Source organism: Ictidomys tridecemlineatus, chromosome 6, assembly GCF_052094955.1.
Source record: "Ictidomys tridecemlineatus isolate mIctTri1 chromosome 6, mIctTri1.hap1, whole genome shotgun sequence".
NCBI classification, from domain to species: domain Eukaryota; kingdom Metazoa; phylum Chordata; class Mammalia; order Rodentia; family Sciuridae; genus Ictidomys; species Ictidomys tridecemlineatus.
This window is the reverse complement of record NC_135482.1, coordinates 167,522,992-167,667,170: the sequence shown is the minus strand read 5'-3', so window position 1 is coordinate 167,667,170 and position 144,179 is coordinate 167,522,992. Positions and strand designations below refer to the sequence as shown.

At 33.9% G+C, this 144,179-nt stretch overlaps 1 protein-coding gene and 1 long non-coding RNA gene across 2 annotated transcripts; one reads left to right on the top strand and one right to left on the bottom strand.

Annotated features, from left to right (window-relative positions):
- Positions 1–33,513: 33,513 nt before the first annotated feature.
- Positions 33,514–85,636, bottom strand: LOC110597311 (uncharacterized). Its single transcript, XR_013423431.1, has 3 exons — positions 85,586–85,636; positions 81,391–81,443; positions 33,514–33,627 (listed from the first exon to the last, which is right to left on the bottom strand). It is a non-coding gene; the product is annotated as an uncharacterized LOC110597311 (long non-coding RNA).
- Positions 85,637–85,823: 187 nt separating this feature from the next.
- Positions 85,824–96,737, top strand: Ufm1 (ubiquitin fold modifier 1). The gene is made up of 6 exons (XM_005342396.5): positions 85,824–85,979; positions 86,056–86,112; positions 87,622–87,679; positions 90,632–90,671; positions 91,672–91,704; positions 93,225–96,737. Coding segments are annotated over exons 1-6 (258 nt in total). The 5' UTR covers positions 85,824–85,977; the 3' UTR covers positions 93,293–96,737.
- The last annotated feature ends 47,442 nt before the right edge of the window (positions 96,738–144,179 follow it).

Sequence of the window (144,179 nt, the reverse complement as noted above, 5' to 3'; positions counted from 1 at the left end):
GTGGCTCAGATGTCGAGTGCCACTGATGCCCCTGATTTCAATCCCTGGTACCCGCCACAAAAAGATGGCATTGCTGCCTGAAATGATATATAAATTTCATAAACCCAACATCTCAGTGACCTTTTTCTTTCCAGAAACAGAAATGTTAATTCTAAAATTCATATGGAATGGCAAGTGTTTCTAGACACTCAAATGAGTCTTGGAAAAGACAAATTTAGAGGAATCACATTTCCCGATTGCAAAATTTTTTTATTACTGCAAAGCTATAGTAATCAAAACAATGTGTAAACAGGATGAATATTAACTTCTAGATTGATGTAATAGAAGTGAGGGTTCAGAACTAAACTTATACATCCCTGGTTAATTGACTTCTAACAAGGATACAAAGGCCATTTCATAAGAAAAACGAAATGAATACTCACATGCAAGAGAATGATGTTGAAGCTCTACCTCAAAAGATACACAACCATTAATTCAAAATTGATGAGCAATCTGAATACAAAAGCCTAATTTTTAAAACTCTCAAAGAAATTATAGGGGTAAATCTGGGATTTGACAATGAACTTGACAATTTCTTAGATGTGGCAAAAAAACACATGAACAAAAAACAGAAAAGAAAAAATAAAATTAAAAACCTTTGTGCATCAAAGCACATTATCAAAAAAGAAAAATTCTATAGAATGAAGGAAGAACATATTTGCTTATCATATAACTGATAAGGTATTTGTATCTAAGCACAAATAACAGTAATAAACACGCAATCCAATATATACACAAAGAAGATAAATACAAATCCAAATAAGATACAAAGTGGTCTAAAAACATATTAAAATGTGTAAATAATTTCATTAGAAAAATGTAAGTATAAATCATAAAGATATATATAACTTCATTCCTACTAGAACAACTGAAAACAGTAAATCAGACAATGTAAAGTATTCATGGGGTTGTAGAGAATTTGGTATCCATAGCATTGCTTATTGGAATATAAAATGGTACATTTACATTGGAAAGCAATTTTGCATGTAACACATGAAGATACTCTCTGACCCAGTAATTCCACTAATAGGTGAGGTGCAATATTTCCATACAAAACTTGATACATGAAAGTTCATACCAGTATTAAACAGCAGTCAAAATAATGATATAGCTCAACTGATGAGTGGGTAAATCAATGTAGTATACACATTCAATGGAATATTCTTCTATAACAAAAATGATGTACTAATGCACAATACATCACGGATGAAACCCAAAAGGAGATATTCACATAAGAACATATATCCCATGATTCTGTTTCTACGAAACATCCAGCATAAACAATTCTAGACGGAAAACAGATTAGCAGGACTGATGCCAGGTCATGGTGGACAATAACTGTAATGCATATGGTTATAATTTCTGAGGTAGTTAAAATAATATAATATTATGTTATATTATAATGGTTGCATGGTGAATATGCTAAAATTATTTTGATTACATTTTATATGGATAAGTTTTAAATACTTTATTTGCATCTCAATAAAACATTTTCTAAAATTTCATTATTTCTTCAGTTTATACATTTTATCTTTATCAAAATTTATCTCATTCTTAAGGAAAGTTCCTGAAAAAGTATTAATTCTCAATATATGAAGAACTCTTACAACTCAACAACAAAAATACAATTCAAGAAGATTTAAATAGATACTTCTTCAAATAAGATGTACAAATGACCAACAACATTACATTGTTTTCAATAGTGGCTGCACCATATTTTATGATGGCATCTATCAAGAAAAATTAAGTTAAAATTTAAAATATCAAAATAACAAATGCTGGTGAGGATGTGGAGAAACTGGAACCCATGTAATTTCTGGGAAGAAAGTAAAACAGTGAAACAATTGTGAAAAGTAGTTGTGTTTTGCTTCAAACAGAGAATTTCTATATGATTCATTCATTTCTTTCCTAGGTATATTCCCAAAGGAATTAAAAGCAGGTCCTGAAACTCAAATTTATAAGGCTGTGCTCACAGCTGCATTATTCATTCAACTGTCCATTCATACGAATGGATTTTAAAAAATGTGGCACATACATATAATGAGATATTATTCAGCAAATAAAAGGAATGAAGTTCTGTTATCTGCTACATACATGAAAGAGCCTTGAAAATGCAATGCTTGATTATGTGTATATTTAATGCACTAACAAATGAAAAAAATATGCTTAATGAATTAAGTTGGACACACAAGAACAAATATTGTGTAATGTCACTTACATGGGATGCCTTCCATAATCAAATTTACAGAGACTGAACAGGGATTAGAATTACCAGAAATTTGGAGAAACGAATGGGGTGTTATTAGAGAGGAGTGATGGTTACACAGCATTCAAATGTAATTAACACCACAGAACTGCACACCACTTAAAATGTTAGCCCTGTAGTCTTATGCTAGGTATATTTTATAATACAAAAAGATCCTTCCCCAATGGTCCTGAGCCTCTGCAGTTACTGTTTATATAGTAATGTTTAAAAGTTCCCCTTTTGTCTTGAGTAACTTCAGTTGCCCTTTACAGTTATTTACATTTATTTGACCTTTATAGACGATGAAATCATAAAGTCTCCATCGTTCTATAACCTTTCTCATACTTAAAATTTATTATAAATATAAACTTTTCTCTCCCATCCGAAATCAGCATTTTAATCTCCTTTAAACAACCTATGCATTTTTCTCTATCATGAACTTTTCTTTGCCTATGTTTGAATTTTTCCTTATTCCTCTGAAGTTGGAGTAAAACTAAAAAAATGCACTTCAGAGAGAATGTCACAAATACTTAATATATTAGAAAGCTAAGTTATTTTCTTTTTAGATGAGACATATGTCTGACTTCTTTTACAGTATAGTATATACTGCTTTTGCTTTTCTGTGTTTCACTTAAGATTTCCAATTCTCATTTTATGTTTGTTCCCGATTTACAGTACAATTTATCCTTGTTAAGTTACAGTACAGAAGTCATCTCTCTAAAATTCCATTTTGTAACATCTAGTTGCTTTTCTAAAGTGTTTTTTAATTTCTAATTCCAACTGGCTAAGTGCCACAGGCTTAATGAAAATGTTCACTAATCCATTTCCCAGGTCACACTTGCCATTTACCTCTGAGGGCCTGGTAGAATTTAATGAGATCATTGTACCAGTGTTCTTTGAAGACTTGCATTTTAGAAGAGCTCTCCAAAAAGATTTGTACTATGAGTTGTTCATGCAAAATGAATTTTATGATTTTCAGTTAATTGTTGAGGGCATCAGGTATTCAAAAGAGTGAACAAACCAAGCTATTGGAAACCTGAAAGACAGTTGTCAAAGCTGGAATATACTTACTGATATAAAACTACACAGAAAGTACAGGGTCAATGGACTACAAAATCAAAAGCTTTGAAAAATGTAAATATCTCAGAAACAAATTTCCAGTACTACTTACAATATCTTAGGAAATCTGAAATAGAAATTATACATGGATGATGATACAAAGTCAATTTTAACATAATTATTTTTGATGAATAATCATTTTGTCATAGCAATACTATGTAATTATTCTTTTTTAAAAAATTAACCTAATTTATCTTTCCTAAAAACATTAGACAATAGCTCAGCTCTCAACTTCTGACTCATTTTCCCAGGCATTTATTTATTTTTTTTAATGTGATGCTGAGGATCTAACCCAGTGCCTCTCACATGCAAGGCAAGCACTTAAACCACTGAGCTACAACCCCAGCCCCTATAATCATTCTTATATTTTGAAAATATATTTATGAGAGAAAATTAACTCCAGTTCATAGCCATTTTCCATATTTCCTTTGATTATTTGGCTGTGTATGTATTTTAAATGATAGCAAATTATGGGTTTCAAGTAGTGTGTGCTAATTTTAAAGGTATTTTTTCATTACATCATATAGTATTGCATATATAGAAATTTTAAACCAAAGATAAACATAATGACATTAGTCAGATTTCTACTCCTGGTAATATTTTGATATAGTTTAATAAGAGTTATTTTCCTTGCATTTCAAAATTTTCAGTTTTCTAACACGATTGTTCTTTGATAACCATTATGTATGAATGACTTTGTTATGCAAAAGCAGGTAATGAAAACATACAAAAATTAAAAATTGTGACCAATGTCACCAGAGACATCACTTCTGATATGTTGATTATAATTCTACCCTTCCTTTTGACATAGATATATATGTATGTGTACCAATGGATACACAGAGACATAGGTAGACATGCACATACATATACACACTGTATTTCAAACTCACATTTCCATCTCAGTAAACACATGCAACATAAAAATCATGTTTATTTTCATTTTATAGAGGATGTGTATATGGAAGGACTATAAAAGATAGGACATGGTTTCTGATATCAGCATGCCTCAATCATGTCATTTCTCTACCCTTAACAATATCATGTGCAGTCATTTGACCCCATTGTACATTAGTTTTCTTATCTGTAAAATACTAGAAAACAACAACAAACTATAACAAAAAACATGGAGCCTATAATCCCTAGATACTTGGGAGACTAAGGCAGGAGCATGGCAAATTCAAAGCCAACCTCAGCAATGGAGAGGCACGAAGCAACTCAGTAGGTCTCTGTCTCTAAATAACATACAAAATAAGTCTGGGGATGTGGGTCAGTGGTTGAACCTTCCTGAGTTCAATTCAAAGTACCCTCTGCCCAAAATGACATGGGCAAGTCATGAGTATTTATTGTAATAACATATATAAAATTTAAAAGGGTGTGATACAGTAAACACTCAATAACATATGCTCATTTTCATTGTTATGATGATCTTTATTGGTTAAACATTGTTCCTAAGGGTTTTTTATTACCATAAAGCATACTGTGATGATAACCTTCATACAATATATTTTTACAATGAATTATATCCTTCCTGCAAGACTGAAAAACAAGAATGACTTGAAAGGGAGTTATTTTTTAAGATCTTATAAATCTCAAAATAGTACTCAAAAGATAATCTGTTAAATTTTTCACACATCAAATATGTACCATGCTGACTACTGGATCCTTCCCAACAGCACTAGATATTATTTTGAGTATCTGCCAATTTGGAAAGAGAATACAAAAAAAATTAAATCAATTAAATACAAACTTGAACACTTTCATATATATTTATAAAAGTTCTTCTTTTGAGAATTACCACTCATTTTTGCTTAGTCATTGTTTTCCAAGTTTGGTGTTTATTTTTTTTCTATTTAACTTGTAAGTACACTTATAAAAACCCTCTCCAAAATCATTTCTTAAAAGTTATGTCTTTCTTATTCTCATTGGTTTATTCTTTTTTGTCCAGTTTAGAATGTTCTTGTCTAGTTCAAAACAGAACATCTTATGTAAGAACCTGGAGTGCTCTCCTTTTTTCTATATTTAAATAAATTAATAAAATTCAAATTCTCATAAGAATCTTGCTCATACATAAAAAATTATACTTGTTTCCTTTTGGTTTTCTTAGAAGGGGATCTTATTTGTACTGAATTTTTATTTTAGAGATATTATTAGTATTATTTCGGGTTTTTACTCTCCATATTGGCTTCAAATCTGTTCTAAAATTTTCGTTTCCTTACTATCTTACCTTATCTTTCTTTTTGTCTTCTAATATCAACAATTACTTCTTTAGAGATTTCAAAAGAATGCAAACATTTATTTTTATTTACTTTTTAGACAATTACTTTGAGATGAATTTTTCTTGTCTTAAATTTGCTATGTATTTATTTAATTTTAAAAAAACATGCATTTTTTTCACTACTAGAAACAAGGAATTGGCAGTAACAAATCTGTGATGATAATAATATTTAATATTTATTAAATACCTCTCAAGTGAAGTTTTCTTACATGTGTTATCATTTAATTTCTCAGCAACTCCAGAGGTAGGCATTATTATCATCATTTACCAATAAGAAAATTGTGCCTTGAATTAAATAACTTGCATGCTGTTAGGTAAAGAAGAAAAGTTGTAACTCACACTTGAATGACAAAGACTTCCCTTGATCCTATTCAATATGTTCCATTAAGCAATATTTTTATCACTCAACCTGAAGAAGCTAACATTGGAATATAATTTATTTGCAAAGACTTATAAATTACACCATCTCTGGGAAGATAGAATCATCACTGAACAACCCTGAATAACAAAATGTTCTATTTGAATAATAAATTCTATAGAATATGAAAAAGGAATGATAAACCTACTTCACTCCTATAATTCAGGTTAGAACTTGAGAGAGATATGCTGTATTTTAGGACTGGGAAACCTGATCTTGCTGTAGCATGGCATTTATTGTGAGTAAAATGTCTATGTGGTTCATAGTGTTTATAAAATGGTAACTGGGACATCTAGAACCATATATCCAAATCCAGGATGCCTTTGGATGTAATGATTGCCTTGAATTCCAAACCTTATCTTAGAAAAATTGGGAGATAATAAAGACAATTTTAAAATAATTTCATAGTCTAAGCATCAGTCTCCCTAAAGACGTTTACTGTGTGTCTATTTTGGGCACAAGGACACAGAAGTGAGGAAGAATTACATTTACTATTTCTTTCCTGTCAGCACATAACAGTCTAGTGTGACAGATTCTCATGCACACAATCACTACAGTAAAGCAATAAGCATGAAGTACTTGCACAAGTAGGTTTCTAAATGGTTGTGCATGCATACCTAAATAATTAGAACACACTGAGATACATCCTATGGGATTATAAGAACACAATTACAGGAGTGACTAATGCTATCTGTATAAAGAGCTTATGGAAGCCTCATCCAAGGTGTTGATTTGTAATGAGGGTCTTGGAAATTCATAAGGATCTGTCAACCATTGAGGGAGAGAGAAAGTAAATGTCCTCTTTTTAAAGTTTTCATTCTTCTTCTACCTTTATTTCTAAATGTTTTGCACATGCTTGATATATTGAAAATTTTGATATCCCTAAGATGTATTTAGAGATCAGATTTTATGCCCCAAGTCCCATCTCTGCTGTAGAGCTTAAATGAGCTAAGTTTTAACTGATTTGCATTAGCTATTTGGTAGATTTAGGATCAAGCTACTCAGTGTTTTTAAAAGAGTGATTTCAAATGTAAAAAACAATTAAAATAGAAAGTATAAGCCAAATGTGGTGTTACATACCTGTAATACCAGTGGCTTGGGAGGCTGAGGCAGGAGGATCACAAGTTCAAAACCAGCCTCAGCAACTTAGTGAGGTCCAAAGGAACTTAGAGAAACCCTGTCTCAAAATAAAAAATAAAAAGTGGTGGAGAATGTGACTAAGTGGTTAAGCTCCCTGGGGTTTAATTCCTGCTACAAAAAAAAAAAAAATCCCACAAAGAAATATCCTGAGAAGCTGCCTCTCTGGTTTTGCTAGTCTTTGTAGAAAGAATTTGAAATTGCTCTGACATCCCATCTCCACATTTGAAATCACAAGGAACAAGAGACTGCCAAAGTTAGAGCAAATAACTTCAAGGTAGTTTAGGATCCTAATCTCTGGTCTTGCTCAATGGAAATCTAGAACTGCTTTGAGGATCAAAATCTGGCCCAGAGGTTCCAAACTAGTCCACAGTATCACAGGATAGAGACCTCAGTGCAAATTGTGGATTAAGGAAAGGGGATAATAAATGTGCTCTGTCTTTCCATTTCAAAGCTTTCTCCTTCCTTATCCCTGACCCCCATGTTCTGCAGCATCTCTCTTGGTGTTCTTCACAAAAAAGACTTAGAATTCAGGTGGTGAAACAATTTATACTCACTTAGTTGATTATGGTTTAAAGTATTTCCTTCTGAAACAAGCCCTTTAAAAACTTCAGGAAAAATTTTAAGCACAAAGGAGACAATCAGTGATGGAATGGTTTGGGGTACCACAATAAGTAGTTGAAGTAAATGTTTTGCACAGAAGAAGGTTTTAAAGGCTCTCCTAATTCTCTGTGATGTACAGAGCTAGTGACTTTTGGTGCTATAATTATATTGAATTGTGTTCCCTCTAATTATAATGTAATAGTGTATTATCATGTTATGTTGATATGCCTTGAAGGACTTTGTCTATCTGGCACAAATAACTAAATTTAATGGAGTAGTTGAAAACATGGATTTGGAATTAAATCAGCATGAAGTAATACTCTGGGGCTCAAATTCTAGCTCTTCCAATAATAAGCAGTGTGCAGATTGTTGAATTTCTGATGAATTCCAAGCTTCTTCCATCTATAAATGGGGATAGTATTTTTTAAGTTACCAAATGAGTTATTATACAAAAATCTCATTTCAGTGTTTAACTCAGTAATACACAATACTTATTATTTTCTTTATGTCTATGTTTGGAACAAATGTTTGTGGCCTGCCTCGCCCCTGAATTTATATGTTGAAGCCTAATTTCCAGATTAATAATGTTGGAGGTGGGTTCTTAGGAAAGTGTTATGACATGAGAGAGGAGTTCTCATGAATGGAATTAGTGCTTTTGTAAGAGAGGCCTGAAGGAGGCCCCTGGTCCCTTCTACCACGTCAGGTCACAAGGAAAAGAAAGCCTGTCTATGAACCAGGAAGCAGAACTTTGATAGATACCAAATCTGCCAGCACCTTGATCTTGTACTTCCTGTCTTCAGAACTATAAGAAATAAATATCTGTTGTTTATAAGCTACCCATCCTATAGTAGGGTTTTATTTGTTTGTTTGTTTATTATTGTTCATTTTAATAGCCCAAACAAATTAAGACAATGTTCCTTAGAGCCTGGAAGATAGTCCTCAAGGCAAGTGTGCTGAAAATATTGGTGCTGAGTAGTGAAATTTGGGTAATGGAAAATTTCTCAGGACTGCCAAATGCCAATGTCTCGGCTTGGCACCAGAATCACGAGCCACCACACACCTTTGTAGGTTCAAACAGCAATTCTTTATTCCCGCTCTCACACCACCTCCACACAGGTCCAGGGGCAATCCCAATCTCCCGCACAATTCACGTCCTAAATACTTTCTCTCCACAAGAACTCAGCGGGAATTCAGGCAGCAGGTCACGCCCTACTCCCAGCAGGAATAATCTTCAACCTCCAACTTCCCTAAAACTCCTATTGTCACGCCCTAAACCCAAGCACGGGGATACTTCCTGCAAGATACACCCTAATCTTGGATCCACCCTGGTGATTGAGCAGGGTCACCTTTCTCAAACACACAAGCAAGGTCGCAGCAAATTTCCAAGGCAAGTCCATTTAACATGGGGTATGCTGGCAAGGATTTTGATGCGTCATTCCTACTTGGTAATGGCCCTCAGCACAGGACATTTTCTGAATTGGATACTCATAGTAGTTTAAATTAGCCATTAAGAGGTAAAGTTAATTTCCTAACCTTTTGATTATCAAATGGTTTTTTTGATTGGCTGTGAACAAAAAAAAAGTGTAGCCAAAGTGAAATATCCCACTTTTGATCTTATGACTGAAGAAGTAGCTTTCTCTCTCATTGCTTTCAGAACCTTTCTCTTCCAGTATGAACCAGAATAGGTTAAACCTCCCAGAAGATGAAAGAACACACAGAGTAAACATTACATCACAGCTTAGGCCCCTTGGACTATGCAGTCCTTAGTCATTAGGCATTGACAAATGACACAACATGAACCCAAGCAACACCAGGAAAATAACTGCTTGATGAAGCCCAGCCCAAATTGTCAATCTGAAGAACTGTGAGATAAATAAATCATCATTATTTTAAACCACAAACCTTTAAAACTTTGCTGAAGTTTTTTGTTTAAAATTTTTATTACAGAAACTAACCTATATAATGTTAAAGTAAAAGCATTCTTTGGAATGTAGGGTACTTTTTTAAAGATTGGGTGGAGAAAAGGGCATCTTTTAATGTGTACCAGACCAGGGTAGTTTATAGTTCCTTAGAAGATTTAAGGCAAATTTGCAAAAAAAAAAAAAAAATTAGCCAAATATCATAGAATTTGAAAAATGATTCCAAGAATTGTCAGCTTTTCATTAGTCTCATTTTAGGCAAATCTGAAATTTGACAGAAAATACATGAATCAGAAATATGAGGCCTAAATCCTTTAAAACTAACAGAATTGACCAGAACATTGATTATGGAACAGCCTGTATCTTTCCTTTTTTTTATTGGTTGTTCAAAACATTACAAAACTCTTGACATATCTGTGGTGAGCCATGTCAGTGGACCGTGGTCACTATTACAAGATGGCGCTGATAAGCGCCGTGGCCTGTGATAAACAACTCCTTATTTTGGGAGAGTTGGCACGTTGCTGTAAAACACCCGATGAGAAAGGTCCACGTGGCAGTTGTGCATTGGGGCTTGATGTGCTTTATCAAGGCTGGGGCGCTCAGGTGGAGTAGTAGTAGTAGTAGGAGGAGGAGGAGGAGGAGGAGGAGAAGCTTCCAGAGACACATAAGTAAAGGCCTGAATAAACTACTGAAAGAAGAATCCTGTGTCGTGTCCTCCTTGCTGGCGAGGGGTCGCGGCAGTTGGTGGCCCGTACGGGGAAGAATATTCCTCGGACCCAGGATCCAGAAATTTCAGCAGTCAGGGTGGTGCACCGGTAAGTTCCCAGGTCATATCATATTTCATACATTAGATTCAAGTGGGTTATGAACTCCCATTTTTACCCCAATTACAGATTGCAGAATCACATCGGTTACACATCCACATTTTTACATGATGCCATATTAGTGACTGTTGTATTCTGCTACTTTTCCTATCCTCCATTATCCCCCTCCCCTCCCCTCCCATCTTCTCTCTCTACCCCATCTACTACAATTCATTTCTCTCCTTGTTATTTTCCCCATTCCCCTCACAACCTCTTATATGTAATTTTGTGTAACAATGAGGGTCTCCTTCCATTTCCATGCAATTTCCCTTTTCTCTCCCTTTCGCTCCCACTTCATGTCTCTGTTTAATGTTAGTCTTTTCCTCCTGCTCTTCCTCCCTGCTCTGTTCTTAGTTGAACTCTTTATATCAAAGAAGACATTTGGCATTTGTTTTTTAGGGATTGGTTAGCTTCACTTAGCATAATCTATTCTAATCCTTGACTCACTTTCTCACACAGCCTGTCAGCTTCAAGCATCTGAATTTGCATAATCTGCCCTAGTGCCATCCATTTCCCTGCAAATAACATGATTTTGTCATTTTTAGTGCTGCATAATACTCCATTGTGTATAAATGCCACATTTTTTTTTTATCCATTCATCTATTGAAGGGCATCTGAGTTCCACAGTCTAGCTATTGTGAATTGTGCTGCTATGAACATCGCTGTGGCAATATCCCTGTAGTACGCTCTTTTAAGGTCTTCAGGGAATAGTCCAAGAAGGACAATAGCTGGGTCAAATAGTGGTTCTATTCCCAGCTTTCCCAGGAATCTTCATAATGCTTTCCAAATTGGCCGTACCAATTTGCAGTCCCACCAGCAATGTATAACAGTACCCTTTTCCCCACATCCTCACCAGCATTTGTTGTTGTTTGACTTCAAAATGGCTGCCAATCATACTGGAGTGAGATGGTATCTTAGAGTGGTTTTGATTTGCAGTTCTCTGACTGCTAGAGATGGTGAGCATTTTTTCATGTACTTGTTTATTGATTGTATGTCCTCCTCTGAGAAGTGTCTGTTCAGGTCTTTGGCCCATTTGTTGATTGGGTTATTTGTTTTCTTATTGTTTAATTTTTTGAGATCTTTGTATACTCTGGATATTAGGGCTCTATCTGAAGTGTGAGGAGTAAAAATTTGTTCCCAGGATGTAGGCTCCCTATTTACCTCTCTTATTATTTCTCTTGCTGAGAAAAAACGTTTTAGTTTGAGTAAGTCCCGTTTGTTGATTCTAGTTATTAACACTTGTGCTATGGGTGTCCTATTAAGGAATTTGGAGCCTCACCCAACAATATGTAGAACAGAGCCAACTTTTTCTTCTATTAGGTGCAGAGTCTCTGATTTTATATCACACTCTTTGATCCATTTTGAGTTAACTTTTGTGCATGGTGAGAGAAAGGGATTCAGTTTCATTTTGTTGCATATGGATTTCCAGTTTTCCTAGCACCATTTGTTGAAGATGCTATCCTTCCTCCATTGCATGCTTTTAGCCCCTTTATCAAATATAAGAAAGTTGTAATTTTGTGGATTGGTCTCTGTGTCCTCTATTCTGTACCATTTGGCCACCCGCCTGTTTTGGTACCAGTACCATGCTGTTTTTATTACTATTGCTCTGTAGTATAGTTCGAAATCTGGTATCCTTATACTGCCTGACTCACACTTCCTGCTTAGAATTGCTTTTGCTATTCTGGGTCTTTTGTTTTTCCATATGAATTTCATAATTGCTTTATCTATTTCTACAAGAAATAGACTTGGGATTTTGATTGGCATTGCATTAAACCTATAGAGAACTTTTGGTAATATTGCCATTTTGATGATGTTAGTTCTGCCTATCCATGAACAGGGTATATTTTTACATCTTCTAAATTCTTCTTCTATTTCTCTCTTTAGGGTTCTGTAGTTTTTTGTATAAATCTTTCACCTCTTTTCTTAGGTTGATTGCCAAGTATTTTTTTTTTTTTTGAGGATATTGTAAATGGGGTGGTTGTCCTCATTTCCGTTTCAGAAGTTTTGTCGCTGATATACAGGAATGCCTTTGATTTATGTGTGTTGATTTTATATCCTGCCACTTTGCTGAATTCATTTATTAGCTCTAATAGTTTCTTTGTAGACCCTTTTGGGCCTGTTAGATATAGTATCATATCATTCGCAAATAGTGATAATTTAAGTTCTACTTTTCCTATTTTTATGCCTTTAATTTCTTTCGTCTGTCTAATTCTCTGGCCAGTGTTTTGAGAACTATATTGAATAGAAGTGGTGATAGAGCGCATCCGTGACTTGTTCCAGATTTTAGAGGGAATGCCTTCAGTTTTTCTCCATTCAGAATAATACTAGCCTGAGGCTTAGCATATATAACTTTACGATGTTGAGGTAAGATCCTGTTATCCGTAGTTTTTCTAGTATTTTGAACATAAAGGAATGCTGTACTTTGTCAAATGCTTTTTCTGCATCTATCTGATGATCATGTGGTTCTTATCTTTAAGTCTATTAATGTGGTGAATAATACTTATTGATTTCTGTATATGAATAATACTTATTGATTCTGAACCAGCCTTGCATCCCAGGGATGAATCCTACTTGATCATGGTGCACTATTTTTTTGATATGCTTTTGTATTCGATTCGCCAGGATTTTATTGAGGATTTTTGCATCTATGTTCATTAGAGATATTGGTCTGTAGTTTTCTTTCTTTGAAGTGTCTTTGTTTGGTTTCGGGATCAGGGTGATGTTGGCCTCATAGAATGAATTTGGAAGATCTCCTTCTTTTTCTATTTCTTGAAATAACTTGTAAAGTATTGGTATTAATTCTTCTTTGAAGATTTTGTAAAACTCCACTGTATATCCATCTGGTCCAGGGCTTTTCTTGGTTGGTAGACTTTTGATGGCTTCTTCTATTTCCTCCTTTGTTATTGGTCTGTTTAAATTGTGTGTATCTTCCTGACTCAATCTGGGCAAATCATATGATTAAGAAATTTATCAATATCTTCACTATCTTCTATTTTATTGGAATATAGGGTTTCAAAATAATTTCTAATTATCTTCTGTATTTCTGTAGTGTCTGTTGTGATATTGCCTTTTTCATCCTGTATGTTGGTAATTTGAGTTCTCTCTCTTCTTCTCTTCATTAGCATGGCTAAGGGTCTGTTGATCTTATTTATTTTTTTCAAGAACCAACTTTTAGTTTTATCAATTTTTTCAATGTTTTTTTTGTTTCAATTTCATTGATTTCCGCTCTGATTTTAATTATTTCTTGCCTTCTGCTACATTTGCTGTTGTTTTGCTCTTCCTTTTCTAGGGTTTTGAGATGAAGTGTGAGTTCATTTAATTGTTGATTTTTTCTTTTATTGAGGAATGAACTCCAGGAAATGAATTTCCCTCTTAAAACTGCTTTCATTGTGTCCCACAGATTCCGATATGTTATGTCTGTATTTTCATTTATCTCTAAGAATTTTTTGATTTCCTCCTTTATGTCTTCTGTAACCCATTGATCATTCAGTAACATATTTTTCATTTTCCAGGTGATGCAGGATTTTTCCTTCCTTCTTTTATCATTGATTTCCAGTTTCATTCCATTATGATCAGATAAGATGCATGGTATTATCTCCACACATTTATATTTACTAAAAGTTGCCCTATGGCATAATATATGGTCTATCCTTTGAGAAGGATCCATGTGCTACTGAGAAGAACGTGTAATCACTTGACGATGGTTGATATATTCTATGTATGTCGGTTAAGTCTAGGTTATTAATTGTGTTATTGAGTTCTATAGTTTCTTTATTCAGCTTTTGTCTGGAGGATCTGTCCAATGGAGAGAATGGTGTGTTGAAGTCACTGATAATTATTGTGTTGTGGTTTATTTGACTCTTGAACTTGAGGAGGGTTTGTTTTATGAATGTTGCAGCACCATTGTTTAGTACATACATATTGATAATTGTTATGTCTTGTTGGTGGATGGGTCCTTTTAACAGTATATAGTGGCCTTCTTTTTTTTTGGTTTAATCTTTTTTTATTATTTTTTAATTTTAATTTTTTATTTTTTTTATTGGTTGTTCAAAACATTACAAAGCTCATGATATATCATCTTTCATACATTTGACTCAATTGGGTTATGAACTCCCATTTTTACCCCAAATACAAATTGCAGTATCACATCAGTTACACACTAACGTTTTTACATAATGGCATATTAGTGACTGTTCTATTCTGCTACCTTTCCTATCCCCTACTATCCCCCCTCCCATCTTCCCTCTCTACCTCATCTGCTGTTGTTCAATTTTGTCCCTTATTTCCCCCCACCCCCATCCTTCCCCTCACAACCTCTTATATGTAATTTTGTATAACATTGAGGGTCTCCTACCATTTCCATATGCTTTCCCTTCTCTCTCCCTTTCTCTTCCCCCACTCGTCTCTGTTTAGTGTTAATCTTTTCCTCATGCTCTTCTTCCCTGTTCTGTTCTTAGTTGCTCTCTTTATATCAAAGAAGACATTTGGCATTTATTTTTTAAGGATTGGCTAGCTTCACTTAGCATAATCTGTTCTAATGCCCTCATTTCCCTGCAAATTCTATGATTGTGTCATTTTTTATTGCTGTGTATACTCCATTGTGTATAGATGCCACATTTTTTAATCCATTCATCTATTGAAGGGCATCTAGGTTGGTTCCACAGTCTAGCTATTGTGAATTGTGCCACTATGATCAATGATGTGGCAGTATACCTATAGTACGCTCTTTTAAGATCCTCAGGGAATAGTCTGGAAGGGCGATAGCTGGGTCAAATGGTGGATCCATTCCCAGCTTTCCCAGGAATCTCCATACTGCTTTCCAAATTGGCCTCACCAATTTGCAGTCCCACCAGCAGGGTACAAGTGTACCCTTTTCCGCACATCCTCGCCAACACTTATTGTTGTTTTCATAATGGCTGCCAATCTTACTGGAGTGAGATGGTATCCTAGGGTGGTTTTGATTTGCATTTCTCTGACTACTAGAGATGGTGAGCATTTTTTCATGTACTTGTTGATTGATTGTATGTCTATAGTGGCCTTCTTTATCCCTTTTGATTAACTTAGGTTTGAAGTTGATTTTTTTCGATATGAGAATGGCCACTCCTGCTTGCTTCCGAGGACCATGTGAGTGGTATGATTTTTCCCAGCCTTTCACTTTCAACCTGTGTATGTCTTTTCCTATCATATGAGTCTCCTGAAGGCAGCATATTGTTGGATTTGTTTTTTTAATCCAGGTTACTAGCCTTTGTCTCTTGATTGGAGAATTTAAGCCATTAAAGTTTAAGGTTACTATTGATACTTCCTGTCATGCTTATTTATTTATTTATGTTAATATGGCTCGTTTTTCCTTTTTGGTTAGATTTTTTTGTTCTTCCCTTTACTGAGTTAACTCCCAATGTTAGTTTTGGGTGCTGTTTTTCAATTCCTCTTCTTGTAGTGTTTTGCTCAAAATGTCTTGCAGTGCTGGTTTTCTGGCTTCAAATTCTTTTAACTTTTGTTTATTTTGAAATATTTTAATTTCATTGTCAACTCTGAAGCTTAATTTTGCTGGATACAGTATTCTTGGTTGGAATCCATTATTTTTCAGTGTTTGAAATACGTTGTTCCAGGATCTTCTTGCTTTCAACGTCTGTGATGAAAAATCAGCCATTAACTTAATTGGTTTACCCCTGAATGTAATCTGCCTTCTTGTAGCTTTTAATATTCTCTCCTTGTTCTGTATGTTGGATATCTTCATAATTATGTGTCTTGGAGTTGGTCTATTAGGATTTTGTATGTTTGGGGTCCTGTAGGCTTCCAGGTTTTGGCAATCCATTCCATCTTTCATATCTGGGAAGTTTTCTAGGATTATTTCATTCAATAGATTGTTCATTCCTTTGGTTTGAACCTCTATACCTTCTTCTATCCCGATGACTCTCACGTTTGGTTTTTTTATAACATCCCATATCTCTTGGATAGATTGCTGGTGATTTTTTAGCATCCTTTCTATGTTGACTATATTCTTTTCAAGTTGATACACTTTGTCTTCATTATCTGATGTTCTGACATCTATTTGATCTATACTATTTGTAATATTCTCGTTTGAGTTTTTAATTTGGTTTATGGTTTCCTGAATTTCTAGGATTACTGTTTGATTTTTTTAAAATCTCTATCTCCTAGTATAGCTTGTTCTTTTACATTTGAATTTGCCTATTTAATTCGATTTCAAATTATACTTTCATTGTTTGGACTTGCTGTCTAAAGTCTTCTCTAAGATTCCGTTCCATCTGAGTTAGGTATGCCTTGCATTCTTTCTCTGTCCATTTTTCTGAAGTTTCTAGGTTCTCCTGTGAATTTAAGTTGTCCTGCATTGTTTGTAATCCTTTTTTCCCTTGTGTTTTCATGGTGCTCACATTGCTTTCCAACTCTGTTTGACTGCTGTGTTTCTGTTTTCTTCTTTAAATTTGTTTTGGTTTTTATAGTTCCAATATCTCTCCTTTGTGTTGGGAGACAATGTTTAAAGATGTTGTATTTAATTGTGATTTAAGTTAAATTCATTAGTTTCATTAGAGGCTACAGAATTTGATGACATGTATAGAATTGAGGTTTCAACTTAGGATTTTATGTTGAGGTCGGGCGCTTTGATGATATGGAGGTTAGTATATGATAGCTTCTTTGGGGGGTTGCTCAAATGCAGGCGGATCTTAACAAGAGAATAGACAGGAGTACTTGGGGCTAGTTAAGGGCTTAGGCAGACTATGGACCGATTCGTAGTATTCATCTATTTGCATTTAGTAAGTTGTACGTAATCTGGGTGGTCATGCTTAAGAGGAAAGATGGGGAAAAGGTAAGGAAGCAAACCAAGAAAGAGAGAGGGAGAGAGGAAAGAAAGAGAAAAGAATAGAAAAGAATAGGAAATGATAATAAAAAAATATCTCTGCATTGCTAGCTCGCTGCTTCCCAGTGCGCCCCACAGTCTCTAGCAGAGGGGCGAGCCGCTGAATAAGCAGCTTGAATCTCCAGGTGGACAAATTGCTCGCGGTTGAGCCCCAGTAACCGATCCTTGGGAGATGGAAATCCTTCCTCTAGGTTTTGGTGCACCCCAATTTTGCTGGAAATTCCTAACAAGATAGATTTTGGCCGTTCTAACTTGTCATTCACCCACACAGTGACGCGGTACATGGGGGTGATGCACTCCATTTGCCACCATCTTCTGGCTGACCCTGTATCTTGAATTATCTAACTTCTGCTTGATATTTATTTTACATGGTGTAATAAAGTGTGAGTTTATTGATCTTTACACTAACTTTTAAGAATAGCCTAGCTAAATTTTGATATTCAACTTTATTATTAACTTCTGGTTCCTTCATATGAAGCTGATCTTTTGTGTTTTGAAAGGTAGACAGCTTGCATATTGAAGAAACAGTGAAATCTTTGATGGTTTTGAGCTGAAAGTAAATTGATAAAGGAAGACCCACTAGGAAGATGCCAACATGGTGAGTAATGCCAGAGATGAACACATGGGAAAAGAACAACTTCATAAAAGTATGAACAACTAAAGATATTGATTTGCTGCTTTTAGCCATATTTTACTGGAAAATTTTTTCATGAGATAAATAGATTTTTTGGTACCTAGAGTTGTAATCTGGCAGATTTTTTTATTCCCCAAAGTGCTATTTCCTTAATGAGCATATAAATTGTTTGATTGATCTCTCTTTAACACTTAAGAGCAGATTGTTATTTCTCATAATTATTTACAAATAGTTATGACTTAACAACAAATACCTCTATATCATTTGTTTTACTGAAAATACCAAGTCTAATTTCACCCTTCCTAATATATTCAGTAGACTGAGTTACTTTTGCCTTTCACTCAGATGATTTAAGGGCTGATTTAAAAAAAAATATCACCTTAGAAATCATTTAACCCAGTTCCTTCATTTTCTAGATGAAAAAATTGAGGACAGAAAAGTTGTTTTGTTTTCTTTATCTTCTCTTGATTTGTTGATTTTGAGTGGGGAGGTAGGCAGGGGTGGGTAACCAGGGATTGAATCCAGGGGTGTGTAACCACTGAACCATATCCCAGGCCCTTTTTTTAAAAAAAATATTTTGCTTTGTTTTGTTAAATTTTGAAACAGAGTGTCACTAAGTTGCTTAAGGCCTCACCAATTTGGCTTTAAATTTGCAATTCTCCTGCCTCAGTCTCCTGAGCTACTGAGATGACAGTTTTACACCACCACACTTAGCTCAATTTACCTTTTAAAAAAGGTAAACCATGCAAAAAGATCACAGTTTATTTTTTCCATTAAAATGTTATGTTTTTCTGTTTTCCTTCTAGATATTCCATCATTAAGACAAACTATGAGATCTGCAGTGAAGGAAAAGTGGACCATCCTACAGAGAAGAAGTTGATGGAGCAAAGAAGAAAGAGTATAAATAACTTTCATCAGTAGAAAACCTTTTTAATAGCTGGAAGAGAAAAAGGAGAAAGTGGATGAAAGGGAAAGTGGAAATTATGAGTGTTCTTAAATCCTCTTCCCTCAATTCTTATTTCAGGCAATATAAATGACAAGATTAATAGAAACCCATGAAAACATAGCAATATAGGTCTCTAGAGCTGCGGGCTTGCAGTTCACTTAGCAGAGGACACCCTAGAAAAGTTGCACTTACATATTGTGCTACTCATCAGAGAATCAGACCTATTCATTAAGTCCTGAGTAGGATATAAGATATGGGTGAATGAAAAGCATCAGATAATGGGCCTGATACATCTTCCTCCAGCTCTCACAGCTCACCTGTAATGTCTAGGAAGATGAGATGCTTTAGGAATAAGAAAGTGCTCTGCATCCATAGCACTAAGGGGAATGGGATTCTCAATCCAAGAGAAAGATCAGGCACATCTCTTTTTCCTGTTTGACTCCAGTTGGATGAATTTCCTCCAAGGAAACAGAAAAATAAAACTGCCACATGATCTCCGTCTTCTTGAGGGAGAACCAAGAGAACAATTTATCTATGCCTCTGGACTAGCCTGCTTCCACCAAGCTGATGAAGTTCCAAGCATCCTCACTGCTGGCTTTATTTAAAATAGACTTTCTGTCTTTCAGTGATGGTATTTAAGATTCAGGTACATACTTCATGTCTAGTTCAAAGAAATGTAGGGTCTAACCAAACTCACTGGAGTTCTACCAATAGTTTAGTGGTTAAAATTGAATATTTGTATAAAAGATTGCTTTTGATTTATCCTTTAGGATATATTTCTCTGAGTTCACATGTAGGAGTACATGTTTAAGGAAAGGATTTCGGTCCTTAACCAAATGCTATCTAATCTCACACCATTCCTCACTGACAAAATTAACTTCTTTGATGTTGCATATAAGTTTTCCAAGTGCACATTCTACTCTTCATAAATTAGTGGGCAATAGTAAATTCAAATAGATTTAAAGAACATTGTTAGAGCCAAAAAATTGGGGGCATGCCTTATTTAAGTATATCCTGTTCAATGTAAGTCTATCTCTCCAAGTCTTCTCCTAAAGAGGGAATATATATGTTCATATGCACAGTGACATTTTTTTAATCAGAACAGTTAATTTCTTTCTCTTACTCAAGACAATTTTTTTTCAGTTGACTTACAGGACAACACACTTCTCTGACTTTTGTTCTAACTTACTATCATTTCTTTCTCCACCTCAGTTTCTGACAAATGGATTCCTGTCCCACTTAGATTAAAATATTTCATCCCCGTGAAGGCTTTCAAGTCCCTATAAAATTTACCTTCTGATTGTTTCCTTATCATTCCCTCCTCATATTCATCACAATTCCATCTTTAATGGATTTACTTCCAAATCCTGCCCATTGTCTGCCACACTAAAGGATAGGGAATGGGACTTGTGTTAACAGTTGCAAGGAGATACTGATTGTCTCTTTGTCTGAATCTTTAGGAACCAAATGTCTAGGATAAAAATGACCATCACACAGAGACCATAGATACAAAGGAAGTTTCCCCACAGAAACCGAAAACTAAGAATGAGTCAACTCATAGTAAGATTTTCTAGATTCAGGGCTTAATCCTTTCTCAATGCTATACTTGGAATATGCTTGGTACCCCTTCCTTAAAGTCACTAATCAGCAAAGTTTCTGTGACATCCTCAAGATACACAGATAGGTAGCTGTCCCATCCTGATGCAGCATATAGATCAGTTCCTGGGAACACTTAATACTTTGTGATATAATGTATAATTTTTCACATCAACAGCTTTCTCTGGAGGATGACCTCTTAAAAGGAAAATGCAGTCTTGTTTAAGGTTGATTTGTCTGAGAATCAGATAAAGAAAGTCATTACACATGATTTACTGAGGAAACACTCCTTGAAAAAGTGAACACGTCAAGACAGGACAGAGAAGAAGCTAAGCAAGAATTGGAGTCATCCTTCAGTCTGCGTTAGCCAGCTTTTTGTCACTGAGACCAAAATACCTGACAGGAACAACTTAAAGAAAGAAAGATTTATTTTGGTTCACAGATGCAGAGGTTTCAGTTCATGCTCGGCTGCTCCATTACTTTGGTCCTGAGGTGAAGCTAAAGGGCATGGCAGAGCAAAGTGTCTCAGCTCATGACATCCAGGAAGCTGAAAGAAAGTGGGGCAGGGGCTGGAGGCATGGACAAGGAAGGGACAGGGACAAATACCCCAAGGGCATACCCCCAGTGACACAGTTCCTGCAATCGTGACTTATTGCTTCTACCTCCTTTCAGAAGTCTTTCTCATTATTAATCCATCTGATGGATTAATCCATTTATGAGGTAATAATCCACATCCAATCACTTCCCAAAAGCCTCATCCCTAGGTTATCACTGCATTAGGAACCAAGTCTTTTAACACATGAGCTTTGTAGAAGCACTTCAGATCCAAATTATAACAGAACCCCAAAGAGAACTGGGAGCTGTGAATTCTATTTTAAAATTGTTTCCACTTTGACCCATTGGCAACTGGGTCACTTGTTCATTGCCTTTGGACTGCACAAAGAAGCGATGGCACCTTTCTAGGATATGTATGCTTATTTATCTCACCTCAATCCCCTAGAGGAAAGAAGAGATGTAAATCCCTGGCAGCCATCTCTGCAGAAAGGGAGAATGGATTTGATGAGTGATGAGGTGGAATGGGATAAAACAGCACAAGTTTCCAAGTTTCCTGTCAATCTTTGTCTCCCAACATCTGTGGGGAACATGGAAAAATATTTACTATATCCTGAAATGAATGATAAGAGTATATCTACAAAAAAGGTACTGTGCCATGTACTAAGAATATGCAAATATACGTTCTTTAGTCAACCATTTGAGGTGAAAGCTATTCTGGGTGAGAGTGAGTGGGTGGGATAAAATTCCTCGTGCACATAATTTAAGGCAGAATATGATAACTTCTACAAGATGGATACATACATTTTAATGGAACTACAAATGTGGTATAAACTCCATCCCAAATGGAAAAATTCCAAAGACATGGAAATTTTAATCTTTATGTGTATATTGATTCTGAGCAAGAAAAGTAGTAAATATTCCAACCAGAGATAAATATTCCAACTGGGAACATTTACAAGATAAACTTCATAAAACATTTCCCAACTGGGGAAAGAACAAAGGTCACTCTTCTGCTGCTTAGATACATGCATTTGTCCCCAGTATCTGCAGGATATTGGTTCCAGTACCCACCCTAATATCAAAACCCTTTTGATACTCAAACCCTATATTTAAAATGGTATTGTGTTTGTATATAACTTATCCACATCATCCCATAGATTTTAAGTCAGCTTTAGGTTACTTATAATAATTATAAATGTTATGTAAGTATTATTATACTATACTGTTTAGAGAATAATGACCTGGAAAAAGAGAGTCTATACATGTTCAATACAGACATAAATTTTTTCTAATATTTTTCCATCAGTATTTGGTTCAATCTGCAGATGTGGAACCTACATTTAGAGAGGGTTGACTGAATTATAGTGTGCTCATCTCATTGTAGAATAATAGTAAATACGGCCAGCAATATTAATTGGAGTTCTACATGTGGAGGGTGTTAAGTGCAAATCAGAAAAGTTTGGTTTCAACTTTCAACTTAAATGGAAAGTCACTTGAGATTGTTTAACATGGAAGTGAAGTTAACAAAAAAGATCTTTCGTTTTAACCTACTGAGACTATGATGGGAGAGCATCTGGACATATGCTACAGTTTGGATCTAGAGTGTCCCCCAAGGGCTAATGTATTCAGGACTTGTTTTCCAGCCTGTAATACTACTGGGAGATTCTGGAGCCATTAGGAGTGGGTCCTAGTGGATTTATGTTAGGTCATTAGAGATGTACCCTTGAAGGAAACATTGGAACTTTTCCCCCTTTCTCTCGCTCTCTCTCTCTCTCTCTCTCTCTCTCTCTCTCTCTCAACATCTTTCTTTATTTTTTGATTAAATTATTTGTTGATTCTAATTTGTTATGCATGATGGCAGAATGCAATTCATTTCATATTACACATAGAGAGCACAATTTTTGAAGTCATTGAGTGTACACAAAGTATTTTCACACCATTTGTCTTCATACATGTATTTTGGGAAATAATGTCTAACTCATTCCACCATCATTCCTACTGCCTTGCCCTTTCCCTTCCCCTCCCCCTTCCCTTTGCCCTATCTAAATTTCCTCCATCCTCCCATGCTCTCCCCCATCACCATTTTGAGTCAGCATCCTCATATCAAGGAAAACATTCAGCCTTTGGTTTTCTGGGATTGGCTTATTTCATTTAGCATTATAATTTCCAACTCCATCCATTTACCTGCAAATGTCATGATTTTATTCTCTTTTAATGTTGAGTAATGTTCCATTGTATTATATACCAAAGTTTCCCTATCCATTCATGTACTGAAGGGCATCTGGGTTGGTTCCACAATTTAGCTATTGTGAATTGTGCTGCTACAAACATTGATGTGGCTGTGTCACTGTAGTGTGCTGTTTTTAAGTCCTTTGGATCTTTGGATATAAGCTGAGGAGTGGGATAGCTGGGTCAAATGGTGGTTCCATTCCAAGTTTTGCAAGGAATCTCCACACTGCTTTCCAGATTGGCTGCACCAATTTGCAGTCCCACCAGCAGTGTATAAGTGTGCCTTTTCCCCCACATCCTTGCCAACACTTATTATTGTTGTATTCTTGATAGCTGCCATTCTGACTAGAATGTGATGAAATGTTAGAGTAGTTTTGATTTCCATTTCTCTAATTGCTAGAGATGTTGAACATTTGTTCATATATTTGTTGATTGTATATCCTCTTCTGAGAAGTGTCTGTTCAGTTCCTTGCCTCATTTATTGATTGGGTTATTTGCTTTTTCTGGTGTCAAGGTTTTTGAGTGCTTTGTATATCCTAGACATTAGTGCTCTATCTGATATGCTTGTGGTAAAGATTTGCAGAGACTCAGAATAGTGAAAGCAATCCTTAGTAAGAAGAGTGAAGCTGGTGGCATTACTATTCCAGACCTTAAATTATACTCCAGAGCAATAGTAACAAAAAAGTATGGTATTGGCACCAAAATAGGTCTGTAAACCACTGGTACAGAATAGCGGACACAGAGACTAACCCACATAACTACTGTTATCTTATACCATACAAAGGCGCCAAAAACATACATTGGAGAAAAGACAGCCTCTTCAACAAATAGTGCTGGAAAAACTGGAAATCCACATGTAACAAAATGAAATTAACCTCTATCTCTCACCATGCACAAAACTCAACTCAAAGTGGATCAAGGACCTAGGAATTAAACCAGAGACCTTGTGCCTAATGGAAGAAAAAGTAGGCCCAAATCTTCATCATGTTGAATTAGGCCCTAACTTCCTTAATAAGATTCCTATAGTGCAAAAATTAAAACCAAGAATCAATAAAATGGATGGAGTCAAACTAAAAAGCTTCTTCTCAGCAAAAGAAACAATCAGTGAGGTGAGTAGAGAGCCTACAGAATGGGAACAAGTCTTTACCACAAGCACATCAGATAGAGCACTAATCTCCATCTCTCTCTGTACTTCCTGCCACTACTAGGTGAGCAGCTCCCCTCCCCACCCTGCACCCTACCATCACATGCTATCCCCATGATATCCTATGATGCCACAGGCCCAAAGGAACAGGGTGAAGTGACCATAGACTAAAAACGTAAATCAAAATGAACCTTTCCTCCTTATAAGTTAATTATTTCAGATATTTTGTCACAGTGATGCAAAGCCAACTAACACATGGTGAAAATGAGTTATAGTGCCACCTTGAATTGTGTTTTTAAATTAAATGCCTTCATCTTTCTGCTTCTTTACTTAAAGCTGCATTTTCCTCCATATTTATCTAATGAAATTCTTTTTAAAAAGTAAATATAGGGCCTGGGGTTGTAGCTCAGTGGTAGATCACTTGCCTTGCACGTGTGAGACATTGGGTTCGAATCTAAGCACCACAGAAAAATAAATGAATAAAAGTAAATGTAAAAGCAGATTTTACAAACACCATATTTCTAGGTCATATGTAATTCTTTTTTGTGTTACAATTTGGGAAAACACAAAATATGTCAAAATTACAAAGTATTTCTGACCCCAAACATACCATAATTGAAAGTTCATAAAATTTAAACTTGTCCTTATTTGTGTATTAATGTGAAATATATTCAAAGATAATTTTCTCAACTTATTTTATTTAATTACTCATTTATTTTTTAATTTTTTTTGCACTAGGGGATTAACTCAGGGTTGTTTTACCACTGAGCCACATCCCCAGACCTTTTTGTTTTTATATTTAAAACAGGGTTTCACTACATTGCATAGGGACTTGTTATGTTGCTGAGGCTGGCCTTGAACTTGAAATCTTCCTGCCTCAGTCTTCCAAGTCACTGGGATTACAGGTGTGTGCCACCACACCTAGCTTTTTCAATTTATTTTATTATCTTAATTAGACATAAAATTATTAATTGCAAAAATGTATATTTATGAACAATAATATACAGAGAAAACATAATGGTTGAATTGAGTGCTTAAGTCTGTAATTTTATCTTTAGAGTTATTTCACCTTTTATCTATATTTTATAATTTGGTATAATTTTGGTTAATCTAGTTAAAAATTACATATATTACATAATATTATAACTATTTTAATATTAACAAATGTGTTCAAATAAATACTATTATTCTGCAAATCATAGAATTTTCCTTAAAGAATTTACAGCCAATCTTTTTTTTGATACTTAAACCAGAAGTTTTTGTTTGTTTGTTTGCTTTTTAATTTTTTATTGATATTTTTAAAAAAATAAATGACAGAGAAATGCATTACAATTCTTATTACACATATACAGCACATTTTTATATCTCTGGTTTTATATAAAGTATGTTGACACCAATTCATGTCTTCATACATGTACTTTGGATAATGATGTCTATCACATTCCACAATCCTTGCTAATCCCCTTCCCTGTCCCTCCCTTACCCTCCCACCCTTCTGCCCTATCTAAAATTCATCTATTCCTCCTATGCTTCCCCTCCTTACCCCACTATGAGTCAACCTCCTTATATCAGAGAAAACATTTGACATTTGTTTTGAGGGGTTTTTGGGGGGGAGGAATTGTTTACAGGCAATCTTTACAAAATTCCCCAACATTAAGTTTTATAATAACATTTTTTTAGTAATAAAATTGAAACTGTTAGAGGTCAAGTAGTTTGCTCCAGAGTAGGTATTGCTAATTTTAGAATTAGAATTAGCATCCAGAGCACGTGCTTTAAAGATTCTGTTATCTATAAATAGAAAGATACTTGAATTAAAAATTAAACAATGCATAATGAGAAGCTTGTGCATAATTAAATGAACAGAAAGTAGACCAAACATATTAGTTTTCTATTGCTGCTGTAACAAATTACCATAAATTTGATGGCATAAAATATCAATTTATTATTTTATAATTCTGGATGTCAAGAATCCAAAATGGGTCTCACAAAGTTAAAATTACAGTGTACAAAGGGTTTCATTTTTTTTCCCTGTATATTTGGAGGACACCCATTATCATCACTCTCTAGCTCTTAGAAGCTGCCCATATTCCATGGTTCATCATCCCCTTCCATCTGCAAAGCTAGCAATGACTGGTTGAGACTTTCTCATGCTACATCACTCGTATTCCTTCTGTTTCTGTCTTCCACATTTAAAAGACCCTTATTATTTCATTTAACACAGCCAAGTAATCAAGAATAATCTCTTTATCCTAAGATCCTTAATTCAATCATATCTTCAAAGTACCTTTTGCAATATAAGGTAACTACTATATTCTCAGGTACCTGGGATTTTTGATTAGGACATATTTATGTCCATTACTTTGCCTACTACTCTCTGGAAAGGCTTTCTTAAGAAAAATTAATTATATAATTTGACTCTAAACATTAGAGAGTTAGGGTTAGAACATCATCACCTTGTAATGTGTTCCAAAACCCCCAGAGGATGCCTGAAACCATAAAGAGTTCTAAGCCTCATATACCAATGTTCATATCCATGGATGTCTGTGATAAAATTTAATTTATAAATTAGGTTCGATAAAGATTGACAATGATAACTAATAATAAAATAGGAAAATTATAATGACACTGTAATAAGTTGTATATGAATGCTGTCTCTCTCAAAATATCTTTTGTGCTATACTCGCCCTTCTTGTGATATGTGAGATGATTCAAGACTAATAGAAGTGAATCACTTAGACATTGTGACTTAGCATTAGGCTACAATGTTAAGTGTTCTTCCAACACAAGCACTGTGGTACTGTCACAGACATTCTGATAACTGAGATGGCTACTAAGTGAATAATTGGTCTGGAGTGTATCCAACATACATATGCTGGACAAAGGGATGATTCATGTAGTGGGTGGAATGGGGTATGATGGTGCAATTTCATTCTGCTACTGAGAGCAGAGCAGTATGCAATTTAAAATTTATGAATTGACTATTTAGGGAGTTTTTCCATTTAATATTTTTGGACCATGATTGACCATGATTTACTGGAACTGCAAAGGCCTAATTGTGAATTAGGGAAGACTACTATATAAAGAAAAGACAAAGGAGGAATTGTTGTATAGGACACATATACTAAGAGCCAAGAATACCGCATGATCAATCCACAAATTAGTTTTTGACCTTAGATAAATCAACTTAACTCTCAGGATTTCAGTTTCCTCACTGTGAAATGAAAACACTGGTCTAGGTTCATATCTGTAATTTCTTTTTCCAAATATATGAATATGAATATGTATTTATACTTTGAATGATATACTAATGTGTATTCTTTAAAAGATGAACCTGTCATGTTCAAACAATATCAAGCCTCCCCAGGGTACATGACACTGTCTAAGATATCCATAAGATGGATATCGTGAACCTTCTGTTTAGCTTTATCATCTTTGCATTTCTTTTTTGCTAGTGCAGTGCATTTTTAAATTGAAAAGTTAAATCAATTTTGAACAAAAAATGAAGCTATTTTGTATGTTTGCTATTCTTTCTTGTTTCGTAACTTCTAATTTATGAAACCTTTGTCTTTTGTTAACTTTTTCATTTTATTCTAGTCTTACTGAAATATATTGTTTTTAATATTTTCAATGTCCTAAAATAAAAAAGGAACGATATAGAGATTAATTATGCACAGTTTGTATATATTAATATTATTTGTCTTCTAAAACTTACTGTGTTTTTTTTTAATACCTTTCTTTCATGTAGAATAATTTTCACGCCAGGGTTTACTTAACAGAAACAAATGGAAATAATGATTTAAATTCAGAAAATAATTAAAAATTATTTTTAAAATGAAAATATTATATTAAAAATAATTCTATAGCACTGCAAACATTTCTATATATGAACCAGCCATAAGGCCTGCGTTTTTTGTTTTTTGTGGTTTTTTTTTTTTTAGTGTGACACCCTTTATTTTTCAGTAAAAAATAAATTAAAAAGTCCTCTTTGGTAAACTCCTATTAAAGGTCAATAAATTTTCCCTGAGAGAAGAAGCATATTATTGAATATAATCATAAATATATTAGCACAATCCCTGAGTAGAAAGGTCAAAGAAATTCTACATTTCAGAAAGAGATAATATAGAAGAAGAAAGACCCAGGACATTTCGTTTACTCTGACATCATCTTGTTCTCTAGACAATGTTCTAGCTGAATTTTCACACCCCTTCCTGGATACCTAGATTCCTACATACAATCTCTTTAATATGCACCACATACAACTTTAGATATGTAATAATTCTGCTCCAAAACTTCTATTTGTGTCTCTTTTGTGTAAAAGATACAAAGGCTTCCACAGTGTAGATTACAAACTATCTTTTTAAGTCTAATACCTTTTCTAAAAATAATTCTATACCACTGCAAACATTTCTATATATGGTTTCTTCAACATACATGCATATATACCCATTTCTATCTTTACCTTTCAAAATACTTTCCTTGCCATGGAAATCTGGACTCCTTATTTCTAAATATACCTTACTAGCTCTTCCAGGTGACTAGTTCTTATTTCCCCAGTTTTTATGGATTGACTCATTCCTGAAATTCTGTATCACATAAAGTTTATATTCTGTTTGTCACAGAGATAGCTCTAAGTTTACTTTTTTAAATGTAGTTTTCTATTCTTAACGTATATATTTTATCCCCACAACTACATCCTAAATCCCTCATGAATAGGGACAATGTCATTCTCACACTGTGGTATTTCCAATCCATAGCACATACACTTACTCATAAATAGTTCTCAATAGAAGTCTGCAGATGATTGAGGTAACTATTTTATGCTTTTGATGTAAATACTATGTTGACACAAAGCCAAGTAGTATTGACTATTTGTGTATAATAGACAAATAGGAGTGAATCTTAAGCCATTCAGAAGCTCTGAGATTCAGGGGTCTCCAAATAAAAGCCATAATGTTTAAAATGCAGGTCAAAACTCTGAAATGAGCCCATATCTAGAGTTAACACAGGGATATAAAAAATGATGTATTAGATGATTCCGTTGCCATGTATATTAAAAATGTTATATACTCACGAGGTTTAAAGCAACTTCTAGATAACATTCTTGAAGATAAAGCCAACTGCCTTCCACTTAGCACAAAAGTTCAAAAGCTCTGATATATTATAGTTGTGATGGTTCTTAAATCACAAAAAATGATCCCAAAGTTCAGTATAAATGATACTTTCTTCTATTTTTTGTTTATCATGAAATGATTTTTATCTCAGCTGAGAAGAGGTATGAAGTCACTTCTCAATAACTAGCTCAAACATTTCTTACTCTGGAAATCCATCTCCAAACCATTTCAGAATTAGTCATTCCTTCCAATGTACTCCAAAAACACAAGCTGCCTTTATTTTAATACTTATTAAAATTTTATTTCATAATTTGTCCACATTTCTATAATTTACACTAGCCTAAAGATTTCTTAGGAATATTCTTCTTCTCTTGTTTTTTTATATTTGTTTGCTTTCTTAAGGCTAAGAAACTTGCACATTAAAAATGTTCCATAAATGTTTATTAAATGTATGTTTTAAGAGCATATGGAAGTTTGAAACTTCTACCACCTGATTCTGGGGATTTATTCCATCGGATGCATCTGTCAAGCTTAAAGCAAACAGAAGTTCATAGAGCCAATAAATGAAGTGAGCAGTTGCAACAGAGAGACTGAAACAACCTGCTTAAAAGGTTTTATCATACTTCCTTTGACTTTGTAATTCTCAAAGAGCACATTTGACATTCCTAATAAAGATTTACTGAATAAATGTTATATTCTGCTCTGACCATGTAGTTGCAGAAGCAAAGGATTAGCATCAGATATTGCCACTGAAAACATGTTAGAAAAGCAGGAAGCTATGCTATATACTATGTATTCTGGCTGTATTGAAATTCTGATGGTTTTGTTGCTTCCAAGTTGCTGCAGCTATAGGAACAAAACAACTCAGAAAAGTGTTTGAAGACTCACTCAACTCTGAATTCTTTTTTATATAACACCCTCACAAGTTATAAATAAGATTATGTGATTGCCACAAAGGTTATAAATTTATATGTGATATTACAATAAAATGACCTCAATACAAAGCATGTGAAATCCAATATTCAATGAAACTGTAGGTATTCAGGGTACCATCTCATTTGTCTTTGGGCTAAAGAATGTATGCAATAGTATTAGCAGATACATGTTAATGGGAACATCAACATCTATTTGCAGGTGGGCACTTTTTCAGACTTACCAATAGTATTTCTATAATATCAGTTTACTCACCAATAGTATAAATGGCATTCTACCAATCAGAATCATGAATAATTATAAAGCTTTTGGTACTAAACTGTACCAGATGGCTTAACTATAGAGATTAAAATGAATGGTATTATATTTCTCAGACATCTGGGTGCTTTTAACAACATATGGAGCTAGGACTAGCACTCCCAGTATTTTTTAATGGCAAAATCATTAACATTTGCAAAAGAAAATTTCTAATATGGTAGCATTTTATCCACATTCATTGTTAAGACTTTTTACAGTTTTCTTAATATCAATTTATGCAAAGTGTTTACATATATACTGAGTAGTTAATAATATGTATGTGATATGAATTTTTATAGGAAAAACTGTATGAATTGAAAAGAGAAAAGAAAGCAAAAGAGTAAAGTATAATTTAACCTTGTTAAAAATATAGAATCCTTATTAGCTGAATGTTTGAGAGACTGAGTCTCTCTCGAAAATCATGATAACTGACCATTTACTTCATATTGGATTTATTTTCATATTTCGCACTTAAGAGAGTGGTTTGAGATATTTACAGACTTGATACCACCTGCCTCTGTCACCCTCCAGTTCATTTATTTATTTATTTTCTCAAAGTCCCAGAAGTTACCTGATTAGGCAACAATTGAAGGGTCATATCTCTAATGTTCTTATAGGTTGTAACAAACCATTATAAATGAATTTTTTAATTAGACAAGATTCCTCCAAATAACTTTAATAAGAACTAAATAGGATTAGAAGTAATCTCTAAAGTTAAGTGTGACCATGAGAGTTCAGCTAAGATAATTTTGTAGCAATTGTCCAACCAATACATATTCTATGGCTAAATGACTGCATCAATACAATTTTAGCATTTCAATACATTTCAAACTGTGAAGACTTGAACACAAAGGTAGAAAAGAGAAAAGAAGTGGAAGGAAGGAACATAGAAAGAAGCCAGGAGGAAGAGAGGAAGTAAGAACAGAAAGGAAGAAGGGAAAGAGGAAAGGAGAAACTTAAAAGAGATGTGGAGAGGAAAAGAGAGGAAGAAAAGAAAGTTGCAAGAAGTGGAGCAGAGGAAGGTGGACATTTACTAAATCACATCCTTGTAGAGAAGGAGAAAGTTAAAAAGGGTTTTAAAGGAATCAGTGGGTATAAATTCTATTATTTAATAAGACATTAACAAATAGAGTTGATTCCCATATGTTGGCTAAGATAATAAATTTGTTTAATTCAGTTAGTAATACTAACAATTTATTTATACATTCTTTTGGGTTTTCAAAATACACAACTGGAAAACATTTAAAATGTATGTTGCTAACTTTCACTGGCTTTTGGAAATTCTCCTGTGGCATATTTTCAAATGCAGCTTCAATCTAATTCTCTCTTTCTTCTTCAGGGACTCTAATTGCTCATATTCTAGAGTTTTTTTTTTTGTGATGCCCTACATATTTCTTGTGCGCATCATAAATTACCATCTTGATACTTTTTTTACTGATTTGTCTTCCAGACACTATCTGATGTTTCTAACATTCCATTACATTGATCAATTGAAATATTTACTCTAGTTATATGTTTTCTACCATTTTATTTTTTTGTGATTTGGGGTCTACACTAAAATCCTCCACAATTTTCACTATGATTTTGTACCACTAATTGCATTTTTACTGTTCTGATTGACACCCTGAAATCTCAATCACTAAGCGGTCTCTCTTTTATCTTTTTTTTTTCTTTTCTAGTCCATGGTCCTATCACTCTTAGTTGTTTATTTTGTTTCAATCAAGTCTTTTCTTTGGATTAGATGCTGAACATTTTTTAAAATATTATATCAACTCTTGATAATATTACCTATTACCAAAGAACTTAACATGTTAGTTGATAAGCAGATAGAGAGGCTGTGAATCACCTTGATCTTTTCATAGCTGTTCTCTTTCATTTGACCTTTACTTACTGACTGCCTAACTATCTTTTGGCCATGGTGATCTTTTTAAGGATATATATCCTCTGTGGTCTAAAATCAAGTCTGAACCACACATCTGATGAAATCTCAGTTTAACATTTTAATGCTTTAATTTCAATCTGTGGCTAAAAATGACCATAACTATCATGGATTAATCTACTATCAAAGATCGAGTCATATGCATGATCACTTACATTCAGATCTATTGGTTTACATACGCTCATTTTCTTGTATGCTATTTTGCCTAACAGATGTATCTCTGCAAGGAGTGGAACCTAAATGTTTGCTTTCTCTTATCTATTCTTGTAATCATGCAAGCATACCCTTCTGTGAATCTGAATGCAGAATCATTATAAACAATGAAATCGAGAAGACATTTGTAGTACAATGATGTGGGGTTTAGGTGTGAAAAATTGATAAAGCAGAGTTCCTCAAAATAGAATGGAACAGAATGAGGCAAAGAATAAAACAAGAAGAGGGCTAGCCTTGCCATGGTATAGTAGAACTTCTTTCTCAGGAATAAAAATAAAGATAGAGGAGGAAGGATAAAATATAGCCAATGGAAAGTTGAGGAAGTGGTTTGAGAACAAAGCAAAGTGTGCACAGTAGGGACAGAGATAAATACATCTGATTGCATGATTACTGAAGTTTATTATGAGTTTACCTTGAGTCTGACAGCATGGAGTGAAGCTCATGAACATAGTGCTCAGGACTTGGGGTGATGCTGACTTCACACAAGAGAGCACAGCAGGAAAGGTAAGAGCAGACAATAGATGCACCATGCCTGTAACATGAAGGGAAGCAAAAATTATGGCATTTCTGTGACAGCTAAGCTAAGATCAATCATTGCCCACCAATAATAATTATGTTATGCTCCATTTAGAAAATATTTGGAATTTCCCAAATATACCAGCCAAACATAAACATAATAACACCAACCTAAGAAACAGAGAATTTAAGGGGTAATTAGTTACTAAAGAAGACACTGAAAAGCAGAAATCCTGAGGACCTTCTTTTAAAATTGTGATCAAAATGCTATTTAATCAACATGGAAGGTGATGGAAATGCAGAAAAGACAGATGAGATAATTTGGTCCAGAATCTATGAAGTCAGGTGGTTGATTTTTGGTTTTGGTTTTGGTTTTGCTTATTTCAATAAACAAAAGAAATAAATTTTTATTCTATAAGCAGCAATATAATGAAAAGAACGGGATTCATAATCCATCATATATAATGGCTTCTAGCTGGAAAAATGTAAAGAGTTTAAAATTTGTAAAACAGTATTAATAGTAACAGAATTTTAAGTAAAAATATTGAGCATTGCAGCTATAAGTTTTTGCGACTATGTGTTTAAATTAAAATTTAAAGTCCTATGTATTTCAGATACCAATGTTCATCCCAGAGACTTGATACAATGCATATTTTTCTTATTATAACTCTAGTTTCTATTGCTAATTTCCAGATGTATTATAAGTATGAATTATTCAACAATACATTATTCTACATTTAGCATGAAATACTTACTTTACTTTATAAAACACTGGATACACACTCATCTAAACTAAAATGGGCACAAAATTTAAATGTCACTTTCTTGTTATCTTGCCAATTGCATTGAACCAATAAATAGCTCTTTCAACTGTTGATTTTCAATTCATCCAGTTCTGACTTATATTTTCATTTTTTTTTCTGGCAGTAATTCCAAGACTGAACACTGGGAATGCTGAAAGCAACACTGTCACACACATTGAGACATAAAGGAAATGCATTTCATGCCTTGCATCCTAGCAAAACCAGCCAATGACACTTTGTTTCAAGTTAGGTAAGACTAGCTGACCATGCCCTGAAGTTGATTTCGCTTCCTGACTATACAGATCTGTATAAATGAATGTCTCTATTCATTTATTCCTATTCATGAATTAGCTACAGAGAAAACATATTGTATTGAGATCACAAATTTTTTGAAAGTCTAAAAAAGACAATATGAAATATTTTGTATTTTAGAGTTAAATGTAATATATGGAAAGCTTTATGTATAATTACCAAAAACTTACAAATAATGCAAATGTCCTTCAACTACTTAGTGAGTACACACAATGTGGTACATCTGTATAATGGAGTAGCATCCAGCCAAAAAAAAAGGAAAACATTAGTGATTCACACTGCAACATGCGTGAACTTAAGACATAATATGCTGAGTTAAGAAGCAACACCCAACAGGCTACATATTGCATTATTCCATTTATATTACATTTTGGGAAAGGAAAAACTATAGAGACAGAAAACACATCAATAGTTGCTAGGAGTTAGAGGTAGATTGAATATTTTACTATAAAGGAACATAAGCAAATGTTTCAGAAGAGAAACAATCCCTATATATCTGATAATGGTGTAGCTTTCCTAATTGTATAGTTTTGCCAAAAATAATAAATTATGCATAAATGAGAATGAGTTTATTTCATATGAATTATACCTCTATATAATCATGATTTAAAAATACATCTTTGGGGGCTGGGGTTGTAGCTCGGTGGTAGAGCACTTACCTAGCATGTGTGAGTCACTGGGTTAGATATTCAGCACCCCATAAAAAATAAATAAATACAATAAAGGTATTGTGTCCATCTACAACTAAAAATAAAACAACAACAACACATCTTTGTTTCAGTGTCATCATGCATTTCTTGGTATGATGCTGTAAACAGGGCCCAGCACCACTTCTGGTTTTTTAACAAAAAGGTGATACTTTAACTAATCATGAGAACAAATTGACAACAAATTGAGGGGTAATCTGCAAAATAATTTTCGGAAAAGCATGAAAGAATTGTTTCAGAATTGAGGAAAACAAGGAAAATTGACAACTAAATATAATTTTGAGTTCTGGACTGAATGCTGGAAAAGAAAAAATACATTAGTAGGACAATAGGCAAATACAAGTAAGGTCATAGTACAACTAATGCCATACCATAATTCATAGTAAATACATTCAATAAATGACAATTTCACTTGTGATTATGTAGTATTTTATCATTAGAGAGAGATGACTTCCCCCCTGAAAATGCTGACTTTCAGATATTTCAAATTTAGCTCATAACTACTCACACAGGTAGCTTCAAAATATTCCGAAGGTTGATTAAAGTAATCAAAGAATGGGTTAAAAAATCTAAGTGAGGGTTGGGGTTGTAGCTCAGTGGTAGAGTGCTTGCCTCACATGTGTGAGGCACTGGGTTCGATCCTCAGCACCTCATAAAAATAAATAAACAAAATAAAGGTATTGTGTCCATTTACAACTAAAAATATGTTTCAAAAAATCTAAGTAAACCAGAGAACATAGCAATAAAATGCATCCTAGTCAAATCGCTCAAACCAAAGAAGAAAATCTGACTTGTAACCTCGGGAAATACACACACACACACACACACACACACACACACACACACACACACACATTTTGTTTTCAAAGAAACAGCAATAACACTTACAGCTAATTAACAAAAATTATGAGACCCAAGGTACAAAAAAATAACATCTTTTAAAAAGCAGGCATCTAAACTTTCTTTTAAAATAAGATGCAAATACAAATGATTGCCTCTTTGAAGATATTCTACAAAATTGAGGGAAAAATAAAGATGTGCCTACACAGACAAAACTTGAGAGATTATGTTTGGTGCAGACCTTTGGAAATACTTTACAAAATTTTTTAAGCTGAATGAAAATGATCCCAGCTGGAAGCATGAAATTGCAAAGAAATAATAAATACACCTGAAAGATAGAAATATGACAGTTGAACATCTATTACCAACTAGAAATAACAATGCTTAAAAAGGTTTTATAATGCTTTTTGAGCACAGAAATGTTAACTATAACATAAAAGGCAGGCACAAATGAATGGATATTAACTAAAGTTTTTTTTTTTTGCATTGTTCAGTAAGTAGGGAAAATTATAGATTTCATCTAGACCAATAAGATATTTACCATAAGTGTAGTTAACTAAGATAAGAAAAAAAGAAAGTATGTAAATCCAAAGTAAGATACAAATTGGATTTAGTAAAATAAAATAGCAGGAATTATATGTAAGTGTATACTCTAAATTAAAAACAAATACAATCATGAATACCATTAGCAATTATAGTCAGCCATTATTATACTCACATTACGTATAAGATGATATATTAGTTGAATTAAAAGAAAGGAAAATGAATATTATTCAAAAATGAAATAAAAGAAAGCTGATGTGATTTTATAAATACCAGAATGAGTAGATATGGAAGCAAGAAAGAGTACTTGAATTTTTGGAAGAAAAATGACATAATTATAAATATCAATTCAATGGAAAGATATGGTAATAATAATAATAACAAATGTATGTCAACCTAATAACAATTTTCAATATATAAACCAAACTGTGAAGAAATAGATAAGTTCACAATTAAAAGAATTTTTTTAAGTATTTATTTTTTAGTTGGACACAATACCTTTATTTATTTTTATGTGGTGCTGAGGATCGAACCCAGGGCGCGCACGTGCTAGGCAAGTGCTCTACTGCTGAGCCACAACCCCGGCCCCTTAAAAGAAATTTTTAAACATGCATATCATAGTAATATGAAGAATATATTGTATACATATCTATATACTAATTAAGAAGTCTTTAATAGTTATTAACACTGTTAACTAGGCTATTAGTAACACTATTAAGTGACATACTTGACAACTGTAAAATGCTATGCTCAAAAACGGCAAGTACATATTTTAATTTTCCTTGGAGCATATATTAAAATAGATCATAATCTAATCTGTCAAGCAAGACTGAATGAATTTCAAACAATTGAAATATTTGACCACAGTGGAATTTATCTAAAAAGTCTAGAACAAAAATATAACTACAAAATCTCTAAATATTTGTATCCAACACCCTTACAAATATGGTCTGGGCCAAAGAACTAATCCCCAGGGAGAAAAGGAAACATTTTTAACTGAATGATAATTGACTGCATCTTAAGCAGACTCAAAGAGAAATGGATAAATTATAAAAAAGGCTGAAAAACAATAAGCCTCCGTTTTAAGAATCAAGAAATAATAATAGCAAATTTGATTCAAATAAGTTAAAAACACTAAAAAAAGAATACTACAATAACTAATAAGATGAAAAAATACATACCATAAAGAAAATCAATAAATAACATAACCCAATAGGATATGTTGGTAATAAACATAAATTATACCTTCACAGAGGATATCTAAATTTCTTAGATGTAAACATGAGTACTTCTCAACTCCTTTAATCAAGAGCGGTGAAATTTAATTCAAACATAATATAATTACAACCACTAAACTAAATAAAATGAAAGATGCAGACAATAGCAAATAATCTTGAGTATGTGGAGTACTAGAATTCTCACATATAGCCTGTTGGAGTGGAAATTAGTTTTGGAACACTGATGTTTGCCTAACATTGAATATAAAAATGTCTCATGATCCAGAAAATTCCATTTCAAAGTATCAGGCAAAAATTCAGAAATGCATTCTCCTACAAAGACATAGAGAAATATTCATTATTGCACTATTCATCATAGGAAAAACTGGAGACTACCCACATCCATTAATAGTGGTATGTATGTGTAAGTAAATTAGGGCATGGTCTCCCAGTGGAATATCATAGAGCAAATAGAATAAATGAACTCTGGTTACATAGAACAACATAGATTAACTGCATGGCCATAACATTGAACAAAAAGTACTCAATACAATGTAATGTTTGTTATATGATAATATTTATATACAATGCAAAGACAGCAAAACTAAAGACTACATATTTACATGTTCCTACATTGAAGGTAAACATTTAAAAAAAGAGAAATATCACAAAGTCCAAGATTTGTCAAGGTGCTCAAATAAAGTAGTACTATGTTAAATACCAACATTAGTGATCATTTCATATCATTCCAATTGCTTTTTTAAAGTGAAGCTATTTTTTACTCTTCCATGCATATGGAATATTACATAATTAAAAAGAATGTTAATGAAGTGAGGAGTCTCCTATAAAATAGTCAAATGGTACATATTTTCAAAATAAAATGTACAGGTTAGTGACATTTGAAAGATCATTTTTAAATACTTCTAAAGTTACCCCAGTCTGAACCAGAAGATAGAAGTTAGTCTCTATTCCAAATCTCAGTGGTTATAAAAGGTCCTCTTGCTATTGAACTTGGGTTTGACAAGAAGGAGATAATGATTTTCTGTATTAAACATAATTTATCAGACTTGTCATAGCTGGACAGTTAGATGGGAATTAGAAAGCTTCATATTGCAAACTGGAAAAAGTTAGTATTCTCTAGAGTAAGAGTTTGAAGGATGGTATGGCAAGAGATAAGGTTCTGTCAGTATGTAAGGGTCTGATTATGTGGAGCAAGAACCTCTTCAATTCAGGAATTAATGTTTTATCTAACGTAGCCTATAAAGTCATGAATCCTTTTAAACAGAAAACTAGATGTGCATTTTAGGTAAATTAATCTGGTTGCAATGTGGAAGCCTAAATATGAAATGTTAAATAGCAACAGATTTTTTCATTCTAAAACAGGCTGCAAAAACTAGAGTGATGATTTCTTTTTTTGTTTTTCATATCTTTTTGTAGTTTAACTTTCAAAAATTCACTAGTGCCAACAGAATAATATCCAAAGGAAGATCCTTATCCTCACATACGAAGTTCTACAATTCTCTCTGCCAGGCTCATTTGTTGATATGGTTTCTCACACCAGAATCTAAGGACCTGGAGTTGCCTTTCCTTGTCAAAAAAAAAAAAATCCCATTTTCATTTCCATTGGCCACCTCTACATCTGCCTTTCCCTCCATTAGGCATTGACTTTTTCTTTAAGTCAATAATTTCTACTCCTCTGGTTCCATAGAACTTCATTTAGGCATCTATTGTGCATGTAGCTATCCTATCTTATAATTAGTTGCTGATGTATCCGTCTCTCTCATAAAATTATAAGTTTTTAGGTACAATTATTTACTGCAATATGTGTCTTTGCCGCACTCTCTGATATAACATGCACAGCTATTTTTCAATAATTCTTTAATAAATAAAACTTCAAAATATTTGCTTTGGAGATTAGGATTTTCAAGGAAATTTTTTGAGAATTAATTAAAATGTATGATGTATGTATGGGTATGTGTATATACACCACCCAGGACCTGCTAGGCATTATTCTAGACCACATGCTCAACAGGTCATTATTACTCCAAGAAGGCAAAATTTGTTCTGGGATAGCAAGGGCAAAAATAAACCATAAATATTATATGATTTGTATACTGCTGCAGGGTGATAACACATCTGTGGTATTAAAGTTTCACAGAGTAGAAATGATTGAGAAAACATCTTAAAAGACTCTCCAGGGTGTACATAATTCTTAAAAGAAGTCAAGACACACTGTTGTAAACACAAAATAGAGAGCAGACAGATAAGCACGTACTCTAATGGAATTTGTGTTCTAGAGGAAAAAGACAGCCAAAGCATGGAGACTCAATCAATATGATATAGTGAAAATTTCCTGAATAGAACAGGCTAAATAAAACTGGGTTTTATGATAGATTAACAGAGAAGCTACGTTAACTTCAAAGGTTATAGTTTGCCTATCTACTGATATAAGCTGCAAAATGAGACCTAAATAGTAAGAGCAAGCCAGACATTCAATATTGAAGGAAAAGAGAAGGCACAGCAGAAGAGTTAGTGCAAAAGCCTGATGTAAACATTTCCATGTCATGTCTGAGGCACAGACAACATGGCTATGTGGCTATAGTTTGTAGCCAATAGTGACAGGGGAGGTGAGGTCAATAGAAAGGGTCTCTAATGTGGAGAAACAGCAGCATGTTTTAAGGGGCCCAATACTATTAGAGAAGTAATATTAGGAGGCCAGAAAGAGAATCGCTGAACTGATGTCCATGGATGGAAGAGGGGATTAGATCCCAGTGCGAGCTATACATACTACTATATATAGTAGGCAGGAAGGCATAGAGCACATGATCAAATACTAATTGGTGGGTGCTTTCTTCTGATTTTTTAAATTTTCTGAGTGAAACAGAAATCAATATTATCAGTTAAGAGTGAGAACGGAAGAAAGGCCCTGCTAGAGTCTGAATCATGTACCCCCAAAAGATATGCTGAAATCCTTACCTCCATGTGGGACCTTAATAACGTCATTAGGTCATGAGGGTGGAGGCTAAAGGAATGCAACTAGTTTAAATTAGTTATAAAGACATAAAAGAGACTTTTTTTTTCCCTCTCTCTCTTCCACTATGTGAGGAAACAACAACAACAACAAAAAGAGTTTGCAAAACAGGAAATCAATCCTCACCAGACCCTTGATCTTTCTGGCTCCTTTATCTTAGACTTCAGAAGTCTTCAGAAGGTTAAGACAAGGTGGAGGAGATAGGAGGACTGGTTGTAAATAATTCCCCAATCATTGAGCTGGAGAATATGGAACAATTGCCTGGGTCTTAAAGAAATCATTAGCAGTGTGTGCTGATGGATTTTTAACTAAGAATTGGTCATTGTGGTTAGGCAGTTTTCTCTAGTCACATTTATTTCCATGGATATGAGTGCAAAATAATAAAACATTTGCCTTTAACTAGAGTTGTGGTTCTGTCAAGAAAGTATGATGAAGAGCGAGGACAAGGGTGTGGATGTAATGGGATGATGATTGTGGGATTTGGATTGGACAAGGAAGCCAAAGAAGATATTCAAGAGATGAGAGACAGTGTAAGGTAATAAGATCAATGGCCAGTTTGGGGTTAAAGATGCTTAAAGATGGACTTAAAGATGGTAGCTCCCCAAAGCCTATATAAGAGAAAAAAGAAGTTGAAGACTGGGGAGCATCATGTCAGGAAAATAAATAAATAAAAAGAGGAGACATCCAGTTTGAGGTCTACATGTAAGGAACTGAAAGTCTCCACTCATTATTATACTAGGTGAAAAACTGAACAAACAGGAAAAGCTGACAACTCTTTTTAGAACCATCAAAGCAGTAAGGTCACAGAGCAAACGGCTGCCCATGAAATTAAAGAGACAAATGGGCAGATACAGAGAATCACAACTTACCTACCAGGAGAAACCGTTAGAGAGCAGCTGTTGGGACAGCTGTTGAACCATAGTTGACAAGTTTCTGGGAGCTCAATGCACAAAAAAACTGAGTGATTAATCTCCAGGAACCCCATCAAAGTGGGGCAATCACACTAATTTTTACCTCTAGGCACTCTGACAGCTCCCCAAAGCGAATATAAGAGAAAAATATTTTCATTGCATCTAATGGGGGGTGGGGTATGAGGGGAATGAATCATTTTGAAATATGCCAAAGCACTGGCCTATTAAATAAAGCTTACCCCTAGGACAGTTTATTTTATTGGAGGGTGACATACTGGGGTTATATCAGAGCCTAACCTATCTGGTTAAACTAACTTACTCAATTCCAAAATGTCCTAGTCTTCCACAGAGGGGAAAGCAAAACTGTAACCTTAGCCCTCTCCAGTCATCCTGCTCCATCAAAGTGGGATGGGGTACTGAAAACCATGGGTGAATTTCAAAGCCCAAGGGCACTGGCTCACCAAGAGCTTATAGAATGCCTCCCCTTACCCACCACCTTACCACTGCATCACTAAAGGCCTATGTATCGAGTTTCTTTTACCAAGAACATCATATTCCTCTTTCAAAAGAAAAAAAAAGGCATAGTAAAAATTACGAACAAGCATCAGAAACACAGTAAATAGAGTAGGAATGTTGGAATTATCAGACCAGAAATATAAAAAAATCAAGACTTTTAAGAGAAAAAAGTAGACAACATGTAGGAAAAGATAGATGATTTAACAGAGAGATATAATTCTATGAATCAAAAAGAAAAAGTAAAGCTCAAAAACATGTAAAAGAAATGAAGAATGCTTTTGATGGGCATATTAGTAGATGGTACATGGCTAAAGGAAGAATTCCTTCCAAAGTTTAGCTATTGTGTATTGTGCTGCTATAAATATTGATGTGACTGTGTCCCTGTAGTATGCCATTTTTAAGTCCTTTGGGTATAGAACAAGGAAAGGGATAGCTAGATGCCCTTCAATAGATGACTGGATAAAAAAAAATGTGGCATATATACACAATGGAATATTACTCAGCAATAAAAGAGAATAAAATCATGACATATTCAGGTAAATGGATGGAGTTAGAGAAGATAATGCCAAGGGAAGTTATCGAATCCCAAAAAGCCAAATGTTGAATGTTTTCTCTGATATAAGGAGGCTGATTCATAGTTGGGTAGAAAGGGGGAGCATGGGAGGAATAGACGAACTCTAGATATGGCAGAGGGGTGGTAGGGAAAGGAGGGGTTATGGGGTTAGAAATGATGGTAGAATGTGATGGACATTATTATCCAAAGTACATGTATAAAGACACAAATTGGTGTGAATATACTTTGTATACAACCAGAGATATGAAAATTGTGCTGTCTATGTGTAATAAGAATTATAATGCATTCTGCTATCATATATAAATTTAAAAGTTAATTAAAAAAAGAAAGAATTCCTTAGATAGAGAATATGACAATAGAAATGTCCAGAACTGAAAAATTAAAAAAAAATAAAGAGAATGGAAAAAGAAGGAAGGAAGGAAGGAAGGAAGGAAATCAGAATATCCAGGAAGTAAGCAACAACATGGAAACAAAACACAGCAAAATCTATGAAATTCAGCAACAGTAGTTCCAAGAGGAAAGTTGATAGTGATGACTCAATAAGAAATATTCCAAATAAAGAATCTAACTCTATACCTCAAAAAATAAGAAAAGAAGAGAGAACTAAGTCCAAATTTAGCAAAAAGAAAGTAGTAAATATCAGAGAAGAAACTTTAAGAAGTAGATACTAGAAAAACAAATCTTAAACATTAAACTGGGAAGATGATCCATTCACATTATTTCCTGATTTTCTACACCATTTTGCCAGTTGTTAACTCCACATTTACTTATTGTTCTGCCACTCAACACAATAACAATGAGAAGTGAAAATGCTCCTTATCTTGATTATGGACTATTGTAGGAACTCCAGAACATGGGAAAGCATCCTGAATTCCCTTGCCTACAGAGAAACAAGAAATAAGAAGAAAAGGACAAGTGAGCTGGGTACAGTGGTTCACACATATAAAATAAAAAGTTGCAGATGTAGCTCAGTGGTAGAGCATTCATGGGTTCAATCCCCAGTACAGAGAGAAAGAGAGAGAGAGAGAGAGAGAGAGAGAGAGAGAGAGAGAGAGAGAGAGAGAGAGAGAGAGAGAGAGAGAGAGAAGGACGGAAGAAAGCAAAGAAGGAAGGAAGGAAAGAAAGAAGGAAGGAAGGGAGCGAGGGAGGAGAGAGAGGTTGGGAGAGGGGGCAAGTGACTGTTTCAAATGGCTTGAAGTTGGTCAGAGATATTCTAGATCTTCTAACAAGTTTTATCACCCTTAGGAAGATTTCCAGTCAACCACATCATTGCTAATCTAGTGTCTGTGTCCTACATGATCTGAGTGGGAAAGGGCCCCAAGTTTGGAAAGTAGGACGTAAAGATTGGATTCCCCATTTGACCCAGCTATTCCTCTTCTTGGACTATACCCAAAGGACTTAAAAAAAGCATACTATAAGGACACAGACACATCAATGTTTACAGCAGCACAATTCACAATAGCTAAACTGTGGAGCCAAACTAGATGTCCTTCAGTGGATGAATGGATAAAAAAATGTGGCATTTATACACAATGGAATATTACTCAGCATTAAAAAAGAACAAAATCATGGCATTTGCAGGTAAATAGATAGCATTGGAGAAGATAATGCTAAATGAAGTCAGCCAATCCCCCAAACACAAATGCCAACTGTTTTCTCTGATATAAGGGGAGTGTCTAATAGTAGGGTAGGGAGGGAGAGCATGGGAGGATTAGATTAATTCTAGATAGGGAATAGGGGTGGCAGGGAAAGGGAGGGGGAAGGAGATTAGCAAGGATGGTGGAATGTGATGGTCATCATTATACAAAGTACATATATAAAGACTTGAATTAGGTGTCAACATACCTTATATACAAACAGATATGAAAAATTGTGGTATAAATGTGTATTAAGAATTGTAATACAAAGTACATGTATAATGGCATAAATTGATGTGAGCATACTTTATATACAGAGATATGAAAAATTGTGCTCTATATGTATAATAAGGATTGTAATGCATTCCACTGTTGTCATATATTTAAAAAAATAATAAAATCAATTTTAAAAAGATTGATGTTTCAAGTTGCTGTTCCAACTTCATATGCTACCTAACAGTTTTGTCCAGAGGAGATGAAGTGAGTGGTTAAAAACAGCAGTTTTAGAGGAAGAATTGAAACATAAAAAGGTAAACTATAGAAGACAAGGTTTGTATTTTTCTTATATGTTGAAAGATTTTCCAAATTCACCACCATTAATTTCTGAGTTACCAGTACTTATTTTCTTTTGTTTTTATATTCTAAGGAAACATGCATCTCATGTTTCTACTTCATCTTCTTAAATTTAAATGTGTCCTCTGTGTGAGTATGACGTTGTTAGGGCACAGTAATGAACAAAATAAATAAATAATAAATCTGAATTAGATGTATCATAGAACTTATTTCTAGACTTCCAAAAGCATTGCAAACAATTTTCTACAGATAAGCTCTCTGGGAAAACCATACCACTGTCCACATCTCTCAAGAATGGGTACTTAGAGAAGGTCATGCTCAGCTTCATATGTCAAATATAGAAGCAGGAGAGAATTTAAAGCTATTGTAAAAAGCCACAGTATGAATCCCAAGGCCTTCTAGAAAATAAAATGCACTCTCTTTAGACTTTGAAAGAAAGGAATGTCATAAAGGAAATAGATCTTAACTGAGACCTAAAAGAAAAAGAAGAATTTTCAGAGCAGAAAAAGGGAAGAAAGGGAGAGAATGTGACCCAGAGTCGCAGAAGAAGAAAACAACTTATTTGTCAAAACAGCACCTCAGGGTATAATATCAGCTTTTGACATCAGTTATATTTTCATTCCCAACCTTAATGATTTCAATTGTTGTGATTTGTGTTTATTCTTATAAATCCAAAACATTTTCCTAGTCTAGCTCTTACTAATTGTCTTCACAGAGGCATTTCCAAACACTTATTAGCATTCCAATTGAAGATCTCAGAGAAGTCTAAAATTCAGCACAACAAAACTAGTATCCCTCTCCAAATATCTTTTCCTAAAAATGTGCTTCATATTTTCATTTATTTGGTTTAGGCCCTGATTATTGATTTCCTCTGTTATAGTGACAACAACCTAATTGGTCTCTTGAAACTCCCAACAAATTTCTCTGCATCCAGAGGGTCTTGATCTCCATTGGAATCACAGAACTCTCTCTGATAAGAGTAATGGCTACTTTCTTACAGAAATGCACATATGCACTTAACACGGGATTTTTTTTCCCTACAATTTTAAACAGATCTTATATGCAAGAATTCCATCCTTAATCCCTCTACCGATTCTTGAACCCCAGGTTAATTAATAGTTCTTACACTAAGCTATTCTCAAAATTTCTGCCAGAATAATCATAAAGAGCTAACTCTATGGTGACCCTATCCTGTAAAATATAATTAAAAATCCTTGACACAGCACAGAAGCCTGTCATTTGCCTCTCTTTACCTTTCTAGTCTCTCATTTGCCACATATCCTCTTCTTTGATCTCAACCAGTCTGTTTCTGGAGAGAAATGTCCCTGATAATTCTACTCTTCTATGCATGTTGTTGTCACTGCTTCATCCAGACAGGTTCTCACGCTTAAAGACAGCTTAGCCCTCATGTTCCCCAACAAATCTTATCTAATATCCTTTTTTCTCCTCCATCCTCTGCTTGGATTAGCCACCACTCCTGTAAGCAACCTCTGTTCCAAAAGTAACACCAGAGTAGATCTATAGTTTTCAAGTAAATCCCCCCAACCCATGAACAACTGGAAGCTCCCTGTGTTCACTTGTCTTGGGAGAGAGTTGAAGAATTTTTTGTTTGTTTGTTTGTTTGTTTGCACATTGTTTTTGGTACAGGGATTGAATTGAGGAGCATTTAAGCACTGAGCCACATCCCAGCCCCTCCCTCTTTTTTTTTTTTTTTTTGCTTTTTTAATTTTGATACAGTGTCTCTCTAGGTTGCTTACAATCTTGCTAAATTGCTGAGGCTGGTTTTGAACCTGCTAACCTCCTGTCTCAATCTCCTGAGCCTCTGGGATTACAGGCCTGTGCCACAGCACCCAGCTATAGAAGGTTTTGATAGAAAGAGAAAGAACATTTTTTAAAATTATCATGAACTATTTGACCCATGACATCAATGGATGAATTACCATTTTCCTTCCTTCCTTATTCAATTTTCTAATAAAGAATTGGGGAAAAGTGTAAGAAAGAGAGTTCTGCTGCTTTATATTAAGGGTTTCAATAGATATTTCCTCTAATTCTTAGTAATAGTCTTTAGCATGGGAGGAGGATGTCAACTGCCTTTGAGTGTTGGCTATCTTTGTCATTTGGTCGTAAAAACTTCCCTGTTTGGTGTCTGTGTCTGTTTATGTCACTTCTTCTTGCAGAGTTTTTTTTTTGTCCTGCCTGTAACATGCATCTTCATAAGGCTCACATCTAATTCATGAGGCTAGATAGCACAATCTGAGCCACCCCACTATACAGCTTCATTCACCCCTATAAGAATCCTATATACAAATGTTTGTCCTTCCTAAGTCCAAACCCCAAAATACTCATGCATATTAACTTCTGTCAGTTTTAATCCATTTTTGCAAGTAGTCCTCATCATTTCTGAACTACTGTTGGAGCATATTCAACTCAAACCTAGATGCATACTATATAGCTATTAAAGTACTTGCCACATTGCAATGTATTATCTGTTTGTTTGCTTCATGGAGTATGGCCTCATTGAGGCCAACAACTTCATGTATTAACTGGATGTCCTAAGCATCTGGCACACAATTGGCAGTGGTCAGAAGTATATTGTTAAAAAAGTTTAAAAAGATAATGTTTAAGAAACCATTGCCTGGCACTCAGTGAGCATTTAGTAAATGTTATCTTGTTATTATCCTAGGCAATGATTAAATGTTTGCTGATTGTTAAGGATAAATATAAAAAAGGCTTAAAAATATCTTTCATTTCCTACAATTTTTATATAACTGGAACAATATCCAAAACATATTTTTCCAGTTTTAGATTCCAGATTTCTTAAGTTTTTTGAAACTCCAGGTGTCCATGTGTTCTAAACAAAGACATTTCTCAGTAGGAATTGTTGTAAAATGGAAGAGTCTCACTGAGAATTACAAAAATGTAATAGCCTACACCTTTTTACAGCTGGGCACAATTTCCTGAGGCTATACAGTATGTACTGCACAGAGAAGAATAGAAATAAAACTGACATTCTTAAAATTATATCACTAAAAACATCAACAGCTTCAGGCAAAGGAACAAATAGGAATTTATAGTACATCTGAGAAATACAATGTATTAGAGATTTTAAGGACAATAATAATAAAAGTAGGAGTATCGTGGACCAATCTGGTAAATATTCATGTTTCTGATACAAAGAAGAACTTAGCTAGCTTATGGGAATACATGAAAAAATATATTTGAGTAGACTAATCAGTACTTTTTGGTAAGTTTTCTTATAATGCTAATATAGAGGAGAATTGTCATTTTTTATCCTTAGCAGCATAATTTTTCCTTGAGTCTGAGTTACTTTAATTTTTATGTTTTTGTTAGTGAATTATAGTTAAAGGTAATAGTAGTGTTCATTTCAGCATATTTGTATATGCATAGAATAAAATTTGCTCCATTACAACCCCTAGCACTTCCACTTTCCCTCCCTTGCTCCTTTTCCTTCCCCAATCACCTTTCTCTACTAGCCTTCCTTTGATTTTAATTTGGTAATTTATAAAGGTGGAATTTACTGTAGTATACTCATATATGTACACAGTATAATTTGATCAATTTAATTATGAAGTTCCTCCCTTTTTCCATTCCTCCTCCTTCTGCTTAAACCCCTTTCCTTTACTGTACTGGTGAGATTTCATCTCACTCCAGTTAGAATGGCAATCATCAGGAATACAAATAATAATAAATACTGAGGAGGATATGGAGAAAAAGGTCTACTCATACAGTGATGATAGATCTTCAAATTACTACAACCACTTTGGAAAACAGTATGGAGACTCCTCGAAAGACTAGGATGGAACCTATATGACCCAATTATTCCATGAACTGGAATTTATCCAAAGGAACCAAAATCAGTATGTTTTAGTGATACAGGCATATCACTGTTTACAGCAGTTCAATTATAACCAAGTTAAAGAACCAAGCCAGGTGCCTATCAACAGATGAATGAATAAAGAAAATGAGATACACACACACACACACACACACACACACAGTGGAGTTTTACTCAGCCATAAAGAAGAATGAAATTATAGCATCTGTTGGTAAATGGATGGAAGTGAAGAATATCATGCTAATTGAAATAATCCAGACTCAGAAAGCCAAACGTTAAATGCTTTCTCTTACATTGGAAGCTAGAAAGAACTAAGGAAATTAAAAACGGGGACAGGGATTCCATAAAAATATCAGCATATCTTTTAAAAAATATTTATTGCTAAGTTTACACACAACTGAACTATATAAAACAGGAAATTGTGCAAGACAACTACAGGTTCTTTTCACTACATTCTGCTTCCCGAAAGCCTATCTTCTATGTAGTTTCTTGCATGGTTTGAATATGGTGTGTTTTTCTTAAGCTTTCAGTACTTAAATTTAGTCCCCATTGTGATTTAATAAAAGGGGAAATACTTAAGCTGGTTATGATGCTTAGAGCTGGGGCCTTTGAGAGATGATGAAGATTAGATGATGTTAGAATTGAGCCCCAGTGATTGAATCCTGATATGTTTATAAGATGGAAATACCAGAATACATATGCATACACTGCTCACCATGTCTCTTGCCATGTTATGATGCTCTGTTCCACCACCTAGGAACTCTGGCACAAATAAGGCCCCCAACTTTGCACTTCCAAGACTCTGGACCAAAATAAATTATAGTAATGAAAAACAGACTAATGCAGTTCCACAAAGCAGATTCCTTCCATTTCCTACTTAAAACCATCCAATGGGTTTATTATCCATACAGAATAAAAAGCAAACATCCTATTCTTACAGTGTCCCACAAGATCTTGTCCCCACCAATCTGTTTAACTTCAGTTCATCCCCTCTACCTCCTATCTGCAAGTTCTAGAAACTTCACTATATTATGTCAGGCCCAAAATTTTGTTCAGAGTTTCACACAGGCTCTTTTCTCCGCTGGAAACATTCTTCTGTCTAACTCATGCACTGGTGAATTATTCTCAACAATTGACTGTTTACTTATAAAACTGACACCTTCTCAGAGACGACATTCCTGACCATTGAAATAATGAAGCCACCCAATCACATTCAGTCACTATCCTGTTTTAACTCTTCACACTTACCATTGGTGTTTTTGAATTTTTTTCCTCTCTCTTCTTCCTTAGAATTTATATACTAAGTAACATGAACTTTATTGCTATTATTGGCAATACAATGATATCTCAAACAATGCCTAGTATTGTAGGATTTGAATGGATGGATGGATGAATGAATGAATAAATGATGAGTGGGCTCATTTATTTTTTCACGCCTTCTTCTCCTTATTTTTGCCTTCTTTGCTTTCATTTTATTATCCTTAAATTCTTTCAGAGAGATTCTTTCAAATACTCTAGAGAATTTTTAAAGTGCACCCCATTTTAAAATTCTTCCACATTCTCAGAAAAGAGGCACTCCAGCCCTATAGATAGAGAAATGCTAAGTTTATTTGTTGAGAGAAACCGGTTTCCATATTAAGACACAGCATCCCTCAGCCACTTATGCCCATTCTTTCTCTTCTATATGAAAACATTTTTTGTTATGTAAACATAAGTTTTCAACTATATCAGTCGACAAAGAGTGTGATCACTGTCAGGAGTCTCATCTTCACACATTAAGGATAATGAGAAATTGATTTGCTCCCGGCAGATCAGTTTGTTCCTTTACTGAGATAGCAAGATGTAGAAGGAAACCAGATGGCTCTGACTAGGAGGAGGGGTGGCTCTGGAAAATAAAAATGCATCAATGCAAATTCTGTGAGAAATACTGAATATTTGCAGTTGATTTTTTTTAACTCCTGTCTCTAGTTACATAAATTTTCAAGATATGCATGGTAGATCTGCGATTACCATATTTAAAAAAATCATTCTAAACATATAATGGGATTTTATTCTCAAAAGAGTACAAGGCACTTTACTGATTATAGTAATTTATATTTTCCAACATTCTTGTAATGTAGATGGGAAACTAGACTTATGCATACATGAATTTTTAGTTCCTTTTGGTCCCCTTTTTCAGCCCTGTGACCTTGAGTAACTTAATGTCTCTTTAAAAAATCTCATTTTATCATCTATAAAATGAAAAGAATAATAGCTCTGATATATGGTATCTGTAAATTGTAAATAAACCAAAATAAACATGTAGCCATAATCCAAGACGGAGCACACAATAGATACGCAGAAAGCATTAAAGAATTCCGGCTTTTTCATTTCTTCACAGCAAAGGAAACAATCAAGTGTGTGTAGAGAGAACCTAAAAATGGGAGAAAAATCTTTGCCACATGCACCTGAAATAGGGCATTAATTTCCAGAATATCCAAAGAATTAAAAAAAACTTAATAACATAAAATCCCACAAATAACTCATTCAATAAATGGGCAAGGAAACTAAACATACAATTCTCAAAAGAAGAAATGAGAACAATCAACAAATATATGAAAAATATATATATTGCAATTAGAGAAATGCAAATGAAAACTACTCTGAGATTTCATCTCACTCCAATCAGAACAGCAATTATCAAGATTACAAGTAACAATAAACTCTGGAAAAGATGTGGGGAAGGGATACATTCATACATTACTGGTGGGACTGCAAATTGTTGCAACCACTGTGGAAAGCAATCTGGAGATTCCTTTGAAAATTTGGAATTAAACCACCATTTGACCCAGTTATCACACTCCTCAGCTTATACCCAAATGACTTAAGATCAGCATACTATAGTGACACAGCCACATTAATGTTTATAGCAGCTCAATTCAAACTAGCCAAGCTTTTGGAACCAACCTAGGTACCCCTCAACAGATAAATTGATAAAGAAAATGTGGTATATATACACAGTGGAATATGACTCAGCCACAAAGAAGAATGAAATTATGGACTTTGTGGTAAACAAATGAAACTTGAGAATATCATTTTAAGTGAAATAAACTGATCCCAAAAAAACAAAGGTCAAATGTTTTCAATGATATGTGGAAGCTAAACAAGAGTAATGGGAGTGGAGGGAATAATAGAAGTTCACTGGATTAGACAAAGAGGAATGAAGGGAAGGAAAGGGGTTAGGAAAAGGAAAGACACTGAAATAAATCCGACATAACTTTTCTATGTACATATATAAATACGCCACAGTAAATCTCAACATTCGGTACATCCACAAGAATGGGGTCCTAATTAGAATAAGATATAGTCCATGCTTGTATAATTATACCAAAATGGATTCTAGTATATAATTAAAAAGAACCAGTATAAAAATAAGAATTCCTGCTTTTTACATGAGAGTTCCTGAATGTTTAAGTTATGATATGATAATATATTTTAAATTTATAGATCTCTGGATCAAGAGCACAGCCATTTCAGCTCACCTCAACTCTTAACTGCCATCAGATTCTTTATAACAATTCAATGCCCATCTAACCTTGTTGTTTAAGGAACAGAACTAAATGATTTTCAGAAAAAAATTCTTGGGCCATGTACTAGATTCTGCATACTGAGGTTTCTTTCATTCAATTTGTTGTGACATTTTTCGTTAGTATTGTTTTTATCAAAAGAAAATCTCTTCACTTGAATCCTTGGTTCTATAAACTCATGGATTTGTCAAATACACTAAGAACTATACCTTTTATTTCTTGCTTTTTTTAAACTCTCTGTTTTACTTCATCCTTTACATTACCATTTAAGGATGCTTTAACATTTCCCTTTCTTAAACAAAATTCATGAACCCATACACCTTCCCAGCTATTTCTAGAAATCTACTCTACTTCTATTCACAGCAAACTTTTATGTTGACTATACTCTATTGCTTTTTCTTCATTTTCTTTTTACTTGCTCTCCAACCTTCTCCTATATGAATACTGTTCCCACCATTCTCAACATCTATTGCTGATAATCTTCAAACTTCAATCAAAGATCCATTTACAAACTTCTTCTTGAGTCCTTGGTAGCACCTGGCATATTTATCAACATTTCATGCCTTTTCTATTGATTTCTGTGACATCCATCTCTAATCATTCTCCTACCACATCTATGAATATTTCTTCTCAATATCTTAAGTCCAAGTCGTCTCCTTTCTCTGATGTCTAAATGGGAGTTTTCATCACTTTGTTCTAAGTCCCCCTAGTCCTCACACTCGTTCTGAGTTTATTCAACCCCAGCTTCAATACTATAAACACTGGTTTCCAATTCTATATTTCCAATCTTGTCCTCTTTCTCTATGCTAAAATTCCTGCAATAAATTGCTTACATTATTCCTTTTCTTAAATATCTTATTCCTATCTCAAACTTACATTCAAAAGTATGCCTGCTTTCTTCTCTAAACCTGATTATTCTGTAGTCCTTCTTTATCCTTATTAATTGTACTACCATCTAAACTTGATTTTGACTCTTCCATGTGACTTATCACATTGAAAGAGTAAAACTTTATAATATGATAGCAATTCAAAAAACCCAACTCTTTATTATTTTTTGCCCCAGTGCCTGATCAAATCTGCTATTTCTTTTTTCCAGGCCCTTGACATCTGAAGTAGATCACTCTTTCCATTACTTAATTATATAAGGATTAGGAGCTGTACCTTGTTATCGATGCCCTTAATTGTGAGAGATCATTTTTACCACATATTGATAGCCCAGGTAGAGATCTAAATTCAAAATCCAAAGTACCACTTTTACTGAATAAATAGTACTTTTTTAACCACTGTAAAATAAAAAAAAAATCACAAATCAAGCCATCATAGGTCAAGGACCATCAGTATAGTGGCCTACTATTCTAATATGGAAAACTATGCTGAAGCAGATTAGTTAGGGCCTCAGGTGCACAGCATACAGATATTGATTTGATGAATGTATTTTCCCGTCTTTATGAGAAAAGAAAAATAATTGTACTTTAACATAATATTGATAATAATGTCTATTTACTCTATGGGTGTTAATATGCTGCTTTCTTTCATAAGGTAATCTGAAGAGATCCTGGTGGTCTAGACAGCCCTGAGCATCACACTGATCCATTATATGAACAACATGTAACTCCAGCATGCTGGAGTCCTGAGCATAACACATGTATTCCAAAGTATGAGCACGTGGTAAATAAGCTCTGTGAAGACTCAAAAACCTGTCACATGGCAAAGTTCCTCTAGTTCTCATCTGACAGGTGGTAGACCTGCAGAACACTTTCGCCAAAACAAAAGACAAGTTATTGCCTCTTGAATTTTTTGTCATCTACCTCAGCCTCCAACTTCCTAAAGAGGAAATAAAAAAACAAAGAAAGCCCAAACCTTTTAAACCTGAATTTTGTGGGGAGGTTTGGGAGGAAACACATTTCAGAATTAGTAATACTTAATGTGAAAGTCTGCTACCCTTGAGTGGGGCCTCAAGTGGTGAGGAGAGGATGCAAATTCTCTTGTAAAGACTAATCCCTCTTATGAGGGTTCCATGCTCATGATCTCAAATAATCTTAATTATCCCCAAAAGATAATACTAAAAGATCAACATGATCTCCTTCTCCTAATATGATCCTATGAGGATGTAGATTTTCAGTATATGAATTTTGAAGGACACAAACATTCATTTCATGATGGAAGCAATACCTGGAAAAGACCATTTCTGGATATGTCCTACACGGGAAGAGAGTGAGTAACTGTCAGAGATGTGGGCTGGCTGCGAAATAAAAGCTATGAAAGTAGCATTACAAAATAAACACAAAAGACCAGAAATATACATTCATACACACACATATATACATATATATTTTAATACATAATATATATATATTTATTTATATAAAAGCAGGAGCAGTGATGGGTGGATTAGACTTGATGGTTCTGATTCCTCATCAAGAGAAAACCCCAAGAATACTTTATTTATAGCAGTACAGACCAAAGGGAATTGGTAAGGTGCTTCTTCAGGAAAAACAGCATATTTGGTGCTTGGCAGGTTACCACCATCTCTGTGCAGCAGTGTTTGATTCTAGGGCTGTGAGCTAAGGCTAAGGTGCCAGTGTGATCTGGGCTTTCTTGGGGAATTTCACTTAGGAGTTCCCAGAAAAGCAGCTTCCCTGCCTTATGTTGGCTCAAACAAACCCATAATTTATACATGGCTTCCCACAGACCATTACTAATACATTTGGAATTAAATATACCATCATATAGCTTGTTTTATATTGGTGTCACATGCTCCTTGTTACATTTTAATTGTTAATAGGTGTTGAATTCAGTCAAAAGATTTATTTGCATCTACTGAGATTATCATATGGAACTCAGCAAGAGGGAAAGAAAAAAATTACTGTTATTATTCAGGATAGTCTGCTTTTTTTTTACAACTCCCAAATCACAATAGTTTATTTTTCTGTTCATTCTCAAGAGATGGAATTTCATCATTTGCAATGCGAGTGGTTATCATGACAATAGAAATAGAGTATGGATAAGTTTAAGTCAAATATTAAATATTTCTGTCTATAAGTGACAATTTATACTATCATTTCTTGGGCAAAGGTAAGTAATGTGGCCTCAGACAATAAGGAAATGTGAACATCCCAATTATTTGGAAGTAGAGGGGAACTCGATAGCAGTGAATAATTACCTTCCACAATACCCATCTATAGTTCCTATGTTAACATTGTAAAAGAATGGAAAGATAATGAGCCATTAAATCAATTTGAGGAGTATGATGAGTTTAACCTAGTAAACAGCAGGAAACATTGATAGCTTTAAATGGAATGACATGTATAAATGTATCTCCTTTATTCTTTTACCCAAGAGCTTGTAATCACATGCTATTCTCATTTTAAAAATCTTTGCAAAAAAAAAGTCTTTGCTATTGCCAATGGTAGTAGAATAATAAGAACGGAGGCAAAAACATTACTAAAAAAATCAATCCACACTATCAATTATGTTTTTTAATAGTGAAAGATATGCAATGCACCTGTCATTGATCTCCAAGCAACAATTGTCTAAATATGGACCCGTTCCATAAAATAGATAATAGGAAGCAATTAAGCACATCTTAAATGACTCTTCCTTGTTTGTTCTTCAATGCATTTATTTTATTTTAACATGTGAGCTTAAGAACTGTCTTGTCATGCAATGAGCCCAGTCATTTATTCATTTAGTGAATATTTATCTAGTTCTTCCTCTATTCCAGGACATTCAGTAGAGCCAAGTATATGTCTCAATAAATGTATATTCTCAAGTTTAATGAGATTTAGATTTTTGTTGATAAACAGTTACATTTTCTTTTAACATTAGCTTAAAACTTTTCAGTGGTCAAAGAAAAAAAAAACCCTCAATCTTCAAGTTCAAAGAAATATTTGCTGTCAGAATCTTTCCTTTCTTCTCCTTAAATAAACATATTTTCCAGGTATGATTCAGACTTCATAAACATGTTATTTATTCCTTTCAGTGGCTTATACCTAGGGAGAAAAGAAAACCTTGCTAAAATAAAAGCCATAATTTTAGTAGCTTTGGTTTGACTTAATCATTTAACTTTATGATTAACAAAGGCATTTAAAAATATTTGTCCTAGTATGTAGAACCAAACAAAATAAAATTCACCTCCTAGTCTGCTGATTCACTATTATGAAATCTGAATAGAAAATTAATAGCTACTAATCAAGAATGTGCCTTGGTAACAAGTCATTCAAAGTGAAAATCATAGACCAAATAAGAACCTAGAAAATAAAGTGAGTTAGAATTCAACACTGACAATAGTATCTCATGCATGAATATTGGACTTTAGACTCAAGTACTCTTAAACTTATCAATGATGCATATCAAAGTACTTTTAAATTCATCTATGATGCATGTCAAAAGAAAATGAGGAGGAAGGGCCAAGGATAAGAGAGCATCTTTTCAAATTACAATATCTAGAAAGCATGTGAAGGAATCCATCACCTTAGGTTTTATATCAGTTTCTAGGGGAAATTGATAATTTTGTTCACAACAGTAGGAATCTATAAGCAGAAGCAATAATCTTGTAGCCAAGTAAGCAAACTTCTGCTAATTCAAAGAAATTTAGATTAGAGAATATCCATAGGCAACCACCAGGGATATTATGGTCAATGAAGCAATTTAAAGCAGCTTAATGAAGAGTACAGTCCACCTAAAAGAAACTGAGTTCATAGGAAGTTACCCAGAACTTTTTTAGTAAACTTTGGGATTTGCTGGGAAATTCTGGTGAAAAGGGCATAGAAAACAAACAGAAGGCTCTGTGGATAAAACTATAGGCAGAAAGGCTAATGAATAAAGGCTCTCTATCCAAAAATAGGCATTTGTGATTCTGGGTCTAGAACAAGAAATACCTACATATTGAGATGCAATCATGTTGTCATGTTACAGTTGAGGTATTCGATATATAACAAATTTTAGACATAGTAGTTTAGAAAATTTATAGACCAATATGAAGCCAGGACAGAACTCTGACCTAGGAAGCCTAGAAACTGGGGAAGAGGGCGCCATTACTATATACCAAAGGCAATTAAGCTGGAAAGTCAAACTAGAGGAAATTGATAGAATGTGTAAGGATTAATCAGTGCATGAACCAGGTGCCTTTCAGTACAGAAAGCCTATTTCATGTAGATACAAGATAGTTTGGTTCTTCTTGAAGCATATTTTACTTTTGTCAATAAGCATTTGCTGCCAGTTATTTTTTATATATGAATCCTTCATGCTGCCTCATCATTATTTTAAATCCAGCAATATCCTTCAACCCATTTTCTCACAGCCACCTAAGTTTTTCTCACTTTTTTCAACCTAATGAAGATGAAACCATAAAGAGAAAGAGAATAAAATTATGTATTCTAACAAAGGTTCTAAGGTTAATTTTATAAATTGGGCCCTTTCTAGTTGGGAAAATATTATCATTGCAAGTGTTGGCAGGAGTTTAGAACATTGCTCATTTCATATTCTGATTCATTAAAACCAGCATCAATATTAAGGGTTGAAGAGGCCACTGTATGGAGTTGGACGTTATGGTGGGTCTGGGTTAGAAGGACAGATATAAGGAGATGATAGATAAATTTTGATTATCTAAGACAGTTTGTTATTTTACCAGGAAAAATATCTAAAAGATGATTTCAAATTTTGTAATGTTGAGTGAATTAGTATACTAAAATGTGAATAAAACATTATCATCCAGTTATCACCATGTGTCAGTAACTCACTTATTTTGAATATATTTTTTTTCTGATGGGGAGATATATCACCTGAAAATCAGGCTGAACAAACAAGAATTTATCAATATAGGCATATGTATACATATCCTAAAGGGGAGATAGACAATGAATTATCATATATGGAGTATATGAGGCTTTATAGTGTTGCTGGTAGGAAAAGAGTGAGTTAAACAGCTTTTTGTTACATTAAACAAAATACCTGATGAGAAAAATTTAGAGGAGGAATAGTTTATTTTGACTCATAGTTTCAGAGATTCAGTCTATGATCATCTAACTCTATTGCTCTGGGCCCAAGTGAGATAGAACATCATGGTAGAAAGTTGCACAGCTCAGGATGATAGGAAGCAGATGGGGAGAAAGGAAAGGGACATGACAGATATCATTCAGACCATGCCCCCTGTACTACTTCCTCCAGCCTTGCCCTACCTGCCTGCAGTTAACCATCCAGTGGTTCATTCAAATTATTAATCCTCAATTGAGTTAATCTACTGATGAGGTTACAGCTCTCATAATCTAATCATTTCACCTCTGAACAATTGCCATGCTGGATATCATGTTTCCCAGCACACAACACATGAGCTTTTGGGGGACACTTCATATCTAAATCATAACACAAGGATAGTCTTATTGAGGCAGAGCTTGGTAAAGAGAGGTTCAAACTCCCCAGTATCTCTTTGAGGATGTCACTGACAGTATTGATTGGTTAATCTAATTTAAATCATCAAAATGTAGACAATAAAGAAAATTCAGATGGATACCTCCAAGAAGAGAATTTATGGTAAAAAAAAAAAGGACAAATCAGTGATTTTCAACAATTCCCCAATGCTTCTATGAAGATGGTATTATTTAGTTGCCTGAAAAACACACATATCTAGAATACATACTGAACTAGTTTATGGTATATATCAAATACTATCCAAATAAATAATGGCAGGATAATCTAGGAACTTCTCATCAAAAGGAAATTTTATCTATTGATCTTTGATTTAAAAAAAATGCCACTCAAATGTAGTGGTTTAAAATAGCAACCATTTATTTATCTCATGCTCCTGTGGATTTAGATTTGGGCTGGGCTCAACTAGGTAGTGGTTCTTCTGATGCCACCAAATGCACCAATGTATCTCTCATGAATTTCAGGTCAACTGCCAGGAAACTGGCTAGAGAGGTCTCAACTGGAATGGCTTATCATCTTCTGGCAGGTTAGCATGGACACATTCATGTGATAGTAGATATTTTTAAGAGCATAAATTGAAGTGAGCAAATTATCTTTGAAGTTAAAATATTCACCACTGTGTTATCCAAAGAAAGCCATAAATCCATTGTATACTCAAGATATGAGGAAACAGACTGTACTTCTTCATAAGGCAAGTAGCAAATAATTTCTGGTCATTTTTAAAGTTAAACATAGAAGTTAAAAGTCTAATCGTTCATTTCAAAGACTAGCAATCATTATCAGATTTCCACATGTCTACTGAGAGCCAATAAGTATGAATGATGGCAGAATTAACCTCTGTTTAATTGTTTTTAAAATAATTCCCTCAAAATCTGCATTTCAAATCAGGAAGCAAATAGTTTTGCTGCATTTTTGTGTCCTGCTAAAGCAATAATTTGCACTTCCTAAAATTTTTCCTAGCAACCATTGTCCTGAAGTGATAGTGTGTTTTTGGTGAGTAAATTTTTAGAATGGCATACTCCATATGATGTATTTTGAAGGATCAATCTAAGCTATTCATGAAACAAAATACAATTATTTGGCAACTGGAAACATCCCATCACACAGCAAAATCGGTGGACTATTATAATGAAATGCTCTACTCAGAATAAAACATATAACTTCACATGGTTGCTTCTAAAATGATGCATCTTATGTATGACAGTTCTCTTTATAGGCCATGTTATTATTTCCTTCAAAACAGCCCCACTTTATTATGAAACTGCTTCCGATACACTTACAAATGTTCCCTGCATCATTGGAGACCTCACAATGTCTTTTGCTCCATTATTGAATCCTGACTTTCAATACTTCCATGTGATTTTAATACTATCATGTGATTTTAAGTCTAGAGACTTGAAAAGTAGGAGGGAGTGGTCCCCAGGAAGTAAATAGAGTAACAACCAAAGCTCTCAGAAAAATATTGACAGATTTTTGCAGAATCCAAGTTGAGATAAAAAAATTAGTCCTAAAAATGTTAAGTTTACCAATAACACAAAAAAGATTCAATCTATCATTTCATATGACCATCTACTCAGTGGTTTCTTGAATCATCCAGGTTTATTCCTTTAAGTTTTTGAGACAGCAGTGAAGCCAAGGGACTGACTAGCTCTCTTTTAATTTGTGGTGAGAACTAAGGCACTTTGTCAGCTGAAGCCTCAGGGCTAGTCAAGGACTCAACTACCCAGACCCAATCATATTATGCAATGGATGGGTGGGGAGTGAATTTGTCAATTTATTTTTAAAAAAAACTTCTTTCAAAATACTAACAAAGAGGTACAAGATTAGTCTAAATCCTTTGCTAAGGAAAGCATAGGAGAAAAAAGCCTGAAGAGATAGGTACGATGAAAAAGTTAAAACTGAGAGTGAAAGTCAGAGAGAAGGCAAGATCAATAGTCTATATGCAGAACATATACTATTTTCCATACATGACACAGGTAATATTCCTATGTTATGATTAATCTTCTGAAAAATAACCCTGCAAGGTGGGTATCAATGTATTCATTTTATAGATAAGTAAACTAAATCCTTTGTTAGTCAAAGATTAGAACTTCACATCAATGATTGATCTATCTTTAATATAAGCATCTTTTTCTTGCCATCTTTCTAATTCAAATTATTGCTTTGTACACTAATATAACAATAGCCTCCTTATTGATCTATATTTTTCAGAATCTCCTTTCTCCACTTAATTTTAAGTCAAACTAGATTTAGTTTACTATAATATGTCTTCATCATATTACACTTAAAACACTGAAATGAGTGTCCAAATCTTAAAATTAAAGTAAAACTCCATATACTTTCTTCCAACAATCTGAGCTCAGACACTATGCTAACATTTTACTACTTCTTAAAAATCACTCTCATTACCTTCTCCCACATGGTTCACTTCCTAAGGAATCTACTCAAATCTTCCTCTTACAGATTTTGCCTTCTTTTCCAGTTTGGCTGTGAACGACATAAACGCACCCTCATTCATGTCCCTGGTTGCCTGAGTTGCAGAAAAACACCACACAAAAACTGGACTTAAACTGTTTCTTGGAAATTTGAAATCGGAACTGGGAAACTCTTAAATTGTCTCTTAGATTTTTAGACTATAAAGTGGTATAGATCTAGGATAGCAAAGAGTAAGTACTAAAGAGAAGGTGCATGTTTACAGACAGGAAGGGACAAAAGTGTTTTTTCAGAGAAAAGTAGTAATAAAAGTCCTTGAGAAAGAAAAGTGAGGAAGAGAACAACCTGTTTCCTTAGAGTATTGTTTTGTTTATTTTTTTAATTTCCTATTTAGAATGGTCTGTGCAAGCTCAACAGGGGCAATACCACTTTCAATGGAATAATCAGTTCTCAGAGTAGAAGTAAAAATTTTTAGATTTTGCAATAACTTTGGCCCCCTCCAAAGTTCAACTTGACCTGAAAAATACCTTATTTATTAGTATTTAATTCCAAGGGAACAAGATGGTAGAGAAGAACCTCTTAAAAATGAACCTTACAAGCGTGATGATGGTTTAAGTTGAGAAATTAAGCTCCAGCTCCTTATTTATTTAAGTAGCAGTAATTACTAAACACTAGTTATATTCGGTATAAACAGTATTCTAGGTACCTAGATATCATAATCCATAAACCATAGTCCTGCCCTGGTAAAAGCATCATATTCCAGAAGACATGTCAGTATCCTTTAATTATATTGTATTTTTTTCTGAAGCAGTTTGACTAGATATGTTTATATAAAGGAAAACCCTTCACTAAGGCACTTTTACATAAAGGAAAACCCTTAACTAAGGCAATGAATCACCCTTCCAACCAACTAGGGAGATCTTTAATCCCAGTTTACATGCAACTTCTTAGACTGATGACTATATTCACAATTTATTGAACATTGTCTGTATGTTAGATATTGAATATGAATTCGTTCAAGTCTTTTCCAAAAGCCACAAGATAGAGATATACTTGTTACTATTTTTAAAATGAGGAAATTGGGTTTAGGGAGGATAATTTGTTTAAAGTTTCAAAAGCTGGCAAACCAGAGAACTGAGAGTTTCCACTAGTACTTCCTGGCTCTAAATTAATGCTTTTTCTGCTATACCATCCTGCTTTTTACATACCTAAACACCACATAAAAATATGACATCTATGTTTCTTCATCTGCTCTGAGGATTTAAGGGGTTGCCAAATTTCTTTGAATTTTAGTTAGCTCATCTATAAAATCTGGGAAATAATGTCTGAATATGGTAGATAATTTCTTAACTTATTTCTTAGAGGAGGAAAACTAAACACTTAAAGCATAAGAGATTTCATCTACAGTTCCTCAATGTCATACCACTAATAGGAATGTCAACTTAAGAAGTTCCCTTCCAAAAGGGAGTCCAGCATTCTTCCATCAGTTGTAGAAGCTTATTATGGGCAAGTTTTTTTCTGTTATTTAATCATCAAATGTAGGATTCATTCTCTTCTATGATGTAGAGGATTGTTTCATAAATCTTATGTAGTTACAGATACTTCCATGAATTACTATTATACTTCATTTGCTTTTAGACAATATTTAAATTATTTTTAAAAATTACATTTCTGTTTTTAAATAAGAAATGTAAAAGTTCAACTTTTACTAGAAAATAAATAGGGAAATGGATGATGGGGGGAAGGAACTTTCTCTCTCTCTCTCTCTCTCTCTCTCTCTCTCTCTCTCTCTCTCTCTCTCCTTTCCTTATCTGTTAACAAAATTAATAATTTTCACCATGAGCCAATATTTTCACATTTCTATTTATCAATGAGTAAAATGAGGCACAAGGCATTGAGATACAAGAGGTTAAGCAGCTAAGACTCTAATTATCAGTCACAATTGCCATGTTAAGGAGCCACACTCTTCCCACCAAATAACACTGTCTCCTACATGTTCCATACAAAATTCACTTCCCACAGAGGAGAGCTTTTCCTCTTTTTGCTCAAATTTTTTAACATCAACTCCATGAGGCTAGAATTAATGATAATGAATTCCCTCCCAGCCCAACATTTTCATTCCTTTTTTATTCCATTCAGCCCTCAGGCAAAGCAATTTATGGTAAAGGCAAAAATATCATTTATGTTTATGTTGTTTCAGAACAAAGTCGTTCCTCTCAGGAAACATAAAATCATGCAAAATTGGAGATTTTGAATAAGTTCACACTTGTGTTTAACTACTACCAAAAGGTAAACTTTTAAGGGAAAAAGTGCCTTGACTGTGTCAGGCCTTCTTTTGGCCCACCTTCCTGCAGCAGAAGAAGGTTCTCCAACTGTCTCCACAGGCAGAATCTGTAGTGTTCACCATGAGATGATTACTATGCCTCCTATACATGTTGCCTCAAAAGCATATAGATACGTAACCAACAGCACAGAATATTAGAAATTCAGGTGGCTCTTAAAATTTAATTATGAATGTAGGTGTAATCCAGCTCCTGTTTAAAGCACAAGTGAGATAACAGACAGAAATACGTAGTAATCCCTCTCAGTAGGGCAGTATCTTTTGAAGAGTAGTTTTCCAGTATCATAGTCTTATGGAGTGGTTCTCACGTCAAAAGGCAAATTCTCTAATTGGTCTTAATTCACTGAATTGGAATCTCTGCGATTTGTGTCTGAGAATCTACTCTTGAATGACCTAACTCTACAGGAGGTTCTATGCACATTCACCTACTCTGTTTCTAGCACTTTCTTTCTATATTTTGTTAGAATTTACAGCAAGAAATATAGAGAGATTATATTAGTTACATAGAAATGGTAGAAACTATGTAATGATTATTCAGATTTGCTTTGTAAATTGTATGGATTTAGGAAATATCTCCTGAAAGTATTTTTCCAAATTATGTACAAAGTATCAGATCAAATGACTATCCATTATAGTTTTCATCCTTGGTTTAATTTATAAGGAAGCAATTTGTCTCTCAAGAAAAAATTATGATTATTGTGATATGTCAATAGGAATTAGGTGACTCTTTATATAGGCAACTAAAAATACAAATCACCAAAATATGGGCCAACTACCACTCTAGCTGCTGGAGATGTAAACCAATTAAGATAATGTCTCTGTTGATGATATTATAGTCATAGATAAGGTACAAAAGAATTAGAAAGTATGTATCTTGGCTTTAATTTGAAAAGGACAAACTAAATTGCAGAGTTTCAGTTTAAACTTTGACATGTAGTTGGTTGGAAAACATGACTACTTCTTGTGGGGGGGAAAAAAACTGGGAAAACTAAAAATCAGTCATTTTTTACCCCAACAGAAAACTAGGGGCTCCAAACAAATTGCAAGTCCAAAATTCTAGGCAGACAGACACACACAGGAATCATAAACACTACCTACTACATCAGGAGTCATGGGAAGCCATAAACTGATAAGAATACTCAAATGGTAAATCTCATGAGTTGCTAGAGGCTGGATATGAACTATCTTGAGAGTAACAACTCTTTCTGCTGCACATGGTCCCCAAAACATTGTGGGCCTTACCTCTAGGAATCCCACCAGGTTTTCATGGTAATCTGAGAAAGCCCCCAGCCTGTCTCTGGCAGGAGGGGAAGGACTCACTGTGGGATGCACTCCCAGACCCCTCTCCACAGCATATACTCTCTAGGGAAAAACACTTTACCTTTGACTTATTCTAGCCTGAGGAAGGAAATACTTCACACTCCAGCCCCCTATGGACTTCTGTCTCACCTAATTCGAGGGCAGGATACAGTTAACAGGGGTCAGAACATGAGGAAAATGGATTAAGAGCACTGCAGCCAGAAGAGCTAAACCATGGGTTTTAGTGGGCCCTGACACACAGTTCCCAACAACTTATATTTGATTGTAAAATTACAGGCCATTCTCCATTCCCCACCCCTCACCACCAATACATCAGGGCTCCTCAGGATGATAACAGTGGATTAGAGCTTTAACAGCTACAAGGCATAGACTGTCTCTGGGGAAGAGTACGTAGAGAAGCCCAAAGTCAGGAGGGAAAATGAAAACAAAGACACTCCAAGAATTTGGAGTCCCTGGCACGCACACTTTATGGCATTATTTAGAACAAGTATTAAAAACAACCAGCACCTGGGCAGAATAATGGAAATCCTCACAGCAAAGGCCTGCTTAACTCAGTACTTATTACTCAATACATGCCCAGCATTCAACAAAAAAATAACAAGACATACCAAAAGGCTAGAAAGAAAACAAGCTGAAGAGACACACAGCAGTCATCATGCCCCAACTCAGATATAACACAGATGCTGAAACCTCCAACAAGGAATTTAAAATAACCATGATAATATGTTAAGAAATGTAACAGAAAAAGTCAACGACATTGGAGCACAGATGGGTGGCAAGCAGAGAGACAAAAACGCAAAGTAAAAGAAAGGAAACGTTCAAAATCAAAATCCATTTTTAACAATTGTAATGGAAGTCAGGAATGTTTCTAATATGCTTAATAGTAGATTAAACACAGATGAAGAAAATAAAAATCCATGACCTGAAGACAGTCAAATTTCCCAACCTGAAATGAAAAAGAGAAAAAAATAAAAGGGAATAAAGAACAGACCATCTGTGGGACAATCTCAGTGGTGTATCAAATGCTATTGTTCCAAAGCACAAAGCAGAGAATTGTAGAATGTTAATGAAGGACACCAAACTGTGGGTCTAAGAAACTCAGAGATAAAGAGAAAAAGATAGATGGAAAAAATATAGGATGTACAAGAACAGACCCTTGGAAAAATAAAGAAGGAGCAAATGAAGAGGAAGTACCAAAAATGAAAAGAAAATAATCTTGTCTAGAAACCAACAGAGATGGTTCCTAAGAAGGTAAATTTGGTCACTGGTAGGAAAATTGGACAGAGTTCAAATGTGAGGTTATGAGGAAGTAATTAGCTCTGGCTCTTAGTAAAAATGTAAGAAATTTTCCCTCACGATGCACATTTCTTTTATAGTAACCCACGGTTACCATATTTTAGAGTAATTCTGCTCAGTCAATGTTGTTAAGAGTGAGACTGAGCCCATCTCTCACTTCAGCCCTAAAGATATAACTCTGGCAGTGTTTGACTCAGTATACAACCTGAGTTGAATCAATGGGATTTTCCCTCGTACAATTTCAGGAATGAGACCTTTTTTATTTGTTAGTATTTGAAAGTTGCAAGGGCATTATAAATTGTGTTCTAGGCCAGCCTGTCCCAGCATAAAACAAAAATGATGTGAGAGGGAACACTTCTTTATCTGATTGCAGCTTTTGACTGTCTGTCTGTCTGTAAGTGAATACAGCTTCTGTTTTTAGTAACTAAAGTCATAAATAAAAAAAATAGAACATTGTTGTACTTACAGAGAAGAGTATTAATAGATTGGCTAGAATTAAATTCAGCTATTTGTTAAAGAAGGAATGAAGGCAGAGAAAGTGAAAGCAGTCAATCAATGGTACTCTTTAAAAAAAGAGTTTGAACAATAAATGGGAGAAGTAAGCAAGCAGAAGCATGTTCCGGAGACATTTTTCAGAACACTTTTTGTTGTTTTCTTAAGAACTAAGAACTTTTCAGGATGGAAAGAGAATGGAAAAAAACAAGAGGGAAGATTCAAGAAAAAGAAAATTTGATGTAGTTACATTTATATTGTCTTGAAATGCTTTTCTTTGTAGGCAGTAACTTCTGATAGGAAGTACCTGTTATAGCTTGAATATGAGCTGTCCCCCAAAAGCTCACAAGACAATGTTCAGACATGAAATCATTAATTATGAGAGGTGTAACCTAATCAGTGGTTTGACCCATTTGATGGGTTGATAATATGAAATTACTACTAATGGGTGGTAACTACAGGTAGGTAGGTTGTAGCTTAGTTTATCTTCTCTGTAGTCCCTTCCCTTTCTGTCTCTGCTTCCCAGCTACCGTGAGGTGACAGAGTGATTTTCCTCTGCCATTCGCTTCCTCCATGATGTTCTGCCTCACCTTGACTCAGAGCAAAAAAGCGAGCTGACCATGGATTGAACCTCTAAAACACAAAGCCAAAATAAATTCCTTTAAGTTGTCAAGTGTTTTGGTCACAGTGACAAAAAGCTGACTAAAACACTACTAGAACCCTTTTCCAGAGTGACAATCACCTTTCTAAACCTGATTCCTGGAAACATGTTCACAAGTAAATTAAACCATAGAAAAGAGAAGAAAAAAAATCAAAAATAGAAAAAAAGTGAAGGAGATACTTTGTAATTTTAAATATGGTAACTAGTTTGTCATTTAAAAAACAGCTTTCTAGTGTATATTTAATATGTATGTTTTGAATTGCTAACTAGAGATAATTTGTAAGCCTAGGGATCTTATTTAATATTTCATGATTTTTACTCTAGTGCCAGCACAATACTGAAAATGAGTGTTAATAGTTTTAATATGTTGGATCATTTTTTAAGGTTCTATGGCTTTAAAGATGATGAATTATATAGAGAGTATATTTTAAAGTTTGTACTGAATTAATCTGTATAATTATATTATAAGAACAAGAGGGATCAATAGTAGACTGAAGGCTTCTGGAAACTCCCTGGAGAATCATCAGCAGAGTTTGCTTTGGAAGATTGAAGGAGCAAGTGTCTGATGTCCTGAGGAGATGGCAGGAGTAATCAAGAATTCCTTCAAGGAGAACAGAGCTTGCATCTGCTGCTGCTTCCTTGTTCTTCCAACTTTATCCTGTCCAAGCCACCATCCTATTAGATGATGCTGCCCACTTTAAGGAGGGTCTCCACTTTAGATCAATATCCCACATGTCAGTCATTCCTAGACAAACCCTCATTAACAAACCCAGAATCCTTTTAATCTTGGGCATCTCTTAATCGAATCAAGTTGACAATTCAGATTAACCATTACAATACTCATACACTTTCTTTTCTGCTGGGAATAGATCCAAGGGCTTCACAAATGCTAGGCAAGCACTCTACCACTGAGCTTCCCATGGGTCCCTCAATAATATTCTTATTTTTATAGAACATATAACTTCATAATTGTAAAATTCAGTCTTCATTTACTCTAGAGAAAGAGGTCTTTGCAATATGTTGCAGAGCACAATAGAAAGTGCTTATTATAACTTGGAAAACAGGAATTTTGAATACATGTAGCCATCAAAACACAATAAAAAGTGAATCAATGTCCAATATAACATTTGTTACTTTATCAAACCTACCTCAATATTTAATATTCAATGTTCCTATTTACTTGTTTTATACTGCCTGAATAATCCTTAAACAAAAACCTAACAAGAACTTAATAAGAAAAGAAAAAGATGCTATATGACAAGAATTTAATACCTACAACAAAATGTTAGTAAGTGGAATCTAGGGAAATATGATGTTATAACATGATCAAGAAGGGTTTTCTCAGGAATGAGATTCTGATTGAAAAATCAATCAATGTAATACAGCAGATTAATAGAATAAAACAGAAAAAATCATATTATTTTTTTCAATGGAGGCATAAAAAGCATTAGACAAAATCAATACATATTCAGGAAAAAAATCTCAACAAACTGAAAATATTTTAATGGGAATAGAAGGGCACATTATTGAGTTGATCAAATGTATATTCAAAGTATATATAGCTGATATCAAAATCAATGATAAAATATTGATTTTTTTCCTTGAGGAGAAACGTCAAAATGTCTATCATTTTTTATATTTTATGGGAGGTACTATTTAGTACAATAAAGAAAATTTAAAGGACAAAAAGTCATAAAGAATGAAGTAAAAATATATTTATAAAGAATATAGTGGTTACACAAAAGTTGCAAAGAAGTTAACAAAGGAAAAAACAATAACAACAACAGACCTTGTTAGAACAAACTGCACATTTAGCAAACTTATACAAGGACAATGCACAAAGAACAATTATATTTTCAATTTGTAGCCATGAACAATTGGAAATTAAATTTAAATAACAAAATATAAAGTAACATCAAAACCAAAACATTTAGAAAGAACTATAATGAGAGTCTGATTGAAAAATACAAGTGATCTGCATACTCAAAATGTCAAAATAAAATCAACTTCTGCAAATGGTGTTTTAGTCAACACTTGGTGGCTTATCTGACAATGATTTCATAATATTATATGGACTAGTGACATCAGGGCCATCTTAATCACACTGTACTGTCCAAACAATATAAAATCACCTGTCACATTTTTCAGAGTATATTCCCATGATTAAGTGATGCATGGCTGTATTTCTGAGAGGAATTCTAAAGTACTTATATAAATGGAAAAAATGCCATCCTCATGTATTTGAAGATTCAGTATTATTTAAATGCCAATCCTGACTCAATTTCCAAGACTACACAATACTAATTAAAATGCAAGTGGGATATTTACTGAAATTTTTATGCTGATTCTAAAATGAACATGGACTTCCACATCCATAGCAATGCTGATAAAGAAAATTGAGATACTTATACCGCCTGGTTTTGTAGATTCCTAGAAGGTATAGGCAGAGGAGCATGGCATAAAGGAAGGGCATCAAAAATCTGCAAGTATACCTGGTGTTCAGCCATATTGTCCAGGTAATATGATGGAAAAAGGGTGGTTGTGTTTTTTGGTTTTTTATTTGTTATGTCTGCCATGAAACTAGTTCAATTAGATTCCTCTTTGAAAAAAAAACTTTAGCCTCAACACTGCCGGTATACCACCCACAAAAACAACTTTGAAATTGATTCTGAGACAAAATGTAAAAGCTTAAAATTATCAGGAGACTAAGAGAAAATATTAAGGAGTAGATATTTGGTCTGAAATTAGGTACCAATTTCTTGTACCAGTTGAAAAAACACTAGCCATAAATTATAAAATTAAAATTACAAATTAAAAACCTAGCTTTTAAAAATATTGTTAGAAACTCAAAAAGCAAGCCAAAACTATGAAAAACTATTTTAATTCATATATCTGCTAAATATTTACAATTCAATAATAAGAATGCAAATATCCAAATAAGGAAATAGACCAATTACTTGAATAAACATTTCACTAAAGCAGATATGTAAGAGGCCAATAAGCATATGAAAATATTCAATATTAAAAGTCATTCTGGAAATAAAAATTAAAACTACTTTGAGTTACCATCACATAACTATTAGAATGGCTATTTTTTATGATGATATCAAATATTTGCAAGGTAAAGGATTGGAACTTCAGAAATGGCTGATGAAACTGTAAAACAGTACCACCACTTTGTAAATCTCTTTGGTGATTTTTTAAAAAGCTAAACATTCAACTACCTAGCAGTTCCACTATTAAAAATTTGTCTGTGGTGGCATAAAAAATATTTGTGTCCAAAACATATGAAAATATTAACAGCAGACTTATTTACACCACTTAAAAACCTGGAGACAACCCAAATGTTCACTAACAATTATGCATATAGGATGGAATACCATTCAGCAATATGCTAACATAAAATAACTTGGATTGAGTGTTATACTGAATGATCTGAATTTGTTAGCTGGTGGGCAGAAATTTAAAAGAGCAATCACCTGTACTTGCTTGAGAACAAGTTGCTGATGGCAATACCCTTTCAAGTTTTATCTTTGTTTCAGATAAAGCCTTCCAGAGAAAACCACAAGGGAACAACTTGCATCACCAAAGGACACCTAGCCCCTCTTCTGGGTGACCTAAACTGCTCTGATTACAAGCTCATTATAGTGTTAAATTCTCTGGTTCAGAGATATTCCTCCCCATCATCTTAAACATGCAATGTGTGAAAAAGCATGTCCTCAAACTAAACATGCTCAGGAACATGCACTGTTCAATATGCAGTGACAAATCTCTCCAGTATGAACATGTGTGTTCTCCCAAAAAGTCTCTTGCTTCCTTTCTTCAAGAGGACACTGTTCTGGGAGTTTTCCTCCGTGACCTCCTTATTGTACATGTAAGAAATCTTCACTCTTTTATCTCTTGGTTGTGTTTATTGTCTTTGCCTCACTAGGGGCATACTCACTGTGTTTGTTTAAAATGTATCAGAATCATAGTAAATTGCCAAAAGAAATAATTGCAACATCCTTAAAGACAAGGAGACAGTGAAACACCGTGTACCTGAATAGTCCCTTTTTGTTCCCAAAAACCTAGCCAACATGAGGGAACAATGAGATCAAACCTAGATTGGAAATTCCATAAACATTTTTTTTAAGAATACTGGCTTTCTTTCATGCAACTGGGAAGTAAGGCAAGTTAGTGTCAACTGTAGAGAGCTATTTTCTTGCCTGTAACACCAGGACAGTTGCTCCTTGGGATGCTGGTTATACAAGCAAACTGAGCAAGCTAATGCTAATGATCAAGGCAATGAACAGACTTAATTTATCAGGGGGGGGCACCTCCTTCAATGGTGATGGTGCTGAGTCCCTGTGGAAAGGGTATATCTTACTTGTCCAGCTAGTGCCACTGAACAAAATGACGTGAGGAAAAGGAGACACAGCAGCACAGCACCTTGAAGGATAGAGGTGCTATCTGTCTATCCTATCAACACTGAACTCAAGATGGAGCAGTTGCTGACTGCTCATAAACTTTTCCAAATAAATCTTGTCTCCCAATTTATCTCCCGACACTTTCCTTGACAATTTTTGCAACCTACCCTGCTGCCCTGGCACAACTCAGCTCTGAACCTGACAATGACAAAAGAGAAAACACCTAAAAAATTAAAATATTTTTGTAGCTTCTAATACCTTTTGGAGAACAACAACAACAAAAGAATGACAACCACACTATGGTATTTACAACATGTGCAAAAATAATTAGGAGCTTTATGAACTGAGAATCTTTCATTGCATGTTTTATTGTTCCAGTTTGATCCAGTTTACAGATTAAAAGGTTATATGCCAAATGCCAACATTTTAGTTTGAAAGCATTTTAACATACATATTATCTTCTTTCATTGTTACCATTTCATATTGAAGGAAAAATCATGCAGAAAGGAAAGCTTCATAGTTTCAATATTGAAACAGGATGTATTTAATTTATTCTTTTCAAGAGACTTCACAGATAATTTAATCAGCTATCAAAGCACACTATTCAGTTTTTTAGTCTCTTTTAAATCAAGGCTGTTTAAACCTAGACTTGCTTAATTTTTAAAAATGTCTTCTTAACAAAGTAAAAAAAATATTATGTATATCTATATATAATATAGATTTATAAATATATATTTAAAGCCCATAGGTCCAAGTCTGCTCAATAAGAAAGTCAAAGTGCTTCCTGTAATATAATTTGTAATAAAAAGTCTAAGAATTGCTACTCAAAATTGTAACTAAAAATATATTTATAGGAAATCATTTGGTTAGAATGTTTGTGACAGAAAACTGCTATCTGTTCACTCACAGTTGAATGGCATGTTTTTATAGATGATTTTACCCAAAAACCTATGACAACTCATTATAATCTTCCTCTAATTAACTCAAGCATAAGTGAAATAATGGTAGGTATCCTCAAAATTAAGAACTCAGTTAGTGTAATCCCAGTGGCTTAGGAGGCTGAGAAAGGAGGATCAAGAGTTCAAAGCCAGCCTCAGCAAAAAATGAGGCACTAAACAACTCAGTGAGACCCTGTCTCTAAATAAAATACAAAATAGGGCTGGGGATGTGGCTCAGTGGTTGAGTGCCCCTGAGTTCAATCCCTGGTATACACTCTCCCCTGCAAAAAGAACCTAGTTAAAAGTACTCTACTTGCAATATTTAAATGTCAAAACAAAACAACTTCAACAAAACCATTAAAAAACAACAAGGACTTTGCCTGTGATAATGGCAGATCACCTTGACCCAAAGACACTGCTGACAGCTGTGATGGCAGGGACATTGCTAGAAAGAGATAGGGGATATTAAAATTATTAGGTTATTTTAAAATATTGTGTTAAAATAACAATAATTATTATTATAGTAAATTTTTATAGTAAATAATAATTTACTATGATTCTGATACATTTTAACACAATATTTTAAAATATTTTTAAAATACTGGATTGTAGTCTAAGTTCTCTGAAAATTGGGAATCACATTAGCATTCCAAACTGGGAAACAAACTTTATTAAAATTCTTAGAAAATAAAAATTTCTTAATATATGTATTGGAATTCTTCAGGACAGATGAACTCAATTAGTTGAATTTTATGATGTTCAAGGAGATGAAAATTAAAGTAATGTGAATAAAAGTGCTAGAAGGCCAAGTAAGTAATGTCTTCGTAGTCAGAATATTTTAATACTTTTGGCTTCCATTCCTAAGCTCAGCCTGCTAGACCACACTTCCATAACTCCTAGAATATAAAATCAATTAAAATTCATTTTGTGTCATATATTCAGTCTAAACTATACTGAATGTTTAAATCTGTTTATTTTGTTACCAAAAAAATAAATTTAAAAATGTCCATTGGAAAGTCTTTGAGTCTATCACCTACTGGCTGCCAAGCAGCTGGCCAAGAGATGTTCAATAGTCCAGCAAATTCCAATTTTAGAACCTGTTTTCAGTAGATGTTGGCCTTGGAAATTCGACATATCTGGAAAGCATCCTAATAATAGAATAGATGAATTATTTTTTTCTCCTGCTTAGCTACCAGAAAAATTCAAAATTATAAAAACCTTAACAGATTATGGTGCTGAAGAATCACAACAAAACAAAACAAATTCACTCTTTCCAAATTTTCAGATTTCTCATTCTCCAACAGTTATACAAATTCTTCCCAAATTAAAGCTTAAACCCTATCCATGAGTTAACTGACATTATATGGAGGCTACAGAAGCTTATGCAAAAATTACAAAATATCTTTTCATAAAGAAACATAAACTCTTTTAAGCAGGTTCTCATATTTAGTTATTTAATTTTTTTCCTGTTGTATTTCCAGTGGAGACTTATCTTAATCTCTGAAGTGTTATTGATGTGTTTAGACCTTTTATATTCAATGTAATCATCAACATCGTTGCAATTAAATCCACCACGTTATTGGTTTTCCATTTTTCACTTTGGTTCTTTATTTTTTGTTTCTATTTTTTCATCATCCTTTGGGACAGAATGAATTTTTATGGTTACTTTTATCTCCATTATTGGCTGATTATGTGTAATTATTTTGTTTTAAGCTTGCTCTACAGATTTTAACACATTTTTATATGGATTATTTGTAAGCAGTTTCCATTTATTTGTATTGAAAGAGATTTTCAATAATGTAAATAAAAATGGAAATTTATTTCTAAAGGGGTATATATACAAAAGAACGGGAGAAAAAAATCTATCAGATTTCTTGTCAGAAAGTTTGCAAGCCAAAAGTTAAGAGTAGCACCTTTAATATGCTAGAAGAAAACTAGAACTCTATACTTAGAATCTTTCAAAAATGGTGACATAAAAATGTTTCCAGACAAACAGAAGCTGAGATATTTTGTGGACAACAATTTGTATCACACGAACTATTAGGGAAGGTTATTAATACCAGATATCAAAATGAAATTTGGAATGGAAGAAATGATGACTATATGGGTAAATATGAATGATAGTTTGTCTCTTTTTTTAACTCTTTAAAAGTTAATTGTCTAAAGCTTAAGTAATAAAAAGGTGTTGGGTGTTATATGCAGAAACAAAGTGCATGGCATCAATAGGACAAAGGACAACAAGTAGGTATTAGAAGTAACTACACCTAATGCCCCCTGCTAAGAAATTAGATAACACCCTGAACACTCTGGCCTTAGTAAAGAACACATCTTCCTGTCTTTTGAGAATGTCTGGTCCTGTTGTAGAATCAGGCTGGCAATTTTAGAGATATAAGAGAAGGAGGCCAATTCCATTCTAATAAGAAAGGAAGGAAATTTAAGCGTGTACTCATTTATCCATGGCTAGAACTGGGAGAGAAAAATATACAGTTTTGTGTTATCAGAAAAAAAAATACCACCTTAGCATAGCACCTCTTCAGCACAGAGGCATTTTCTTCTTGGTGTAGACCTTGAACAAGTAAGAGCACAGGGAACTCTTAACCAACTAAGGTAAGCAGAGCAGTAGGCAAATTCCCCATCCTACTGATTATTTGTTTTGGCTTTGACATGCAACATGCACATTCAGAAGATTGTATTTGCCATTGTATCCCCATTAGGTCTGCATTAAGGAAAACATCTTAAAAAAAACAGAGTATTTAAAAAAAAAAGAAAAAAGAAAAACAGAGTATTGGCTATCAAACCAGCACACAATGAAACTGCTTTATCATCATTTTTCATGTTTTACTTTAATGAATTCATTGCTATTTTATTAGGAATTTTAGAAAGGATAGAAGGCTAGAACGTCTACTTAAGAGATTGTAAGCATTATCTTATCTTAATCCAGAAATCCATTTCAAAATTTTACTAAATAACCAGAGTTGATTCAGGACAAGTGAATTAGATAACATGTAAGAATCCAAAGGCTGAGTGTTCTCTCTGATATGCAGATGCCAATTCACCATAAGGGGAGGAGAGTAGGGAAGAATAGAAATACTTTGGATTAGACAAAGGGGAATGAAGGGAAGGGAGAGGGAATGGGAATAGGAAAGACAGTAGAATGAGTCAAACATTACTTTTCTATGTTCACATATGAATGCACGACGAACGTAATTCCACATCATGTACAACCAGAAGAATGGGAAGTTGTACACCATGTATGTATAATATGTCAAAATACATTCCATTGTCATGTAGAACTAAAAAGAAAAACAACAACAAAAAGAATTAGATAGGGAGATTGCTATGGTTTGGACATTGAAAGTCCCCCAAAGGATCACTTGATACCCAGCCTTTGGCACTACTGTGAGTTGTGAAAACGTTAAGAAGTGGGCCTATCAGAGGTCTTCAGGTCATTGGTGGGGTGCCCTTGAAGCCAACAGTGGGACCCCAGCCTTGTTCTCTTATTCTCCACTTCCCCCAGGCTTTCCCAAGAAGATGTGCTGCCACAGGCCAAAGCAAAATGATCAACTGGCAATGAACTGAAGCCTCTGAAACCACAAACCTTCTCTCTTTATGAACTTATAAAGTTGACTATCTCAGGTATTTTTTTATAGAGAAGGAAACAGACTAACATAGAAGTAGATGGGGCTATGGACACCTGGAGATTAGTTGACTTGCATATAAAAGGTAACAAAGTTGAGCCCTGTGCTATCTCCAAGAATTGGCTAACCCTGGGAGGGAGAACCTCTCAGCTGCCGGCAATCTTGGTAAGATGTGCAAACATCATAAAACACAGAAAATAAAAGTGTGATTAAGATACACAGAAATACAAATGTATTTTTATTAGCCCTAAACACAAAACCAAACAATGAATATTCTAGAAAAATAGAAGATAACAGTAAGCTTTGAAAAAGCCTTTTGACTTCAATCTTAGGTTGTAAATTAAATGCTCTATATTATGCTTTCCATGAGGAATTATTTATGAATTATGAAATCTATATAGTGTGATCAGATATATTTAAAACAAATGTCTTCAATTTACTATTAATGCTAGGGAAAGTCAAATAAAAAGTTAACATGATTATATTTATGAGCATTACAGTTGAAAAGAGTTAAAATGAAGAAGAAAAGTTTAATTATGTAAATTTCTATTAGAAAGGGTTTTCAATTTCATTGTTGTTGTAGCTGTAATAGAAGTTTGAAGTTCCTATCAATGAGTTAGGATGAAAAACAAAACAAAACAAAACAGGCTGGGGTACCCAATCTCTTAGAAAATAATGACAGTTTTTGATGGTAGTAAAAATAAGACTTTCTGAGTAAAGTTTATTTATTTATCAATCATAAAATAAGTAGGACATAATGAACCAATATTTTATTTTTATCTAAATAATGTAGATCATATTCCTCCAACTGCTTAAAAAAGTAAGGGAGAAATATCCATCTCTCTGTTAATATTCTGATAGCTTCTAGAAGAAATCCTTACCAATTCTAGTTTGTGAACTGGTCATTTACATTGTAAGTCCACCTTTAAACCACTAATCAAAAATAAATAAAAATAATTAATTGACATTTTGTAAGAGAGAATTCATTTCAATACCCCAGGAAAGCAAGACAAAATGGCTATGAATGTTAAAAAAAATCACGCAAAATTTTTCAAGAAATTATTATAGATTGTGTATATAGAATTAACTAAACTGAGGTGAACAGAGCTGCAAAAAGACACTCAGAGTTTCAGGTGATAATAACATTGTTACAATATACTAAACTATGTAAGGCAGTTGATTATCTAAGATTTTCAGAATTAATACTGAAAACAGTTAAAATCTGTAACAATTAACAGTTTTGAAATTACCTAGACTATATTATCCTAATATCTAAAATAGCTATCAAGCCCAAACTTCCTAATTTCCCATTTTGACACAACTCTTAAACCATGGGTAATGGTTTCACATATACAATTGGGACTTAGAAATCTCCAACTTCTGAATTTTTAAATGTGCTTTTATTAGTTATTCATGACATTAGAAATCATTTATGCACTTTGACATATCATTCATAGATGGGGTATTATTATTCATTTTTTCTGATTGTACACATTGTAGAATCACATTGGTCATGCATTCATTATGTACATAAGGTAATAATATCTATTTCATTCTACTTACCCTTCCTACCCCGATATCCACTCCCCTCCACTCCCTTCATTCTGCTCAACCTAATCTAACTATTCTTCCCTAGTCCCCCCTTATTGTGAATAATCATCCGCATATCAGAGAAAAAATTTGGCCTTTTGTTATTTGGGATTGGCTTTTTTCACTTAGCATGATATTTTCCAACTCATCCATTTACAGTAAATTTGAACCTTCTTTAAAACTGAGTAATATTCCACTGGAAAAAAAATATCACATTTTCTTTATCCATTTACCTATGGAAAGACACTTAGGTTGGTTCCATAGTTTAGCTATTGTGAATTGAGCTGCTATAAACATTAACGTGGCTGTGTCACTGTAGAATGCTGATTTTAACTCCTTTGGATATAAACCGAGGAGTAGGATAGCTGGTCAAATGGTGGTTCTATTTTGAGTTTTCTGAAGATTCTCCAAACTGCTTTCCATAGTGGTTTCACCAATTTGCAGTCTCATCATCACTTTATGAGTGTACCTTTTCCCCCACATCCTCGCCAATATTTACTGTTGCTTGTATTCTTGATGATTGCCATTCTGACTGGAGTGAGATGAAATTTTAGAGTAGTTTTCATTTGAATTTCTCTAATTGCTAGAGATGTTGAACATTTTTTCATATATTTGTTGATTGATTGCATTTCTTCTGTGAAGTGTCAGTTCAGTTTCTTTGCCCATTTATTGATTGGGTTAATTTTTTTATGTTAAGTTTTTTGAGTTCTTTATATACCCTAGAGATTAATGCCTTATCTGAGGTGCATGTGAGAAAGATTTTCTCCCAATCTATAGGCTCTCTCATCACATTATTCTTTCTTTTTCTGAGAAGCTTTTTAATATGAATCCATCTCATTTATTGATTCTTAATTTTACCTCTTGCACTATAGGAGTCTTGTTAAGGAAGTCAGTTCCTAGGCTGATAGGGTAAAGATTTGGGCCTATCTTTTGTTCTTGTAGACACAGGGTCTCTGTTCTAGTACCTAAGTCTTTTTTCTTTCTTTCTTTTTTTTTTTTTTGGAACTGGGGATTGAACTCAGGGACACTGGACCATTGAACCACATCCCCAGCCCCTATTTTGTATTTCATTTAGAGACAGGGTCTCACTGAGTTGCTTAGTGCCTTGCTGTTGCTGAGGCTGGCTTTGAAGTCACAGTTCATCTGCCTCAGACATTTTCTTCAGTCTCCCAAGGCATTGCGATTAAGGCATGTGCCACCGTGCCCAGCAGTGCCTAAGTCTTTGATCCACTTTTAGTGCAGAGTGAGAGATAGAGGTTTAATTTCATTTTGTTACATGTGGATTTCCATTTTTCCCAGCATCATTTATTGAATAGGTTATCTTTTCTCCAGTGAATGTTTTTGGAAACTTTGTCCTGTATAACTGTATTTGTGTGGGTTTGTCTCTGTGTCTTTTATTCTGTATCACTGGTCTACATGTCTGTTTTGGTGCCAATACCATGCTGTTATAACTTTAAAGTATACTAAACTATGTAAGTACCCATATGTACTTTGGCTAATAGAATTGCATCAAAAATGCATTCCATAAGTCTGATCCTATATACCAAGGATCATAAACTCAAATGACTGCAGAAGACTAACAAAAAAAACATAAAGGTTTGATAGGAACAATAGGTATTGAACCATATGGATCTGTTCCAAATGTAATACGCACTTAGCTGTACTGTGTAGAACAACCCCAAAACTCCCAGAGCCACTTGCCACCAGCATACCACCTCTGTTCTATACATCACCATCTCTATCACTATGGAAGCTGCCAGAAAGGTCAATAACAATGAACAATGTTGTATCTGTAAGTATAAAATTCTGAAAGAGTCAGTAGTGAGGTTTCTAATGCAAGGTCTCTGATTCAGAATGTCACATGTTACAGAAAGTAATGGTGAAGGAACATGTGAGGATATTCACATATTTTTATTCTAATGGCTTCTTTAGTCACAGTTGATAAGAATCTTTAATTAGCCTTTTTTAACCTCTGCTTTTACTAGCAGCAGTAAATTGCATGAATTGCCTTGTCCTTTGAACAGACAAGCCTTAAAATAAGAACAACGCAAGAATCTAAGTGTGTAAGTTCCTGCATTAAGAGCTTTTATGAGTGTAGTTAATGGAATCTACAAACATTAGTGCAACTGGAAAGTATTACCAATCTGTAATATTTTTAAGCAAAGATGAATTCATTCAACAAATATTGTCTGTGTACCTGCTGTATGGCAGATATTTATTCTAGGTTCTGGGAAATCAGCAAAAACTCATTGAGAAGCTCATTAAATGAGTTTATTAATTCAATTACTTGTAGTTTAAACAATTAATATCAAAAAATAACTTGCATGGGCTCAAATTAGGTAAGTTTTGTAAAACTATATCTGTAACTGTGTTTTTCCACAGTCTCTCAAAAACCACCGGGGTTACCTTGGGCCTGTGCGTCACCTCTTTGTGTTAATTTTGTGAGTTTTAAGAGAAACAACTGAATTCATCCTGAATGCTAAATGCCTTATTATAGAAATAAAATGGGGCTGTAATTGCAAAAGACTTAAAAAATGGCAATATGCTGCATAAATATAAAAGAAGATTATCAATCACTGTTTCTTGCTTTGATTAAGGATGATGGAGAATTATAAATGAAAATTTTTATATATCCAAAATCAACAATATCAAATTGAAAATAACTTTACTATTTTAATGGTAATTAAGCAGTATTTCTGAATTCATATCATTGCAACTTGTGATGCAATTTTTAGACAATTAAGATGTCACAGTGGTTTTAATCCTTTCAAAGAGTCTCAGAGAATAAGCCACATCTGACAATTAGTAACATTTTACAACAACCGAAAATTCTCTTCTATCACCTTATTTATTGTTAGGGCAAAACATGAAAAATGAAGCATTCAAGGAAAAACAAATATCATCTAATACTATTAAAGAAACCCAAGAAATAAATATTAGTTAAATATGAATCTAGGACAAGAATTCACAAAATAGAATATTATAGAATAGTAAAATTTTAAAAATTAAGGAAAATACAATTTTGTTCTTTCTATAAATCACATATTTTTTATCATGCATTGACTAGTCCATTCAATTTGTCAAAATTAAAATATTTCCAGTAAATATGGAAATTACTTTTTTCTTTCTTAGTGACTAGGCATTTTACTTACCATTTGGCGGCATCATGTTTCAGTTTGAAGTATATTTTCACTCCATGTTTAAACTGTAAATTAATATGAATTATGTCATTATTCTTTTTGATTTTATTTTTATAATTTATTTTATTTTTAAAATAAACTAGTTTCTTTTCTAAATAACATGCTAAGTTATCCACATGTCTCCTATTTTTTGTTGATTTTTAAAATCCTTCCTTTACTGACATTTTTATTTTCTTATAACATTAAAACTTTATTTCATAAAGGCCTTGGGTCATTATTTGGCATTATTACAAATAATACTTTGCTAAGGGAGAGAAACTTTCACAGGGTAGTGTGAATTTTTATGCTATTTATTTGCTTCTTGTATAATTTAACTTCTGCTACAAAATGGATTAATTTATAAGATAACTCTCCAATAGATTGATGTGAAAGTAAAGCAATAAATGAAGATTTGGGTAGAAGAATTTTAGACAGAAATGAGAACTACAATCCATACTCCCATCCCCACAGCCCAATGTGGTGTAGCATAAAGTGGTGCATGTCTTCAATTCACAATGGCACATGTTTAATGGATTAATTTTTTAGGGGGGGATGGGTACTAGGGATTGAACTCAGGGGCACTGGACCACTGAGCCACATCCCCAGCCCTATTTTGTATTTGATTTAGAGACAGGGTCCTACTGAGTTGCTTAGAGCCTTGCTTTTCCTGAGGCTGGCTTTGAACTTGCTATCTTCCTCCCTCAGCCTCCCCAGCTGCTGGGATTACAGGCATGTGCCACCGTGACTGGCTTTCAATGGATTAATTTTATAGAGCTGTTCTGATGTGAGAATGATCTCTTCTTGCCAAATTTATCTGTATCTCCACATTTGGAAATATGATTCATTTTTTAATCCTAAATATTTATTGTTGGATAATAACAGACTATACATATAATTTTTAAAAATTTACATCATATTCTACCTTTAATATTAAGAAACTAAAACCAAATTATCACCATGTGAAATCACTTCAATATATATTTCATGTCAACACAGTGAGTTAAGAAATCATAGTTAATTAGATAATATCTGTGCAACAGGTAAATTCAATGCAGATATGACAGTCATAAATACATTCAGATATAGCCATGTTGAATTAGCAATTCAAATACAATGAGTGCTATAGCTATAGATGACACAATTTCTCAGGAAGTTAAGTAATCTAATACACAATTTTTACTCTCTTCTATACTGAACATACTATTGTGAATCCCTTAGTACCCTGCCCACTAAAAATTATGTATTATTCTCCGTCATTTGTTGTTGTAACTATTTTATTTCTTTTAGTTTGGAGGATTTTTTTAAGATAAGCTCTTTCATTGAAATGTAACACACATAAAGTACACAGCTTGACAAGCTTTCACATAGTGAACATACAATAAGCACCCTTTAGTTCAAGAAACATTATAGAACCAAGGATGCTCCTCTTTTTCCCCATCCAAGTCACTAGATAGGTAGGTAGGTAGGTAGGTAGATAGATAGATAGATAGATAGATAGATAGATAGATAGATAGATTGTGTGTGTGTGTGTGTGTGTATGTGTGTTTGTGGAACAATCAAATCAGGAGAATAAGCATTTCCATCTATTCTTCTTCATGTATTGGAAACTTCTCACTCTTCTGGTCATTTTGAAATATATCATAGATTATTTTAGTAAATAGTTAAAACACTGTGCTAAAGAATAACCAAACATTATTCCTCCACTGAGTTTGGTGCCTCTTACTGAACTTCTTTCCATTCTTCCTCATTCTGCCCTTCCCAGTCTTTAGCAATCATTATTCCCATTCTTTCTTCTACAAAATCAACTTATTCATTCAACAAATGAGTGAGATTATGTGGTATTTGAGATCTTGATCAATTTTAAGTCATTACTATTATCATTGCCCCAATGATATTAGTGCCTTTTAGTGTACTGTGAGTAAAGATAATAGAATAAAATGTCCAATTATTTACTCAGACATATAGCAACTTATTATGAATTGATCAAGGCATAGTTTTATAACATGAAGTATTTGAAATAGAAGATCCTAAGATTTACCCCACTGTGATCTCTTTAGGATGACATAATTTGACTATCAGGTGGTCTTAGTCATAACAGTACATACAACCATACAAGGTGAAAAAGTTTAAGAAGGTGAATTTTTTTTTTGGCATCCAAATGTTGCATGTTTTCTATTTTACTTAAACCTTCCTAAATAAATAATTATTAAAATAAATTTTAGTCCTCAAGTCTTGTAATCCTCACAGAAATTTCATTTCCTTCTGATTCCATTCTGATAATGAGAAATTCATATGCTTTTGCAAATAGAATACCGGTATGTTTCACAATGAGATCTAATATGGTCACACTGTACTTGCGCAATCATTTCTGTCTCTACATGATATGAATTGGATCTCTTCCAAAACCCATTGGGCCATTTATCCCATTTCTTGTCTTAAAATGTTACATATGCCAATTATCTTCTAAAATTTCTGTTTATATCCATCATGTATATTGTAGCATTTTAGCTTTTCAGTAAATCAGAAAGTCCTTGTTTTGTTATAAAAATTGAAAACTGAAAATGCTTTAGGAACGTTTTAAAAACTAAAAAATTATAAATGAATCCATTTATAAAAATCCATTTATAACTTCCTTTCTTATGTAAAAAATCAGAAGGCTCTAGAAATTATGCTGACTCTGAGAACACACATGTAAGAAGATAGAGCTAGAGAATTGAGATGAGAAAGAAATCTAAATATTTTGAAAATGTTTTGAGAATATAATATTGTATGTTCACTATGTGAAAGCTTGTCAAGCTGTGTACTTTATATTTCTTTTGTTATTTTGACATGTGTACTCCAAAGAGGAATATGAATCTGAGTACTTAACCTCCTTGGATATGACAATAGAAATTCACTAATAAAAGTATATTTTTCTCTTTAGTATTTGTCACATTTTATACAGGAGCAGAAACCAACCTATGAATAACTGAATGTATTGTTTTACTTAAAAATGTAATATTTATTAAAAATAAAGACTAGATATGTATACTAATCTCTCCATTTTTATTTGGCTAGCTGATGTTATCAGTAGGTTTATCTTTACTGCCATTCTCAAACATCATAGTCATTCCCACAAATTTTGTAGTTTTAGTTATGAAAGGTGTAACTATTGTCTCCCAAATCTATCAATATTTGCTTCCATCTTTGTATATGGCAAGACCTACAATTTTGAAAGTGAAGATAATGTTCCTGCAAATTTTGGTCAAAATCAGAACTCTCCTTTGGAAGATCTCACTACAGAATATCAGCTAAAAATTTGACAAAGATGAAACTGGTCTTTGGCACCCCCACCATAATTTCTTGCCTGCTAGTCTCTTAGACATCTCACCTTAACATCTAATTCATATTCTAGGCAAGGGATCTACCACTGAGCCACAATTCTAGCCCCGCAACTCATATTCTAAAGATAACTACATCTCTCCATTAATTTAGTGCCTACCTTTTTTTCTGTTTTGTTTATTCATTGCAATATTTCTTAAAATGCCAATTACAAGTATTTTGAAAGTAATGCTTATTTTATAGAGAGGTTTACATTTGTATGAAGTTCAGAGGACAGCCCTCTTGCCTCATTATACAAGCACTACCAACTGTTAACTAGTGGGCTGGCACCTCACTGGCTTACTGGTTTTGAGATCCCCCAGAGTTTAGCTTAGTGACTGGCACCCAGAAAGGATTCAAAGTTCATCGTTAAACTGAAGAAATGCAGCTGATGACTGGCAATCTAGAACTCCGGGTTTATTTCTATTAATGAACTACTAACATCTTCTATTCAATCTTTTCAGCTGGAGTCCAAATCGCTCAAGTACTGGGATCTTTTCTTTCTTAAACACCTGAGCATGAGACTTCACATATATATTTGTCCTTGATAACTCACTTATTTGTCGAAACTTAATAGAACTCAGTATTGGAAAGTAAAATATGAAGAATAAAATAAGAGGAATAAAAAACGTACAGTAGGACTGGGATACTGAAAAAGCAAAAGAAAATGTTTGACAAAGTAAGGTCAAGAGTCCAGTTTCTTGAGCATCTTTGGAGCTTTCCGGTGTGCAGGTTGCCTAGCAACATCGCGAAAGGCCTCGCCCACCACCTCCCCTGTCCCCGAGTCCCGCCCCTGACCCACTCGCACCTCCTGGGTCTAGTGAATTTCCTTACTTCCGACCCAACCTCCCAGTGGAGCCTAGGGTCCTACTCTCTAAGCTCAGACGTATTGTGCCTTACTAAAAATGTAACATAAATTAACTGAACTTAGAAAAGCAGTATTTTTATGTAACTACTGCTATGTTTTCAGAGAGAGAAGTCTAAAATCCGTGATATTAGTGACTTTGGGGCCTCGTCTACCTTGAGAATCTGAAACCAGTTTTCAGGCAGTTCTGTGGACAGCAGCAGCTTTGGAGGTCCCCAGTTTGCGGAGGGAGACGTGGAGCTGAGTCGGGAGGGGCCCAGACGCTTCCTCACTGGTGAGGGCTTGGAGCTACTCCGCCAAATTGGCTTGGGGTGTCCGCTCAGACCTACTCCACCATGTAAGTCTTTGCTTTCTAGGCGCCCCAGTCCCCGATCCTCTACCGGATCCTAATTCTCTCCCTCGCTCTTTCTCAGGTCGAAGGTTTCCTTTAAGATTACGCTGACGTCGGACCCACGGTTGCCATATAAAGTGTGAGTAGCTGTGCCGCGGCCTGGGCGAGCCGGTGCTGGGCTGGACACTGTCGAACTTTTCCAAGGATTCCCACCCTACGCAGCTTGCTTCCCTTCCCTCCCTTTGCCCAGTCCGTGCCCTTCCAGGAATCCTTCCCGCTGGAACCCTAATGAAGAGGTCCCCGCATGCTCCCCTGAGTGACAGCTGGGCCCTCGCACAGGGGTAGGGCTGCGTGACTCTAGCTTATCCGGATCCCCTTTGGAATTCCTTTGGTGAACGAGGGAGCGGGAGGATATTTGAACAAGGCTCTGGTCCTCTTGAACAGCCCCTCACTCCTGGTGATTGCAAAGTCCTAGAGCCACTTTGGCAGCTGTTAGAGGAAGTTAGGGAAGACTTCCCAGTGCAGACTCTGAAGTTACTTGACCGCTTGTTGTCAAGTTTTTTATTTTGTTGTGTATATGACTCAACAGGATATCACAAAGTAATTGAGCCTCAAGCCACACACTTCCTGTGTTGAAAGTTAATAAAGAACGTAAAATATTAATTTCAGGCACTGTCTTACAGGTTACTACATTCTCTCCTTCCAGCTGATTTACCATAATGACTTATACAAGACTTTTTTAATCCACTGATGACAGTGGCTTTTTATTCTATCACTCTCCACTCCCCAGTGCCATATCCCACTTATTTTTCCCTTATCCAGCTCATAGTTTGTGGTCCATTTTAAAAATCATTCCCTTGCAAATGCCCTCAATTCTGATGTCCCCCTTTCTCTTCCTGACATATTTTGCTTCATGAGACACCAACTCTTAACCATTTTCATTTTCTATTTGTGATTGAATATTCCTGGAAAATATGTGCTTTGTATAAAATTAATAATGAGCACTCTCCTGTATTCCTCAAGCGTGCTCATTTTTCTCTTATTGCCAGAAAGGATTTTATAAAAATTTCAAAACTTTCCACAACTCCTTTTCCCTTTGCTATCAAGATAATAGAGGAGGAATTCTCTCATTTTTACCATCCCCTCATCTGTAAATTTACTACATAGCTATAAAACCATAGTGTCCTCTGTGCATTTACAGTCAAAACATATCTACCCCTATGAAAAGCTGCCAACTTGGAAAATAAAACACATTGCCACATTGGGTAAAATAATGTTTAGATGAAAGGCAATAAAGTGGACTGAGGAACAAGAAGAGATTTAAACTTCTTGAAATCTGTCTCTAGAAAGAATTAGCTGATATGTTAAACTTAATTGTATCAAAAAAGGTAAAATACATAAATCTACATCTGTGGTCATTAACTTTCAATTTTAAAGTTTTAAAAGTTTTCAAGTGGGTAATTGTTCTAAGGCTAGTTGCTTCCTTTTTTTAAAATTTTAGAGTCAATGAAAATAGTACTGTAATCAAAACAAATAATTCTGAAACTCAAAAGACAGCTTTGTCTAGATCACTTACAATGGAAGAAATAAGAAAAAAAGGTTCTTGAAATAAATACAAGTTTTTAACATTCTTTAATTCTTCTTCCAGACTTAGTGTACCTGAGAGTACACCTTTTACAGCAGTCTTAAAATTTGCAGCAGAAGAAGTAAGTATGGAAATTGGAATTATCTTTATGTAATACAGTTTAGCAATGGCTTTCAAAAATTTTTGAGTTTGTATGTATTGTGAACCTTATGGGTTTGTATGTATTGTGAACCCTATGGGTTCATTGTTATGTTTATGATAACAGTGAAAGTTAAGGCTTACTTTTAGACCAAAAAAAATGAGTTGAACAAATTGTCACACCAGTTTTATGCAACTGTTAAAAACTGTAAGGAGAATTTTCCTTGAAATTGAAGATAGTGAAGATATGTAAACTTTGAAAAGAAACAACAACTTTATGTCACTCTAAATTTTGTATACTAATTTTTACTTGTTTTGATTCTGGAATTATATATTTTTAAAAAACATTTTTATCATATTTTCTAAATCTTATGCCTGACCTTGTAGATTCTGAGTAAAATTATTTTGAAAAGTGTCTAGTTTTAAAAGGTGAAGTTTTTAGCTGTTGAGAAATAAAAAATTTTTCATCCATTATCAGAAACATGTATAATCAAATTTTTGGATATGACTCATGGAAAAGTAGAAATGGCACTGAAATGTAACTTGGGAGACTGTAGATCTCTTATTTTAGTTATGTCATTAAGTAGCTGTATGCTATAATAAATCCTTCAATTCCTTTCTTCTCCACTTTGCTGGTGTATGTGTGTGTGTGTGTTGGTTCCTCCTCCCACCTTCTTTGCTGTAGATCAAACTCAGGGCCTCACCCATGCGAGGGAGGCTCTTCACCACTAAACTACATTCCTAGCACTCTTTCTTTATCAATTTGTAAAATTAGTAGTGAATGACTGTCCTTCCTATCTGATTAAGTAATTTTGTATAAAGATATAATACCTTTTACCAAAATTTTATGGGTAATTAAAAGTTTTAGATAGGTTCAGAGTAACCCAAAACCAAATGTTTTGGTCTTAGGAAAGTATAGTCATATAAAAATCATGTTAATAATTAAATAAACAAGAAACATGATTAACTTATAACCCTTCCCTGTATTTGTGTGGTTATTGAGAAGTCAGCCTACTAGTTACTGCTCTTAGCTCCTAAACTAATGTTAGTTCACTAGCATCATTTGTTCCTTACTTAGAATTAAACTACAAAGTTTTATAGTCAATTTTGATTTATTCTTTATGCAAAAAGAATGGGTAAAATAAGATGAGACACAGATCTGAATACAGGATGTTATTATTGCTTTGCTGCATGCATCATTTGCAAGAAATATTCCCTGTCTTGGGCATAGTAGGTTTCTGATTTAAGAAGCAGATCTGCAAAAGTTACAATAAATCATTATTATTATAGTATATTTTTTAGTTATTTTATGGTGTATCTTTTATAATTTTAATACATTGTTATAATCTTGGTTTTCTCAGGAAAGTAGAAGAAAATCCCAAGGGACATATAGTAGAAAATAAACTAACAACATTCACTCAACCATATATGTTAATTAAAGTTTTGATGTAGCATATAATTATGAATTGTGAGTACTACATATTTTGAAAGAATATGACTTCAGGCAGAGGTGAGAAGGGCTCTCACAGAGAAGCTAATAGTCCAGATTTAAGTCCCTAATAAAATTATTTTAATAAACAATAACAAAATTTCCTATTACGTGACTCGGAATTAACTTCACTGAGTTGTCAAAACTTCAGAAGAGCTTCTTAGCATCCTAAATTTAAAGAATTGTTGAATTGGAATAGAAAACAAAACTGAGAACATTAAATATTGTATCTAAGGGAAAACATGACAGTAGTGTAAGAAGATTACTTATTGTATTTGACATCACTAGTGACACCCAGCCCAGGTTTCACCTTAATCATTGCTTCTGTATTTTGGAGAAGAGACTGTGTTAATAGTTGCTTTTGGTTTAAAGTTTATAAAATACTCAGCCACTAAAAAATGTGATTTAAGAAAATACACAATGTATGTTAAAATGGACATGATTTAAGAGTTGAGTCATGATTTAAGAGTAAGTAGAGTAATTGAAAACTTTGTAGGATTCTTTGAAAATCTGAGTTGTTTAATAATTTGGTATTTGATCAGAGCTTTATTAAGAGTATTGCTTCAATATAAATGTTTCTCAAACTTAGCGGTCATCAAACTGAATGATAATATTCTATAAAACTAGTACATACAGACATGCTTAATAAATATTTGTTGGATAAAATGAATAAACTATAAAGACATGAACACTTTGTCAGCTCCAGGTCTCTAGAGCATTACAAGATGGACTCTCCCTTATCTACCAATAAGTTCTATCCCTTATCCTTTGATTCAAAAAGCACATCTTTTTATAACATCTCTGAAGTAGGTCAGGAGTGTCTTCGTATCGCTGTTGCCCATGTAGCAGTCACATAATTGTCTAATGGACATTACCTGTACCTAACTGAACTTCATAGTTATTTCCTAGCAACATAATTGGAATATTATAGTCCTTTGAGATATACATCAACAAATCATTTAAGGAGATTTTGAGGAAGGAATATGGGCCTTGGTGGTTATCTAAAAATCTTCTGGAGGTACTCCCATTAAACACAAGAGAGCATCTGTTTGAAACCTGCCATTTCTATGAAGAAATTATAGAAATATTTTCATCAACTATACTTATTATTTTGCTTATGTAGGAGAATTATGCATGATAAAGGTAAAATGTCTAAGCCAAAAGAATAGGCCTTGATTGGACCATAGATTGACAATGTTTTCTTTTGTATTGTATATAAATAAGGAATGTTTTACAATTATTTGGTCTCCTTTATGCGGTCAAATGCATTATTTAGAGTACAGGGCTCTTTATTAAAGCAAATTGTGCTTGCTTTAATGTCACTTATTCTGAAAGATTAATCACATACATTTTGGGATTTTAGAATTGGTGATATGTATCCCATCCTTGTTATTCTTCTTTGGTAGTTACACATTTTTTTAAATTTATTTCCTTTTTCCCTTTTAGTTTAAAGTTCCTGCAGCAACAAGTGCAATTATTACTAATGGTAAGAATTTACTTTAAAACTATTACTTCAGAGATACAGATATTGTTTAAAAGAAATCAAATTAATTAACAATAACTTATATCCAAAAAGCCCAAATATACTAATATAAATGATAAAGTTAATGGTAAACAATGCCAGGATTATTGTATCAGAAAATGCTCTAGAATACAGGAACTTAAGCAAGCATGTTCTTTTATCATGCCTTGCTTTACCTATCCTGGTAGAAAACTCTTCCAAATTTGTAGTATTTTATCCATTTAGGGATACAGTTGTAAAAATTTGAATATCTTTGAATACTGATAAAAGTTTAGCATGATGGAACTATTCTTATGATGAAATAGTAGAATAAGAAAATGGGAGTGAAGCTTGCATGGAGGGTTTAATTGTCTTTCAAGTATACAGACTAATATAAATGGGTGAGCAAGTGGTTTAAGTACAGTTAGAATACTAAGAGAGATGAGTTTAAAGTATGGTATCATGATGTAACTTAGATATGTCAGAATTTCTTACTATGAAATATGCTGTAATTAAATTGAAGTGTTTCTGTTAAGTTTTCCTACTTTCTGGAAAGTTTTAGGTTCACAAATGAATAAGTCAAGAAAATATTTTGAAACTTTCAAATTGTAATTGGAACTTTAACTAAATGACTTTGTGTACCCTACCACCCTTAAGATTTCATATCTCAAACCAGAATGGAAATTATTAATGGCATACCTAAGATGTCTTTAGCTTTTTAGAAGAATTGACAAACATTTTTATGCTTTGTAGCAAAACAGAATTAAAAAACTGTGTCTTCCATAGAATTTATTAGACTCATCACATTGACAGCTATTTTTGTTTAATACGGCAACGTACATAAATACATAACAGTAGATTTAAACAGGTAACTTACCTGGAAGATTCTCACTCATGTTCTGGGGTTTATACAGCAGCACTATATTGGTAAATCTCTTCTGGTTCTTTAGAAATAACTTACATGACTTTATAACTTGTTTTCTAGATGGAATAGGAATAAATCCTGCACAGACTGCTGGTGAGTATCTATTTGAAAATCATGAAGTAGGAGTGAATTATATGTCTATTGATGATGAGTATTTAATTCATTCTAATTAAAGATTTTCAATAGGTTGTAGCTCTTGTTTAGGGAAAGTTTTTAACTAATACATAACAAAATGTATGAAGGTAAGATTGTACTCTCATAGAAATGATAATTTTGGCCTCTTAAGGTAGTTGTGAGGGAGCAGGTGTTTAATGTTTACATTATGCATCCTTAGCATGCAGTAGGTCCTAGCTATTATTATTTTATTTTAAAGAACATAGTCATTTACATGTAACAGGGTTGAGTCCACACTCCAAACTTCTAAACTGTTACATATAATTCAGAGTGACACATTGATGTTCTAATCAACATGCAAAGTAAAAGTCCTTGTTAAAAGTAGTCTTAAGCTTTATTAAAAAAAAAAAAAAAAACTTTTATTATTTCTGAAATATGTTCTTTTAGGTTAACCATCTAATTTTAATGTTCTGAAATTACATATGATTTAATATAATATAACCTCATTCTTAAATAGTAGTTACTTTTAAATTACTATATTTTAAGGTATTTTTAAATTATAATAAAAAAAAATTTTCCTTAAAGACCACTAGTGAAATTTAGCCATGTAGAAAGTAAGGAATGATATAAAATTGTAAATTGTTAATTAAATCAACAGTTTTAAGTGTATATATTTTTTTAATTGAAAAGGGCTTTTATTGAAAATTGTGAGTCATTTTATTATATACATGTATTCAAACTTACTAGATTAAGGTTTTGTCTTATTCTGGAAATTTTATGTAGCATATGTTAATTTTAGCTATTACTTACTCTAATATTATGCTTATTATATTACATTTCAAAATTAATTTGTGTATCTCACTGGACATGAAGAAATCTCAGTTAAAATTGACCCAAAATAGATTCAGAGTATCTAGATTTTTGTAATTTATGTAACTTTTGTCTTGTGATAATTTAATTTTTTTTCTGTCTTTAGGTATTCTATTGTGTATTAAGTCAAGTATTCATGATGAAATTAATTCTTGTTATTTGCACATTGTTAGTATTTTCATGGCTAGTGTTCTTATTTACAATTTTAAAGCAAACATTTGTTGGTTGTAAAGCTATGGGAAGAATAGGAACAAAACTTTAAAAGCTTGGGATTGAGCCAAGTATGATGGTACACACTGGTAATTGCAGCTACTAGGGAGGCTGAGAGGCAGGAGGATGGCAAGTTGCCTCAGCAGTTTAGCAAAATCCTGTCTCAAAATTTGAAAAAAAGTGAGCAGGAGTACTGGGGATATAGCACCTTGGTAGAATGCTTCTGGGTTCAATTCCCCAGTACCACTAAAACAAAAAAACAAAACATTGGAATTGGATTCTGATGTTACTTGATCTTTTGCACCCACTTTACTTTTTAATACACTGTTTGTTGTATGTAATAATCGTTGGATTATTAAGATAACTTGTCAATTTGTCATTTTTAGAAACCTAACTTTATGTTTTATTTGTTTGTGTAGGAAATGTTTTTCTAAAGCACGGTTCAGAACTTCGAATTATTCCTAGAGATCGTGTTGGAACTTGTTAATATCTGCTACTTGGAACATACAACTACTTTTCAGAATAAATATTGGTATTTTTTGTTGTTGTAAATTTGAAATCAGGCATTTAGCGTACTACGAAAATACGAGACGTCAGTGAAACAATGAAAAGTGGACTCTTCTGGTCCCTTCTTTGTTCATGATCTTCATGTGCAGAGGGAATGCTTGTGAGTAGCGGGAACTGCCACCACAGAAGGTCTTAGAGTTGTTGATTGCTACCTCACAACACAAGTACGGAGTTCATTTGTGAAAATGGATTATCCAACTGTGTTTTTTACCTGGATGATTCTGATAATTCTTTCTGGAGAACTTTTGGAAAATTAAAATTTACTTAATCTTATATATTTGTATTTGAGTTAAAAATGTAAAAGGAAATGAGTCATAGATGGAAGTTTGCTAGACAGCATCTGACTCATAAATAGTTTGATTTTTAAGTGTATAGTTTGTGATGATGATGATAGACATATCAATGATGGTTAACTGTCTTGACTTTATCATTTAGTTTCGTAAGTTTTAGACTTCATGTGTCATGTAAATTACATTTAATTCAGTACCAGAGGACCAAAAATCTTACTTTTGATCTAACCTTTATGTATATAAAGTCACATCCCACAACAAATAAGTCTTTTAACAGTCATCTTGGCAGAATCCAGTATATGTAATAGTGGGAATTGACAATGCAGTACAAACATCCTTTACTGAATTACGCATTTCTGTATCAGTCTTGTGTAGTACAATGTTTGAGACAGAAATCTTCTAGAAACCATTGTCCTTTGGAGGATAATATTTCCAAATAACTTTGAAGAAGAGAGTGTTGTTGCAGAGAAAATATGAAGAATACAACAAAGTTTAAAGATATCAATAGAAAATTCCAATGAAAAGTGCTAATATTTTTCAACCAAATGGATAAGAAACCAAGTAAAGAAAGATGAGAAACATGAGAAAGACTGGTTGACGAGGCTTTTGCAAGGAGGAAAGCAACAAGTACCCAAGGAAGAGGAAAGTAAAGTGTCACAGAAATAGCCAGCTGGTTGGACAAAGCTGTGGAGGGTATGTTGGAGAAAACTGAAAGTGAAAACAAAATATTTGACTTAATCTAAGTAGCAGAAGGCAGTTAGACAGAGGGCCTTGCCTGCATACAGATTTCAAAGTACCCCTTATGACAATTCAGAGAATATAATAAAAAATTATACTTGATCTTACAGAGGATATCAGTATCTAGGTATGTCTTGAAAGATAAAATGAAGGCTTTTAGTGATTCAAAATCATTTCTTGACGTGCTGTATTTTGAATGACAAGCTCCCTAGAGGCAGGGCTTATCATGTCAGATTCTTTCTAGAGCTGAGAGTGTAGTAGACATTTGGTAAATACTTGGTGAGTTATTCATGAATAAAGTCTAAGACCAGTTTTTATCATAACATGTTTCAGTGTCTTCCCTGTTATAGTTCCTAGGTTTGATGGGGAAGAAATAAATACAAGAAAATACAACTGAATCATCTTAAGGGTGACATCGGTAGTTTAAAAAATTACCAAATATCATTCACAGATTTAATGAACAGCAGGATTCTGAATTATCAAAGTAAGAATTTTTTTTTTTTTTGCCAAGTTAAAAAAATATACTCCTAATGTTTGGAATTTCATATATATTTTTTATATATGAAAAAAACAGTGATATGATGCTTAAAAGCCCTTATTTCTTATTATTGAGCATAAGTTAACCAGAAAGCTATGAATAACTATTCCCTGAATTTGGGGCTTAATTTAAAATTTCTTCCATTTTGCTTCTAATACAAAAACCTTTCTGTTGTTTGCTTAGATAAGTTTATTGTGTTCTGTGCCATAAAGTGATTTATTTAATACTTTTGTTCTTCAGTTTTGAAAATTAGATTGCAGTTCTCAAAAACCTTTCATTGAGATATTTTGTTACTAAACAATTATGATCCGTAAGCTCTTTGTGCAAAATATTTTGAAGTATTGTATTTTAGTTTAATTAATAGTCCATAATTAATATCTTATGAAAGTACTTTTGTTATACTGTAAACCATATTGCCTATTATTTTATTATTAGAATTCTTAATCAGCACACCGGTTGTGCCAGTTTATTAAAAATGTAATTATAAAAAGCAAAGATAATTAAATACCATAAATCATGGATAAGAATGTATATTTCCAAGTGTCAGTTTATTTTACAAAATGAAAAATTAAAACTCTGAAGAAGGGGTGATAGTAATTAACTGTACTGGTAGGTCCTAAACCTGGGTGATTATCAGTCATGTAGGGAATTAAAAATACAAATTTCTGGAAACCACCCATTAAATTCAAGTTATTAAATCTGGAATAGTGTAAAAGAACCTCTTATAAAAAAGTTCTGGTGATTTCTGCAGTGCAGGTGATTTTAGAACTAATAAAATCAACCTTTTTACTATCTACCATACATTTTTACCCAAGGACTTGAAATAAATTGGAAGAACTAATATACTTTAATGTAGTGACTCTAAATTAACTGATATTAATGTTCTCAGGGCCACTTGTAAAACCACAGGAAACATGATTTATCTATGGATTATATTGTTTGAAGGATAATTTTATTTATGTTGTCTCATTCTTCAAACTGCTAAATTATTGTCTTCACTTTATAGAAGAAGAAAGAGGCTTAGTTAGGTTGAGATTTGAAATTTGAACCCTTATTTTGACTTTGACATACTGGGAGAAATTTATAGTATTCATTTCTTGTAATATACTAGAGCTGTGTTGAATTAGGAGTTACAAAAATTACAAATGTAAGTCTTAAAATTATATGTCAGTACTAAATACACATGTAATAATAAGGAACTATATTAATTTTTAACATGGTATGATGGTATAAATATAAAGTTCTAGGGCATTAAATATGAACTAAACATGAACTAAATAAATAAAAATGATAATACTGATAGTACTCCGTAGGTGGCATTGTAGAAGTAGGAACTGTCTCTCTCTTTTCCTCAGCCCCATCAGACCATTTGTTTTTTTAATCTTAAGTATCACAGATTTAGCTGTGAGACTACTTCCCTAATAACCTACTCTTCCCACCAGATTGTTGTTCATAAGCCCCTCTAGAATACAGAAATTCTGGAATTGTCCTCTGTTGGTTAATGCTAGAGATGGATGAAACATTATTTAAACTGGGACATTTAATTAGACTATTATTGAAATAAATATTCTTAAAAGGCTCGCTCTTAACATTCACATCCTGAAAACTGTCTGTATACCAGATATGTTTTACTAATCATGATTCCATCCATTCTTCAGTTAAAGCCCTTTTTATATTATTAAAAAAGCCACTGTTATTCCCATTTCTTATTTCACAGTTGCCATAATGAGCTTTTTGACCTGATTGTGTACTTCCCACTAAAAAGTTCTGCTAAATAAAAATGCATACTTTCTATGACACATGAGGCCTTTTGGAGTTGTTACTACTGCTTTCCTGGTTTCCTTCTTTATGCTCCAGCTACTTTCAACTGCAGATGATACTTAGTATCAGTTGTGCCCGTTCTTAGCATGCAGTGCCTTTACTTTCCCATATGTGTACCTGGAAAATACAGAACTCATTTTTCAAGTCCGAAAGCCATTGAGCCTGTCTTCGCCTCTTCTAAGCAGAGTTAGGAATTTAACTATGTAAGCAACCAGTGTATTTTGTATATTTCTTTATTATAGCTCTTATTAAATATAGAATTATAAGTCTAAGATCATGACTGAAACTGGGTTTCAGAATTGCCTTACTCATAACAAATACTTTGAAAGACTACATAAAAGAAAGACAAATATATTAGAAATTGAAATTATTTGTATTTTGTCCATAGTAACTTCTTTAGACAAGATATTTAATCAACTAGTATATTCATATTTCTATTGAGGTGGAAATTTACTCTCACTCTCAGAAATGAACTAATGAGTTAAAAAAGTACAAAGTATTCTATCATTTTAAAAATATATTAGCTATAAAATATGCTGGATATTAACTACTGAAGGCAAAATGTAACTAAGACATATTTCCTTTTCTTGGACTTCTTGGGATTTATCCATTTCAAAAGAAAAAAAAACAACTATCTGGTAAAGGAGTCGTCATAGACATGAAGATATATATCAGATTATCAGATGCTTCTTTATGTACTAAGTACAGGTCACCCCAGGCGTTTCACATGCATTCTCTCATTTGATTGATCAAATGTGTTTATTTCTTTACTGTTAAGGGAGCTGAGACAATTGTTAATGTATTCAAGACTTGACTATAAGGTTTATATGATGATAACCACACACAATCATATTTTACATCATTTTTCATAGAATTATATTTAAATGTTTCAAAATGAGCACATCTGGAAGGAGCTTCATAGATTGCTATTGAACATTACTATGATCTCACTGTGCTTGGAAATTTTAATAGTAACTACATAAACATTGGCACTTACAGATTCCCTCTTAGTAAGCATATTCATTTATATACCACAGTTGTGAATATTTGAAAAGTAGGTTTATGACCTATTCTCTGCTTTCCTATATAAAAAGTGCTTTAATTTTGTCACTGGATGCAAAACACTGGCCAAGGTTGGCAGCAAATGTAGAGAGCCAGTGTTTTGGCATAGATATCTGATTTTCTGGCAAAACTCTTTTAGCAATGTAAAAGCTGTAATTGAGAGCATATTGTGATGATACATCATGTCAATATTTGTTTGGCTGAGTAACACTTGGATTTAATAAATTCTTAAATGCACAGTTTACAACTGATGAGCTGTTTTAGAAATCAACTGTATGTATTGTTTGTTGTCAGTGCCACAAACATTTTGACAAGTCTTAAATGGAGTTGCTTGCTTCTCTGAATTTTTAAGATAAATGTATGGACAGATTAGGACTTTTGTAGTTATTCTCAGATGCCCACATTATGTAGGAATGAAACATAAGAAACAGTGAATGAATACATGGGCAAGCTACAGAGATAAATTACCAAAAGAGGATCACCATGTGTTTGTAGGAAGCTACATCCTTGAGCCTGGAAAGACTGTTTCTCACAACAGTGGGAAATGAAGGCCTTGGACAGTGTGGGCATTGTGATCTCTGGTGACTTGTAGTCAGTTCCACACACGCTTAGTAAATTTAATCTTGAATTTCTCTAATCCTACCATTTGAATTGGAGTAGGGAGCAAAAGAAGTAAGAGATTTCCCTCTTTAAGAGATTTCTGAGGGCTTAATTGCAGATGCTTTGCAATATGGAAATAGTGATATTCCAAATATCTTGACTTAATTTTTAAATTATGCTAACAAGTTATGAAAAGATTATTATTACCTATGAAAAGATAATCTCTGTATTTCACAGAACCTTTTGTTTGGGGAGAGATCCTCTATAATGTAATCCACCTCCCTGTGATTCCGTAGAAAGATATATTTTTGAAATCTTTATTTAAAAGTATTTTACAGGAACTTTAATGAAACAAGCCAGATTCCAAAGATGCCATCATCTTGCTGTAAACAAATAAATAAATATAAAATTCCAATCTATTATCCCTTACCTTTTGCTTCCTGCTTTTCATCTTCATCCTTACTTGCATGAAAAAGACATCTGTCTTGTTCTGGAAAGTTGTTAGATTTTCATAAAATGCACTTTCTTTCCTCCATTTTGAAGCATTTTTTAAAATCAACTAAGTCAGTATTTGGCATTGTAACCTTATCCTCAATCTGTCTAGACAGACTTTGCATTTCTTTGCTTTTTGAGTGTGAGATATTTTTTTTTTTTAAACACTAACAGTAATGCCTGTTCTGGTTTCAAACAGATCTATACATCATCTCATAGTCTACTTGGCTATACTACTATGTAGTAAATTTAAGTTAACCTTTGCAATCACAGGACGTGAAGAGCATCACAGAATAGAAAAGGTTTTCCCCATATTATCATATGCAACTGGACTTTAGTTTTTTAGTATATACTTCTAGATGTATTCATAATTGAGGATCAATAAGAATTTTGTGTCAATGAAATATATAGTTCAGTCTTCTCCGGGTAATTAACATAATCTCTATTTTCATGTGTTTCATGTCTTGGAATAAAATTAGTTAATAATTAACTTGCAGGGGTCATATAATTAGTGCCAAGTGAATATGACAGATAATGTCACAGTGATTCAAAGAATTATTGAAAGCTGTGCTGTTATAGAAGATTTAGCAGCAATGAGGATAATTTGAGCAGGAGCTTAATGAGAAGACATATATGAAGGCACTCATGAATTAGTCAACAAGCATACTTTGAGCACTTAGATCCTGGACATTTTCTGAGCATCAGTGATAGAATAATGGAATAAAGTGTCCCTGCTCTCATGGAGCTTGCAGGACAGTGGAAAAGAAATAGTGAATAAATAAACATAATGGCAAGGGCTATGATTAAAGAAAAAAAAGTCAATGTAGCATTTTAGTTAAGGTGATGAGGAATAGATGCAATTTTAGGTAAGATGAAAAGGAGTGCCTCATGTGAATGTGGGAGAATAATGTTCCAGAGAGTAGGAAAAGAAAATGCAAGCTGCCTTGTGGAAAAAACTGCATTTGGTAGGTACTTAAATGATATAGTGGATCCTTCCTCTTGGCTCCTATAGTACCATCTTGCAGGGCTCAGAAGGTATCAATTTGAGAATGTGAAAGGAGCCAGTGAAACTGGAATGCATTTGGAGAGGTAAACTGAGTAAGTGATAAATCACAGAGAAAGCATGGCACCAGAACTGTAGGAACAAAGCTGGGTTTCAGAACTCCAAATAAAGAGGTTTTTCAGCAAGAGATAATGATGAATTTGACCTGAGTAGTGGGAAGGACAGTTGGCTCTGTAAAAACAGGTTCTCTGTCCTCAGATTCAACCAATCATACATCTAAAATATTTGGGAAAAAATTATTTTAATATGTACACTTTTTTTCAGTGCTACTTCCTAAGCAATACAATTCTACAACTATTTGTATTAAGAATTGCAAGTTTTGTAGAGATGATTTAAAGCATGAAGGAGAATATGCATAAGTAATATGCAAATGTTAATCATTTTAAATAAGGGGCTTGAGCATCTAAGGATTTGGGCATCCATCAAATTCCTAGAATCAGTCCCCCATGAATAACATGAGTCCACTCATTGATTCCTGTTATATCTTCGGTTGTAGACCTGAATGAATTTACCATTGAATATTGGATATGAGAGTAAAAGAAAAGTAAATTTGTATTTACCATTAGGGGATGAATGACTAACTGGATGAATGGTTTTGCCATTGGTGCGATGAACAGGTTTGGGAAAAGAACATCTTGGAAGGAGTGGCAGGGCTAATGTCAGGAGTTTGTCTTAGATACCAAAGAAGGTTATACACTCTTAGTTACAAGCTATCTATTCTTGGCCTTAATACCCTCAGCAACTGATAGTATATAGGTTTAACTAGACTTTTAACTTTGAATTTTTAACTGTTCTTTTTAAATGTTCAGAACCATAATCAATGTTTTCACCTTACTTTAAAAATTTCACTAAAGTTACTTAGTTGGAACACCTAAAATGGCTCACAGTATAAAAACTTGCCTTACTACTACAGATTGTCTTAAACCTTTGTAACCTGTGCACCTGTATTCCTGACAGACTGTTTGACAGATTGTCTTAAACCTTTGTAACCTGTGCACCTGTATTCCTGACAGACTGTTTGACTCAACACTCAGATTTGGCCGAGGTCTAGAAGAAGCCTTAAAAAATTGGCTGCTCTTTGGAGACTGGCAACTGAGTTTTCAGACATCACTTAGGAGCAGTAACTGTCATTTTCCCTCTTCCTTTTGCAACCAATAAAGGCTGTTCATTTCCCCCCACCTAAAATTACTAAATGATCAAATCATGTTTTATTTATTTTTGACATGGAGGAATACACCTGCTATTTTGAACCTTAAATGTAAAAGTCTTATAAAATCACTATTAGTGTTTCTTTCTGCAAATGGTAGCACACAGAAACAATTGATATTCATGCAGCTTTTACTATGTATCAGGCACTGTGTTATGTTTTACCTTTTTATTTAATTAATATAGTCTACAGCTTGATAATATTGTCATCATCACACTTTAGGTAACTGGAACTTTGGAAGGAACTTTGTAATTTTTCCAAGGTTACACAGCTAAAATAGACAAGCAAAGGTATAACTCAAATCTTGCCTGCAGACTTCAGAGACACCCCCTCTCAGTCACGACAATGCATAGCCTCTTTGGTAAGTTAACCTAGTTCAAAACCCAAAAAGATACTGCTACCCATGACATCAACATCTGCCTATCTCTCTTACTTTCTTACTCTTCTTGACCTACCCTCTAATCCTTTCATAAATCTTAAAGCCACTGAGAAAGGAAGGCAACATGGTGCATCCATATTTTCTCATGGTGGTTCATATCTATCTATTTGGAGTTCTGTCATTACTTTATTCAGCATTTATTAACTGAAGACAAAAATATTAAATAGCTCTGCTTATTGCCCTTAGGAATCCTATGCAGAGGCTTGGGAGCAGAGCAGGCTGGCAGCAAAGTCTTAATTTTTACTTTAAAAATTCCACTAAAGTTTCTTAGTAAGTATACCCAAAACTGTTCACAGTATAAAAACATGCCTTACTACTACAGATTGTCTTAAACCTTAAACCGCATTTTGTTGGTCTTATTGGATATTCTCATCCAATGCTTAAAGCCTGACAGATCCCTGCTACATTTGTGCTCACCTAAACTTAACCTTCATTATGTAACTGGAATGGTGTCTAGTAAAGAGCAAAAGAGCCCCCAGAGGAAGACCGAGGCCAATGCTGTTGAATCTGAACATAGGGTAGAATTATAAGTAAAGAGAAAAATTCAAGGCCAGAATGCAAGATCATAGCCAGACAAAGGATAAGGTCAAAAATAAATAGAACCTAGAATTGAAGAACTAAAAGATGAGACTAGAAAGTTTAAACTGCATCAGGAATCAGGAAGGCTTCCAGGCATGGTAGTAATACCAGCAGCTTGGGAGACTGAGGCAGTAGGATCATGAGTTCAAAGCCAGCCTCAGCAAAAGCAAGGCCCTAAGCAACTCAGTGAGACCCTGTCTCTAAATAAAATACAAAATAGGGTTGGGCATGTGGCTCAGCGGTCAAGTGCCCCTGAGTTCAAACTTCAGTACTCCCTTACCCCCTAAAAAGAAACTAGAAAGCCCATAGGAGATAGAAAGGTCAAGATGCTGTAGGTATGTTGGTGAAGGTGTGTCTCAGGAAGTGTTCAGAAATTGGACATTTAGCTTACCACTCTTGCTGTCCCAACCAAGAAGCAGGAGGAAATATGATTAATTTTACTGTCCTTTCTGTTCCACTCCCCACCCGCCTCCCTTCCTTCCCCTTTGTCTAATCCAGTGGATTTCTATTTTTCCACTATCCAACCTCCCTTGTTTTAGGTTAGCATCCACATACCAGAGAGAACATTCCGCCTTTGGTTTTTTGGAATTGGCTCATTTCACTTAGTATGATATTCTCTAGTTCCATCCATTTATAGGCAAAGGCCATAATTTCATTTTTCTTTATGGCTGAGTAATATTCCATTCTGTATATATACCACATTTTCTTTATCCATTCATCTGAAGGACACCTAGGTTGTTTCCATAGCTTGGCTATTGTTAGTTGAGCTGCTATAAACATTGATGTGGCTGCATCACTGTAGTATGCTGATTTTAAGTCTTTTGGGTACATGCCAACAAGTGTAATAACTGGGTCAAATGATAGTTCCATTTCAAGGTTTCTGAGGAATCTCCATACTGATTTCAATAGTGGTTGCACCAATTTGCAGTCCTATCAACAATGTATGAGAGTACCTTTCTCCCCACATTCTTACCAATATTGTTACTTACATTCTTAATAATTGCCATTCTGACTGGAGTGAGATGGAATCTCAGTGTAGTTTTGATTTGCATTTCTCTAATAGAGATATTGAACATTTTTTCATATATTTGCTGACCATTCATATTTCTTCTGTGAAGTGCTTGCCTAGTTCCTTTGCCCATTTATTGACTGGGCTATTTGTTTTTATGGTGTTAAGTGTCTTGAGTTCTTTGTATAACCTGCAGATTAATGATGTATCTGAGTTACTGTTGGTAAAGATTTTCTCCCATCCTGTAGAATCTCTGTTCATGTACTTGTTTCCTTTGCTGTGAAGCTTTATAGTTTGATACCCTCCCATTTATTGATTCTTTTTTGAAATTTTTTTTAGTTGTCAGTAGACCTTTATTTTATTTATTTGTTTATATGTGGTACTGAGAATCAAACCCAGTGTGTCATGCATGGGGCAATCCTCTACCACTGAGCTACAGCTCCAGCCCCATTTATTGATTCTTGATTTTATGTCTTGCACTTTAGGAGTCTTATTGAGGAAGTTGGTTCCTAATCGGACCTGAAGAAGAGTTGGGTCTACTTTCTCTTTTAGTAAGTACAGGGTCTCTGATCCTAGGTCCTTGATCCACTTTGAGTTGAGTTTTGTGCAGGGTGAGAGATAGGGGTTTAATTTCATTCTGTTACATATGGCATCATAATACCAGATCTTAAATTATACTACAGAGCTATAGTAACAAAAACAGCATGGTATTGGCACCAAAAGAGACATGAAGACCAATGGAACAGGATAGAAGACACAGAGACAAACCTACATAAATGCAATTATCTCATCCTAGACAAAGGTACCATAAACATACATTAGAGAAAAGATAGCCTCTTCAACAAATGGTGCTGGGAAAACTGGAAATTCATACATAATAGAAATAAATACCAATTTTAAAGTGTAAGCCTATTTATTAGTTTCCTAGAACTAACAAAGCTCCAGAAACTGGGCGTGGGGTTTACTGAACAACACAGCTCTCAAGATTGGAAGTTCAATACCAAAGTGTCAGCTGGCCTCTCTTTGGTTTGTAGGTGATCGTCTTCTCCATGTCATTTATATCATCTTTCCATCTCCACTGGTCTGTATCCAATTTACCATTATTATAAATACATCAGTCATAATAGATTAGGGCCTCTCTAATGACCTCATTAATCCAATTTTCTCTATAAAACCTCTACTTCAAAATAAGGTTAACTTTTGAGGTACGGGGGGTTAGGACTCCAGCAATCTTGCTTTGTAGGAGAGAGATAATTCAACCTGCAAGATTCTACCTCATACAATTTGCTGGTGGCTGCTTTTCAAACAGGGCTGTCAGTTAAATATATAAATTGCAAAATGTGTCCTAAATGTTTTTTGCATATGTAATTACAATTCACAAATCCAATCTGAAATTTATGAATAAATCTCCATAATTTTAAATAGTTAATTGAATGAAATGGAACAAATAGAAGGAAAAAAAAGAGAAGCATTATTAATCTACAGATTTCACCCTCACCACAGTCCATTACCAAGCACTGTTAAGCAGCAGTTTCAGTTCTCTTAAGTCCTTCCCTTGGAAATTCTAAAGAGTAAAACAATGGCCCCAAAGGTAGGTTTCTGAAAGGCAAAGAAATTTGGGCAAGTAATTCATAAACCTAACGATTAATCCCCAATCATCAGCTCGGGTTTTCAACAGTGGCTGAAAGGTTTTCTTTGTGAGGTGCCATAGCTTTGTGTGTGTTACTGTATACAATCACAGCATTCCAATGAACAGAATATTGTTTACTTGTTTACAGTAGTCAGACTACTTTCCATTGCCTACAATTCTTAACAAAGAGCTCAAACCAGCATTCAACAACCCCTTTGATTTAAAAAAGGTGGAGGGAGGGAGTGAGTACCGAAAATAACCTCTAAAAGAACAGACTGTTAGCAGCAAGAAGTTATTAATGCAGAGGCTTCATATTAAATGGGAAATTGAAAGAGCAGAGCCAATTGTAGTTACATTTCTAATTGTTGAAGGGACTTCAAAATAGAAGATTTTAAAATCTGCCTATAAAGGTCTTCTTTTAAGCAAGATTGGGAAAAAGAATTATGATAGACCATGTATAAAAATGAACATCCAACTTGCCTATCAAAGTAATTTCTTTCTTCCTCTTCCCATATTCAAGGCACAAGATAATTGCCTCTCTGTGATGTTTTGTTATCAAGTGTTCTAAGTAAACTACTCTCAGGTGGCCCCCTTAAGAATAGTCCCCCTAGGAATCCTCCATTGAGCCTCAAAACTATAATTTGTTCCAGACACTTTGGGCAAAATACATTCTTTCCCAAACTCTAAACTTGATAATTAGATGTGTTTAGTTAGAGTTAAAAATAAAATGAAGTAGAATGTTATCCAGGTGCAAATTATTAACCTGGAGTGCTGGCAGGAAGAACAAAGAGGAATTTCAAAAAGCAAACCCATTTTTTGGTATAAGTCTTATGTTTTAGACACTTTGCTAAGTATTTTATGAGACGTACCTCTTTATTCTTCACAATAATCTATTTGCTTGATTCATGGATATTGAGAAAGATGAAATGACTGATACAGAAGTGAATGATAGATGTAGGATTTAAACACATGTTTGTTTGACACCGAGGCTTATATTCCTTCCACTCAGTTCCAGAAAGTGAGGCATAGGGGAACATTGCTTAAAAATATTCCAAACTAATTTCTGAACTCGTCATCAGGTGTTATAATCAGTTTGGGCTGCTGTAGCAGAATATTACAGACTGAAAGGCTTAAAAAAAAAACACATTTCTCACCATTATGATTTGGATGTGAAGTGTCCCCCAAAAACTCATGTATGAGACAGTGCAAAGAAGGTTCGGGGAGAAATGATGGGGTTATAAGAGTCTTAGCCCAATTAGTGAATTAATCCCCTGATAGGGATTAACTGAGTGGTAATTGAAGTGATAGGGTGTGTCTGGAGGAGGTGGGGCTTGGGGTGTGGCTTATGGGGTATATATTTTGTATCTGGCAAGTGGAGATCTCTCTCTCTACTTCCTGATCAGCATGTTAGCTGCTTCACTCTGCCACACTCTTCCGCCAATGTATCCTGCCTCATCTGAAGCCCTGAGGAATGCAGTTGGCCTTCAATGGACTAAGACCTCTGAAACTGTACGGCTCAAATAAATTTTTTGTCCTCTACAATTGTTCTAGTTTGGTCTTTTTAGTCACAGCAGTGAAAAAGCTGATTGAAACACTCATAGTTCTAGGAAGCTAAGAAGCCCAAGGCCAAAGTGACAAGAGATTGAGTTTCATTGAAAGTGTGAAGGCCCATTTCCTGGTTTGCAGATGGATGTCTTCTTGCTACCTATCCTTGCATGGCAGATAGCATGGCAGATAGCAGAGAAATTCGGAATCACCTGTTGTATCTCATTTCCTAAGAGCACTAATCCCCATTGTGAGGGCTGTCCCCTCTTGACCTAATTGTCTCAAGGCCCCACCTCCTAATTCCATCACATTGATGGGTAGAATGTCAACATATAAACTTGAGGGGTACATAGCTATTCAGTTCATAATATCTGTGTTCTTCACGCTTTGGTCCCTGAGGTCATTTTCAGAATTATATTTCTGCTATGCTTTGGCCTAAATCTTGGTTTATAAACACTTTATGGGCATACATCAATACTTTTTTTGTTCTTGCTATTCTTTCTGTCTGAAATGTCCATTTCTACTTTTCTTCTTTTGCAAGAGATTTTTAACCAGTGCAATACCGTTCTCTTAGGAGATTGTTTAGAATTATCTTGGTATCCATGGTTATCACCATGGGGTTGCTATTCTGATAATAAGTGCCCTGGATTTGGGGATGCTTAACAATCTGCAATGCCACATTGTATGGACATCTCCTCACAACAGAGTCACTCTGTGTCAGATGCTCATTGAGTACCTACTGAGGACTCTAACCCTTCAAGTCTTACTACCTCCAGGAGGTTTTAGATATCCTCTACCCTTGGGCCTAAAATGCTTTGCTCCTCTGCAAAATTTAAGAAACACTTCTTTCTCTCAGTCTGTGCATTTTTGTACTAATGTATTTTGAATTCAATTATTATTTCTTTTCTTTTTACACACGATTTTTCTTCCCAGTCTTTCTAAGCTCCTTGAGGATAAGTTCATTTTTAATTTTACCTTTATTCACCATCATAATAGCAAATATCTGTAGATCATGTATGTGCTAGCCACTGGTTTTAGTGCTTTATGTATTTATTTAATTTATTTATTCCTTATAATTATAAACAGTATCATTCCCATATTATAGGTAGAAAGTCTGAGGAAAACAGATGAGATAACTTTTTCAAGTGTCAGATCTGTGATTCAAATCCTGGGAATTGGGCTGTAGAGTATGACAGATACTTTTGACCAATAAAGTCATTGGCCTTACCCAACAAACCTGACCTGAGTGTCTGTTATCAAACACAAAATTAAAAATTTGATTCCTTAGAAAACATTCATGTAATGTGTTACATAGAGTGATGAAGTAATATATACAGAGGTCCACAGATGGTTATCTAACCAAGTTAATGAGATTTTCCAAAAGGATGAAATAAACTTGGAGCATCAAGTGTAAGACAAGGGTGATGGAAAATAATGCTGGAGAATTGGAGGAGACAGGTCATAAAAGAATGAGGTCAAATAACTTAAATGTCATCTTGTATGTAATATGTTGCATTGGTCAACTTTCTATCACTTTGACAAAATACTTGATGTAATCTCTATATGAAATCTGAGGATGAGATTGACCATAGTGAAAACTGTCAGGAGGCTGTGCTTGTGCAGAGCAAGAGATATTATTGAGGATGATAACTGCCTTAGTCGAAGCTGCTATAACAAAATGCCATAGGCGGGGTAATTTACATAGAACACAAATTTATTTGTCCAAGATCAAGCCTCTCTGGCTTTGGTGTCAAATGAGGGTAGTCTCTGCTTCCAATATGTGTCTTGTTCCTGTGTCTTCACATCGTGGAAAGCTGGAGTGATCTTGTGAAATCTTTTATAAGGGCTTTAATTTCATTCACTAGGACTTTACCCTCATGACTTAATCATCTTACAAAGCCCTCATCTCTTAAAACTATCACACTGGTGGGTAAGTTTCAACATATGAATTTTGAAGGAGACACAAATATACAAACCATAGCAACAATAGTGATAATAGCGATGAGAGATTCCTGAATGAAGACATCAAAATTTTGGCTATGTACTGTTGTGAAGGGTCCCCTTTAAACCACACTGAATTCCCCATTTTTCACTCACTTTTTAGCATCCACCTAATATTCCCCACATAGACCATACATCTTGTATTGGCTGAATGGATTGCAAATCTAGCCTGTGTTTTATATTCTCAACATTTTATGCTGAGATGAGTGCTGGGCTAGGGCTCTTAATATTTGGATTCAGTCCTAATGTTACTTTTGATTACTTGTATTACTTAACCTTTATTAATCTATTTCATTATCTGTATAAATTAGGGTACAGAAAAGGCCAGAAAATGTCAGAAAAGAAGGCATTCCTACCTTCTTCAGGAATAATTATTGCTTATCTTCTGAACACTAAATGAGTATATTATTATGAGCTTAGAAAAATTTAAATGTTTTAATCTTATTTTGACAGAGACTTCTATGTTCTTCTTTTGCCTGAAATAAGTTTTATTTTTATTATTTTTTGATTTGCAAACTAGCCTAGCTCTATCCTTGGTTCACTTCCTTGTCTGTTTTATATGAAGTCAGTGGGATGTGGAATGATGAGCTAAAGGCTGAGCCTGGACAGTATTCCTGTCTGATTAGGGTGGCAGAAGGCCAGACCAAACAAAGTGCTACATTTGCACAAAAGATGTCTCTAAACCATGAATTTTAAAGGGGCTGCAGATCGGTATGGTCCTGTTTCCACCTTCTCCTGACCAACAGCCTACTTTGTAGGCAGGAGAAGGACATCTGTAAAGAGCATACATGAGGAAAAAGCATGTGCATGTGTATGTTGTGTGATATGTGTGTAATGAGAGGTGTATATGTGTGACATATTTAAATATTTAACATTTTAAATGAATTACTATTCATTACTGTTTTGATATGTGTGTAATGAGTGGTGTATGTGTGCAACATGTAAATCTATTTGTGTATCCATGTTCAAGGCAAAATAAGGATAGGCAGGAATTCAGTAACAACACAATCTCCTCCTGGAAGCCACCCAGCAAGTAAATGTCTCAAGTTCAGCATGTTTTTCCTAGTTAGCTCTTGATGCACCTTCGTCCCCAGTCGATTGCATATGAACAGAGAATGTGTTTTCTGTATTTTCAGTCAGTGGCCAGTGTGGTCCTTGGCACACAGGAAAAGATATCAATATGTTGAACTGTGTGATTACATCAATCCACATTTTTATAATTAATTTGGAGCAGTTGTTTCTGCTCATCGTAACTCCATAAATTTCTCTTAAGTGGAGAAAAGAATATTTTTATTGTATATGATAGGTAGAGTGTTTACATATAAGTGTCTTTGCAATTTGATAAGAAAAGAAAAACAGTGATGAATAGCAATTCATTTACAAGGAATTCAGATGGCTTGTTAGTGTATTTATTTTTTATTTATTTATTTTGAAAATATCATTTGTTTCTATTTATAGAGAATTCATAAAAATCTTTTTCTCACCAGTTCTATTTACTGTGGATTTATAGAATTGACATTCACATTACTTGTAGGGTCCAAAGCAATTCAGAAATATAATGGAATACTAAAACACAAGAGGAAAGTGTTGAGTATCTGCAGACACCAACCATGCAAAAAACCATTCTTCCCATTCAGTTAAGGCCAGAATCTTCTCCTTCACTCCATCTGTTTCCAGTCAATATTTACCTGGTCTAATTTTTAACTGATAACAAAGCTCCTAAACAATAATATGTCACTGTCTTGAAACTTTCTTGTGACTGTATACCAAAAGGGAATTCTTGTCTTCAACGATATCACCTAGACCCAAAATAAGACTAATCTGCTTATCTATAATTCCTCAGAAAAGTTCATGGCCCGTGTTCTGTCATTTCTTCCTTATCAGATTGATTATCAACAACCAGAAAACATTATTTTTTTCACCTCCTTTCTGTTCCTATTCTATAGTCTTCTTTTTTTTTGAGGTGCTGCTATTGTTTTTTTAAATTTATTTTTATTTATGTATGACAGCAGAATGCATTACAATTCTTATTACACATATAGAGTGCAATTTTTCATCTCTCCAGTTGTATACATAGTATTTTCACACCAGTTCGTGTCTTTATACATGTACTTTGGATAATAATGACCATCACATTCCACCATCATTAATAATCCCATGCCCCCTCCCTTCCCCTAATGCTAAGTGAAGTTAGCCAATCCCAAAAAAACAAATGTTGAATGTTTTCTCTGATATAAGGAGGCTGATTCATAGTGGGATAGGGAGAGGGATCATGGGAGGAACTGTGAGTGTATTTAAACATTTTCAAATTTCCTAGCTATCAAACAACTAGAAAAGCTAGAAATTCAAAACTCACTTGAGGCACAAAATAATACACTGAGATGATATTTTTTCTATCAAATACCAAAAACTAAAATGAAATATGACATTCAGAGTTGGCAAAGATTTAAGAAGCAGACATTCTCATAAGAGCAGAGGTAAATGTAAAATGATACAATCTTTCTGGAGGGTTACTGGGAAATGTCTTAAATATTCCCTTTTATCCAGTTTCCATTTCTAGGAGTTTTTTTAAAAAGAAGAAAACAGAGATATGCACAAAGATTTTTGTACAAGGATTTTTACCATAGCATTTTTATTAACATAAGCAAAGAAGAAAACAAGTGAGTCCCTAAGCAACTTAGCCAGACACTGTCTCAAAACAAAAAAAAAAATTTTAAAAAGAGATGGGGATATGTCCTAGTGGTTAAGTACCCTGGATTCAATCCAGAGTACCAAAAAGAAAAAGAAAAAAGAAAAAAAAATTAATCTAAATGTTTAATAATAGAGATTCAGTTATGAAGCTGTAGCATTCAAAATAAAAAGCAATACCTTGATAATATAATAAAATATGCTAAATATATAGATTGTTCAAAATTCAACTATATATATGTGATTTTAATTTTTTGAATTGTCCAAGGTTTTTATAAAATAAATGCCTTTCACTGTGTTTGTGTGTATGCATTTAATTTTAAAAGAGTTCCTGTTATCAAATACTCAAAACCAAAGGAAGAAAAGGTCATTGAAAATGTATGAAAATTTTGGAGATAATAAATGTTTAATACATTACCTTTAAGTATTTATTCATGAGGAAAATGTAACTGATACTCTTTTTTTCTTCTCTCTTATTAAGAATTTTCACACTTCTGTTCATCAAGGATATTGGTCTGAAGTTTTCTTTCTTTGATGTGTCTTTGGTTTTGGTATCGGGATGATACTAGAATGTGTTTGGAAGAGTTTCCTCCTTTTCTACTTTGTGAAATAACTTGAGGAGAATTTATCCAAATTTTTCTTTAAAGGTTTGATAGAACTCTGCTGAGAATCCATCCAGTCCTGAGCTTTTCTTTGTTTGTAAGCTTTTGATGGCTGCTACAATTTCCTTACTTGAAATTGTTCTGTTTAAACTTTCTTTGTCTTTTTCTACTTTCTGGCACAGTTCCTAATGTTTCAGTTGTTTGACGGGTATCCGCTCTGCTAATATTTTTCACTATGCCACAAGCTATTTCCAGACACAGGTGTTGTTTTTAACCAAGTGATTATTTTTTGTTATAAACTAATAGATGGCCATAAAAATTATTTAAAATATTGAAATATGTAAAGAACAAACTGAAAGTTTTTTTTTAAATTATCTTCAAGTTGTTTTGGTAAGTTTTGCGTTTCTTTCCCAACTTGTTCTATGTTTGCATAAAATAGGGCATGTTCAATATGTTGATGGTTATTATTTATTTAATGGATATTTATGGTACATACCTATATTCTAAGACCTGTTCTTGGTACTGAGGGAATGCCATTGAACAAACATATCCCTGTCTGAAAGACTTTCAATTTTAATAAGTAAGTCTCACACAAATGTAACCAGAAAAATCACATAAAATAATTTCAGACAGTGGTTAAGTTCTAGAACAAACATATACAGCCCCATAGGAGGATCACAAGTAAGGAGAAGGATGGTGTACAGTAAGGTGGTCAGAGACAGCTTCTTCAAGAAGGTATCAGTGGAGTGGAAACATGAACAAAATGGAGGAAGAACCATGTTCATGTCAGAGGGACAACATGCCAGGCAGAGGGAAACCTGGGTGTCAGGGCCATGGGGCAGAAACTGATTTGGCATGCTAGAGGAGCAGCAGGAGGACCAGTGTGACAGAGTGGAGGGCATAAAGACAAGAGTGAGAGAAAATCAGGTCAGAGGAGTATACGCACCATGGAATCATTGTCTAAGTTTTGTGGATTCTGTTCTAGCGTTATGGAACATTGTCAAAAGGATTTAGGACAGTGATGCCATCTGATCTCCAATTGAGGATTGTAAACTGTAGACGGAAAAGAAGGAAAGAATAACACCAGTGTGAAGGCTCTTGTATCAGTGCAGACAAAATAGAGTTGCTTGGACCAGAAATGAAGGCGATTAGAAGAAATCTGATTCTAAATATGTTTTATATATAAAACTAGTAGAATCTGCTAAGAAGGAGATGAATCATTGATGACTTTTACTTTCTTGGGTCAAGAAACTGCCTGAACGAGGTTACCATTTAATTAGTGGGATAACTGAGCAGAAAAACAGTGGATATAAAAGTTTGGTGTGGACTTATTGATATTCAGATGCCCACTAGGTATCTAAATTCAGGTGTGAAGGAGGCAGTGACACAAGGTATGAATTTCAGAGATGAAGTGAGCTCTGAGATATAAACAAATAAATTGCATGTATATATAAATGATACTTAGAGCCAAAGAATTGAATAAATACACTTAGAGAGAGTGGGTAGATTAAAAAATAAAGTGCTCCAAGAATTATGTCATGTGGTAATCCAACATCTGAAGTTTGGGAAGGCAAGAAATGACTAGAGAGTGAAACTAGAAAATATTGCCAGGACTGTATCAGGAAAATAGAAAGAGTATGTAATCCAAACAGAAAACTGAAGCATTGGTCAGCAAGAAAATGATCAGCTGTTTCAAATTCTCTGAAAGATATAGAACAAAGAATATAAATTGAACATTGATTTGACACCACAGAATTTGTTTTCAACAATAAGAGTAGTTTCAGTGGTGTATTTTCTCTTCATGAATTTGACTATTCTAGATACCTCATGTCAGTAGGATCAAGTAGTTATTGTCAATTTATTACTGTCTTAATTCACTTAGCCTAATATCCTCAAGGTTGATTCATGTTGAAGCTATGACACATCTTTTTTTTGTCTAAATAATATTCCATTTTTTGTACATACCACATTTTCTGTGTGCATTCATTGATTGATAGACATTTGTTTCTACCTCTTGGTAATACTGTACTATTTTCTATATTGGCTGCACCATTTTTTATTCCTACCAATAGTGTACAGTGGTTTTGATTTATTCATGCCCTTGACACTTATTATTTGTTGTTTTATTCAATAGTAGCTCTCCTAATGAATGCCAAGATATCTCATTATAACAACTTTATTACCTTGTTGATTAGTGATGCCAAACATCTTTTCAAGTGCTTGTTAGCCATTTGTCTATCTTGTTTGTAGAAATGTCTATTCAAGTTATTTGCCCACTTTTAAATCAGGTTATCTATTTTTTGTCATTGAGTTGTAGTATTTCTTCATATATTCTTCATATATTTCTTCATATATTCTTCATATATATTTTCATATATTCATATATTCTTCATATATACATGTATGAAATGCAATTATTTTATCCCATTTGAAAAGTCTCATTTTCACTTTGTTGATTGTGAACATTGGTGCATAGTTGTTTTTAATTTCGATGTAGTGAATTTTGATTATTTTTACTTTTGTCGCCTGTTTTAGTGTCTCATCCAAGAAATCATAGCCAAATCCAGTGTCATAAAGATTTTTCTCCAATGTTTTATAGTTTTAAGAATTTAAGCTAAGGCTTTTATAGTTCTTAAGGCTTCAATTTGAGTCTGTTTCATTTTCAAGATGACTTTTACCCATGAAATGAATCTAACTTAGTTTTTTTTTTTGCATGTGGATATCCAGTTTTCTCAACACCATTTGTTGAAAAGATTTTCTTTCACCGTTTATTGGTTTCATGAAATTACATGGAGAAATGGATTTAATGAGTTGCAAGGGATGTATTATTTATACAGTCAATTAGTCAAAGTGAGAAAAGTTTGAATTTTGCAGAAACTGGGAGCAACTCTGAACTGCATACATAAGCTTAATGTGTTCCCAACCAAAGTGAAAGGGCTGATGTGATCCCCTAATCTGAGACAGCTGCTGTAGTAGTAGTAGGAGAGGAGACTCTTCTTCTCAGTTTAGCTGAATCTGTAGCACTGTTATTAAAGTACTCCAGGCTGCTGCATGTCCTGGGAAAGGTAGCAATATTTTAGACAAGTCTCTTTTGTTTGGAGGAAGAGAAATAAATCTGTAATAGTTAAATGAGATTTATGAAGAGACTCAGTGACTGCTCTCAGAAATGAAGCCAATGATAATCTCAACATGAACTTCAGCTTGAAACAGGGAAGCACCCAGATTCGAGGTGGTTTCTCTGTCTTTTGTTTATTTAGGGCCACATGGCATCTCCTCTTTTACTTTCATCCTCTTTCTCTTCTTTGTACTAATCATATTCCCCCTGATTGTTCTTTAGCAGTCACATGTACCAAAATGACACCCCAGACTAGATTTTACCTAACCTTTCATTACATTGATACCAATATCAAACTAATAATAACGATATCAACAATAAATGATATCTTTGAGTAATTATATGGCAAAGGCTATTTTAAGTGCTTCATGTGTTTCTAACTCATTTATTCCTTAAAAACACAAATGGTGAGTGGGAATTAAAGTCCTACCAGCAGGCCTGTGACCTATTTTCTGCCTTCAGTGGAAATGCCTGGTAAAGGAAAAGCTAAGCATTCAAATTTCTTTGCCAACTTTTCAGTTATCAGACCTGCTTATAAATACACTAAAGCTATTTGTTAGCAGGAAAATAAAAGTTTTAATCTGTGAAAGGCTTTTAGCAGAGTATCCTCAGTCAGATTAGGTTGTTTATTGTAAAGAAAACTGAAATTTAAGGATTTGGAGGATTTTATTTCCTGGAAAAACTCATGTAACCTATCTAATTAATAGGACACAAAAGGAGATGTTTTGGAACCAAATGATTCCCTGTTTAAGCCATATTCTTTTGCAAATTTTATATAACAACTATGTATTGAATCTGAACCATAAGGCCTCAAAACATGGAAGGCAGTGTCCAACATCCCCATGGAAGGAATGTTCACCTGGTCTTGCTATGGCTTCTCTGTTTTAAATTATTAGTAAAATGGATACCAATTAGTATTTATTATTTATATTGAGTCCGATTTAACTGTTTAACTCTTTAGGTGATTGCATTTATTCATGACTTACAGAAAAAGAAATTAAGGAACAGAAAATGAAGTAACTTGGGGCCAGGGTTGTAGCTCAGTATGAGAGCGCTTGCCTATACATGTGAGGCACTGGGTTCAATCCTCAGCACCATATTAAAAATAAATAAGTAAAGGTATTATGTCCACTTAACACTAAAATTTTTTATTAAAAAAAAAGAAAATTAAGCAACTTGCTAAAATTCATACCACATTGAGTAAAGGATTGCCTTCACAAAGTCCAACAGATCCCACCTTATCTGTTGCTATGCTACACTGATCCTATAAGGCCTATTTGGCTTCTCATCCAAAATCCTACCACAGAAAAAAATGTCATGGTTCGCTAGCAGACCAATGACTTATCATTGTGACTTACTCATCTAAACAAGATCAATTAGAGTAAGGTTCACTAGTACTGATTATTTAAGACTGGAGTGGAAATAATCCTGACAATGTCTTTAATGTCTAAGATGTTCCTATTAGATTAATGCTTCCATAGATCCCCTTCTAGCTGTACCCATGGCCATGAAGATGTTATTCCTCTATATAATTTCTAAGGAAAATATTTCTTTTATCATAATGCCAACAATAGTAAAAAAAAAATCATCTTACTGTTGGCCAAAGTTTGAGAAAATTTGTTGAGAATGTATGATGTTAGGAGGTCTTCATTCCTAGAGAATATTTTCAATAATGATAAATTAAGAGGCAAGCTGTAAACCAAAGTTTACAAAATGTTTATTAATTACTTCAGACAGATGAACTACCAAAACCATAATCAGGAAATGTAGTCAGTGCATATGTACTTATGTACACATCCCTATGAGGGACATATCAAGATATTTAAAGTCTTTGAATGATTTTACCTATGTATTTTTCTTCTATTTTGATTTTTCAATGAATTCATCCCATTAAAGACTATATCTTGGGATTAGAACCAGCCCACAGCTATTAAGAAAAACAGGAAGCAAAAAATAACACCAGCTGACCCTTCTGTATCATGATTTGTTATAAATGGAGAGAACATCTACTTCCAGCCTCAGCTTTTGAATTAAGGCACATTTGTATTAAGTTATGTCTAACAAAAGCAGTTACAATTTGGCACTACTGTGAATCTTTTTTTCCTCTTACAAATTCTATTATCTAATTGGGCTGGATTTATCTTTTCCCTAAAGGGGGATTATCAGAGCATTTATGTGCTTTGTGTCTATTTGTGAAATTCTTTACCTGGACTTTTCATTATTTGCACATCTATTTTTATATATGCATAAAAATCAAAGTTCTTTTGTAAAGATTAATTTTCATTTCCAGACATAGATTTCTCCATAAATTTACTGAATACAATTGATCCAAGGTGTCCAGATTTGATCACATTGTTAGTGTTTGGAAATTTGTAGAGCAGTTTTTTCCACAATTCTGAGAACAATCATGTTTACCAGGTCAGTCTCCCTTTTCAGGCTGGAGAAGTCACCTAGATTCTTAGGTGTAGAAGAGAACTTGCATACAAGACTCAGGAAGGCAGATTTAAATCTTGTATTACTTTTTTCACAGAAAATTAAAATTGTTTTTAAAAATGACACTAAGCATGAATCGATGCATATGGAAGTAACTGGAAAAGCCCCTCATTTAAAACTTAGCTTTTTTTTTTCCTGTACTTCCATTATTTCTTCCTGCCATGAATGAAAAAAAAAGGCTGTTTTATAACAATACGAACTCTATCTTCATTCTAAGACATAAGAATTCCTTCACCATCTGTACCCCCATAAAACTTTTGTGTCACACATTAATTTTTGTGAGGTGCTATTTTTTATTTCCATGACTAAGCAAATGTTTATTTTATTTCTTTGAATTTCCCCTATAAAGATTTTTAAAAATTCATTTCAACCATTATCAGAATCCTAGAAAATATACAGCATCAACTATGGTGCAAATGTCATTAGCTAAAAAAATGATTATTTCCTGGTGAACTAGGGTTAGTTAGTCTGAATGAGGACTCCCACACAATTCTGAGCATTTTCTTCCAAAGACTCCTAGTAAATGGTCACAGACACCATTACTAACAGGCTGGCATTTTTGATTATTCATCAGTGTAATTACTCTCTATCTTGATAGAGTAGAGTACATTCTCAGGCTGTTAGATGTGCCTATGTGATGAAGTTGAAGTCAGTGGAATGTGAACAGAAGTGACATATGTCACTGTCAATTCTAAATTGGAAGAGAAAAGGCACTCCTTGAATCCTAGTCTTTCTCTGTAGGGGTGTTGTGCAAGATGAGAATCACAATATGTGAGAAGCATTGATTTTGGGGTCACTTTGTGGAGGATGGCTGCTTGAGTCATAGGATGAGTAGAAGGCTGTGAGTGAGGAAGAAATAGATGTATATTGGCTTAGCTCTTAAGAATTTGGGGATTCTATAACACAGTAAAACATAATCTATCTCTTCTTGTCCAATTTATATTCTTAGTTGCCTAGCAGCTAAAATTAAAAAAAAAATACTTGAATAACTGAATTTCTTTTTTCCAATTAAAATATATTTAAATAACATTTGATATAAAATATATTTGAATGCATGCATATGTCCTCATCAAAAGAGAAAGGCTTTTCATAGAATTTAATAGGAAATTTCCCTTATTCATCCTCAATAAAGCATTAAATAATATTTCAAAAAATGGTATAACCAAAACAAAATACATAATTATCAAAGAAAAACTTCCCCTCAGATAAGAGTATAAACATGGATCATAACCAATGAACGTCTTTCTCCTTTTCCTGTATAAGTACACTGAGTTTTTGTGATCTAACAGAATGCAACAATTTAAATCACAGGATATGAATATCAAATGTATTACATATTCACCAGGTATTTGGTGTTAGACTGAAATCAAATCAAAGTTGATTTCCCTGATGAAGACCACAAGTATCTATAAGCTATGTTATTGATTAGTAGGAGCTTTATGTGATTTATGAACAGCTTTTCAAGGCCACAATCTGTTTCATGAAAATTATAGTCCAACTATGGAAGACTTGTTTGGGTGGGATGAAGTTCACAAGAATACCTCTGATTCAGTCCAGAATTTTCCTCATAAATGAAATTAGATCTTTCTCAAGCACTTGAAGCTGTGTATAATCAAAATCAGAGTCCTGATTCATAGCCTAATATGTTATTGCCCTAAAATATTTAAGGCACTTGATATTCTCTTTAATGCTTTCATTAGTCCATTATCATTATCCATAATGTTGGGGTTCATCTTGACATAATCATACATTCATGGAATATAATTTGCTCCACTTCAGTCCCCAGTATTTCCTCTTTCCCTCCTCTGCTCCCTCCCCATGTTCTCCTTCCTCTGGTCTACAGATATTCCTTGTATTTATTTATAGTTTTAAAAATTAGTCCTTTATACATATACATAAATTTGGAATTTCACTATGGTATATTCATATATGTACATAGCATAATTTGGTCAATTTCATACTGCGATTTCTCTTGTTTCCAGCCTGTCTTCTCTTCTCTTCAAACCCTTCTCTACCCCACTGATTTCTCTTCTATTCTTGTAGGATCCTCTTACATTTTTCCTCCTCACTTTACTCCAGCTTCCACATATGAGAAAGAACATTTGACCCGTGGCTTTCTGAGTCTGGCTTATTTCACTTAACATGATATTTTCCAGTTCCACAGCTCCACAGAAAACTATTAACTGCATTCTAAAATATTCCTGGGTAATTTATATGAAACATAAACTTTATAAAATCCTCAGAAACTACCTTTAGATAATGATATTAAAATTGTCCATTGAAATGTTGAAAATCATAATTACTTGAAAAGTTTAGGATTCTAATGTAGTTTATGTTAAACCATTCTAACAATTATTGACCAAGAATCTTCTTAAATGTGTTTCTTCTTATAGGAAAAAGTCAACAAATTTTTTTTAAAAAAATGAGTTCCTTCTGCAAATTACTACTATAAATTATTGCATAATTTATGTTGATAACTTATTCATATATCACTCTGGAGTATTTTTACTTATATTAATAAATATCAGTAATTGCTGTGTGAATACAATATTAGCATTTTACAAGACTGAACACTGATGAGATTCAAAATAATTAAATATCATACCTAGTTTATTAGCTGGGATTAGGACTGGCTGAAATATAAACCCAAAACACTTTGGTTTAAACATGATAGAATTTAGTTCTTTCTCAAACTCTTTTGCTTACTTCTTTCTCAAGTTCAAGGCTGCTCTATGGTTTTACTATTGAAAGATCCAAGCTTCTTTTCTCTTACTGTTCTGCTGCATTCCAGTTTCATTCACAAAACCAACTCTTAGTCAAAGAAGGCTGCTGAATCTCAAGCAATTATAATCACAGACTAGTTTGAAGAAGAAAGAAAGGGAAAATTAGTAGTTTCTGGAAATTATGCTCCTATTTTTGACAAGATCATTTAGCCCACACAACCACACCTGGCTAGAGAGGACGCCTGGAAATCTTTTTATTCTGACAATCCCTGTATATATCTGAAAATGGGACTCAACACTTTAAAAATAGTAGTGAATCAATATAATGAATCTACATTTAGTTTTCTGCTATTTGTATTTCATGCCTAGTAAATGATGACACCAAGACTAGAGCCTAGATTCCCCTGCTTTTTGTCTTAAGATGTAATTGCAGTATGCTTCCATATAAGTAAAAAGAAAATGAGTTTGCACATAGGCTTATTGTTTATAACTTGCAGCTGAGATTGTATCTACCATGAAACTGTTCCTGCTTGATGTCATTTTGTCAGACTTGTTTGGATATAATCTTTGAAAAAAGCACAACTCACAGTTTTACTATTGTGAAAGATTGGTCTTTACAAAAATTCTCTTCATGTGGTTAACTTCCAAAATGATTTTTCCTGAGTGCTATAAATGTCTTGTAGTGTTCTTGTTTTTTAAGAAATAACTGTGTATAACAGAAATCAGTTGTGAGATAATGCATCTTTTTACCCCATGCAAAAATTTAGATCAAGAAACTCATGCATTTTCAAAAAAAAAAAAGGATAAATACCAATTGGAGGGACCACCATGACTTTACATCTTGCAGCTGAAGTATCATCCTTTCAAACCAAAATCATGAATAATTTAGCTAAGACTGGGATTCATAATTCAGTATTAGAACCATATCTTTCTTTAAGAAAGAAATAATTTCCTGAGCATTTTTGAAGGTAGGTAAAACATTCATGATAAGACTGGTAAAAGTCTCCACTGTGATAGACTGAATTTTTTTAAAAAAGTGTGTTTGACAGAGTTTTAGAACATTCATATAGAAATGGGCTACGTTGGAATTGTGCTTTCAAGCTAGGCTGTCCCAAATATTCAGAAGATGTGGGAAAACAAAATGAAGCATAGTAAAGGAAATAAAAAGCTTGATTAATGGAAATGAAAAATACTTTATTACATTGGTGTCAGCAGATTATAGAAGTTTGAAATGAGTAAAAAGCTAAATGTATCTGGAAACATAAAAGAGAAAGTAAAGAAATAAATTATTTCTCTTGCCTCAAAAACTTATAAATGCCATTAATCTGAAGATGAAAAGCAGATCCTGAAGTTTAAACTTTTTTATTAAAGCAATGGTCATCATATTTTAGTGTATACCAGAATCACCCAAAGGGCTTATTAAAACATATATGAATGGGCCTTACCCTTAGAGTTTCTGATTCAGTATATCTGGAATGAGGCTTAAAACTGGCATTTCTTACAAGTTTTCAGATAATGTTGAGGTATTGATTGCAGACTGCACTTTAAGACTACCACAGAATGGAATATTAACGTAAGGGAAAAGGTCTCTCTGTTGAAATAGTATTGAGATTGCACTTAAGTTTTTGATGAGAGTCATCTATAAGTTGTCATTTAATTTTTCATATCACTACTCTTTAGAAGTTAGAATTTTCTCAGCAAGAAATCCATGTAGTTCCTTAGAAAGGACCTTTACCTGTAATGAACCTTCATGGTTACAACTCTAAAAAAAGAGGATCTTATGAGCATATACAACAATGAACACTCAAATTAATATTATATGTTTTATCTAGTTTCTATTTAGCCTCTTTTCTAAAAGAAAGGAAACTATAAAAATTCTAGTCTTGGTGAATTGCATATGTATGTGTTGAGCCCATGGTACTTTTAGAAATTTGCTTATTTAAAGTCAAAATTAAATAAAATACACACAGAAGTTATCTAAATGGATTTTTTTCATACTTTATATAACTTTTGTGCAATACACATTTTGGGTCAAATAATTTATTATTTCTCATTTAGAAGGCTAATATTGTGGTGCTTCAAGACAAATAATTTCTTAGGCAGTACCACTAATGGATAGGACTCTTAGCATTAAAAGCATTTTTTAGATAAAAGCATCATGTTGCATTATGCATGATGAAAATGAAAACTTCAAAGAAAGTAGGGTTACAATCTGATTCTAAGTCTAGGTTAGTTCACATAAAAGAGTACTCCTTCATAGAGAAAGGAGTAAATAGAAAATCTGTGGCATACACCAAACTGTGCAATAACGTGAAATAAATATTAAATTGTGAGAAGCTCTAATGAGCACTGTGAGATGCAGGATTGGAAGTGGCTAAAGTTTTGCTGTACTCTTGTAAAGAGGTCAGTCAAATATCCAAAGAGCTATCAGATCACACATATAGTCCAATTATGTCCATTAATTAACAATAATTGACCAAAACTCAATGCAGTAAAACCCAAGTCTGTGACTAGTATGATTTTCAGGTAAAGCTGGTTTACTACAGGTAAATTCACTAGAAGTGATGTCTATGTAATGAGTACAAAGCCCAGTCTACAACTCATCTAGGGTCTTCCAATTGTTTGTCTAGAGGGTTGAAGAAAAGCAAACTGGCCAATGTGGTTAACACACACAAATGAAAGAGATGTTGTCACAGATAAGGCAAAAATGTCAGACAGAGAACTGAGACAGTTGGTTGAATATTGGTGGGACAGTATTTGTGTAAACCCTGAATTCTAAAAGGTTCTGCTTTCTTTCTCATGAGGTTCCCCAGACACCATGGAAATCAGAGAATATGACATATTATTTATTTTAAGGATCCCTGAATATGATGTGACACTTAGAAGTTGCTTTAGGAATAAGAAGAAGGAAGCTAGTCCACCAAAAACCCTGCTTGTGGAATCTCTCTCAACAGAGTCCCCTAACTTTACAGGACTGCCTAGTATAGTGCCCACTTGTCTCAAAATATTTCCAAGATATTATAAATGTCAGGACAGTTTTAGAATTACAGAAAGAAAGGAAAATTAGTTCTCAGGGTCCCTGTGTACCCTATACACTTTCACCTGTGGTACATATACTGCAATTAATGCATCATATTGATACTTCATTAATAACCAAAGTACATATTTTATTTATATGTTTTTAATTTTTCCCTAATGTCCTTTTCTACCCCCACAGGATTCCATTAAGTATTCTACATTACATTTATCATGTCTCCTTAGGTTTCTCCTGCTGTGATAATTTGTCAGACTTTGTTTTCAATGTCCTTGACAGTTGTGAGGAGTAGCAATAAGGTGATCTGCAGAGTGTCCCTGAATTGATGTTTTTACCATGATTAGACTAAGGACATCATTTATAGGATCTGGACTACCAAAATGACATCACTGTTATAATCTTGATCATCTTGCTGAGATGATATGAGTCAGATTTTTTCAGTATAAAGTTCTTCTCTTATTTGCCTCTTTATATTGCCCACCCTTTCTCTCGTAGTGAATCCCTGCTTTCCAGCCTCTGTCACTTTGGAACCCCACAATCCCCAGTGGAATCAGACAGTCACTTTCCATGAAGGCATCTCTGTCGACCTCCCCATCACGCAGAGAACTACTGTAGAGCTTTCCAGTGTTGCCAGTACTTTCTCTACCATTGTATTTCTCAATGACTCAGTGAAGGAAGTCTCCTCACTGTCCTTCCAATTAGAAAAAAGATAATCAGTTAATCCCAGAATTTTTATATCCCTAAGACTTACTATTTCCTTCTCTACTTGCATCTTAACTTCATTTAAGATAGTCCTTGGTTCAATCCAGGTTCCAGTTAAACATTTTATCAAAGTATTGGTATCACTCCTGCTTCCTTGAACTGACTTGTTGAATTTAGAATCTCTGGTCAGTTCATAGATTTCAATAGAATTGGCCAGATTATACTCTTTCCTCCTTGGTCTAGAAAAATTATAATCCATTTCCCACATAAATGATCAGATATCTGCAACCCTTAGACTCTCCATGCTTCCTTGGAAGCTGCTGGAGACATTGCCTCTGAGCAAGACCTGCTCTGGCTGCTGGGAACTATTACACAGCTGGAACCTTTAGTCACCTGCCGTCACTACCTGCTTGTATAATTGTGTCAAATTTAGAAGATTATGACTTCCATAATTTTTGCTTCTTTGAATATGATGCAATTTTCCTTGTAATGTAAAATAAAAATGGTTTTTAAAAATGATTCAGGCATGCTTGAAAAGAAAATTCATTCTCCATAGGATGCAGGGTTAAAATATTAGGCTTGGTGAAATATATTATTCAAATTCTGTTTGTCTGTGTATTCTTTTGTTATTACATATTTATGTGACAGAAGCTAAAATAGCTGTGTTAAAGTTTCTCACAGTGGTTGCTCCTGCTAGTTTTTCTCTGAATTTACTGTTTTTTTTCCCCTCCTCTACATGTCTTGATGTTGTGTTATTAAGCTGTCACAGTGTATTATATATCCTATCAATGTAGAATAACTCCCTTTGTCCTAATTATTTTTTGCTTTGTTTTTTTTTTTCTTTTTGCTTTGCATCATAAAATTCTTGCTACATTTTCCTAGTTTTGTTTGTAGTTTATAATTCTTTCCATTGTTTTATTTTTGCTATTTTAATTCATTTATTATATGAGAAATGCAAAATTGAATTTGGTTTTTAAATACAATATGTAAGTATTGGTTTCTAAAGAAGAAAGTTTTGCCTGTTTCCCTTTATTGTGATAAGTAATTTATCTGAGTAGCTACTTTCATTGTACTTAATTTAAATGAATAAATAATGTAATAATATCAAAATTATTCAAAAGAAAAATAAAATCTAGTATACAAGAAATATACACTATAATTAAAAGTCTGAACTTTAGCAATGGCTGGATGAAATTATAGAAAACATGGGAAAGAAAATAATAAACAATAAAATCAGTAATTTTCCATTGAGGGATAAGCACTGTTAAAATTTTGGTACATTTTCTGCCTCCTCACATATTGTTTTCTATCACTGAAATATTATTCTGCTTTTTACAGTTATCATTATATGGTAAGCATTTTCCCACACCATTAAACCCTTCTTGTAAACAATATTTTATTGGTTACAGTTTATTATCAAATAGGCTAACATCCTTTATTGACATAGCTCTATTATGGAAATATGAGTTCTTTCTTGTCACTTACTATTGTTAACAGAATTTTAATACATTTAAATTATTAGACTGTAGCTATAGCATTGTTATATCAAAATATCATTTTTAAAAAGGACAATCAACACATAATATATTACCCTTTCCAAGTCATATGATGGACTTTGGGACCAAGAGAACATCTAAAATTTGAGAAGAAAAATTCCAGTAAAATGAAGAGAGGGAGAGCGCCTCCAAATATGCACAGAAACATTTACCAAACTTTTGGTGAACCTCAGCTAGGTATTTGGCTGAGTGATAATCTAAGGAGCCCAGCTAAGGAAGGGAGAAATGGAAAAGACTGAAAGAGGATGCAGAATTTTCAGCTGCTATCTGCTACCTGTTTTAGAGAAAATACTTTGGAATTCAAGTCTAAGCTAAAAGATGTTTATAAATACATTGTGATTTTCATTGAAACTAGCAAAGACCTACTTCAGAGAAGTAGTTTATACTTCTAAATCTGAAGAAAAAGATATATGCCCTACAATGAAGGCAAAGCCTAACAACTAAAATGAAGTCTACACATTTAAGATCATTCTTCAACAATTTAACTGCCTGCTAGAATAAAATAAAACACCTTTGAGAGGGAGATAAACCATTGTGACTAAATGAGTCATTCCCAATGCAGAATATATAATAAAATTACTAGACAAGCAAAAAAATCACAAAAACATGACATGTATCCAAGAAAAAATGTTAATGAAAAAAGACATGAATATCTAAGACATTAAAGTTAAAAAAAAATAAGTAGCCATAGTACCCTTGAGTTCAATCCCTGGCACCCCCCTCCAAAAAACGCAGCATAAATAACTATGCTAAACATGTTTGAAATTCTTCAGAAACAGATCAACACCATGGTGGGAAAGCTAGATGATTTTAAAAGTACAAAAAAAAAAGATGAAAAGGAAATCCTAGAACTGAAAATACAATGCTTCAATTATAAAGTCTTTTATAGGAATAAGCAACTTAAATAAAACAACAGTAATAATAAGAACACATGCAATAACATAAATGAATCTCAAAGCACATGATCTGAATAAAAGAAGCTCAAAATAAAAGAAAATATATTATATGATTTCATCTATATGAAGTTCCAGAACAAGGACAATTAAGCTATAATGATACAAATCAAAAGACATGTTGCATTTAGACTGAGAGTGAAGTGTTCAATTACAGAAGGATGAGAGCATAAAGGACATAAAGGATCTTCTGTGATGTTAAAATGTGTGTGTGTGTGTGTGTGTGTGTGTGTGTGTGTGTGTGTGGTAAAAAATGTCTAGTTGGATGCAGTGGTGCACACCTATAATACCAGTGACTTGGGAGGTTGAGGAAGGAGGATCACAAGTTCAGAGACAGCCTTAGCAACTTAGAATTTCCTGAGCAACTTAGTGAGACTCTCTCAAAATTAAAAAAAAGGGGGGGTGGCTGGAGATGTGGCTCAGTGGTTAAGTACTTTTGGCTTCAATCTCTGGTACCAAAAAAAAAAAAAAAAGAAAAGAAAGAAAAAGAAAAAAAGTCATTATATAATGTGTATAAATAATGATTTTTATAACACAGATGAACATATTTATGAAACCAAGTAAACTGTATACTTAAAATGGATGCTTTAAATGTATATATATATATATATATTACATTCAACTTGACATTAATTATATACAAATATAATTTTTATTATTAGTAGGCAAGCATTTATAACACCAACTTCTGAAAATTTGTATTGTTGCTCTGACAGATACTACCTAATTATTTGTTGTAGAAAGACTAAATGAGAATGTATGTATATATGTATGTATAGGACAAAAATTAAAGGCCTTAGCTCAATGAACTATAGCTATTTTGAAACAAATGTCTGAAAAAAATCACAACAGTGAACGGGTGTTAGGTACACTGGTGGGTGGTGTGCAATTTTAAGCCTTGGCGTGCTATTTATGAGTGCCTGTAGGAAAGTCTAGGAACTGTAAGACTAGCGACTGCATGACTTCCCATCTGGACTCTGCCATCTTCACCAGAAGGAAACCTGGCAAGGCCACTACGCTGCCCAATGCTTATACCTGTGCTTCTTGTCAGGCTCATCTGCACCAGCTATAACACCACCCGGGAGATCAGAAAGCACCTCTGATTTACCTCTATCAGGGACTTAAGAAGCAGAATTTATGGCTTTCATTCTAGTAATTGTCTCTAAGAGGAACAAAAAAAGATTCATTTTTTTCTTAAGTAGATCCTTGGTTCATCTTCTCAGACTACCAGTTTTGCCTGGTTAAGCTGGCATCTTAGTAAAGATGTGAATCCATCTTTAAGTATACACTTTGTGATCCTAAGTAGTAAAAATAATTGTATAATCTTTCACTTACATTATGTTGTATGAAATATCATTAGAGAGGTTATGGAAAATCTCTATTTGCCTATTTTCCTTATTCTGGAACAGATAGGTCCTCTGACACACCTATTTCAAAGGATATAATTTATCCAAAGAGAGTTTCCAAAAAAGATAGCAGAAACAGAAAACAAATAATGTGTCCTATGAGGACAGGATTTTCCTTTAGTTTTGTGTCTAAGATTTACAGGCTGTCTGTCCAGGAGCATATCAGCACTGGATACAGAGTGTTGATATGCCTTTCTAAAGAAAATGAAGGAAGAATTTTCCAGTCTTCCTGAGTCTAGGATAATCGCCTTGATTCTAGCAAATGTATTTAAATTAAAATGACCTTAGCATCTATTTTTCAATAAGAAAGATAAAGTTCTTTGGTTTACTTCCACATAAATGGAACTTTTATCTTATCATAAAACTGCTAATTAACTTGTGCTCACTGAGTTAATTTTATACTATGAAGTGAAAGTGGTCTAACAATTCACTCATTGAATTGAGAGGTCTTGGTGTCCCTGATTAGTAGTCAAAACACCTCAGAAACAAACTTCTGCTTTGCCAAAGAGTCTGACATTTTGTCATTCTTGTGTTTTAAAGTCTTATACCTGATAGCAATATAGTCTGTAATTACTGATTGCCTGAGAATTAGTGCTCTCTTCCTTTCATCTGTAACAAACTGTTCAATTTTCCTCTTTCAGATTTACTGCTATCCCTTCATTTTACTCTGTTGAAGCTTCTAATCTTCTCATCAACTTAATTTTTACATTCATGCACATGCATTGCTTGCAAATGATGTTAATGGCTTTGGGGTTTTTGTTATATTATGTTAGAAATTCAGGGAAAATTGTCATAGGAATCCTGTTCTATTACTATGAGAATCAAACAAGCTAATGCTGAAAGGGAACTTACCACATTGACTGGCACATTTTAGATAGTTGAGGAACTTAAGTTATTATGTGTGATGAGGAAAAGTTTTATTTTGAAATTTTATGTATGGGAATTAGCACTGATAGATGCCATCACTCCCTAGTATAAATTCATAAGAATAATTTAAATTGTAAACATAAAATTGCTTTTACTAGAGGCATCCCTTCCTGAAGTTAATTATTTTTCTCAACTAACAAGGCTCTCAGATCTTCAGTGATGCTTTTTAAATTTTTTTTCTTTTTCCTCATTGGTAGGGGGAACAAATACATCAAGTAAGAGACGCTAACAAACATTCAGCAAATTCAGTAGAATCATCTAGTTGTGTAGAAATGCAATTAATACTATAAAGTGGTTTCATTTATAGTCATAAATTACTTTTCTACTCTTGACAACTGTTCAACAAACCATAATTGACAAATAAAATGCCAAAGGATAAAGTGCTACATTCAGACAATGGAATATTATTCAGCACCTAAAAACAACCTTAGATATCAACCTATAAAAAATCATGGAAGAATTAAATGTATTATTCAAAATGAAAGAAATCAATCTGGAAAAGTTATATATTCCTTCCATCTATTTGGCCTTAATGAAAAGGAAACATGATGGAGATAGTAAAAAGATCAGTGATGGCTAGGGGTTAAGGAAAGGAAGGATAAATAGGCAGAGTACACATGATTTTTGTGGCAGAGAAACTACCCTATATGATACTACAACCACGGTATATGTCTTTATAGATTTGTCCAACCTTAGAATGTACAACACCAATACTGAGCCCTAAAATAAACCATGGATTCTGGTTGATAAAAAAAATGTGTCAATGTAAGTTTATAAATACACCACTCTGGAGGGGAAGGTTGATAACAAAAGGAGCTATACATGGGTAGGTGCAGGAAGTATATAACATCTCTGTACCTTCATTTCAATTTTGCTGAAAACCAACAAGTGCTCTAGAAAATAAAATTCTTCAAAAATAATTGCATATAATTTTTGCATATTTATTTTTAGTTCATATTCTTCATCTACCCCCAGCATTTTCCTTCTTGAAGCATGTGGATGTATGAAATTAGTAAAACTGGCAGAACAAATATTTTGATAGAATTTATGTATTTCTCTTAACATCCCATCTTCTTTCTGTTTGATGATGATGATGATGATGATGATGATGATGATGATGATGATTGGTAGTACTGGGGTTTGAACTCAGAACCCTACACCTTGCACATCCTAGGCATCACTGAGCCACAATGCCAGCTCTTTTTATTTCATTTTGAGACAGGAACTTGATAAGTTGTCCAGGCTGACCTTGGACTTGGAATTCTTCTGCCTCAGACTCTCGAGTAGCCGGGACCACAAACATATACAACCATGCCTGGCATATGTACAGAATTTTTAGGAAGGTAATGTCTTTTTGGCATCAATCCTTACTGCAGAAACCCATCACATACTAAGATTCCTAGTGATTTGTTTTCAAAAATTGCTTAAACCATGGATTTTTTTTAGCATACAAGCAACATATCATACTATTTGCACTGTACTATACTTCCTAAATCTTTCTTTTTTCTATCTAGAAGCAATTTTTCTTATCTCAAATTTCAGAGTGACCAAGTTACTCCTTTGACAGTGACTAAGTGACCAATTTAAACATATTCTATTTTTTCCCACAGAGATAATTATCCAGGTTGAAGGGGCAACAGTAACCTTGTAAGTTATTTGTTGAAAACCAAGAGAACTTGATTTGAATTTTTTAAAATAACCACTCAAGGAAGTAGCTGATGATTCTGAATGACTTGAAATATAAGACTTTCTCAGAGGTGGCTAGAGCTGCATTTTTATCTGCACAGTAATATTAAATAATCATTACTCAAATTTCATTGATGATGTATTTGTTTTCTTTTTTTCTTTATCAAATCAAGATAATTTATTTGAATATCTTTTCTTGCTTATAATTTTGATTTCCTCCAACATTTTACATAGGTTATTATAGATATATAACCTATGTAATAAATAATTCACTCAAAATAATAAAGTTTTAATTTTGATGTTTATTGTTTCTAAAGACTTTAAAGAGGGGCACATTTTTCCCATATGTTTTGTAATTTTGGACCTTTTACTAGTATTTGCTCAACTGAATATCAACAGATTCATGTGAAACCATAAATAGAGATTTTCTTCTCCAGAATGCAATTTCTTTTGCTTCTGTACATTGCCCTGGGGTGATAATAACCCAGGACATGTTTAAAATGAATCTATTAGCTTTGGCTTCCATAAACACCAGCCTAATAACCCTTGTAAATCCTTATCTCAAATATAATTGAATGTATACCAAATTTTATTTCAATGTTTGTTTTTTCTAAGTCTGTATAAAATTAAATAGGTTTATCAACAAATGTTAAATAATATGTATAGTATAGTTTATCATTTCTCTTTGTCCCATGTCTTTTGTATAGAAACTTGTCTAGAATTATAATCATTAAGTGTTCACATTGGTTATATCTGGATAATGCTATTCTAGTTGATTTGCTTCATTCTGTCTTTTTTTCTGTTTCTTGAATATTTATATTGAATATGTATTATCAAATAAAACATAGTAAAGATTTTTTAAAGTAGTGAATTATTATCAGCAAAATCAAGTTCAAAGAAAACAAACATGTTTTAAGCAATGAATAATAAACTACTACAATTACATAAACATACGGAGAACTTTATACATAAAAGAGTTGAACTGAAGAGTTTATGTTTTTAAAAAATCCCAAAGATCTAAAAACAAAAGGAGAAAATAAATTCCTTCCTTTCTTTCTTTTTTTACATTTTTTTCTTTTTTTCTTTCTTTCTTACTTCAAAAATGTAACTGCCAAACTATATATTCAAGCTGGTAGGTAATCTGAATGATTTTCAAGTTAGCTGCAGGACAGTGATACAGAACATTTTACTACCTTAGGTTAAAGAATTAATTTATTGCAGTTTCTTAAAATTCTGAACAAACATGTTTACTACTATATTTTTCATATCAAAATATTGTACTTTCAATCACTCCTTAGGATACAATTTTATGTATTACTAAAATAAATGTGTGAACATACATTCTGTTGTTTGTATTTAATGACATTTTAATTATGAAACATAAGATTTTTCTACATTTCACAACGGAGTGGAAATGCAGCATTAAACACTTAGGTGAAAATAAGTTAGTTGTCACATGTTAAAGCAATTGACATATAAGAACCCTGATCTGAAGGTTATTTTCAGTCATCTAGTTGTTTTTGGCATAATTATTCAGAAGTATTCATATATTAGTTATCAAATAGACCTAAAATTCAAATAAAGCATTTTTCAGTCAAGAACATCTTTATTTTATGACTCTGATCTTAAAAGAAGTTGCCAAATTGTTAATCCATGATGAAACCTTTAATTTAAAACAGAACCCCATATTATAGAAGATTCAGTAACAATATAAATTCAAAGTTTATCCCAAGATGAAAATTATTGCTACTTATTGAGACCTTTATATTGTTGAAATATAATTAAAATAATGATTAGAAACCCATTTGCATTCATTTAGCCAACTTTCATTGTTGAATGGCAGCCCTTTGACAGTCTCTATTTAAGACTGTAGAGAAGTTGTGCATATGGACATAATCTATTCCTTCACTCTTAATTGTCTTTATGGCAAATTATCAGTCTGTGAAATTCATATTTACACAGAATTACTAATCAATCACTCAGAAATTATCATTTTCCTCTTTTTCCTCATACAGACAATGTAATATTTGTATTAAGCAATTTTTTTATATGGAGTTCCAGTTGCAAGAGTGAAAATATTGGTCCTATCCTAAACATTACTGTTTGGACCAGTCCTCCACCCTGTCTCTTTCTCTCTCTCTCTGGAACATTACCTACCCTTTGCCTTTACTGGTTGTTTTTATTTTTGTAATTCTGTTTGGTGTGTCTGTTGGAGATTGAACTGAGGGCCTTTCACATGCTAAACACCCACTCTATCACTAAATTACATACCCAATATCAAAGTTCTTCCTTATGATGTTACACAAAAAAGACCCAATTTCTACTATTGATGTTTAAAATCCTCCTTTATATTACATACAGCCCATTTTTCTAAGGATATGTCTTATTTCCTAATACATAGTGAACACTGTAGTCTTGTTATATAAATGTATGAATCGACATTTAGCTTTATGCTAGACACCAAATTCTCCATTCTGCATAAGTATCAAACAATTCAGATTTGAACAGATCTTATGGAATCCCAAAACATTATTTAACCCTTGCATCCCTAGATGAGTTAATGAATTCCTGAGATTTAATTTTTTGTTGTTGGTAAACTAAACATTGGAATGAAAAAGAAAAAAACTTTCATAGGGTTTTATAAGCTAGCATATATGAATGGTTAACACATTTCATAGACCTTTCCTGATTTCATTTTCAGCAGGTGATATTTCTGGACCTAGTCTCCCAGACCAGGGATACAGTTTGTCGTGCTTGCAACTCCTGAGACTTTTAATATAATAAGTGCTAATTGTATGGTAGCTATGAACATAGGTTACAATTTAATTTAATTCACAGTAATTGCTTTAGAGTATTCTCCATTTCCTGAAATCTTTTTGCTCACTCTTATAACTGATTATTTTTATGGGTAACTTGAACAGGAATGGAGTTTCCTAGGTTAAAGAGAGAGGTCTCTCACTAGTAAAGCATAGGCCATATGTTTTAGTTAGCTTTTTCACTACTGTTACTAAAAAGTCCCAACCAAAACAACTGTAGAGGAGGAAAGTTTATTTGAGGTTTCAGAGGTCTCAATCCATAAATTGCGGGCTCCATTATTTAGGCTCAAGGGGAGGCAGAACTTTATGGTGGAGGGAATTGGCTCATGTCATAATCAGGAAGCAGAGAGAGAGTCCATTTTCCAGATACAAATATAAACCCAAAACCACACCCCAATTCCCACATCCTCCAGTCACACCTCATCACTTTAGTTATCACTCCTTACAAGGGGAGTAAATCACTGATTGGGTTTAGACTCTTACAACCCAATAATTTCTCTTCAACCTTCTTTGTTTGGGGGGGCAGGGGATATTAGGGATTGAACTCAGGGGTGCCTTAGTCTGGCTGGGCTAAGTAACTGAGAGGTGACAAGAAACTTGAAGGTTGAAGCGAGAACTACTTTATTGCGAGTGAAATCAGCAGGAACTGAGCGAGAACTCAAAGTAGCGGGCACCCAAGATAGTAGGAGCCACCTTTCTGCGGAACAGCAGAGGTACATATACCCAACTAATTACACACAGCTTAACTTAATTAACATCATCTAGATACAGCAGTCAGTCATTAAGGGATCCTCATCATCTTAATGGCTCGCTGGCATTACTTCACAAACCACTCCTCCTGGCAAAGTGCCAGGCACCATCTTGACTTGATTTGCATCCCCAACACAGGGGCACTCAGCCACTAAGTGATATTCCCAGCCCTATTTTGTATTTTATTTAGAGACAATGTCTCACTGAGTTGCTTAGTGCCTGGCCATTGCTGAGACTGGCTTTGAACTGGTAATCCTCCTGCCTCAGCCTCCTGAGTTGCTGGGATCACCAGCATGTGGCACCACCCCAGGCCTCTGGTTAACCTTCTTGCACTGTCTCACACATGAGCTTTTGGGGAACACTCACACCTAAAAAATAAATTAGATTAAATATCTTACATTATGATAGTTATTGGGTCTATTATAGTTTAAAGATTATTAACCACACCTGAGTGCTGTTTTAAACTTGAATAAAATAAATATTTACTGAACAGTTGATTTAGGCACAAAAAGACAGGTCAAAGGAGAAATTTCTGTAGTTCTTCTGGTAATGTTTTAACCTGATTCCTGGTCCTTGATGTCCTCTTCTGTCCCGGCATCCTCCTCTTCTTCTTGGCACTTGGACCAACATCTCTGGAGGAACTTTCTTTCTTGGTGCTTATTGGGAAGTTTTCCTGAGCCGCTGCACATTTGAAGAGCTTTGTGTCATAAATAGTGCATTTGCTAAGTTCTTTTAGAAGCAAACTACAACCATCAATTCAGGTGGTCTTAAATTTAAAAGGAGGAGGAGCAGAAATAAAATATTTGAAGAATACTTGAGTATTTGCAAAGAAGCAGAAAAGGTTGAACTATCTCAGACTTAGGATGGAAGAGAGTCTTGGGAACTCTACTGCCATGAGGACTAAAGCATGGAAAAAGCAGGTGTTTATTTTTCTCTAGAATATGATAATTTATTGAATTTAGCTTGGTGACTACTAGTCTCCATTATTCTCTGGACCACTTTCCAATCTGGAGAGAAAGCATCTCCTTGGTCTACTTGTACTAGGTGTCTATTCTCAGAATGACCAATTGCAAAGAAGGGGCAACTGTTATAATAAAGTATTGTTGAATGGTCATCCTGAGAAGTATCTACTCCACCTAATATGTTTCAGCCCTAAATTCTTTCTTTTCATGTAGCTACTGAATGTTCTTATTAGGTGTCTTAAGTCTTTATGCCTTGAACAATAATAGATACTACCCTTGCTGAAATAACTTTACCCTGAAAAAGACAGTTTACATTTACAATTTCTTCTTCTTATGGCTAGAATGAGTTTATTATACATACCCTTGGATAGTGTTTCAGTGAAATATATATGGAGGTGATTTTGGAGACTGGTTTACTATGCAGGAATTTCCTGCTCTCCATTTCAAACATTTTCAATGGTGGAGTCAAATTAAGTACATTGCACAGGCTTTCACTAAAGCCAGTTAAATGGGAGAAAAGCCTTTCCTCATTCCTGCTTCCTGCTGGGTTTACATTGGCATAACCTAGTTAATGCAAGAATAAAATTAGTTCTGAAGTAGAAAGTAATGGTAATTCAAATAGATGTTTAAAAATCTATGGTTCAAATTAAGGGATTTAGTCTCTATAATTATTGCATGATATTAACTCTCAGCATTCTTTGTGGGGTTCTTGGGCTTGGAGTTTGGAGGTGGATGGGATAGAAATAATTAATATCTAAGATTTTTGTTTTTAAATATTTGTTTTTTATTGTAGTTGAACCCAATACATTTTTTTTCATTTTTATTTTTATGTGATGCTGAGAATCAAACCCAGGGCCTCGCACATGCAAGGTGAGTGCTCTAACTCTGAGCCATAACGCCAGCCCAATATCTAAATTTTAATCAGAGAATAAAAGAAAATGTCATTAGTACTATATGAAGTCTCAATTTATGGCAACTAAGACTCTAACATTGATATTTAAAATCTATCCATAAAGTTTAAAACCCTCATGAGTTCTGGGTTTATACACAGATGAACTCAAGTAATTCACATTTACAGTAAATACTCCATATCTCAAAGCTCTAAGTCTTCACTTAATGAAAAGATATTCAAGCTTTTTTTCTTTCTTTTGCATAGTCTGAGCTTCAGACAGCAGCTCTGCATTTCCTCCATTCACTGCCCTGACAGTCTTTATCACTGTAGCCCTGCTGCCCTTGAGACCTGTGTGTTGTTATTTGGCTGATTTCCATCCTTCATACTCCTGGATACCACCGTGGTCCTACCTCAGACCATCAAACCATTGACCTCTGCTCCTTCTCTATTTCTCCTCTCACTAGGAGAGCTCCTGTCTGTTCTCAAGACAAGTTCATTTAGACCAATTTCCCCAAGACAGCTGTCTCCCTTGTAACTCTTTTTTTGCTTTGAATTACAACTCCCTACTTCTTTGGTCACAGAGACATTGGGGGAAGGAGTAAGGACTGGCCAAATATAGCTCTGCATCGCTCTTGCTGGTGTAGTCCCCCCAGGAACTCCATTATCTTTTCTGGATCTTATCCTTAGAGAAAAGTCTACATCCAAATTGTAGACTAGGAACAAGTTTTTTTCTTTAGTCCCTTGAGCCTGATGTAAATTAAAATGTGTCCCAGATCTTTGGGCTCATTCTTCCAAACGTTTTGTGCTAATAAAAGGCAAGTTTTCTTAGAATAGAGAACCTTTCCAGAGGGTGCAATTCTCTAACCTCTGTTCTAACTTTGACCCAGTCCAAGATGTTCTAACACATGTACATCTGTGTTATATAAAGACGCAATACATACATGTTCCATATCTAATACAGTTCTTTTATATCATAGCAAAATACGTATAATATAAAATTTGCCAACTTAACCACTTTTAAATGTACAACTCAATTGCATTAAGTCCATTTACATTGTGAAGTCACCATCAATATCTGTTTTCATAACTTTTTCATCATCCCAAATTGAGGCTCTGAACTCATTAAACAACTCCTAATTTCTGCGTTCTCCATTTCCCTAATAACAATTATTTTATTTTATGCCTCTATGAACTTAACTTTTCTAGGTATAAATAAAATCATAAGCATTTGTGCTTAGCTCATGATGTGGCTCAGTGGGAGAATGCTTGCCTAGAATGCATGAGGTCCTCAGTTTTATCCCAAACATCACCGCCAAAAAATAAATAATAATAATAATAAGGATGATGATGATTATGATGATGATGTGTGCTTTTGTATCCAGTTTATTAACTGAACATATTTTTAAAAAATATTTTTGGTTAGTTCTTGACAGACCTTTATATATTTATTTATTTATTTAGATGCAGTGCTAAGAATTGAACCCAGTGCCTCACACATGCTAGGCAAGCACTCTACCACTGAGCTATAATCCCAGCCCTCATTGAGCACAAATTTTTTTAAGGCTCATTCATGTTGTAGCATGTGACAGACTTTCATTACTGTTCAAACGGAATAATGTTCCATTGTATATATCATAGTTTATTTATCCATTCATCTGTCTATGGACCTTTGACTGAGTTCCGTCTTTTAACCATTGTGAATAATACTGCCATAAATATGCATATGTAAATATGGGCTTCTTAGTTTCAACTGAAAAAACAAAACAAATAAATCAATCTACCTAACTAAATACATTACAATTAGGTAAGATATCCAGCTACTTTATTTAAACATAGGCCTTAAGGATTATATACATTAGCATATGAAGTCATTTATTAATATTGACTAATCCATTTATTTATATTCATTCATTGAATCATTCATGCAAATTATTGAAAGGCTCAGTATACAAATATGAAGAAGATGTTTTTGAACTTAAAGTTCTTACAGTCCATATGGACAGGTAAACAAGAAAATGAGTACTCAAAGCAATGTGGTTAATGATTAAATTGTTGATCTGCAGTGTGCTATGGCAATACAGAGAAGGGCACTTAAAAGAGATTCAGGAAGGTTCCTTAGGAGAGATGATACTGGAACTGAGTCTGGAAACTTTGACAGGATATTATCTTGAGACTGGAAAAGTGGGAGAAGGAGTTTTCCTGGCTGGAAGGAGAATGTGAAAAAATAATGAAGGCTGGGAAAGTTGATTCAGGGAATGATGTGTAGCTAATGTCTACAGCCTTGTGTTAAAACTGAGAAGTGGTGAGAGCTGAAATTGGAGAGCAGACAGAGTGAGATGATAAAAAAGCTACATTCAAGCATGTGCTGAGGAGTTTGAATGTTATCCTAAAAACAAGTCTGACGATGGGGTTAGTTCTCCGAAATATTTAGATACTTTCTGATGAAGAAAATGCTTCTTGCATTAGTTTGGATAGAGTCTTGTTTCCTGACAGGTCAGGCACAGCACTGCCACCTACTCAGGAACAAATTGTACCAATACTTAATAACAGTCCACCCACATGGACTTTTCAAATCAGTATAATTATGAGAGATTATAGTTCTTTCATGTTAGTAATTAATTTGTTCACTGTTCTTATCACTGATAAGTGAAAAATGAATGCCAGATTATCTATAAGTATTCCAAATTCTAAATAGAATGTTAAAACTAAAATGGTTTGAAAATTCTGTTTTATTTTGAGTCAGACCAGGGATATTTTATAAAAGATCAAGCATTGCACACCTGTAATTTATTTTCTATTTGACGGACTGCGCCTAAGGGACTTTTCTTTGCATATAGGCTAATCATAATGTAAAATGTTGGTGGACTGATAGAATTAATGGATCCAGGGTAAAAAGTGTTCCATTGTGTTAAGGGTGACACACTCTGTAAACCCAATACCAGTGTATTCCAATTTGGCTTCTATGACTCAAAATCAACCTAACAAAACTCAGAGATAAAGTAACAAATTCTTTCAGAAAATAGTTCATTTGCAAATATACAAGAGGAGAGAGAGCCTTCTGAAATGATACATATTATAATTGTTCTAAATTTGCTAACAGTATATTTATCCTTAGCTAAAATTATGCAGAGATATATAGCAATGTCACCACACTAATGAAAATCACTATGACAAAAGGACATTGCCTGTCTAACATGGGACTCTCAGAAAAAAACAGCCAGTTATATTCTTTGTATTTTCTAAAAGCAACACACCTAATTCACTCTTCCTGAGAAATTTCTCATACAATTCCAAGTCACCCTGAATGAATGTTAGAAAATCCGAGAACAGTAAACATTTTTCAAAAAAAAAATTAAAAAAAAAATAAATCCACATGTAAAATACTACATACAGGATTTTTATAATCAAGATGGCTGAACTATAAATATTTTCATGTTTAAATAATGAAAATTTTGGAAAAATGACAAGAAAATTTCTTGTATCTAACCCAGTATATTACATAAACACGAGCATATTGCCATAGATAGTGCACATGCAGAAAATTTCTTTAAAGTACATCTGTCTTATAATTTTTCTTTATAACTATGTGTATGCTGTATAATAATATCTTTCTAGTATACATTTCTTTATGAGAAAGCCTAGGAACAGAGCTACACAGAGACACTTATATGCAGTGAGCATGCTATAGAAAAAAACTTGTTTCATGAATGTATCACCCACATCTTAAGGAAATATTTAATCTTTTAAAAAAATGTCAAATACCAATACAATGCTAATCCCAAGTTTTAATCAGTTCATATTGCTATAACAAAATATTTAGACTGGATAACTTATAAGTAAAATTTTTTGTTCAAATTTGGAAGCTAAAAGTCCAAGTTCAAAGCACCAGCACTTCTTTCATACAGGGCACCTTTTTGATATATCTTCACATAAACAAGCTCCCTCAGGCCTTTTTGATAAAGGATTTAACCTTATTCATGAAGTGGGCCCTTATAACCTAACCATCTCTCAAAAGCTTCACCTCTTAATATCATCACCCCGGGGCTTAGGTTTCATCATGTGAATTTTAGGGGGAGGGGGGTAAAAACATTCGGACCATAGCAATCCAAAAGTAATAGATGTTTGCTATATTTGCTATTAACTATTTAACACATAGAATTAAGTTTGACATATAGTAAATGTTTAAAACAATTCACTTAATATATAATAATATGCAACTTTTGGATAAAGTAGTTTTCATTCAATTTGAAGTAATTCTCTAAAATGTTAATGTTTGTTGGCCAAAGACAACCAGAAACACACATAAAGTTGTAAGAGCTGGGTTTCCTGCTAGTCACAGTGGCAAAGAATAAGTGCCATGGGAATAAGGTTGCATCTTAATAAGGAATTACTATAGAGAACTGTTTATGAGATTGGGACACTGATTAGTGACTTTAAGGAGGATTGAAGGAAGCAGGGATAATTCTATAACGAGTATCTCCATCAATCTCATCTGGAAGGAGGGAGAATGAGTGTGAGATCAGTGCTATATTTAGTAAAGAAGCAGTTATTACTTATATTATGCAATATGGGATATTGAATATGGGTTTCATTATTTTTGTTACCTGAGAAAGTGTTTGTTTCTCTGTTTCAGTTTTCATTATGGAGAGACTTTATCTTTATCTTGACCACCATGTTCTGCACCTTCTCTGATGCTGGTGTTTTGAAATTTTCTATAGTAGGAGATTACTAAGAGTTAGCTAGTGACCAAATTAGCTAGCTGCCAAGCCAGTAGCTTGCAACACCAGAGCATGCTGACATTGCCAGACAAGTTCCTAGCTTGTCTGGTTATGAGTGGGGCATTAGAAATTACCAGAAAGCACCCTCCTTCCAGATAATATTGACTGAGATATTCAGTTATTGAATTATCCTTGCTTCCTGACAAAGTCAGGTCATAGTAAATTTTGGTTCCTTGAATCCCCCATAGTCCACTAACCAGAGCCCTGATCCTGCCTGGCCCTTGTTAAAACTCCTTACTAGGATACACCCTTGGTCCCCATGGTATGAATTCTTTGGCATCGAAACTAGCAGGTAACCCAACTCATTCATCTCCTGGTGTGTTTCTAGTGGTCTTTCTCAAAATTAATCTACTATTTAATCTTTCAATTTTGACTTTCATCTTTATTTTCAATGGCTAACTAAATGTAGTAATTTCAAATTACGTGTCAACTCAAAGAATACTTTGAAGATAATCGCCTAAAATTTCAAAATGGAAAGACAGTCTGAAATAATGAGCAACAGAACTTCAAAGTGGTTACTTACATAATTTACGAAAGTATAGTGAGATTATGAGATTTTCACCTGCTTTGTCTGGGGTTTTTCTATATTCTAAAATATTTTTAAAGTGTGAAAAATGCTTTCAATACAATGTTAAGTATTCAAAGTGCTCATAGTTAAATTTTATAATTCTGTGATAGTGATTAGTAAATTTATATTATGAAGTTTTTTTATACTATAAAAAATTTTGGATGAAACAGCTAAAAATAAATGAGAAACCAATCTTTACAATCTCACCATCTGTGAGACAGGGTGTTCCATTGTAACTATCAGAGAGACAAGGAGGTCCCCATAGACATATGTAAGTACTAATATCTGTGAACCATTAAGTGGGAGCTAACCAGTTTGGTGGAAGAAGGTAAAACAAAAACATCAAGATTTATAACTCCAAATTAGAGTCTTTCAGGTTTTCTGTAGCTTTTCACAGGCTTTTTGTTTGTTTCACACTCTATTTGCAAGGGTTATGTTCCAGGACCCATTCATTCTTAAATCCATTTAAAATGGCAACTGTAATGGTTTACAAGAACCAAACTTTATACTCAATTGTGAAACTAAGAAAAGCAAGGCAGTGGGAGGTGGAGGCCAGAGGGGTGTGAACTTCTGAAGAATATTCTTAACAATCTATTTCAACATCTGATTAGCATTATGAAATTGCCAAATTTGCTGCTCTATTTTGTCTGTCAGTGAGAGGGAGCTTGGGCAACTTCAAACTATGAGGCCATAAAAAAAATTATATAGTAGGAAAAGATAAACCTGGAATACATAGCCAAAAGTGAATCCAAAACAGTCTCTCATTCATTTACTGATGCAACAGATATCTATCAAATGCCTACTATGTGCCAAGAATTATGGTAGATCCTGTGATTAAAAAGATTGAAAACATAAATTCTATCAGAATTAATTATGCATTCAGGATGGAATGAACAGAGTGGGAATGGGGAAATATAAGCAGACACTATCATATGCTATCTATATTAATTTCCTATGACTGCCATAACAAATTAATATAATCATAGTAGCTTAAAATAACATAAATTATTCTCTTAAAGTTTTGGAGGTCACAAGTCCAAAATGGTTTTCACTCAGCCAAAGTATGCATGCAGGGCTTCGTCGATACTGTGGGACTGGGGATGAGCCAGTTACTGTTTTTTTCTAGCTTCTGGGTTCCTTATCAGTTGAGTTGGTTTTTAAATCTGAAAAGTTCAAATTATTTAAATATATTTTACTAAGTGTCTTTTTTTAGAACTGAAACTGGTTACAAAACATTAGCAGAAGAAACAGAGATTTCCAATGCTATAACCCAATATCTTCCACCTGAGGCATACATTTGTTGCAATTGATGAACCCACATTTAGAAATCACTATCACCCTGAACTAATAATTGCCTTAGGGTTTAATCCTGGTTTTGTATATTCTATGGGTTTGGACAAATGGATAATGATGTGTGTTGAACATGATAACATTGAACTTGTTGTTTCACTGCCCTAAAAATCCTATGTGTCTGTCTGTGCATCCTTCCCTCTCCCAGGCAAACACTAATTTGCATTCCTATGTTACTGAATATGTGTTTACATAATTAAATTCTAGGCAATTGCTCTAAGAGACTATTTCTGAGTTTTCTTGAACAAGCTAGAAAATAAGAAATATGACATCATATGACATTGATGATTTAACTGAGTATCATGTAAAATATATGAATAATTTTACTAGAATATGTTGAACAGTTACTGATATTGTAGTGTCAAAAGGAGAATCTTTCTCTTAACTGAAAGGAATTCATATTGAAAGATGCACAGTTTTGTGTTTTCCAGAATTCCAAATCTCTGAAGAGTTAGATGACACAGCAGATACTATTTTTCAAATTGTTTTTTTTCACTTAGTAATATGCATTTAAACTTCCTCCTTGTCTTTTCATGGCTTGATATTTCATTAGATCTATCAGTTTTTCACTAACTGAAGGGCATTGAAGGACCTCTAAATTTTGACAATTATGAAAATGCTCTTATAAACATTATGTCCAAGTTTTTGTGCAAAACTCTTTTGGATCCTAAAGTGGGAATATTTTTATTTCTTTGAAAATCTCCCCACTAACATGACTGTACCACTTTGCATCCTCACCAGTAATTAGAGAGTTCCTGTTGCTCGTCATATTGCCAGCATTTGATGTTATCAGTTTTGTCGATTTGGGCCATTTTAATAGAAATTGAGTAGTGCCTCATTTAATTTACCATTTTAAGTTGCATTTTCTAGAAGACATATCATGCAGATCATTTTTTTTCATATGCATGTTTTCCACCTTTATGTCTTTTTTTGGTGAGGTGTCTATTAAGAACTTTGACCCATGTATTAATTGGGGCATTTATGTTCTTGTTGAGTTTTAAGAGTACTTTTTATACTTTAGATAACTGTTGCTTATTTCACATGTTTTTTTTGCATTTTGTATGATTTTTCTTCTCATTTTCCTGAAGTCATCCTTTTCAGAGCAGAAGTTTTTTATTTTAATGAAGTCTGGTTTATTAATTCTTCCTTTCATGGATCATGCCTTTGGTGTTGCAACCAAAATGTCATTGTCAAATACAAAGTCATCTAGATCCTTCTATGTTATCTTCTAGGAGATTTATAGTTTTTGCATTATGTATTTAGGTCTGATCCACTCTGGGTTAATTTTGGTGGAAAGCATAAAGGCCTATGTTTAGAATTAATTTTTACATGTGAATGTGAAGTTTCCCCAGTATAATTTATTGAATACTCTCTTGGCTCCATTGTCCTGTTATTGTTCTTTAGTCAAAAGACCAGTTGACTTTGTAAAAGTCTATTCTTTGGTCTCCTGCTCCATTGTAGCTGTGCTTGACTATTCTTCTTTAAATGTGATTTTGAATATATACCCCAAATTCCTAGTGAGGAACTAAAAGCCCCAGTGTACTTCTGGCAGCAGTACCCCTCTCTCTGACAGTGGATATTCTGAGCTGTACAGATTCAGGTTCAAGTATGATCTCACAACCATCCAGGTACAGCAGCTGCCAAGAACTAAGAATCAAGCCCTATGTCTGGCAGCTGCCATTTAAACAAGTGCCCGTCATTTGACTTCACTGTTCATTTATTCCTAATTTTTTATTTAACAGGCCAATTTTGGCTGAAATTACCCTTCAGTATGAATTCCTTTCAGTTAAGA

Excerpts from the sequence above, each read along its gene's own strand:
- Ufm1 (XM_005342396.5), top strand. Across the intron at positions 90,672-91,671 it reads AAGTGCAATTATTACTAATG|ATGGAATAGGAATAAATCCT; the intron begins GTAAGAATTTAC and ends CTTGTTTTCTAG. Across the intron at positions 91,705-93,224 it reads AAATCCTGCACAGACTGCTG|GAAATGTTTTTCTAAAGCAC; the intron begins GTGAGTATCTAT and ends TTGTTTGTGTAG.